Here is a 144,179-nt window from a genome sequence, read left to right on the forward strand (position 1 = left end):
TCTTAATTTGTTATTTACTTCATGTGTCTTTAGTATAATATCCCATGATCCTACTGGCAGTAAATACATATAATACCGCAATTTGGTTTTTCATTGATAGGCCTGCTTTTCCAACATTGCTTTTATAATAGAGTTTATGACCAGACCAGAAGCAATATTCTGGGGGGAAAAATAATAGTGGGTTCTTGTAGCCAAGAGTTGGGCTACTCAAAGGGTGATCAGAGAACCAGGAGCATCTACATAACTTGGGAGCTTCTCAATTATGCAGGTTCTCAGGCCCCAATCCCAGACTTATTGAATAAGAATCTACATTTCTAACAAATACACTAGGTGATGTGAATTTACCTTAAAGTTTGAAAGGACTGGCCTAGAGCTCTTCGCTGGCAAGCTCCTGTGCATTTTTCTTATCAACTTCTACCTGTTTTCATCCAAGATATATTTCTAGCTGGTGACTTCCTTTTCTGGTTTCTAGTTTGCCACACCAATGCCTAAGCCACCTCAGATCACAAATTTGCCATCAGTAGGCTATTTGTCAAATATTTGAGTTCTATCTCATTTGGGGCTTGTTTCATGGCACCATTGTGGTTGGATGGGGCCATGCAACTAGCTCTGCTTAGTAAGTTTTTGAGTGCAAATTATGGTATTTTAAACTTATGAGATTGGGAGTTTTGACACTGCAACATAATCCTCTAAACCAGGGGTCCTCAAACTTTTTAAACAGGGGGCCAGTTCACTGTCCCTCAGACCGCTGGAGGGCCAGACTATAGTTTTTAAAAAAAAACTATGAACAAATTTCTATGCACACTGCACATATCTTATTTTGAAGTAAAAAAAGAAAGGGAACAAATATAATATTTAAAATGAAGAACAAGTAAATTAAATTGACAAACTTACCAGTATTTCAATGGGAACTGTGGGCCTGCTTTTGGCTAATGAGATGGTCAATGTCCAGTTCCATATTTGTCACTGCTAGTTGTAACATGTGATACAAGTGTGCATCAGTTAGTCTAGATCTGGTTGGAGATTTCAGATGTTTCATTCTGGAAAAAGTCTGTTCACGGACATGAGTGCTGCCAAAGATGGTTGCCATTCTGAGTGCATTTTTCCTGAGATTAGGGTATGTCTCAGAGAGGAGAGATGCATAGAAATTAGGAAGGCTGCTTGACTCGAATGCGTCTTTCAGAGAGTCACAATTCTGCAGTTCAGCCAGTTCTATTTGGTAAATCATATCCATATTTTCAATGTCAATAGAAAATGGGTTATGGAAAAGCTGTATGTCCTATTCATGGAGATGAAGCTCTTTAAATCTAAATTGGAACTCCTTTTGCAACTTTTCCAGTGAATCCACACATTTTATTTGGGAATGCAACCAATGGATTTTCCGCTAACAGATTTTGAGTTGGGGGAGATGGCAGAAATTTTCCCCCTTCACTTGTTTGATGAGGAGGCCTAATTTTACTTCAAATGCTTTCACATGTGATTGCATATCACAGATGAGCTTCCCTTTTCCTTGAAGTTGCACATTGAAACTGTTGAGTAGCTCTGTTACCTCTGTCAGAAAGGCAAGGTGCCATTTCCATTCTGCATCATTGAGCTCTGGTACTTGTTTTTTGAAAGCAGAAAAACTGTAATTGGTGGAAGTAAGTCATAGAAATGTTTCAAAACTCTCTCTCGACTCAGCCAATAGACTCCTGTGTGGTATGGGACATCTTAACAGGCAACATTTAGCTCAGATAGAAATTCCTGAAATTGTCTGTGGTTTAGTGCATTACCTCTAATGAAGTTAACACAAGATACCACAGTTTTCATAATAGAGTCCCACTTCAGTGATTTACTACACAGTGCTTCTTGGTGGATGAGGCAGTGTATGGCTATTGGATGAGGATGGTTATGTTTGTCCATCTCTTGGTTAATGTGAGCAATTACTCCTTTCTTAGAACCCACCATGCAAGGAGCACCATCAGTTGTCACACTGGCTAGTTTTGCCCAGTTTAGCTCCAAACTATTCATAGTTTGGCAAACCTTTTCATAAATATCCTCTCCTGTAGTTGTTCCTTTGATGCTTTGCAGTGCAGCAAGCTCTTCTGTGACTTTGAAATAGTTATTTGTCCCATGAACAAAAATTAGAAGTTATGCAGAATCACAAACATCATTACTTTCATCGAGTGCCAAGGAAAAACAGGAAAGCTTTTTTGTGGAGTTTTGCAAATGCTGATGCAAATTGTCTCCCATTTCTTCAATCCTTTGTGTAATTGAGGGTCCTGAAAGACTCACTGTACTAAATAAATCAGCTTTCTCTGGACACATCTCTTTGGCAACAGAAAGAAGGCATTCTTTAACAAATTCTCTCTCCACGAATGGTCTACCAGTGCACGCTGTTAGCTTGGCAACTTGAAAACTTGTTCACAGTGATGAAGTATTTAGCTGTTTCTGCTTCACAAAAGTATTTTGCTGAGTTGTCAATGTATATTTCAGTTTTAATATTTTATCTTTTCTCACTTCTCCAACCAAACAATCATATTTATCTTTATGTTGAGTTTGATAGTGTCGACACAAATCGTATTCTTTGAACACAGACACTATATTCTGGCATATCAAACACACAGCTCTTTCCTTGTACTGCATGAAAAAGTAATCATAAGTCCACTGTTCTTTGAATATCCTATCCTCCGAGTCAATTTTTCTCTTTCTTGATATCATTGTTTCCTAGGGATTCCAAATTGCTATTAGTAAGATACCAATATATATATACAGCGCTCCCAAAACAATATACCATCAATAACTTTGCCCACACAGAGACATATAGACTGCACTGCCCATCAATGCAGTCTGATCAGTGTCCATCAATGCAGTCTGATCAGTGTCCATCAATGCAGCCTTGCCTGTCCACATCATTTCAGCCTTGCCAGTGCCCATATGGTGGAACTCTGCTTTTACCTCAGGCTCACACTGGTGCAGTGCAGGAACAGGCACAATTACAGAGCCAGTTCTTCCACCACCTTTCCAGTTCACACTACCCTGTGCAAACCGCACTGCGATCTGTGAACTCTCACAGGAATCTGATTGCATGGGTGAGAAGACTTCCTTTTTTCGGAAGAAAAAGGGCTTATGTGCCTTTCCTTTTCCTGCAGTGGAACCTGATTGCATGGGTCTTCTCACCCATCTCTGAGAAGTGTGAGTATGGCCATAGAAGAACTCGCACTGCTCAGAGATCACAACAGTGTGAACTGGGGCTTCCACAGCACACAACATACAACATCATACACAACTGAATAGCACTTACTGTCAATTAAATTGGGTTTTCTACTCCTCAGCTGTCTGCAGAGCCAGATTAAGTTCCCATGGGACCCTAGGCAAATTACCAGTTTGGGGCCCCCATGAGATAATACTGAGCACTGACCATTTGCATTAACACTGACTGCTGACCATTTGTGATAACACTGAGCACTGACCATTTGCATTAACACTGACCACTGACCATTTGTGATAACACTGACTGCTGACAATTTGCATTAATACTGAGCGCTAACAATTTGCATTAACACTGAGTGCTTACAATTTTCATTACCTCTGAGCTCTGACCATTTGCATTACCTCTGAGCACTGACAATTTGCATTAGCACTGAGCGCTATTTGTGTTATCACTGTGATGCAACTCCCCTAGAAACCACCCCCAACCAACTAACCAACTTAAAAAAAAAAAGGTTCTCCTAAATTCAAAAAAAGGCTCTCCTCACTTCAAAAAAAGGCTCTTCTAACTTCAAAAAAGGCGCCCCCATCTGCAAAAAAAAGACCTCTTAACTTCAGAAAAAAAAGGCCCCCCCCTTAACTGCAAAAAATAAAAAAGGCTCTACTAAGTGCAAAATAAAAAAAAAAAATAGACGTCCTCACATCAAAAAAAAAAAAAAATCCTAAATTGTTCTTACCTCAGTCCTTAGGCAGCAGCAGGCTTTGCACAGGCAACCTGGTGACTCCTCTGAGTACACCAGAGACTAAGAGGAGGCGTTGAGAGACAGAGAGAAGGAGGGGAGTTGGAGAGTAGGAGGGGAGTTGGAGAGTAGGAGAGCAGTCAGAGAGTGTGGGGCACATTCCACACATGCACACTGTAGCCCAGGATGAGTGGGCTGCTAAGCAGGATGGCAAAAACACACGGCAGGGAGAGATAGAGAGAAGGAGGGGCAGGAGAGACAGAGAGAAGGAGCAGAGTTGGAGAGTTGGCACACATTCCACACATGCACACTGAGGCCTGGGACAAGTTGGCTGCTAAGTGGGACAGGCAGCGTGGCAAAAATACCCAGCGGGCCTGGACAAGTCGGCTGCTAAACAGGACAGGCAGCCATGGCAAAAACACCCGGTGGGCCATCCTCGGCGGGCTGCATGTGGCTCGTGGGCCATAGTTTGAGGACCCTTGCTCTAAACCATTCCCATTGACACACCATCCTTGGTACTATTTCAATTTTCAAGTAGTTAAAAGAGTGCTATAACTTCTGCTTTGGGTTAAAGTGTGTTCACCTGTATGTGGCCAAGCAAAATTGCCCATACATTATTTTATATGCTTCCTATTCTTTTTTTTTTTTTTTTTATTGTTGGGGATTCATAGAGGGTACAATAAGCCAGGTTACACTGATTGCAATTGTTAGGTAAAGTCCCTCTTGCAATCATGTCTTGCCCCCATAAAGTGTTGACACACACCAAGGATGCTTCCTATTCTTTATTCTTCCTGTATCCATCTATGGATTTGAATGAGAGATAACAATGAGTCCAATTTTTGCCTAAACCAATACCTGACTCTCCCAATTTTTCAATCCTGACCATTTAGCCATGAAGTTAGCCATATCCCATAAATACAGGGTGGACATAAAGTTCGTGCGCAATTTAAAATAGTTCAACATAGTAAATTACACATGAACTTCATGTCCACCCTGTATGTAATTATCTGGGATTTTTGAGACCCATTTTAATAGCTTTCTCTATTGCTATTAATCTATGTCTACTTCAGACTACAGGAGGGAAAAAGTTATTGCCCAATAATATATTCATATGTATAAATACAGCTATTGTGGAATCTTCAGTGTGCACTAAGGTAACAAACGCTCTATGAAGCATACTTATTTACCATTTATGTAATCTTGAACATGCTATGGCTACTTGCTGACACAGTATTGGGCTCCCTTATTTGTGAGGAGGAGGTGCTGATTGCTCTCAGTTCATAATAGGCAGTTTAGGTCAATGTGTTATAGAGAAATGGGCAGTATATTGACCCATACTCTGTGTGTGTGCATGCATGTGAGTGCACGTATGTGTGGTCTGCCTAGAGATGATTCCAAAGATGCCAGTGGTTTTATGAATCATTTGGCTTTCTGGATTATGGGGTCCAAGAAGGGCTGCTTACATTGGATCCTATACTTGAATCCAAAATCTTAATTTAAATGTGCTACAACTCAATCTCACTTGTCTTCCAGCTTATGTACTCTTTTATGTCCTTATGTATTCATGTTCCAGCTTGTGTACTAGTGTGTGTATGAGTCACCGAATTTTCAATAGCAAGATGTGCTTTCTCCAAGACTGCTGAGCTCCTTTAAGATTGGGATGTTACAGAGATTCCAGTTTAATATTCTGAAAGATAATTTAAAAAAAAACATTCCACCTGCTCTTCTACACTAGACTCTACATATGTTCACTGCCATGGCCAGCCCCTCAGTTTTTTTCCCAGTAACAGTTTCTCATTTTTCTTTTTTGTTGAGCTATTAGGGGATAAGTAGCAGCTGCTACCCTTCTTTATTAAACTCTATTAACATTTAAATATCATCAGAGTAGTGAAACAAAGTAAATGTTCTTAAGTTGGTATCGTCGCTGCCACGTCCCAGTAAATAAATCTGTGACAAAGAAGCCTTGCAGCAGTTCTCAACCTGTGGGTCGCCACCCATTTTGGGGTCGTCTAAGACCCTCAGAAAACACATCCTGCATATCAGATATTTACATTACAATTCATAACAGTAGCAAAATTACAGTTATGAAGTATCAATGAAAATAATTTTATGATTGGGGGTAACCATGTCATAAGGAACTATATTAAAGGGTGCCGGCATTAGGAAGGTTGAGAACCACTGGATGGAAGGCAAAATGGTGTCAAGGAAGTGGCTAAGGGAGGTGAGCAGGAAACAAATTGTAGCTGGGAACCAAAATTGCCCCTTACTGTTTCCTGATGGGGACACACAGTGAGGAGTCCCTCCTGACCTCAAACTGACCTGGGGCTCATTACCATACAATTAACATTGCAGATTTGGACCCCAAGGGTTCTTCTGGAAGATTCTAAAAAATGCATGTATAATAAGTACTTTGTTATGTAACCCCAACCTGTCAATCAGCCCAAAGGCAGAAACCCACAGCTAATTCTGCTGTGGGGAACAGGGAGACCATCTAGTGAACGTTTCAAAAAAGCCAGTGTGTGGGATGGTGCCTGTGGCTGGGGGGTGGGATGGGGTAGGGCGCCAGCCCCATATGCCAGAGGTGGCCCAGCCCCCAAGGACTGCAAAAAAAAAAAAAAAAAAAGCCAGTGTGTGCTAAGACTTTGAGGTCTCTTCTCCTGGAGAGGGAACTCAGCTGGGCTATACTCTTGCTGTCTTTTACTTCTGTTCTGCAACAAATGTGCATATACGTTACTCCTTTGTATTTGTAATCACTGTCATTGGCTTGACATGGTACCAGTACTTTTTGTTTTTTGAGGCAGAGTCTCACTTTGTTGCCCCCGACTGGAGTGCTTTGGCCTCACTTTAGCTCACAGCAACTTAACTCCTAGGTTCAAGGGATCCGCCTGCCTCAGTGCACAGGTGCCTGCTACAAGGCCCAGCTAATTTTTCTATTTTTAGCACCAGCAGGGTCTCCCTCTTGCTCAGGCTGGTCTCAAACTCCTGTGCTTAAGAGATCATCTTGCCTTGGCTTCCCAGAGTGCTAGGATTACTATCTTGAGCTACCAGGCCTAGTAATCATTCTTGACACTGATAGCTGGGAAACAGGGAATATCCAGCCCTAATTAACAATAGTACATGAAGCCACGCGTTGTTGTGAGTACTTAATTCAACTGTTAGATTAACATCATGAAGTATTTATATCCTGATTTATGATTTATGGGCTGATTATAGTGGAGGATTAAAAATGTTACAATAGAATAAAAAATATTAATGGTGATTCCTAATTATCGTCCCTCTTTACTTCTTTTGCTGCTCAATAATATTGATGGGGAGAGAGAGCAGGGGTCTCCCTTAGCGTGCCTAATATTATTGCTTGAATCACAATAATTAAAGGAGAGGTGAGCATCTAAACACATTTTATTTATTTTTTTTTTTTGTAGAGACAGAGTCTCACTTTATGGCCCTCGGTAGAGTGCCGTGGCCTCACACAGCTCAATGCAACCTCCAACTCCTGGGCTTAAGCGATTCTCTTGCCTCAGCCTCCCGAGTAGCTGGGACTACAGGCGCCCGCCACAACGCCCGGCTATTTTTTGGTTGCAGTTTGGCCGGGGCCAGGTTTGAACCCGTCACCCTTGGTATATGGGGCCGGCGCCTTACCGACTGAGCCACAGGCGCCGCCCCTAAACACATTTTATTAATATACTTGGTCCAATTATACATTCTATTTGGTAGGTATAATCAACGTTTTTGTCCAAGTGCATGCTCTGGAGTACATAAATCTAAGACAGTCGTCTCACGGTCCAGGAGTCTGTGTTCTTTCTTTTTGCCTCATGTTGGTATTTCCTGCATTTATTGTCTACTACATTCAAAGTGTTTCAACACCAAGTCATTAAAAAAAAATTTTTTTTTTTTTTTTGGAGACAGAGTCTTACTATGTCGCCCTCGGTAGAGTACTGTGGCGCCACAGCTCACAGCAACCTCAAACTCTAGAGTTTTAAGCAATTCTCTTGCCTCAGCTTCCCAGGTAGCTGGAACTACAGGTTTCCATCACAACGCCTGGCTATGTTTTGTTATTTTGTTGTCATTGTTTAGCAGGCTTGGGCAGGTTTGAACCCACCAACCCCCGTGTATATGGCTGGTGCCCTAACCATTTGAGAGCCAATACATTTAAAATTTATCCTTGATTCTTATGAGTTTATGAGAAAAAAAAAACAAAAACTCTTTTACTCAGATATGTGTGATGCCATTTGCTGTCAATGATTTGGGCTACCTCTGCAGTACAATTATCTGTGGACACTTAGTATTCCAAATATAATATGATTGGCAATAAGGACATTGTTGGAATCTACTGAGATCTGGGATCTAGTGGTTTGGCTGGGCAAGGAGACAAGTCAGTGTCTCCTCTTTGAGGCAAAGGCCTTTAAAAACACTGGTGATGAGGATAAAACCAACCCCCAAACTCCATGATTCCACTTTTTATGTATTCAGAATCTAACAAGATGGGCTATGAAAGTGCAGCCTGGTCCGAGCCAATGAAAAGTTTGCAAAGCTGCTAACGCCTGAAAAAAGGAAAGGCAACAGAAACTGCCCTGTGAGAGATGGCATGTGGGACAACTAATATAGTGCAGCTATACAAACTGAGAAACCAATTTCACTGCTTGGAAATTTTTGGCCTCTGGGCATAGTGATTTCCTGCTCGGATACAAATCTTTTTCTTGTTTTCTTCTTCTCAGTGTTGTTGCATGAGAACACAATTCCTCTAACACCTAGGAGGCGAGTGAGAAACGCTCTGGGCGACGCTCCCCTCCTCCTCGCGCCCTCCTCCTTCCTACAGAAAAATGCGTTTCCAGGCAACTGCGGGCCGCGGCGTCACTTCCTGCCATTTAAACTCTGGTCCCCACCCCTCAGCGCCCCTTCTCCTGGCTTCCAGCTGCCCCCTCCTCTGTCGTGGGCTTCACTCACTCTTCCCCGGGCTTGGGGAGGGGGCGGGGAGGCCCGGCGCACCCAGTGGCTCTGACTCCCGTGGGCGCCGCGCACCTGTTGTTTGCGGCAGCCGCGACCCTCAGCGCCGCTCTCCGGGCAGGCGGAGCGGCCGGGCCGAGCAGACCGGGCTTGTGGCCGCGGGAGGGGCCAGAGAGCTGCGGTGCGCGGGGGCCCGACCACCGCGGCGCCCGGACGCGATGGCGGCGGCGGAGCCCGCGACCTCCGGCCAGCAGGCGCCGCAGGGTCAGGGGCAGGGCCAGCGGCCGCCGCCGCAGCCTCCCCGGGCGCAGAGCCCGCAGCCGCTGCCGCAGCAGCAGCTCGGGAACTCTGGGAGTGGCAGCAGCAGGCACGAGAAGAGCCTCGGACTGCTCACCACCAAGTTCGTGTCGCTGCTGCAGGAGGCCAAGGACGGCGTCCTGGATCTCAAAGCGGTGAGCTCCGGAGGCGGGGATGGGAGCGGACTTGGGAGCCTGCGGCCCCGGGGAAGCCCGGCCTCTCGCCGCGTGGTGTGGACGGTTTCTACAGGGACGCGGTGATGTGAGAACTGGGGCCATGTGGTCTGCGCCCGGGCCCTGGACGCCGGCTTGGGGGAGGGACGAGGGACCAGGACTGCCCCGACCAGCCGGAGAAGCAATGGGGCCCTCTCGCGACAAAGAGCCCAGGCCGGGACCTCGAGCGCGCCCGCGTGGCCTCTGTCTCCGGGCGCAGGGACCCCAGCCACCGAGTGTCGTTGCTGCTCCGCGTCCACCTGTGGCAATGCCTCATCGGGTACCGGACGTTTTGCCTGGGGACAGCCTGGAGATTGATTTGTCTGTTACGAATTGGTGGTTTTAATAGATGATTCTATTGGGACCATGTCCCTGTCTTTTTGTCTTTTCTTTTCTTTTCTTTTTTAAGGAAAGGAAGAAAAGGAACCCGATGTACCCTCTCTTTCGGGTGAAAGGAAAATAAAACTGAACATTTTCCCACATCCCTTCCCGATAACATAATTATAGTAATAAAAAGTTCGTACTCTTCATCATCCTGATGGTTAAGAGATACCCATATTTGATTTGTGACTTAATTTGGCATCCGCGATAGATTTCTAAAAGTTAAATTTACCATCACGGGAAAACGGGAGATACTGTAACTTTCACTCGAAGAAGTGAAAGCGCTCCGTAAACGGTTGCATGAGACCGAGCACTTAGTAATTTACTACCGTTCAGACTTTTCAAACAGCAACAAGCGTCTGAGCTGTTCAGTCTTACAGAATGACTTAACTATTCCAGGCAGGATTTGGAAGGATTTCATAGCGCTGAGGAAAGAGACTGTAGTCACTTGAATTAAAATTCAACCAGTGCACCAAGTTCAAGAAAGAACCAAAAAATACCGAGCCCCAGTAATCATTGCAGACAGATCCCCTTTTTGAGCCCCTGTATTTGACCTTAGAGTATTGATCCCAGCACCCAGTAGAGTGCTTGGACCACCTTACCTGCCTTGAGGGTGTCACTGTAGCCTTAAGTAAGACTCTGCATAAAGCTTTGACAGCAGCATCTTGAGCAGGAACATGTGTTGTAGTAACTCCTGAATGTAAGGACCAGGACTTGCAGTGACCAAGTCCATGTCTTCTGCTAGGGGCTCTGCAGCGGGGCTAAGTCTTTGACCTCTCTTTTCCCAGGATAGTAGTAGGTATTTAGTAACTGGCTGTTGAAATGAATTATCTAAATTGTACTAGTTTTTACAAATGAGGCATACTGTACATATTTTGCATTTGAGGAACTACTATCTTCTTTTTGAAAAGTGATTTGTAGAATTGTTACCCACCTCTGGAAATTCCCCGTTGTCTTTTTTGCCCTACATCTCCTTCCTTTCTCCCTCCCTAAAAGTGTATTATAGTATATATAGTATTTAAATTGTAATGAATTACAATGAATTTTGTTTGAAGAGTTTTTACATGAAGTCAGGTGGAGAAAGCTGTTACAAAACAGATTGCAAACTGCTGATCAAAATCTAGAAATCAACTGTAGCCTGCTACTATAGTATAAGAAATCAGGGAAGTTTGGGCTTTTACAGATTAAAACAACTCTGAGAGCTGAACTTTGAGGGCTTCTTTTTCATCTTACCTCAGAATATGACCAAACTTTCCTTTTTTCATCTGTGGCCATTTAATTGCTCTGCAAGAAGGGACAGGCAGTAAATAAGATGTGGGGTTTGATATTTAACATTGTTTCATTCATTCTAGAATTCTTTCCTAAAAGGTCAGAGGGTTCTCCAGTAACATTAGGTCTTGTTATATTAATGATTTTATTCTCCTGGAAAATAATTTGAGTGTCATTCTTTTCCACCTATATATGTAAAAACCATACATTTTATTTATTTACATATATTTTCCATTTATTTTTATATATACACATAACCTATGTAAAAATCTTAACATTGTAATCTTTCCAGTGTTCTTTTTTGTACACCATTGTAAAAGATCTTTAAGACATTTTTCATAGTACATGTAGAAGATGGACCTACACAATTATAAATTTGCTCAAATTTGAAATTACATAAATTTTTCTTATAATCTTTTGAGGAGATCTAGTTCAGTATAACTTTTTGATACTTTTAAACTATACATTTGACATTTCTTGAAGAAGCATTTGACCATTTTGTGAATATTATACATAGAGAAAATTATATCAGTCTTCACATAGAATATCCACATACCCTAGATATCCATAAATATCCCAAGAACTCATAGGCTCTATCTTTTCTAACTTAGAATATATATACTTTTGGAGAATAAGAATGTAATGCTGTATCTCAGTGATACATTTCTTCTTAGTAATATAACTAAATGAAATCCTAAATTAATGAAGCAAATCAGTTTTATTGAAGCTGTTCTGGTATAATGTAGCAATTAGGAGGGTATAAAAACCCATTGGAAGTTATTTGAGAGGATTTTATTCATTCTCTGCCCAGCTTCACCCTGACCATGTAGTCTCATTTGTAGTAATAGTTATTTTTTCTTTATTTTAGTGAGATGAAAAGTTAACATCACAGTCCTTTCAAGCTCTGTGATTTGCCAATTTAGGCTGTTAATAGCTAACACTTATTGAAAGCTTAGTAAATGAGAAGCAATTTACATATATTAACTAATTTTATCCTCTTAACAATAGTGGATATTTGAGCCTAATAGCCCTATTTAACAGCTGAAGTAACTGCTAGGTTAAATAGGCCAAGATAGGTTAAGTAACTTGTCAAAGGACATATAGTACAGGCGTCCTCAAACTGCCGCCCGAAGCCGTGTGAATTGTATTTGTTCCCGTTTTGTTTTTTACTTCAAAATAAGATACATGCAGTGAGCATAGGAATTTGTTCACAGTTTTTTTGTTTAAACTATAGTCCGGCCCTCCAACGGTCTGAGGGACTGTGAATTGGCCCCGTTTAAAAAGTTTGAGGACGCCTGATATAGTAGAAAGTAAAAGCTAAGATTTGAAAATGGACCATTTGTTATTTTTCTGTATGATATTCTGCCTATCAGTAGTCCTAAAAAATAAACTTGGGTTTTCATTTGTGTAAGGGCATAGATTCTATCTTGTAAAGGAAAATGGACAATTATTCTTACCCCTCTACCCATGGTAAAAGAGAAAGTACTGAGTGCCTGCACTGAAAATGAAGGTATTGAAGGTATCACAAATGAATTTCTATTAATAGTTTAATTTTTAATTCCAACTAAGAATTTGAAGAACTGTTACAATAGTCCAGGCGTCCTCAAACTTTTTAAACGGGGGGCCAGTTCACTGTCCCTCAGACCGTTGGAGGGCCAGACTGTAGTTAAAAAAAAAAAAACTATGAACAAATTACTATGCACACTGCACATATCTTATTTTGAAGTAAAAAAAAAACAAAATGGGAACAAATACAATCACACCGCCTCATGTGGCCCGCGGGCCACAGTTTGAGGACCCCTGTCTATATGTTGTTTTGAAAATTCCTCTTACATATAATTTATAACTGAGTTTCTCTGTTTTATTTGCCATGTTGGTGCCACCTTGAAGCTTTTTAAAAGTGTTATGAAGATTGCTTATTTCTTTTACTATAATTGTTTAAGTTACAAATTACTTGAATGATACTTGAATTAATGTGATAAAGTATTTATGGTGTTTCTTATCTGACAAATCCCTGACACATACCCATTTATGATAACCTGATTAATATACATCCTGGAATAGTAAATAATTTACCCAAAGGTTTTAGTTTGTAACACCGGGTGAAGATTCTGAGGTAGAATCAGCTTAAGAAAAGATGTATGGGTAGGCAGCCAGGACTTCAGTGCATGACACTTCTACTGGTGGAAATGTACACAAAAAATTGAAAGCAGGGTTTCAAGAAGATATTTGTACACCATGCTTTATTCACAATAGCTTACAGGTGGAAGCAACCTATGTCCATCAGTGGACGAAAGGATAAACAAAATGTGGGGGATATATATATATATATATATATATATTTACATTCAAACCTCTGGAAGTTGACCCCCCAAGGGACTGTAACAAACTGGTCAACATACAGAGGTGGTCAATATAAAGAACTAGGCCTACTGTACTGCTATGTATATGTTGTCATGTCTGGTCTATGAAAATTAGATCAACTTAAGGAGGTGGTCAATGTGGGGGGAGTTGGTCAATCATGGAAGTTCTACTCTACTGTATTTGTTGTTTAAGCCACCCAGTCTGTGGCACTTTGTTTTGGCAGCCCTAGAAAATTAATAAAATGAGCATAGAATTTTGGTTTCACAAGATGAAGTATTCTGAAAGTTTGTTGCACAATGAGCATGTACTTATTATTACTTAAGTGTACACGTAAAAATGATTTAAGATAAATTTTATGTGTATTTTATGACAATTTTTTATGTACTTATACCAACAATGAGATACCACTCTCCACCTCTTAGAATGGTGAAAAATCTAAAGGACTGATGACCCCAAAAGCTGGCAAGGACATGGGCTACAGGGACTCTCATTTGTTGATGTTAGGGATGAAAAAGGTATAGCCATGCTGGAATACAATTTGGCAGTTACTTACAAAACTGAGTATATTTTTAACTACACCATCTAGTAATGGTGCTTTTTGGTATTTTCCCAGAGGTATTAAAAACTTAAGACCTTGTGTGAACATGCACATGGATATTCATAGGAGCATAATTGATAATTGTTGAAACTTAGAACCAAGTTGTTTTTCAGTAAACGAATGGATAAACTATGGTACATCTGAGGAAATGTTCAGTGCTAAAAGAAAAAAGCTATATTAGTAAATGGAAATTAGTATATTAGTGAATGAAAATTAGTATATTAGTAAATGGAAAAAGTTTTGGCATGATTTGAAAAAACAACTTTACTAGAGAAAAGAAAAGGAAGGAAATCAGCTGCCTCATTTTTTTAGCTCTGGATAATATAAATTAATTAAAAGCTTCTTAAGAGTTTAAGCTGCATTTTTATCTGAATTTTGGTCTTGATTCTGCTAGTTATTAGTGAAAAAAGCCATGAAATATGTGAATAGGGTACCTGGTAATGTGGATATTGTATTATGCCATTTCTTTAGTATAATATTTATTGGTACTGTAAAAAGTTTTTCTTATAAATATATTATTTTTTATTTATGTATTTTAAAAACTGATCAACTTGTACATATTTACTATGTACAATATGATGTTTTGAAGTACATATATACATTGTGAAATGAGTAAATATAGCTAATTAATGTATCCATTACCTCACATAGTTATGTTTTTACGGTGAGAACACTTTACGTCCATCCAGTATTTTTCTTAGCATTTTTGAACCATACAAAATATTATTAATTACAGTCACCATGTTGTACAATAGATCACTTTGAAATTTTGTATTCTTTAACCAACATCTGCCTCAATCCAACTTCTTCCTCCTATGTAACTGAAATTTTGTATTTTTTAACCATCTGACAACCACCCTGTCCTCTAGTAACCACCATTCCATTCTCCACTTCTGTGAGATCAACTTTTATACATTCCACATTTGAGGGGGATTATGCTGTTTGTCTTTCTGTGCCTGACTTAATTCATATAACATAATGTCCTCTAGGTTCATATGTGCTCTTGCGAAGGCCAGCACTTGCATCTTTTTTAAATGGCTTAGTAGTATCTCATTATGTATGCAGGCATACCTAGGAAATACTATGGGTCCAATTCCAAACCACCACAATAAAGTGAATCACACACATTTTTTGGTTTCTCAGGACACATAAAAGCTGTCTATCCTATACTGTAATTTATTGAAGTATGCAATAGTATTATGACTAAAAAATAGTGTACATACTTTAATTAAAATACTGCATTTATATATTGCTTAAAAATGCTAATAATCATCTGAGCCTTCATTAAGTTGCATTTTTTTGCTAGTGGAGGGTCTTGGCTCAGTGCGGATGGCTACTCAGTGTTGGTCAGGGTGATGGCTGCTGAAGGTTGGGGTGGCTATGGCAATTTTTTTTGTGTGTGTGTGTGGTTTTTGCCCAGGGCTGGTTTGAACCCGCCACCTCTGGCATATGGGACCGGCGCCCTACTCCTTGAGCCACAGGCGCCGCCCTGCTTTGGCAATTTTTTAAAGTAAGAAAACTTGAAGTTTGCCACATCAATTGACTTTTCCTTTCAATAAGATTTCTCCTTAGCATGTGATGTTTAATAGATTTTAACCACAGTAGAATGTTTTGAAAATTGTAGGCAGTCCTCTTAAATCCTGCTACTGCTTTATCAATTGAATTTAAGTAATATTTTGAATTCTTTGTTTTTCATTTCAACAATGTTCAAAGCATCTTTGCCAGAAGTAGATGCCATCTCAAGAAACCACTTTTTTTGCTTGTCTGTAAAATGCAGCTTCTCATTTGTTAAATTTTTTTTTTTTTATTGTTTGGTACAAAGAATTAGGTTACACTGATTGCATTTGTTAGAGAAATTCACTCTTATAATTGTGTCCCATCCCCAAGAGGTGTATCATACACTGTGACCCCCCCAGCCCCCTCTCTCCTCCCCTCTCCCCACTACCTCATTCCCCTACCTCATTCCCCTACCCCCCACCATGTATTAGATCATCTGTTGTCTTCATATTAGAACTGTGTACATTGGATTTTTGGTTCTCCATTCTTGTGATGCTTTGCTAAGAAGAATGTGTTTCACCTCCATACAGGTTGATACAAAAGATGTAAAGTCTCCATCTCTTTTAATGGCTGAAAGTATTCCATGGTATACATATACCACAGCTTGTTAATCCATTCCTGGGTTGGTGGCCATTTAGGCTGTTTCCACATTTTGGTGATTGTAAATTTAGCTGTGATAAACAGTCTAGTGCAGATGTCCTTGTGATAAAATGACTTTTTTTCTTCTGGGTAGATGCCTAGTAGTGGGATTGCAGGATCAAATGAGAGATCTAATTTAAGTTCTTTGAGAATTCTACATACTTCCTTCCAAAAAGGTTGTATTAGTTTGCAGTCCCATCAGCAGTGTAAAAGTGTTCCCTTATCTCCACATCCAGGCCAACATCTGCAGCGTTGAGAATTCATGATGTGGGCCATTCTCACTGGGATTAGGTGATATCTCAGAATGCTTTTGATTTGCATTTCTCTGATCGTTAAAGTTTTTTGGCTTTTTTTTCTTTTCAATTTGAAGTAGTCACTGTTTATTAACTGACCTGATTACAAAACTATCAGGGCAAATACCTTAGTTCATTCTTCTAATAAGCCTATTGATTTGGTCTTTCCTGTTACCAGCATCTCTACCTTCTACAAAGTGGGTTGTTTTTTTCTTCATTCCCTCTCTTAGAGATGATAAGTTAAAGGGCCACAAGAAGTTATTTGCTTCTTTGAAGCGTTTTCCAACAGTATAGATCTCATGAATCAGATCCTCCATGGAGATGATGCCATATTTACCAAGAGATCGCTCAAACTGTTATCAGTCAATGCAGTTAGTTTCTTATTGATTTTGCCATAACCACACTTGTAGATTAGCTCATTTACTGACTTCAGATTTGGGTATCTCCATGCAATATATGGTTCTACAATCCTAACCATTTTAATGGAAGCCTTGTTGAGCTTAACAAAAGTTCCATTGAAGATCTGGCGAAGGCTAAGAAGCTGCAACACGTTTTGGACTTTGGACTCATACCATCACAGACCATCACTCACACCATCACTCAGACCATTACACTCTGATGACAAATGCCAATTTGGGTTCTGCGGGTACATAGAAGTTGCCAGCTTTTCTTGCCATCCTAGCCGTCCAAATCTCAGTTCTGTACATCTGCCTGTATTCTTTATGATAATGCTTAGCTTTTTCATAGATAAGCTTCCTCCTTGCCTTTGGAAGCATCTTTTGGGCACATTTCTTTTTCAGATGCTTGATCTTCAGCTCTGCAAAATTCTTTTGCTTTTTCTTAATGGTTTCTGGCACAGCAGGAACCTTCTTTTTCTTCTCTTTGACACCCTCCATTGTCACATCTCATTCCTGACACCACATGTCAGGGCCCAAGACTGGCCAGGTCTCTGCATGGCTTAACTAGGTTCCAGACATGGACCCCTAAGTTACCTTGCTCGAGGGCAATCTACTTTAGCTGGAGAGAGAGAGAGAGTCTTAAAGAGAGAAAAGCAGTCTTCTTAGAAAGATAGATCTTAGACTTTAGCAGAGCTTAGTGATCTTCAGCAGACGCCGTCCTGGCCTTCTGCAGGCAGGACAGGAGTCAGAGTCAGAGTAAGCAAGTCTGTGATAGAATGCTCATGCTCCCGACTACCTTCTCCTCCAGCCTAATATAAGGCTGATCTCGTGCCTCTCAACACCACAAGTGTAGAGACTGCCGATTCACCACCGCTCTTATCTCGCGAGCCCTCATGCTTGTTAGGAGAGCTGAATCCCTCTCCATGCCCTTTCCACCACCGTGTTCCATTACTGAGCTATACAGGTATTTCTTAGAACTCTTACTCCTCCTAGCCATGGGCTATTCCATGGTTCCAGCTAGAAAGAGACGTTAAAATTTTATGGTGAGATTTCAGTACGCTTCACTTGCAATTCTGGTCCTCTTGCTGTTTTCACCATATGTGTAGTTACTTACTCCCTTGAAGTCTTGAACCTCTCAAAGTCAACCATGAGTGCTGAAATCAACTTTCAAACTCCTGTTTGTTAATTTGATTTCCTCCTGTGAATCACAAATGTTTGTTCTTAATAGAACCTAGAAAAGTGAATCCTTTCCAGAAGTCTTTCAAGTTCATCAGAGGATTCAATATCTATGGCAGCTATAGCCTTATGGGATGTCTTTGTTGTAAGATTTCAAAGTCAAAATTACTCCTTGACTACGAAGGGATGTTGTATGAACAGGCATGAAAATAACATTAATCTCCTTGTACATCTCCAACAGAACTCTTAGGTTATTAGGTACATTGTCAGTGAGCAGTAATAACATTTTGAAAGGAATCTTTTTTTCTGAGTAGTAAGACTCAACAATGAGCTTAAAATATTTAGGAAACCTTGCTGTAAACAGGTGTGCTGTCATACAGACTTTGTCCCATTCATAGAGCACTGGCAGAAGAGATTTAGCATTATTCTTAAGAGCCCTAGGATTTTCAGAATGGTAAACGAGCATCGACTTCAACTTAAAGTCACAAGTTGCATTGGCCCCTAAAAAGAGGGTCAGCTGTTTTTTTAAGCTGTGAAGCCAGGCGTTGACTTCTCTCTAGTCAATGCCTCGCTAGATGGCATCTTTTTCCGATATAAGATTGTATCTGCACTGAAATCTGTTGTAGTGTAGTCACTTCATCAGTGATCTTGGATAGTTTTCTGGATAATTTCCTGCAGCTTCTGTATCAGCACATTTGCTGCTTAACTTTGCAGTTCCATGTTGTGGAGATGGCTTCTTTCCTTCAACCTCATGGACAAACTTAGCTTCAAACTTTTCTTTTGCAGCTTCCTCACTTTTTTTTAGCCTTCGTAGAATTGAAAAGATTAGGGCCTTGCTCTGGATTAGGTTTTGTTTTGGGGAATTTAGGTTTGATCATTTATTCAGACCGCTAAAACTTTCTCCATGTCAACAATAAGGCTGTTTCACTTTCTTATCATTTGTGTGTTCACTAGAATAGCACTTTTAATTTTCTTCATGAACCTTTCCTTTGCATTCACAGCTGAACTGACTTTGGTGCAGGAGGCCTACCTTTTGGCCTTTCTCAGCCTTCAACATGCCTTCCTCACTAAACTTAAATCATTTCTAGCTTTTTTTTTTTTTTTTGAGACAGAGTTTCACTATGTTGCCCTCAGTAGAGTGCTGTAGCGTCACAGCTCACAGTAACCTCCAATTCTTGGGGTTAAGTGAGTCTCTTGCCTCAGCCTCCCAAGTAGCTGGGAATACAGGCGCCTGCCACAACACCTGGCTATTTTTTGGTTGCAGTTTTTAGCTGGCCTGGTTGGGGTTCTTACCTGCCACCCTAGGTATATGTGGCTGGCACTGTAACCACTGTGCTACAGGTGCCAGCCCATTTCTAGCTTTTGATTTAAAGTGGGAGATGTGTGACTCTTCCTTTCACTTGATCCCTAAATTTATTAACAATAAATAAAATAAAGCAGTCAAATTAATAAAATCAAGGTGGAGTGCTGGTTAGCAGGGCTTGGGGGCTGAGGGGTTAGGAAGATGTTGATAAAACGGCACACAATTTCAGTTAGACAGGAGGAGAAAGTTTAAGAGACCCATTATGCATCATGGTGACTATAGTTAATAATAATGTATTTTATTTCTGAAAATTGCTAAAAGGATAGATTTGGAGTGTGTACACCACAAAAAAAATACTATCAATATGTGAGATAATGCATGTTGTCTTGATTTAGCAATTCCATAATGTATACACATTTCAGAACATTATTTGGTACATGATAAATACATACAATTTTTTTTTTGAGACAGAGTTTCACTTTGTCACCCTTTGGCACCCTACTCCTTTGAGCCACAGGCGCTACCCTTTGTGTTTTAATAAGACGCTAAATTTGTGATAATTTGTGACAGCAGCAAAAGAATAGTAAGACAGATATATTTCCTCTTTCCTTAACTAAGTGGCTAAAGTATGTTCCAGTTCTCTTTCTCAGCAACCCGTTCTTTTCCTTACTATTCTTTATCACAATATGGAAAAGCTGGTGAGCAGGCCTTATCCCAGAGCCTGAAATAAAAGCCCTAACTTTTATACTGTGCTGCTGGTGGGGATGATGTAAAATGTACAAGTGAAAATCTCAGTGGTAGAATACTGGATGCACATCAGGTCTTGCTTCAGTTTTAGGGAAGTTAATACTTAAGAGAATTTTCAAAGTATGCAGTCGAGGATGTAGGCAAACAATCTCTAGATCTTGTAATTTATAGATTTCAGAAGTTCAGCACAATTTTCCCAGGTAAATACTTTGGTAACTTGAATAAGATGGTAAAATTGAAGTTTCTTTTTAGAAGCTTGTGCAAATTTTATTAAAAATGAAAATTAGAAGGCTGGGCGCGGTGGCTTATGCCTGTAATCCTAGCACTGTGGGAGGCCAAGGTGGGTGGATTGCCTGAGCTCACGAGTTTGGAGAATAGCACGAGCAAGAGTGAGACCCTCATCTCTAAAAAGTAGCCGGGCTTTGTGTCGGACACCTGTAGTACCAGCTGAATATTGAGTACAGTAGCAGTTATAGCTTGGGGTAACAAAACCACTGAATAGTTGTGTTTTGGGAGTTTTTTGAGACAGAGTCTCATTCTGTCACCTTGAGTAAAGTGCTATGGCATCATCATAGCTCACAGCAACTGCAGACTCTTGCGTTTGATCAGTCCTCTTGCCTCAGCCTCCGAGAGTGCTAGGATTACAGATGTGAGCCACCATGCCCAGCCCACTGAAGAGTTTTTTTTTTTAGGAGAGATTCCTTTGTGGTAGAGTATTGATTGGGAATTGAAATACTTACTGTATGCTTAGTGCTGTTCTGGAGGGAGCCCTTTGTGTCCTTAAAGGAAGTTGTTTATTTCGTATTTAATTTCCTTATTGATTTAATGGCTGGGGCAGATCCATTGAAACCATGGTGGCCTCCTCCAGGAACTCTTTACTTTTTGCCCCCACCTTAAGTAATCTCTCTTTTTTTCCACCTCTTATAACATTTTATTTCTATTTTATGGGACTATTTCAGTTTTTAAACTTTATTCTATAAGGTGTCAGTCAGATAGCTTTAGCTATCTATACTATTTTTTCTTACTGTTTATTATTTTTGAATAAATATGTGGAAATTGAGATTTTTCTGCTTTTTTAGACCATTTTATACACATTCTATAAAACCTCCTGCAGACCAGGAGTTGCTTATTCAACTCAGTGCAGTTATGAAAGTTGGGAACTTTCAGCTGTGCAACAAATTTATTGGAAGTCTTTTAAGTTATATAAGCCCATTTGAAAATGTTTTCCATGGATTGATTTCAGCAATATGTAATTAATGCCAAATCCCACTTTGATTATTCATTAGCTTTCTGAGTCTTATTTCCTGTAAAATAGGGAGAACACTCACACTTTCAAAGCTGCTGTGAGTAGATAACATCTGTGTGAGATCCCATTACACAGTTATCTAATTACTAGCTTACAAAAGGTTCCTCTGAATTGTAGATTGAAATCAAACATCCTACATATTAATTATCTTTAGCAGTGTTTGAAATTAGGTAATAATTAGTAGTCCCAGCTGCTTAGGAGGCTGAGGCAAGAGAATCCTGTAAGCCCCAAAGTTAGAGGTTGCTGTGAGCCGTGTGACGTCATAGCACTCTACCCGAGGGCGGTATAGTGAGACTCTGTCTCTACAAAAAAAAATAAAATAATAATAAATAAAAAGAAATTAGGTAATAATCAGTCCAAACCTTATCGTGGAGTAGATCAAAATAAAATATACCATGTGGCACAGTTAAAAGTGAGTTCAGGTGGCACCTGTGGCTCAGTGAGTAGGGCGCCGGCCCCATATACCGAGGGTGGCGGGTTCAAACCCTAGCCCCGGCTGAATTGCAACCAAAAAAAAAAAAAAAAAAAAAAAATAGCTGGGCGTTGTGGCGGGCGCCTATAGTCCCAGCTGCTCAGGAGGCTGAGGCAGGAGAATCACGGAAGCCCAAGAGCTAGAGGTTGCTCTGAGTCCTGTGACATCATAGCACTCTGCTGAAGGCAGTAAAGTGAGACTCTGTCTCTATAAAAAAAAAAAAAAAGTGAGTTCATTACGTTTTTTAAAAAAAATTCTCCCCAAAATGTTTTAAAGGCAATCTTGTGCATGACTTGGGGTCTTTCCATCTTATTTTCAGGTAGAACTAATAGATTTTATGTGTGTTTCTGTTGCACACTTTTGATTTTTGGATTCTGGACCTCACTGTGATGTTTATTTCTGAAGTTTGGCAGCTAGAACATTGAGGGCACATGTATTGACTGTTGAGGTACTGGAAGAAGAGAGTACATTACCTGCTTTGAGAACCTGAAAGACAGAATGTTTCCTATATTTACTATTTTGATGTTTGCCTTTTTTGAATGCAACAGGATTCTCCATCAGAAGGACATCCCTGAGTAAATGAGCCGCAACTAATCCTAACTCAAATATAGCCACTGTAAGCTTTCTCCCTATCCAGAGTTAGCACCGGGTCTTAGTGGATTCATGTAAGTGAAGGCATGGAGGCTCAAGGTTAATAAAGCCTTTTTAGCGCTTACATACTATCTCTCTCAACTGTCTTGATTTGTCTTGTCCACCTCTTAAAAAGTCATAAGCTTTCATTTTATTCCTCCTATAGATACTGCTTTGTTCACTGTTATTGAAAATAATTTAGTATTTGGAAGGGAGATCTATTTCTTTTAGAGGGATATTTTTTTTTGTTTTTTTTTCCCTGTAAACTGAGTTGGTGTGATACAATTAGATGCTTCCTTTATGTCTATATAGTTTCAAATTCTATTAGAGTTAAATGCAGCATTTTAAAGATTTGCTGCATGTATGTGTGTATTTATTCAACAGTCTCAGTGGCGAGCATGGCATGAGGCTGGTTACTATGCTCTCCTCATACCCCTTGTCTGTACTCAGGCAGTTCTCCAGGGCTGGAGGAAAATGCACAATGATGAAATTCGTGACCACTAAGATGGCCAGCGGTACTGTGCACAATCCTTCTACTGTCTTGCTGTCTTAGGAGTTTCACACTTTCTCCTCTGAATTATTTGTTGTCCTCTCCCACCCTCACCCCCATCCTCCACCAGTGCTGATGAGAAAATAAAAAGCCCCAGAAGCAAATGTCTAACCTCTCTTTTGACCTTATCTACTAATGTACCTATCTGCACCTGGGTACTCCACTGAACTTCAGTTATAAATATGCCTTGTTATTCAGGCCAGTCCTCAGTTTATCTGATGTGCACCCCCCCTTGCCTATCATCTCTTTAACAATTGTCCCTTTTCTCCTTTGCCTTATAAACAATCTTTCTTCTTCCTTTACCACATATTATTTCCTATCAGCATACTCATTGTTGAAATAGCTGCCATCTTTAAAAAAATCGGAATGAAAACAGTTCCTGGAGACTTCACAATTCCTTAAAGATTTTGCCTCATTTCTCTGTGCTTCTTTGCAGCAGAACTTTTTTCAAGAGTCGTCTACTCTAGCTTTCCTTCTACTCTTTCTTGATTTCTCCTTTAACACTTTTGACCCCACCACTTTAACCAAAACAGCCCTGATCAAGGTCACCAAGTGGTCTTTCCAAAGACAAAGCACTGCTCACTTCTCAGTGATTTGCCCTGACACCAGTTCTTGATGTGGTCATTCTTACACTATCTTCCACTGGATTCCAACACCCCACTCTTCCTCCTTCTCCTCTGATCTCAGTGGCAGGCTGATCCTCCTTTCCCAGATCTTTTTTTTTTTTTTTGTAGAGACAGAGTCTCACTGTACCGCCGTCGGGTAGAGTGCCGTGGCGTCACACGGCTCACAGCAACCTCTAACTCTTGGGCTTACGCGATTCTCTTGCCTCAGCCTCCCGAGCAGCTGGGACTACAGGCACCCGCCACAATGCCTGGCTATTTTTTGGTTGCAGTTTGGCCGGGGCTGGGTTCGAACACAGGGCCGGCGCCCTACTCACTGAGCCACAGGCGCCGCCCGCTTTCCCAGATCTTAAAAGTACCCCAGAGTCAGTCTTTGGGCCTCTCCCCTTCCTATATGAATCTATGATATTCCTTCTAGTGGCTAAGATGGCTGCTCACGGTTGACTACCAAATTTCACTCTCCAGCTTACCTGTCCTCTAAGCCACACACTCATGTGCAATGGTCTCCTTGATTTTTTCCCCCTTGGGTATTGGAATGTCCAAGATCAAGTTCTTGATTTCCAATATCCCAAACCTGTTCCTCCTGTATTCGTCCTCATCTGTAATTGTTCAAGTCAAAAACTGTGGAATCACTTTGATTCCCCTCTCGGAGGATCTGCTGCTTGCTAAAATACACCCAGAATCTCACCAGTTCTCAGGACCTCCACAGCTGCCTTCTCTTTCCAAGCACTACATCTCTTGTGTAGATGCTTGCCCTAGCTTCTCACTGGCCTCTTTTCTTCTACCCTCACCCCCCTACGGAAGTTTCTTCTTAGTATTGCTAGAGAGAACCTTTTAAAATGTGAAGTCAGAGTGGTGCAGGAAGATGAGACCCAAAGGAGAGAAAGAGCACCCAAACACCATGTTATTTCAGCCGGTGGAGTGAATGGCATAGAAGAGTTCGAAATGGCCGTGCTCCCCGTCTAGCTTGATTTTTCCCTTTTTGTCTACAGTCAAAAAGTTCCAACTCACAGGTACCTTTCTCATTGGTCAGTTTGAATCAAATGGGAGAAGCTATTCGAGCCCCCACAGAACTACAGGATTTCACAGAAGTGGAAATTTCCAGGTCCCAGAAGTTAAGTCTACAAATTTCTAAGAGCTGAGTCACCATAGAGAGGTCCCTGCAGGTGTATTCTTGGGGTCTCCTTGAGAAGACCTGTGTTCTCCTAGAACTTACCCTTCTCAGGTACCTTCTCTCAAGAGCTTTCCATTTCACTGGGAGTAAAAGCTGAATTTTTACAATGGCTAGCAAAGCCCCACTGATCAGGCCCCTTGCTGTCTCTCCAACCTTATTATAATATCTTTATCTCCTCTTTCACCCTGCTGTCCCCCACCATTTGCCTTCTGAATGACAATTCAGGCCCCACTGAGCTGCCTGCCTTTGCCTGAAGGAACTACACCTGGCCCTTCAGAACCTTTGTCCTTGTTTCCTCTGCTCAAATTCTCTTCCACCAAAAGTTCGCAGGGGTGTCTCACTTCATTCCCTTCTAATATTACCCTATTAGAGAGCTTCTCCTTGAAAATCAAATTTATTTAATATAGCACCTTTCTCCTACCTGCATTCCCTCCAAATACAGTTATTGGTATTTTATTAACATCCCTCCACCCTTTAAGGGCAGGGACTTCTGTCACTGCTGTATCTTTAAGACCCAGACCCAAGCCTGGAACCTGCTGGGTGTTAAATGAATGGAAGAAGGTAGGAGCGATGGGGATTCCTGGTGTGATTCTGTTAAATATGAAAGTCTAAATTACTTAAGAAAACTTCTTAAGAATTTGCAGGCAACATGTTTTTAAAACACTGTATGAAACAAGGTAGGTCTGTATATACACAAACTCGAATTCTTACCCACAAGCTGTTTCAACCTGTATTTGATGATGAAGCTGTTACTGACCAACATTTAACCTTGCAGCAGACATTGTGCTAAGATCACTTACTTTAATCCCTGCCTACTCAGTATATGTTGGTTGTTATCTCATTTTACAAAAAAGGAAATGGAGCTTAGTGAGTTTAAGAAGCCAGCTGGAGATAGGAAGTAGCCCTGCCCTTCTGGGATTGGATTTCAGTGCTTTTGCTCCAGAATCTTCTGAAGAATGTTGAGACTGCTAAAAATAAAAGCCTCCTGGAGATCCTTTTAAGTGTTGGTCATTTAAATGCTTTTATACTTAAATAGAACAGGACTAAGAAAGTAATGTTTAGTTTTAGAGAAATCAAAGGTTAAATGTGATGGTTAAGTAGTAATAAATATAAAGGAAATATCTTTTTTTAAAATTTTGATTTAAAAGTTAGTTCTCAGGGCACTTCACCTAATGAATGGTCTAGGATAATAGCTCTTGTGGTATGGTTTGTACAAACATTTTCCAATACCCAAACCAGTGAGCTGTTACTATGGTTGTGAACGCTTTTGTCTGTGAGTACATAGATACCCATAACACAGCCCACAGAGCTTTGGCTTGAAGTGCCCTGGGTTACTTCTTCTGAGAGCCTCTTGGGAAGAAAAGTGAGAAATGAATCCTCAGCTTCAGATTTGTACAGTTAACTATGCAGTAGTTTAGTCTGTAGCTCTTCAGAAAAACAGCCTCCTAAGTCAAGAACTTTCTATGAAAGTAGGTACAACAGAGAGGGATTGCTAAGTATAAGGAAAGAAGGTTCAGTGAAGCCATGCCTCATCCTAGTCTTTATTTTCTGGTTCTTTAGAAAGATAGTGCCATGTCAGAGTTGAGGACCCCCAAAGAGCCCCACTTTTCAGCTCTGCCCTCTCTCTACCACATCATACGTACTCTCCTGGTTTACTGAGGCATGAATCACCTGTCTGAAGAAGATCTGAATGAATAGAGGTAGTTATCTGGGATTTTTAGTTGTACAAAAATGGACTAAGGCACAGTGGCACATGCTGGTGGTCCCAGCTACTTCAGAGGCTGAGGTGGGAGGAACCCTTGAGCCCAGGAGTTGGAATCCAGCCTGGGCAACATTACTTCAAATAATAATAATAATCTCTATTATGGATTAGCGCTCCCTCACCCCCACCCCCACCCCGAATAAAAGAATTAAGAAAGCTGACATTTCACTTAAGGTTCCCAATGCCTGTGAAGTGAGCCACAGCTGTTGGTGGCCCTTGCTTCCTATGGAACCCACTACACTGTGCTGGGTTTTGTAGGCACTATTTTTTCACAGAATCTAGAAAGTGGTGATGCTGTCAGAGAGCTGGTGACCAATTATGTGATGCTCAATCTTGTTTATTACTTTAGATGATGTGCTAAAAATTGTCAGTAGGGGCATAAATAAGTTTTTTCATTACTAACGTGAATCTTAAATGTGTCTCCACATTCAAGAGAGGTTGTCATCTGACCTACTAAGAAAAAGAGCTGTAGGGTAACCTCTTCTTTAAGGTTCTCTTTGTTCTGCTGAGAATAAATGTCAGAAATGTGAGTGGAAACTAATTAGAGGAATTGTCTGGCATTCTTGAATTCATTTATAACATGATAGAATGTAATATTTTTGTTGATCTTAATGCAAATGAAATTACCAACCTTTTATATAATATTAATAGTTGCTTATACAACAACCTTGTACTACAGATTTCTTTTTGATTTTTATATCTTATTTTGGCACGATTCATTCCTCTTTTTTATTTTTTTTTGCAGTTTTTGGCCAGGGCTGGGTTTGAACCCACCTCCAGCATATGGGGCTGGCGCCCTACCCCTTTGAGCCACAGGCACCACCCTCATTCCTCTATTCTCATTGTGAGTTTTAAAGATGCAGATAGTTTTTTCAAGGTCATTATATGTGTGCGTATAATTTAAAAATTTGCCCCCAAGTGTCTTAATTACCAAAGTAAATTGCTGAAGTATAATTTTTCAAACCAGGAGAGAACGTATGATGTGGTAGAGAGAGGGCAGAACTGAAAAGTGGGGCTCTTTGGGGGTCCTCAACTCTGACACGGCACTATCTTTCTTTCTTTTTTTTTTTTTTTTTTGGTTTTTGGCCGGGGCTGGGTTTGAACCCGCCACCTCTGGCATATGGGACCGGCGCCCCACTCCTTGAGCCACAGGCACTGCCCAGCACTATCTTTCTTTCTTTTTTTTTTTTTTTTTTTAGCACTATCTTTCTAAAGAACCAGAAAATAAAGACTAGGATGAGGCATGGCTTCACTGATATCTTCTTCCCTTATACTTAGCAATGTTGGGATGTGCTGTGTTGGGATGTTCCCTTACTGTCTTGATTGTTGAATTTTCACTCTTAAAATTAAAATCTTATTTTCTCCCTCAAGCCACTAATTTGGCAAAATTAGTAAGGCTTTCTTTGGATGATACTATTTATGAATAGAGAAATAAGACAGGAGGTGACACGGATAGACAGTTAATAGCTCTTCTGCAGGTGACATGAGGGATTCTTACTGTGTTCTTTTATTCATGTGGGCTTTTATTCATGTCATGACCTTTTATTTTTCTGTTCCAGCATCTGCTAGCTTTTAAAAAGAATAATTTCTTTGGTATTTGCAGTGTTTTAGAGATGCTTTGAACATACTCAGCCATTGTCCCTAAGCAACTGACTTGATTGGGTCAAATGTGGGATTGGACTCTCACGCTGTGAACTTAATCAACAACCCTTTTTTGCTTTAAAATATGAATTGCCTTTTTATTTTTTTGTTTTCCTTCTTTGTTTCTCCTAAACAGGCTGCAGATACTTTGGCTGTGAGACAAAAAAGAAGAATTTATGATATCACCAATGTCTTAGAAGGAATTGACCTGATTGAAAAGAAGTCAAAGAATAGTATCCAGTGGAAGTAAGTTACAAACCAGCACTCTCTTTTAAGAACTTTCTTTTTCTTCCCTTTGCTCAGCAAAATCTGACTTTTCTGATATTAATTTCTCCCAATTTCTCTCTTTGAGCCCTCTGCTCTAATCCCCCCAGAGACTTCCATTTTCACTGGACACACTTTTCTGGGCCTCCGTACTACCACTCTGTATTAATCTTTTTTTTGAGTAAGCCTTTATCTACCCAGCTCATGTAAACTTTTTAAAATAGGAGCTATGTCTCATACATAGGAGTATATGTACCCTGTAAATAACAATTGATTGATATTCATGTTGTCATTTCTTAACTGTTGTCTGGTTGTATGCTTAAATGTAAGAGATACTATTTCTCTTCTTCAAATGTGTCGCCTCCATAGAGGGTTTTTTATTTTTAATTCCATCAAAATTCTAAAAGGTTGCAATTTTCTTATCTGTTTTTAAGAGGTGTCGGTGCTGGCTGTAATACTAAAGAAGTCATAGACAGATTAAGATATCTCAAAGCTGAAATTGAAGATCTAGACCTGAAAGAAAGAGAACTTGATCAGCAGAAGTTGTGGCTACAGCAGAGCATCAAAAATGTGGTGGATGACTCTGTTAACAATAGATATCCTTTTAAATAAGTTATGCACATAAATACAGCTATGGAATGTGTGTGTGTATAAAGTTGTTTTCAGTCTGAAGGTTAACTAGTATAGTGTTTTTAGAAGTTACGTTTTGTTAGTTAATATAACATTTCAATTTTATATTGTTATTTAACTTATATTCAGTTAATAATTATATTTAGTTATTCAAATTATTTTTATAATTTCAGTTCTAATAATATATACTGATATTTTAAAAATTTTTACCTTTTTTAAGTTATGTAGTATATCTTTTGACATTATTGCTGTATTGCACTGAAGAAAAAAAATTAAGTCTACTTTTAGTCTGTGTATTGATAGGATGCAATATGCTAGCCAAGGTGTGCTTAGAGGGTCTGTTAATATTAGAAGCCATTGTTATGTGCATAGGTATTTTCAAATAATTATGTTCAGTGTTTTGAACAGGAAAAAATTAAGCAACTCTCAAAGTTTTGAAAAATTTTGGTTTTAACCATTGGCCAGACTAACGAGGAACAGAAAAGTAAAATCTCTAGTAACCTCAATCAGAAATGATAAAGGGGAAATAACAACTGATCCCACAAAGATACAAGAGATCATCTCTGAATACTACCAGAAACTCTATGCCCAGAAATTTGACAATGTGAAGGAAATGGATAAATATTTGGAATCACACCCTCTCCCTAGACTCAGCCAGGAAGAAATAGAGCTCCTGAACAGACCAATTTCAAGCACTGAGATCAAAGAAACAATAAAAAATCTTCCAACCAAAAAATGCCCTGGTCCAGATGGCTTCACTCCAGAATTCTATCAAACCTTCAAGGAAGAGCTTATTCCTGTTCTGCAGAAATTATTCCAAAAAATTGAGGAAGAAGGAATCTTCCCCAACACATTCTATGAAGCAAACATCACCCTGATACCAAAACCAGGAAAAGACCCAAACAAAAAGGAGAATTTCAGACCAATCTCACTCATGAATATAGCTGCAAAAATTCTCAACAAAATCCTAGCCAATAGATTACAGCTTATCATCAAAAAAGTCATTCATCACGATCAAGTAGGCTTCATTCCAGGGATGCAAGGCTGGTTTAACATACGCAAGTCCATAAACGTTATCCACCATATTAACAGAGGCAAAAATAAAGATCATGTGATCCTCTCAATAGATGCAGAAAAAGCATTTGATAAAATCCAGCATCCTTTTCTAATTAGAACACTAAAGAGTATAGGCATAGGTGGCACATTTCTAAAACTGATTGAAGCTATCTATGACAAACCCACAGTCAATATTTTACTGAATGGAGTAAAACTGAAAGCTTTTCCTCTTAGAACTGGAACCAGACAAGGTTGTCCTCTGTCACCTTTACTATTCAACATAGTGCTGGAAGTTCTAGCCAATACAATTAGGCAAGACAAGGAAATAAAGGGAATCCAAATGGGAGCAGAGGAGGTCAAACTCTCCCTCTTTGCTGACGACATGATCTTATACTTAGAGAACCCCAAAGACTCAACCACAAGACTCCTAGAAGTCATCAAAAAATACAGTAATGTTTCAGGATATAAAATCAATGTCCACAAGTCAGTAGCCTTTGTATACACCAATAACAGTCAAGATGAAAAGCTAATTAAGGACACAACTCCCTTCACCATAGTTTCAAAGAAAATGAAATACCTAGGAATATACCTAACGAAGGAGGTGAAGGACCTCTATAAAGAAAACTATGAAATCCTCAGAAAGGAAATAGCAGAGGATATTAACAAATGGAAGAACATACCATGCTCATGGACGGGAAGAATCAACATTGTTAAAATGTCTATACTTCCCAAAGCAATCTACCTATTCAATGCCATTCCTATCAAAATACCAACATCGTACTTTCAAGATTTGGAAAAAACGATTCTGCGTTTTGTATGGAACCGGAAAAAACCCCATATAGCTAAGGCAGTTCTTAGTAATAAAAATAAAGCTGGGGGCATCAGCATACCAGATTTTAGTCTGTACTACAAAGCCATAGTGCTCAAGACAGCATGGTACTGGCACAAAAACAGAGACATAGCCACTTGGAATCGAATTGAAAACCAAGAAATAAAACTAACATCTTACAACTACCTAATCTTCGATAAACCAAACAAGAACATACCTTGGGGGAAAGACTCCCTATTCAATAAATGGTGTTGGGAGAACTGGATGTCTACATGTAAAAGACTGAAACTGGACCCATACCTTTCCCCACTCACAAAAATTGATTCAAGATGGATAAAGGACTTAAATTTAAGGCATGAAACAATAAAAATCCTCCAAGAAAGCATAGGAAAAACACTGGAAGATATTGGCCTGGGGAAAGACTTCATGAAGAAGACTGCCATGGCAATTGCGACAACAACAAAAATAAACAAATGGGACTTCATTAAACTGAAAAGCTTCTGTACAGCTAAGGAGACAATAACCAAAGCAAAGAGACAACCTACACAATGGGAAAGGATATTTGCATATTTTCAATCAGACAAAAGCTTGATAACTAGGATCTGTAGAGAACTCAAATTAATCCACATGAAAAAAGCCAACAATCCCATATGTCAATGGGCAAGAGACATGAATAGAACTTTCTCTAAAGATGACAGACGAATGGCTAACAAACACATGAAAAAATGTTCATCATCTCTATATATTAGAGAAATGCAAAGTGAAACAACCCTGACCATCTAACCCCAGTGAGAATGGCCCACATCTCAAAATCTCAAAACTGCAGATGCTGGCGTGGATGTGGAGAGAAGGGAACACTTTTACACTGCTGGTGGGACTGCAAACTAGTACAACCTGGAAGGAAGGAAGGAAGGAAGGAAGTATGGAGAAACCTCAAAGCACTCAAGCTAGACCTCCCATTTGATCCTGCAATCCCATTACTGGGCATCTACCCAGAAGGAAAAAAATCCTTTTATCATAAGGACACTTGTACTAGACTGTTTATTGCAGCTCAATTTACAATCGCCAAAAAGTGGAAACAGCCTAAATGCCCACCAACCCAGGAATGGATTAACAAGCTGTGGTATATGTATACCATGGAATACTACTCAGCTATTAAAAAAAATGGAGACTTTACATCCTTCGTATTAACCTGGATGGAAGTGGAAGACATTATTCTTAGTAAAGCATCACAAGAATGGAGAAGCATGAATCCTATGTACTCAATTTTGATATGAGGACAATTAATGACAATTAAGGTTATGGGGGGGAAGCAGAAAGAGGGACGGAGGGAGGGGAGTGGGGCCTTGGTGTGTGTCACACTTTATGGGGGCAAGACATGATTGCAAGAGGGACTTTGCCTAACAATTGCAATCAGTGTAACCTGGCTTATTGTACCCTCAATGAATCCCCAACAATAAAAAAAAAAGAAAAATTTTGGTTTGAAGATGAAATATCACAGGCACACAATCTATCCGTATTAGCCCAAAGATAGTTCTTACTGGAGGAGAGAGGTCAAAGGCCTATGTATCTATCATATTGCACTGGGGGGAGGGGGGTAACATGAGTGATATATACTCCATGTGTTTCTTACAAATCCCTGTCTTAGATATCTGTGATTCTCCTGATTTGTGAATTTACCTGTACTCTCATGGAAAATAATTGTGTTGTATCTTATATCACTAATTATCAAATTTTGACTAAGGTATACAACATAATTTCTTTTTCTTTTTTTTTTTTTTTTTTTTTGTGGTTTTTTGGCCAGGGCTGGGTTTGAACCCGCCACCTCTGGCATATGGGACCGGCGCCCTACTCCCTGAGCCATAGGCGCCGCCCCATAATTTATTTTTCATATTGTCCTGTATTTGGTGAACACGTCCATAATCTCATTTGTTATTTCCTTTTTGTGGATCAGAGCTCAGATCAGAGGTCCTTAACAATTTGAGAACAATGGGAATTTTTAAGCTATGCCCTATGGAGTCCCAGGATTCACAAGCCTTAGAATTTGCTGCCCTGGTTTTCAAGATTCCGGCCACTCTCAATTCCCCAAACAATGATTATATATATAGTGGAAACTCTCTAACTTGACTACCCAAGGGACTATAACAACCTGGTTAATACACGGAAGTGGTCAATGTAAGGACCTAGGCCTACTGTACTGTTATGTACATATGCTTTACTTTCTTGTACAGAGAAATTGTATGAAATCATATATAAATCAGAACACAGTAAAATCATATGTATAATAACATGCTAAATACATTTACTGTTTTCTCATGGTTTATTCTTTTTGAAACAAGAGTCAGTCTTGGTGTGTTTCTTTTTCTTATTAGTACAATAAAGTGGAGAAAGCACTCTCAGTGCCGGCTACACCACTCAGCACATCTGGGCATTTTCTGTATGTTATGATATTTTGACATCCTAAAAACAATCTTTCTGGCTGAGGAGAGACTGCCCATCCAGAGACTAGCCAATTCTTAGAAACAGCAAGGGCACAGCCAGAATTATGCCTTTGATAGACAAATTAACCATCCAGGGCCAGACCTCCTCTCTCTGGCTTATACATCCCAGTGGCAATATTTCTGTGCCTTAATCATCCCAGGGTGGGTACCAGACAGCTCTGGACCACCCCCATGGCTTAGAGCCTGCCTACATTATTTCTTCAAAAGACTCCATCCTGAAGTGTCAACACTGCCTTATCTTGTCTTTCCTGAGGAAGTCCCATAAAAGGTTTGGCTCAGTGCTTTCCCCTTGCCCCTGTCGTTTGCCCTCTGACTATCCTGATGTCCTGGCCTGCCTTGCCTCCTGTCTTGGGCCCTGTGAGTATAAAAAAACTTTTTTTCCAGAGCCTTATTCCTGTCTCCTCTGATTGACAAGCTCATAGGAGAACACAAAACCATGACCCCAGAAGATTCTTGATGGGGAGGCCTTATTTGCTCTCCACTCTGGCTGTTAGCCTCCTTTTGCCCAGGTATCCCCCTTCCCCTAAAGCCCCCACTGCCATAAGGAATGTACATTGTTTTACATCTCCCAAGGGTCCTCAGATGTGACAGAAATTGGAATGGCTTCTCCTCAGAGCAAGGGAAGCAACTCCTCTTACGGACTTTTATTAGTTTGCTTTTTCAAATTAGACTTCTGTTCTTTTTTATTTGTGTGTGTTGGGCCATTTAATTATTTTGGCCATCAGATTTATTATATTAGTGTCAATGCCTAGACCTTGATATAAATGTTATTCCTTAATTCTCATGACAGCACATTTTCCTATGTAACTCATGAAGACATCTGTAATTGTTTTAATGGTAAGTACTATTAGATTTTTTTTCATACTTTCTTCCTCTGATTAACCCATTCAGTGTAGAGTGATTCAGAATTCCCTTTGTACTCATTATTCTCAGAAGTTGTTGGACACTGTTTCACTCTCTACTGTGTATTGATGCCTGTTTTGGGTTTTGTTTTCATGAGAACCACTTTTCACAACTTTGACTTCATTAGCTTACTTGACTAATGGTGGGTGGGGATGAAGGGAAAGCCAAATCAGAGCGGGGTTAAACAACAGTTTTTAAGTCAGAGAATCACAAAGTCAGTGACCAAACTTGAATTAGAACACAGTTCTTACCAGTACTGTTTATGAAACTATAGGCAGCAAGTGTGCTGATCACAAATAAACCCAAAGAAAACATGAGGAAAGAATTAGGTGAATCCATTTTATAACCATTAAACCTACTCCTATTCAGTGCCCTGCCGCCATATTTCCCCCTAAAATGACAATATCATGTTAATAGTTAATATAACTAAAATGGGGAGGGGTATTGGAGGGGGAACTTGTATTCCCTTAGTTGCAACACAAAATGAAATTTTGCATACACATTTCTATTTACTTATGCACGTTCTATTAAAAGAACAGTCTTATATATTGTCTGAATATTAATAAAAAGTTCTGCCAAGTACCTTGTCAAGTGGAATCTGACTTTCCATGTGAAATTTGTTGGAAGTATGTGTGGGTTTATTGCTGTATTTCCTGAACTTTCTAAGACAGTTTGGGGAAAGTTGTACTAATCTGCAACTCAACAGAGATTTGTTGGCTTCAAAAACATATTCAGTTAACCTTAAGATTTCATATATCATACCTTATTTCTAGGATCCTCAGTCATTTAAATAGATCAAATAAACTGTTAATTGAGGCTAAGAGGATTTAAGAATTACAGATTTTACAAGAGACTAGTGCAGAAGCAAAAATTAACTTGAGCTGAATTTATTAATGAGAATAAAGCTTACATGAGTATTAACCCTGTTCTCAGAGTTGCTAATACATGTATCATCTCACTTAATCCTTAAAACAAACTAAGGCAGTAGGTTATATTTCCCCCATTTTGTACAATTAAAAACCAAAGCCTAAGGTCAGCTACCCTGGGACTGGACCAAACATTCTGACTCCAGAGCCCACAGTCTCACTGCTATGTTCTACAATCAACAGTTTTTTCTACTGTCTTTTATATTTATTTTTTTGACTAGGTGATACACTTTTGGCCATTCGAGCACCTTCTGGTACACAGTTGGAGGTACCTATTCCAGAAATGGTATGTAGGATAACTTGTATGTAAGTAGAAAAAAATGAGTCTACTGTCTCAAAGAGGGACCAATATTTTTTCCTTAGCTGAACATGAGCTAGTTGTTATGTAAACACTTTTGAGTTATTACTTTGAAGTTTATGTCCAAAAGTGTTGGTATCTGGATGTCGTTAACTTTTTGTAAAATTGTAGAAGTAACTGAATCATAAATGATTTTTAAGTTTTTTGACTGTCTTAGACATTTCTTGATACTCAGTAGCTCAAATAAAATGTAAAAACCATGTAATCTAAATGTGAAGCCATTTTGTTAAATAACTTTGATTACTTTTTTAAACTTTGATTTTATTTGAGCCACAAGATGTCAAGAAGTGACTAATGATGCTAATGATGTGGTCAGTAATCTTTAAACATTGGTTAAAATGGCCACATCTATAACTGATATAAAAATCCCAACTGAGGAAAATGTTCAATTTAAATATCAATGATCTTTTGCTCTAAATTAAGTCTTTTACATTTTCTGCCTTACTGATTCAAAGACTTCTGTCGACTTTATGCTATAAATGAATTTCGTGATTTTAATTACCAGGTTCAGAATTTCTAAAACAAAGTGATCTGAATACTGTTAACAACCAAAAAAGGGAGTAGAAAGAGATTATTATAGTAGAATAGAAGTTTGTTTTTAGGCATTTATATTAGAAGAATCTGAAGCCTGAGATACAAGTTAATTTCCTGAACTGCAAGGATTTTATATTTGTTTCTCTGGAGAAAAATCAGTTATCTTTATGATCACAGAATAGGGAGAAAAGCTTTGATTTGTGCAATGTGAGGGCTGTCTGATAAGAAGAATCAGTTATCTTTATGATCACAGAATAGGGAAAACTTTGATTTGTGCAATGTGAGGGCTGTCTGATAAGTAAGTGTTCAGCCATGTAATATGAAAAATGGAGACATATGGGGCTAGATGCTTTCTCATAGGCCTTGTAACTGTAAACTAAGAAAGCATGTTGAGATGAGCGCACGCACGCTAGCCAGCTGACTCCAGGGGATGGAGTTCATGCTCTGCTGGGCACGGACATGTAGAAAACACCCAGTAAAAATGATGGCATCCAGAATTCTACAACAGAGAGTTTTTAATGATCAGTGTTTAAGAAAAGTTTACTTCTTAGAAGCAGGTGGTGTAGAGCCCTCAAAATCACATTCTACTCTTGTGTTTTGACATAATGACTTTGTTATATATATGTAGTTATTAGTCCCCAAAAGCTTTGCTTGTCTTATTTTTAATGTTTCAAGGTAGCTAGAATTGCTAATAATTATTTATTTGTTTTTACCCAATAACTTCAAAGGGTCAGAATGGACAAAAGAAATACCAGATCAATCTCAAGAGCTGTTCAGGACCTATCCACGTACTGCTTATAAATAAAGAGTCCAGTTCGTCTAAGCCTGTGGTCTTTCCTGTTCCTCCACCCGATGACCTCACACAGTCTTCCTCTCAGTCCTCAACTCCAGTGACTCCACAGAAATCCAACATAGCACCTCAGAATCTGCCTGAGCAGCATGTCTCTGAAAGAAGCCAGAATTTCCAGCAGACACCAGCTACAGATGTATCTTCTGGTGGGTTCAGAGCCTTTGCTTTATTAGTTAAGAGAGAGGAAAACATGAATATAGGTAGAGTATCCCTTATTCAAAGTGCTTAGGACCAGAGTTTTGGAGTTTTTTAGAATTTGGAATATTTTCATATGCATAATGAGATGTCTTGGGGATGGGGCCCAAGTCTAAACATGAAATTCATTTAGGTTTTATGTTCACTTTATACACATAGCATGAAGGTAAGATTATACAATATTTTTAATTATGTGCACAAAAAATGTTGACTGTGTATTGACTCTGACTCATCACATGAGGTCAGGCATGGGATTTTTCTACATGTGGTATAATGTTGGTGCTCAAAGTTTCAGATTTTGGATTTTCACATTAGTTATGCTCAACCTATACTGTAGTCAGTGCCACATAATGCTGTTTCAGTTGGTGATGGACCATGGTTATGATGGTACCCCCATGAGATTACAAGGGAGCTATATAATGGAGTAGGCCATACCATCTAGGTTTATTTAAGTACACTCTATCATGTTTGCATGATACATTTCTTACAACAGATACATTTCTTAGAACAGATCCTGCTGTTAATTAACCTATGACTGTGTATTAAACAAGTTGGAAAGTTTTTCTGAATTTAGCAGTAGGGATGTTATTTAATACAGGAGGCAAAATAGCTTAAAGCAATCAACTATTCACTTAGGGTCTCCTGTGTGTCCAGCACTGGGATAAGTATTTATGAAGAAAATTTAAAAATAGATCCTATCTTTATTACTACTATTTGTCTCATACAAATACACATACTCAGAAATATTCGATCAAGTATAATATAGTGTTAAGACTCTGTATAGAACTGTGAATACTAAGAAAAGAAAGATACTTAATGGGCAAGATTTGCTGTTCTCCTACGGATTCTACTTTGGGGATCAATTAAGTCGAAACTATTCCTTTTTCCTCCTTTTACCATTTACACATGTCAGCTTTTTACCTGGAACGTACTTGGTAAGGTTCTTTTACCTCTGAGTATGTCTAGGATAAATAATTCAAGTATGTTCTATCTACCTTTAAGAAAAATAAAGTAACATACGCATCCTGTTTTTCCATATTCTTTGTTGTACTTTTATTTGGGAAGCTTAGTTTTATAAAAATGGTCTCAACTTCAATTATTTGGGAAGTCTTGCCTTCCTAAATTATTTCGTCTATGAAATGATACATAGCTAAAACATTAAAAACTGGGTATCGGGGCTAGGAAGCACAACTCCAATTTTAAAAATTCCTTGTCATATTTGGCTAGGTATTTAGGAAGTCCTCAATAATTCCAAATAAAGGGGATCATGGTAGGCATTCTCTCAATGATTGCTCAGTGAATTAGTTATGCTAACATAGATACCATATTGCAGATAATTAAAAACTATTGTGCATAATTCAAATTATGTTTACCTCTGGGATGTGTCTCACTGCTATTATGGGAGTTTATAATAGTTACTGAAGTGAAGCTAAAATGATCTAAGTGAACATGGAATTTTTAGATTCTTTTTTGCTTCTATCCTTCCCTTTCCTTCCTCTATAAATATTTCTATACTATTGCTCATTTGGATACAGTCTTTAAAAAGCTTACATTCTAATTGGGGTAAAGCAGACAAGGTTTATATGGTTTAGTTTAGACACAGTTAATATATTGGTTTCCATATGATTTTGTTTGGAAATACTAGGGAAAGTAATTTTGGGCCAGATTAGACATGGCCTGGAATATCAGACTGAGTTAGGACTTTTAGCCAATCAGCCAGTGAAGATCTGTGACAAAGGAAAAAGCACTATTAGACTAGAGTGTTGAGCACAGGACATGATTGGCAAAGAAGATGCTTTTGACCTTGGGAAGCAAAAGAGATTAGAAGCTATGGAGATTGAAAATCGGGTATTTGCACTTATGCAACAGAAAACATTAAGGCTAAAATTGATGGGAGCAGGGAGAGACATAATGAACGGATTTGAGAAATACTATCTAGGCAAAATAGGCAACATTGACATGTGAGATCTAATAGGAGGAATGGAAAGTGAGGTTGAAGTTTGTTGGGTGACAGGGAGAATTACATTATCACTAACTCTGTAAAATTGGATCAGTTTTGGAAGAGGATGTCGTCTTTTGGTTTTCATCTCGAGTTTGGACATATGAAAGTAATGTCAGTCCCACAGTAGGTGCTCATGAAAATAATCTTTGCATAAAATATTAGGACTTAAGATATGCAGTGTAAGTAAGGTTGCTGCCATGGCTCCCTAAAGTAAAGTGCCTTTTACTCTTAAAATATGTAAACAGAAATGGGCAGTGCCTGCGGCTCAAGGAGTAGGGTCCTGGCCCCATTTACTGCGGGTGGCGGGTTCAAGCCTGGCCCCAGCCGAAACTGCGGGGAAAAAAAAAAAAGTAAACAGAAATGTAACAAAACTTTATTCATTTCTGTTTCCAGCAGGATCCATTAGTGGAGATATCATTGATGAGTTAATGTCTTCTGATGGTAAGTAGGTTAAAATTTTACTATCTTATACATCAGTGCTGCTTTCCTAGAATTTATAAATGACATGATTTAAAAGAAATGAAAAACTTATATGATGATTTGATGAAAATGTTCCTTTAATAATACTTTAAGAAAGTGGCAGGCATCCTTCAGAATTTTTTTTTGCCTGCATATTTTTTTTTTTTTTTTTTGAGACAGTTTCACTTGTTGCCCTTGGTAGAGGGCCCTGGCGTCACAGTTCACAGCAACTTCAAACTCTTGTGCTCAAGTGATTCTCTTGCCTCAGCCTCCCTAGTAGCTGGGACTATAGGTGCCTGCCACAATGCCTGGCTCTTTTTGGAGATGGGAGTCTTGCTCTTGTTCAGGCTGGTCTCGAACCTGTGAGCTAAGCAATCCACCTGCCTTGGCCTCCCAGAGTGCTAGGATTACAGGCATAAGCCACTGTAATGTACCTGGCTCTTTGTCTGCATTTTGAGGGAAAGGAATCCATTTGGGGATATTTCTCAACTTCACTGAATAAACTCAATTGCTGGCCCATTAGCCCTTTCCACTCCTGAAGAATTTGGCCCAAGAAGAGTAAAATACATCTAAATCAACAAGTGATCAGAACACCCACTTTTGTAAATAGCTTACCATGGCCAATTTCAAGCTGCCAATGTGAAATGTTACTTAGCCATATTGTCATCTAATCTGAAAAATTCTTAAAAATCATTTGGCCACAATAATAATTTTTCTCTGAGTTTCATCTTTCATAAGTTCTTGGATTCAGAGTTCTAATTCTCAATAAATATAGCAGAGACCTAGGAAGTGGTAGCAGTTAATTAGTAAATGGTACCACTTAGAGATGTGCCAGACATTTATGTAGAAGTAGGGAATGTCTGAAAACTTAGTAAGTCTAGTTCACCCTTCTGTTCTCAAAGTGGTAAACAAAATACTTTCATCAGTGTTTATTGTAGTGACGAATTCAGCCAATAAAAATTTTAATCTCTATCTTAAGGTAATACCAAGACTTAATGTATAAATTGTACATTCTTTTAAAATATACATTATACAAATCATTAATCCGATCATTTTCTTATACTTAAAAAAATACATGTCACATAGCAAACAATTTGATATACTTAAGTGCATTTTATGGTATCATTTGTCACATGTAGCGACTAACTCTAACATTGCATTTATGTTTTATTTGTAGTGTTCCCTCTTTTAAGGCTTTCTCCTACCCCGGCAGATGACTACAACTTTAATTTAGATGACAATGAAGGAGTTTGTGATCTGTTTGATGTTCAGATACTAAATTATTAGATTCCATGGAAACCTGGGACTGTTATCTACCTCTAACTGTGTAACATTTTAGACTTCTTAATAACCTAAGTATTTAAAATAAGGAATGTAACACCTTGTTAGTTCACTGATTCTGAAGTGTTCTTCCCTAATACTTTTTTACTTCACAAAACTTTAACCATAAAAATGGATACTCTTGCTCAGGCTGGTCTCGAACCTGTGAGCTCAGCAATCCACCTGCCTTGGCCTCCCAGAGTGCTAGGATTACAGGCATGAGCCACTGGATCTGGCTCTTTGCCTGCATTTTGAAGGAAAGGAATCCATTTGGGGATATTTCTCACACTGAATAAACTTCTCAACTACTGGCCCATTAGCCCTTTCCACTCCTGAAAGTGACATGAGCCCCTGGGCCTAGAATAAAAATATAGGGCTCTGACTACTTTACAGGAAAAGTGATTTAATATCCACATATCCCCAAGTAATTACATTCTGAGATTTCAACTTTTCTTCCAATTCTTAATTCTTCTGTTGTTTTTTTCTCTTATGAGAAGAAAGTGTAGGTTAGCAAAAACAAAATAAGTTAGCAAAGGGCTCATCATTTGTCTTATGTTTTTACTGCCATGAAATTGTATTCTTATATGTCTTTCAGTCCAAACAGACATTCACTGCCACTTATAAAGTGAAGGATGTAAATGAGGATATATGACTGTTTCAGTGAACAGAGTTTGTGAAGTGCCTTCTGTTCTAGCACTTTAAGTTTATCACATTTTGTTGACTTCTGACATTCCATTTTCCTAGATTACAGGAAAGATCTGTTTATGTAGTTTGTTTTTAAAATGTGCCAATGCCTGTACATTAACAAGATTTTTAAAAATAAAGTTGTATAAAACATTTAATTTATTGGTCTTTTTGGGGAATTAGATGCATCACCACTGTATTACAACAGAGCCATTAATCTTGTAGCTTCATCAACATTAACTGTTTCACTTTCATGACGCCGCTGAGGAATCTGAAGGGAGAAAGTGTTATATTTAAAAATTTAGATAACAGCAAACAAAAATGACCTGTACACAATCTATTATCCAATTTAATTTCTTCAGTCATACCTTTGGAAGTACAAAAATAAGTTCTTATATTCAGACTTAATGTTTTAGACTGAACATGCTATATCTAATGTAGAGCCAAGTGCTAAAAATTACACTTAAAGGCTTAGAAAATTTGGGAGTTTAATTAATTTAACTCTTAATTTATAAGCCATAAAAAAGCAAATGATCTCTACTTACCAATTCTTTCTGCACAGGTTCAAGAGAAAGGCCTTTTGAGAAGTGTGCAAGTTCCTTTTGTATGTTTACAAAAGCTTTATTCACTCTGTTAACTTTTTCATCATTCATAATATTTATCTTTTAAAAAAGAAAAAATAATTAATCTATACTCTCAATCATTAATCTTATTAAAATTAAAAACTTAAACAAATTGGGTATAATTCATACTAAAATTCATAAGTCCTACTGAGAAATTTTAGACGAGGTTTTGGCTTTTTATTTATTTTCTTTTTACATATACATGTGTTTATTAGGTTTCCACTTTTTGCCTTAAAGGCTTAAAATTTAATAACAACGTTTAAGATAAGGACTAGAAACAAAAACCTTGTAAAGAACGAACAAAGATAAATACATTCAGAAAAGAAATCAGACGATTGCTGCATTGAAATATTAAACATTATTGCAAAGAAAGTAACATTCACATTGTCAGATGAGAGTATGTCTATTATAGAATGACTCTGAGGTTCAGTATGGAGTCATCAGTAAACTTATTTTTTTTTTTCCAAAGTCTCAAAAAATAGACAACTAATATTTATAAATAAAAGTAAAAGATAATTTCAAAAAACAGATCATGCCAAATCTTACAGACAATGGAAAAAGAAGAAATACTTCAAAATCATTCTACTTAATCTGGATACACCTGATAATAAAATTGGAGAAAATACATTATTATAAAGGGGAAATTACAAATATATTTTAAATGAGGATGCAATATCCTGAACAACATATTAACAAGTTGAATTAAAAATTAATGTTTAAGTAATGTACTTTGGTCAAAATTAAATCCAATTTATGTGAGAATTAGTCACTATTTTCTTTTCTTTTTTTTTTTTTTTTCTTCTTTTCTTTTCCCTAACCCCCTCTCTCCTTCTCTGTCTGGTCTCCCCTTTCCCCATGCCCCACCATGTCATTAATTATCATTAGGGTTTGGGTTTTTTAAAATAAGATTTATGTGGCTATGTAGCTTAAATTTTTTAAAAATAAGATTTATGTGGATATTAGAAGGCCAAAATATGTGACTGTGATAAAGTGACACTTGCACATACATATGTATTTGATCTTCATCCCCATCTCCTGTCATAATCTCCAGAGGGTTAAGAATGTTTTTTGAAAGCTAATGAGATGGCTGGTGATGAGCGGTCTTTAAATATTAAATAGCTTCAGGATAGGGGCTGGTCACCAGAAGGGGTGAGTGGGGTTGAAACTTTTAACTTGGGGAGGGGAAGAGGAGACAGACTAGGGTTAAGTTGATCAATGATGGCGAATGAGACTTTCATGCCTACATAATGAAGCCTCCATAAAACTCCAAAATAACAGGGTTTGGAGAGTTTCTGGGTAGCTGAACACATGGAGGCAGGGTAGCATGCCCAGAGAAGGCAAGTAAGTGCCATGCTCCTTCCCATATATACCCCTTGTCCTAGGCATTTCTTCCATCTGGCTGTTACATCTGTGTCCTTTGTTACATCCTTTACAATATGATAAACCAGTAAAAGAAAGCAGTGTTTTCCTGGGTTCTGTGAACTACTCTAGCAAACCCAAGAAGGAGGTTATGGGGGTCAGAGGAAAAACCCTGGGGCTTACAACTGGCATGACAAGGATGGGGCAGTATTGTGGGGACTGAACCCTCAACCTATGAGGTCTAGTGCCATCTCCAGGTACAGAGTGTCAGATTTGAATTAAACTAGAGGACGCCCAGCTGCTACCTGCTGGAAATTCACTTGCAAAATTGCTTGCTATGGGGAACCCCTCCTGTGAAGAAACAGCAAGTGACCATGATTTTTCTAGGTTATGGTGCTATCATCCTTTATCAATACAACAAGAAACCTAGATGAAATTTTCATGCCTTCTCTTAATAACAGTACAACTCTGAGTCGTTCCTTGACTTTTTTTTTAATTAATATTAAATCATAGCTGTGTACATTAATGCGATCATGGGGGCACCATACACTGGTTTTATAAACAGTTTGACACATTTTCATCACACTGGTTAACATAGCCTTCCTGGCATTTTCTTAGTTATTGTGTTAAGACAATTATATTCTACATTTACTAAGTTTCACAGGTACCCTTGTAAGATGCACCGCAGGTGTAATCCCACCAATCACCCTCCCTCCGTTCATCCTCCCCCCTCCCTTGACCTTTTTGTTTTAATGGAAGTTGCCTGAGGACAGCTTCCCTCAGGTCAGCTTCTGAGTGTAAGAGGTTGGAATAATGGTCTTGTTTTTGATTCCTGCTACCAAACAGTTTCTCCTGCAAAACTACCAGCTCCTTTGCACTTTATGCTGCTCACCCACAAGTCTTTCTTAGATCTACTTATTAACACATGTAAAGTTCTAGTACCTCCTATTCAAACAAAAATGATCTTCCTCAACAAGCTTTTCCCTATCAGAGCCTATGTACTTGGTATCATCTCTGCCTTGCACACACTGATCCCAACACTAATCCAAACACTTCCCAGCTCTTTGCATCACTCCTTGCAATTCTGGTCTTGGCTTCAGGGTCATCTATGATGACAAGCCTATGTAGAATAGTCATTGTCAAACCCACATCACATTATCCAGCTTTATTTTGTTTTTTGCATTTACAAAATTATAAAACTGCATAACTATAGCTCATGAAAGCTGCAGATAAAATGTTTGGTACATTCTATGGACCATTACGATAATTACTGAGTCCTGAAGAGCTGACTCTACCTACTACTGAAACTTGGAAACATTCTCCTAAAGTATTTTCTTAAAAGAATCTACTTAATTTGATGAAAAAATTTCCCAAGTATTTGAAATATAAACAACGCCCTTTTCAAATTTTCCGTGTTGTGAAATAAGTTTCTCTTGCAGGGGCGTCCAGCCTTTTTTCTTTTCTCCTGCTTCACATTGTAAAATGAAAACACAAACATTAACAACACTGACAAGCAAAAAAGGTCCCTGCAGCATACTTTGTGATACTTGACACCACAGATAAGCACAGGGGGCCTTAAACTGCGGCCCGCCTGCCACATGAAGCAGTGTGAATTGTATTTGTTCCCGTTTTTGTTTTTTACTTCAAAATAAGATACATGCAGTGTGCATAGGAATTTGTTCATAGTTTTTTTTTTTTTTTTAAACTATAGTCCGGCCCTCCAACAGTCTGAGGGACAATGAATTGGCCCTCTGTTTAAAAAGTTTGAGGACGCCTGCATAAGCAAAACAGGCCTCAAATAATCTGCATGGTGGGCCACAAGTTGGATTTTATTTGAGTTTCAGATATCCTCAGATAACAATTAGGAGAAAAAAGAATGGATGTATATGCTCTAGGATGTATATGAGTTCAGAGATAAGAAATGTTTCTGACACCATGGTTTTTAATGATTTTTATGCTCTAAGGAAGCTATCAGGATATTATACAAAGCCTTATATATATATGCACTTAAAATGCTTTTTTCTTACATTTGAATTCAAGAAAACATGTTTATCTTTCTTTTTTTTTAAGCAAATATTTAAAATTATCTTGCCTTTGTAGGAAGGCAAGAACCCTTTTTTTTTTTGAGACAGAGTCTTATTCTGCCCCTCCAGTAGAGTGCTCATATAGCTACCTCTGACTCTTGGGCTTAAGCAATCCTCTTGCTATAGCCTCCCTAGTAGCTGGGACTACAGGTGCCTGTCACAATGTTGGGGAAGTTTTTTCTATTTTTAGTAGAGACAAGGTCTCCCTCTTGCTCAGGCTGGTCTCAAACACCTGAGCTCAAGCAATCTGTGGGCCTCCCAGAGTGCTAGTATTACATGGGCGAGTCCCCAAGTCTGGCCACAAAGAACCATTTTAAAAAATAATATATACAGTAGCTTACAACTGTACTTTGCTTGAAAATGCTGAAGTCAAAAGTACTTTAAAATACTTACCTTCTTAAGGTTAGTGGTAACTGGTTTTGCTTTATTTTTAGCCTTGAAGTTTTTTTGGCTGGCTATATGAAATACATTCCTGGACTTCTGCCCTCGTAATTTGTTCTTGGCCATTGTCTAGGAAATGAAGAAAATAAATTCAGTCAAATTCCCCACATCATGAACATCATTTTAAGTTTTTAAAGTAAAGGTACCAATTGTGTCTAAGAAATTCTGTCATACTCCTGATTATTTTAACCTTTTTACTGTAAACTGAGTTCAATTCAAACCAGATGTTTGGTATGAACCACGCCTTTAGGCGGTCAATACAAGAAGTTCCTTTGGTGTGAAAGACGCCTGTAGGCATTGTTGACTTTGCAAACAAAAATTTGAGGATAGATGTTACTGGGTCTGTAAGCATCATATGCTTCTTCTCAATATTTTTCAATTATGCCTGAAATAATTTGTACAAATAGTGGATTCTTGTGGGAGTATACATAAATATGGGGTAAGATAAATTTGAAGAGTCAAGTTCAGAAGACTCAATTGTTGTTGGAGAATTTGGATATGGAGGCAACTTTAAAAATACTTCTCACAAAAAATGTAAACTGTCAAGTACCTCAGAATCTGATTTGGAAAATAAAAGTGTAGAACCTATTTCGATTTTAAAAGAAGTCAATCCTTGGCTACTTCAATGGAGAGAAGACAATTTGAATCTAAAAATACATGATTTTGATGCTAATATATCAGGAATAAAAGCCAATATTCATAACAAATTATCAATTTTAAAAGTCTCCCAGCTCTTTTTAGCACATTTGGTTAATCATACTGTACAACTCTGTAGGAAGAACTGTTTCTGATACCAACACATTCTGTCTCCCAGAAAGACATTTTCCATCAAAGTATAGCTATCCAACAGGCATATGGCAAAATGCCCACCAGACATATGTTGTCTGCACAAAACATAAAAAAATGAAGTGAAACACAGTATCAATGCATACAACATAATGGTGGATTATGCATTTAACTGTACTTTTGAGTTACATAAAAAAATTATTAAATTTTTACTGATACAGCAAAGCTTTATAATTTCATATCTTTTTTGCATATTTTTAATAAATAATAAATATAAAACATTGAAACTGGAACCAACTTGGGTGAATTATTTTGATAAGAAACCCTAGAGCGTCCAGTAGCGTACTCAGTGTTGCAATGGTTATTGCAATCCTTGCACACCTCAATTGGCATGTTTCATTTCTGAGCACTCTTAAGTCAAAGGGTTAAAAGTTGCTGAAAGAATTAAATTATTTCCATGTCTTTCATCCCTACTAGATCTCTTGCTCTTAGGATGCAGAGCATGTATCTAATTTTCTGCATCCTCAGTACCTGGCCCACAGGAGACAGAGTCTTGCTCTGTTGCCTGGGATAGAGTACAATAATGTCATCATAGCTCACTGCAACCTCAAACTCCTGAGCTCAAGTGATCCTCCTGCCTAAGCCTCCCCAGTACAGGGAACTACAGGTGCCTGCCACAACTCCCAACTAATTTCTTTATTTTTTAGTAGAGATGGGTCTCACTCTTGCTCAGGCTGGTCTAGAACACCTGACCTCAAGCATTCCTCTGCTGCAGACTCTCAGAGTGCCAGGATTACAGGTGTGAGCTCAGCCACTTAAATTACTTTATGACTTCCATATCACCTCCAGGTGAATGGCTCTTGCCTTGAAACCTTGGGTATTTTCTTCCCTCTGTACCCAGATATGCAGTAAGCTGGTAAATTCTACCTTAGAAACATCTCTTAAATCTGTCTTTAATAATGCATGTAAAAAATTTTAAAATACTAATAATTAACATTCATTGAGCTTTTACTGTATGTACAAGCACTATGCTAACATTTCATATATTTTAACTAATTTACTACTCAGAGCAACCTTTATGGGAAGTACTTTTATTCCCATTTTACATCTAAAAACTGATGCAAAGAGAAGTTAGTTTGCCCAACATCACATAAACTGGAGGATGCCAGGTCTTAAAGCCAGGCAGACTAGATCAAAGCTAATACCTGACATAAATAAAAAAGCAATATAAAAATTTGGTAGTATTGCCTAGTTCAGGACAGGGTTACTGCTCCAGTCCTTAGGTCCATGTGATTGACCATGGGTTGTCAAAACTATGCCCATGGACCAATCAAGCCAGGAACTGTCTTTGTAACTAAAGTTTAATTGAAATACAGCTATGTCGACTCAATTATGTATTGTCTATGGATGCTTTCCTGGCACAACTATGATCCATGAAGCCTAAGATATTTACTATCTGGCCTTTTACAAAAAGTTTGCCAACCCCTGGCTTAAACCGTCTACACAACTGGCCATCTGGCACAATGCCATGTGACTAACCTTCTCGACATTAAAAACCTTCAATGGCTGTTCCCAGTGCCTAAGTAGCAATATGCCTTGGCCCGGCATATTCCGGTTAGCCTCAATCTAGCCTAAATTTCAAACACACCTCTGGCCACCTTTTTATATACACTGCATTAGCCAACCTAGACTACTAGTTGTTCTTGGAAGACACCTTGCACATTCTTAGCTCACACAGTATCTCTTTACCGAAATTTTCATCTTCCTTAAGTAAACTACTTAAGGAAACTTCCTCAGGAAACTACTTAACAGAGGCAGCAACGTGTTCGAAACCCAATAGTACTCCTACTTAAAACATGATTACTACAATAAATACACGATAAAACTCCCCAAATTAAGTAACCTAAAATCCTCTTGATAGTAATCAAAAACCAATCACTCATCTAGTATTTATTAATCAATTACTATATGTCAGTTGTGAGACACAACTAATAAATGTATGTATATATACACATACAAGAGACACACATGTGACATATACAGAACATACACAAATAGGCCCGACAGGTATAATATGTATTACATATACTATACTATAAATAACATACATATGGAACATGGACACGCGATAGGTGTTACAGATAACATACAAGTGGGGACACAAGAGGGAGAGGTCTACTGAACTTGGGGACATGAGCAAGATACCTGGAGAAGATAATACCGTGGTTGGGGTGGGGGATTAGGAAATTCTATGTAACCTAAAACAGGAAACCGTGATCTTGAAAGACAGCCAAAAACTGGGGACCCTGCCAAGAAAGAAAGGCCCAACAGGTCCCAGGGTTTCGAACTGCTGCCCCGTACGGCTGCAGGAGGCAGAGAGCGACAGAATCCAGCCTCGGAGCTACAGCTGCACGAGGCCGGTCCAATCCCGCCCCAATCCCAGTAAATTTCACGCCAGCCCGCGGGAAAATTTCTTTATTAATCTCTCACCAGACGCCTGATCTCCGCGTGCAACTTCCTAGAGTCCCGGTGATGTCATCTGCACACAGAAGAACCAGGAAGTTCCGGGAATGGGTAGCCAGTAAGGATTCCGCTCACTGGCCGTGGTTCCTCGCATTAAGCGGAGCCCCTCCCACAGGGCACGTCGTAAACAGAGAAGCACCACCCACCGAGCGTAATCCCGCCCACTGAATGGGTTCCCACCCACATGACGTAGTCCCTCCCACAGAGCCAACTCTGTTCCACCCAGCAAGGTGCGGTGAGCAGAGCGAAGCCCCGCCTCCTGAGCCAGTTTCACCTCCCGCGGGACATCAGTCTCTTTAGCATCTCTTCCCTTAGAAAGGGCTGCGGACTTGTTCTCGATTAAAGGGAGCTAGAGGCTTTGGGAACCCAAGATTTGACTTCTAGAGGTGCGTACTTGCACGGAAAACAGCGGACGTTCCTGTAAGTCACTGAGCCGTGGGGACCTTCAGTCTCTAATCCGCTCTCAGGCGCTAACTTCCGCTGGGCTCTGCCCACGCTGCCGGAAGGAGGCGCTGCCGCACCTCCGGGAGGTTTCTGGGATGCAGCTGGAAAGATCCACATCTATAATCTTCGAAGAAAAGTTGGCTGAATGGTTCTGGCCGATGGGCTTTCGGGAGGTTCCAGTCAGATGTTGGCTGAGGCTGCAGCTAGCTAAAGGCTTGGGTGGGCTGGCGGTCTGCCTCCACAGTGGTTACTTGGCGGGGCGCGGGGCTCACGCCTGTAACCCCAGCACTGTGGGAGCCCGAGGCGGGTGGACGCCTTAGCTCAAGAGTTCAGATCAGCCTGAGCCAGAGCGAGACCCCATCTATAAAAATAGCCGGGCGTTGTGGCGGGAGCCTGTAGTCCAGTTACTTGGGAAGCTAAGGCAAGAGAATCGCCAGCCCTGGAGTTTGAGGTTGCTGTGAGCTGTGACAACACAGCACTCTACCAAGGTTGAGAAAATGACAAAGTGAGACTCAAAAAAAAAAAAGTGGCTCACTCGCGTGACTACAAACTGGTGCTGGCTGTGACCCTTGACGCCCCAAGTCCTCTCCAAATGGGGACAGGTGAGGTAAAAGAACAAATCATTTGATCACTGCTTAAAATGATACCTGCCAGGTTTGTCAAGTATAAATTTACTCCTTTCTCCTCCCACTTTTTTTTTTTGTTGTTGTTTTTTTGAGACAGAGTCTCACTTTATTGCTCTTGGTAGAGTGCTGTGGCGTCACAGCTCACAGCAACCTCAAACTCCTGGGCTTAAGCGATTCTCTTGCCTCAGCCTCCAGAGTAGCTGGGACTACAGGCGCCAGCCACAAGGCCTGGCTATTTTTTTTAGAGATAGGGTCTCGTTCTGGCTCAGGCTGGTCTCTGACCTGTGAGATTGGGCAGTTTACCCACTTCAGCCCCCCAAGTGCTGGGATTATAGGTGTGAGCTAGCGTATATGGGGGAGGAGGGGTCTCACTCTTGCTCAGGTTGGTTTTGATCCTGTGAGCTCAAGTGATCCACCCTCCTTGGCCTCCCAGAGTGCTAGGATTACAGGAGTCAGCCCCCGCTCCTGGCCTCCTTTCTCCCTTTTAATCAATAACATGTTTTGCAAGGAGGTGTTTGAAACTATGTAAATACTTCATTACTCATCAAACCTTCACATACTAGTTTTGGTACACATTTAGGTTTCTTGGCTGAATTAGTTATTACTATGATTGCCAAATTATAATTTTTGTATTTCCATCATTTTTTCTGCAGCCATCAATTGACATTCCATTGCAATTAAAAACTTTCTTCTCTACCTGTATTTTATTTTTTAAAGATGGAGTCTCTGTCGCCGTGGGTATGGGTGTCATAGCTTACAGCAACCTCAAATTCTTGGGCTCACGCCATCCTCTTGCCTCAGCCTCTCCAGTAATTGGGACTATAGGTGCCCACCACAAGACTAGGCTAGTTTTTCCATTTTTATAGTGACAGGGTCTTACTCTGGCTCAGGCTGGTCTTGAGCTCAAGCAATCCACGCATCTCATCCTCCCAAAGTGCTAGGATTACAGGCATGAGCCACTATGCTTGGCTGTATATATTTATTTATGTTGGTATGAACTCATGGGTTGCTATCTTATTTTGAGCATTTATTACTTACTGAAATTTAAAAATAAAAAATAAATATATCTTTTATCACAATTTATTTTGATGTTCATATTTCCCAGATTTGTCTAGTAAATGTTCTGTTGCTTTAAGTTCTCACCTGTCTGCACTCCTTTTTGACTACTTTTTTACTCTGTGGCACAACAAAGCATTTCAGATTGGATCTATGTTTCACCAATCCTAGCTAAAACCAGTCATTTCTCCATAGAGCCCTGGTTCCTTTTAATGAAGAATGACATTTAAAAACCAAGATCTAATGCTTCTGATACCCAGGTCTTCTCAGTGGGCAGAGCTAGACAGTATGTGCGTGTATGTACATACTACTTGTGTCCATCTACTGACTTATCTATAAATATTCACACATTTCTCCAACTGTATTTATTGCTATATGTACAGACTACTAGTTCACACTGGTATCTCCAATTCCAGTAAATACTACAGGGCTTATTTTAGTTTTCTACTTTTCCATTAATGTAATTTTTTTCTCCATCAGTGAGAAAGCTGGCTGCTTTATTATAAAGATACGTACTCATGTAGTTTATCTTCCTGTATGTAAAGAATCTTCCACCTACCATCTGTCACAGCCACTAGTGGCCCCTATGGCCCTGGACTTGATCGCAGCAGGAAGGAACCAGACGTGATGCGGATTAGAAGTACAAGCTTGCAGGAGGCAGGCTAACCTTGATTGCAGGGTAGCCCCGAGCAACCGCCGCAGTAGCCTTGTATTGACACAGCACAAGACTGGTGAGGGGAGTATTAGATAATGACTGCGTGCCTAAGGATCGCCATGGCCTCAGCTCCTCAAGGAGCACCTGCGGATGAATCACCCGAGGGTCCGGTTCCCCAGCTACAAATCATCTTGCTCAGAGGTCGTCTGGCTATTGGCTCTTGGTGTCCTCTACAACCATCCTCCCTCCCACCCCCATTCCTCCAGGCTCCCATCATCTCCCTGTGCTGCTGCCATCTGCATAACCTGCCACCCACATAGTTGGGCTCACTGTGTTCAGGCTCTGACTTTGCCTGGGCTGCTACTATCTACATACCCCCTTTTATGACCTTATGTCTTTCAGACAAAGGAAGGAGAAAAGAAAGGAAGGAAGAAGTCAAGCTGATAGCACAGTTGGAGATTTTATTCTATAGGCAATGAAAGACTTCTTCCCTCCACCCCCACCAGACACACACATACAAACAGCCGTGCACACACGCACGCACACACACACACACGCAAGATCACTCACAGGAAATAATTTAGGAGGCAGTTGTTCAGGAAATATGTGATGAGGCCTCTTCAGGAGATGGCCATCCTTAGATGACTGTGCACTTATATAACTCCTCCAATGAAAATGAAATCTAAAATTCTTATGAGCCAATTTGATTATAAATATTTTCATGATTGATTATAGAAATGGTGAGTCTTTTCCTGTAACTCCCCAGAGACAGAGCACTAATTTCTAAACTACAAACATTTACAACATAGTCTGCATAAGAAAATAGAACAAAATATACAGAATCCATCAGCTTTCTATCTAGGACTAATTCCTGGAAATATTTGGTGTATAAGAACCAGTCAAGGAAAAGAAATGGTTAACTCTTTGTAGTGAAAGAAAAGAGACTCACTTCAGCAGATTATTATGAAGTTGCAGGAGGTGTATTACGGGCTTTAGTTTCTTGCTATACATTTGCTATATTAAAAGATCATGTTACTTTAATGTGTTTGTCATGCGTTCTTTAGGAGCCAGGAAAAAAATCACCTTTGGATTTCCATCCAGGACTATATTTCCATCACATAGGAAGAGAGATGTAAGTATTTACTAAATGAAATAGAACTTAGTGAAATTTAAAAAGTAGGCAAGGATTTATAGCCAACACACTAGAAAGACTGTAAAGCACTACCACTGTTAGCATGACTAAGATATATCTAGAAGAACACTTTTCATCTTCTTGTAGCACTATTCCTTGGAAGGAATAGGTGCTCCACTAATATGTTGTTAATTTAATTAAGCAGATTTTATCCAGTGAAATCTCCTGGCCAAATGCCTGGAGATCTTGAACCTGAACTAATCACAGTCACAAAGGAGGGATTGTGTCTGAAATATTCGAAGGTTAAGAACGGTCAAATACATATCATAAAAGCAATAAAAATATTCAAAAGGTACATGAAGTCCTTCCACATTTTTTATGATGCTTGGTTAAAATACAAGTAATAGTTAAAAATTACATGATTGTGAAATATTTAGCAGGTACATGTTTAAACTCAGAAAGTTGGCAAGGGCAAAGAAGGCAGTTAAGTTATAACTTGATACTCATTTTTTCCTACATTTAAAAGCAAAAAAAAAAAGAGAAAAAAAGAATGCACTGCTTAGTTGATAATATAAACTCTGAGTTACCAAAAGCTCAACAATGGAAGAGAGGGAGGAAGGAAGGAATGAAGGACTCGAGTCCCACGTGTGGGCCTGCATGGGGTTGGGAGGTGGTGCTGTGTAGGTGTGTGCCCCTTCCCTTTCACTAGTGCAGAGAACTCCACGGTTTCCTCCCAGTTCTAGTACGCTCGTGGGTGGGTACACCACCTTTGAGAAAGTGCCCACCTTTCCTGGCAGAAGAGACTGAAGATTAGATCGTAAGAAAAGAAAACAGAAGCCATGTTTCAAATATCTGTCTTTGAGGGACTTCATCAGTTTGTAAGACATAAGTCCAAAATAATTATCAGTTTGGTTCTTGAAAGACACCTGAATCGTGTGTACTTACTTGGGAGAGTGGGTCAGGACCCTGCCATGAGACAGGTGGAAGGAAAAACTCCAGTCACAATATTCTCTCTAGCAACAAATGAGATGTGGCTATCAGGGAACAGTGACGTATACCAAATGGGTGATGTCCGTCAAAAGACAACATGGCATGGTACGGAATATCAATATTTCGGCTGGGCCTCAGCGATATGGCATATCAGTATGTGAAAAGCGGGTCTCAAATTTATGTGGAAGGGAGAGTAGACCATAGAGAATACATGGCTAAAAATAATGTGAGGTGATAAGCAACAATGACTATAGCTGATAACATTATATTTCAGAGCGACCATGCAAAAGAGGAGTAGAATGGACGATTCATCTTTGGCCATTGTTTGCTACAGTCTTATTGCCAAATCATGCATATTCTTTGCAGTTTCTAAAGGGAAGAATTTAATTTTCTTTTATATAAAAAAACCAAAAACTCAACAATGATTTTGTTTCTTAGTTAAAAGTGTTATATTCAGAGTCTGCATAGACTAAAGCAGACAGTACTCTGCTGTGTTGAGATCCTACTAAGAATTCCATATATTATGATAAATACAATGAAAATATTGAGGACAGTAGGTATTTCACAAACATTCAGCTTCTTCAAAACCTTTTCCCTACCTTTTAGATTAGACAATCACTGTAGAAATTTGGAAAACTCAGGAGAGTATAAAGAAGAAAATGAATAATCAGTATTTATTTTGTTCAATCTCGCTCACCATCATCTTTCACTTACTTGAGTTATTGTAATAGCTTCATAAGTAGGCCCCCTGTTTTAATTTCTACCTAATCTCACAGCCAGAGGGATCTTGCTAAAATGTTAATCAGATCATGTCATTCCTCAATGTTCTCTCATCACTCGGAATAAAAGCAAAACACAGTGGAACCTCCATAGTTGACCACCTCCCTATGCTGACCACCTCCTTAAATTGACCTAAGTATTATAGAACAGAAGTGTCCCACATGTTAAGTAGTGGTAGGCCTTGTTCCTTATGTTGTAAGGAACTGTATGTTGACTAGTTTGTTGCAGTCCCTTAAGTGGTCAACTTACAGAGGTTCTACTGTACTTACAGTGGCCTGTGGAGCCCAGTGTGATCCCCTCCACCCCTGTGGCTTTCTAACTGTTCATTCAACATGCCAGGTGATGCAGGAGCACTCCTGCTCTCAACCCTTCTGCCTGGACCACTTTCCCCCTAGATAATGTGTACAAGATTCATTCCTCACTTCTTTCAGGTATTCTCTCAAATGTTATCTTTTTAGTGAGTATTTCCTTATCGCCACCAAATTGCAACTACTCTAATATCCCTGCCCCCCTTCTCTAATGTCCCATTGTCACCATACAGCCTTTATACAGTTTTTCTTGTTTTTTTTCCATCTATTTCCTTCTGCTCAAATGTAAACTCCATAAAAGTAGGTCTTTTTATTGTGTTATGTCTTCTGCTGTATTAGTTTTCTAATGCCATGTAACAAATCACCCCATAATTTAGTAGCTCAAGATAACAATCATTATGCACTCTTTCATGATTTCAGTGAGTCTGGAGTTTGGGCGGAACTTCACTGAATGAGTCTGGCTCAGGGGCTTTAGTGAGGTTCTAGACCAGTGGTTCTCAACCTTCCTAATGCCTTCTAATGCCACGACCCTTTAATACAGTTCCTCATGTTGTGGTGACCCCCAACCATAAAATTATTTTCGTCTACTTCATAACTGTAATTTTGCTACTGTTATGAATTGTAATGTAAATATCTGATATGCAGGATGTATTTTCATTGTTACAAAGGATCATGACCCACAGGCTGAGACCCACTTTTCTAGACAGAAGTTTGTTGGGCTGCAGTTAGCTAAAGGCTTGGCTGGGGCTGGAGGTCTGCTTCCAAAATGGCTCACTCAGTGGCTACAACTTGGTGCTAGTTGTGGCCATGCTGCTCCAAGTCCTCTCCAAGAGGACCTTTACACAGAGCTGTTTTAGTATTCTCATGACATGGTATTTGGCTTCCCTCAGGCTGAGTGATCCAGAGTAGTAAGGAGAAAACTAGTGCCTTTTATGACTCAGCCTTGGAAGTCCCACACCATCACTCCCACTGTAGTTGATTAATCATACATCCCAGTCCCAGTTCAATAAGGAAGGAGACTACATGAGGAGTTGAATAACAGGAAGTGAGGATCATTAATTGTCTTGCCTAATGCAGCTGCCATTTCCCCTGTGCCTAAAATAGTGCCTGGTACGTATTAGGAGCTCAATAAATATTTTAATTAAAATATATCAACATTTTTGGAGATATTCCTTTTCTTTTTGTCCTAGGAGAACTCAACTATTATAGTGTTTATTAAAATTAGTTTCTCTCGGGCGGCGCCTGTGGCTCAAGGAGTAGGGCGCCGGTCCCATATGCCGGAGGTGGCGGGTTCAAACTCAGCCCCAGCCAAAAAAAACCACAAAAAACAAACAAACAAAAAAAAACAACAAAAACAAAACAAACAAACAAACAAAAAACATTAGTTTCTCTTTAGATAAAAATTTATAATTTATATATCTAAATGTATACATGTTAATAGTTTTGAAATATGATACTTAATGTCTTTCAAAAATTATAGCATACATATATAAATTGTTTCTGCCCTTATCATTATCATTTCTATTGTTTCTAGACTTTTTCTGTTATAAATACACCATGAATAACATCCTTATACATGCATCTTTAACAGAATCTCTTAATATTTTCTTAGGAAGCATGCCTAAAAATAGAATTTAAAGTTATAAACATTTAAAATTCTTGATTTAAATTATCAAATTGATTCCACAATATCCCATATTTTACATTTCTCCCCATATTCTATGAATATACCGATTTTGTCATGTTCTCATTAATGTAGACTATTAATACTCTTTTAGAAGCTGAAAATTTTTGATTAATAAGAAATGGCATAAATATTTTAAAATTACATATATTTCAAATTTTGTTTGAGGTTGGTATAATTATTGGTATAATTATTCACTTTCTGACTTGTGCAACTGGTTGGATGGGGTGCCATTTAATGAGATAGAGAAAATGGGAGAGAGAAGTTGGGATAGGTGGAGAGTATGTAATTTCATTTTGAACCCTTTAGATCGAAGCAGCTGAATACAATTCAATGAATCTACAGCTGTACTGCCCAGTATAGTAGCCACTAGTCTCACGTGGCTATCAAGCACTTGTAATGTGGTGAGCCTGAATTGTGTTGTGCTGTAAAGGTAAAGTATACTCCAGATTGGAACACTTTGTAAAGAAAAGAAAAGTAAAAGTACATGTGACTGTATCAGTTAAGGTACAATCAGGAGACAGAAGTCAGACAATAATATGAGCAGGAAAAGTTTACTGTAAAGAATTATTGTTTTTTCTTTTTGGAACCATAAAGAATTATTAACTGTAACAGGGCAAGTGTAAATATATAAAAGAAAACTCTAAAGAATATTCTGAGGCTAAGGAAGTTTCCGATAAAGCTTGGATGGCAGACTCCTCCCTAAAGCTGAGGTCATCAGAAAAGTTGTGGTTCAGTTGTGGTTCCCAGTGGATGGCAGAGACGTTCACTGGGTTGAACTGAGAGTGAAGTAGAGCTGGTCCATACTTCCTAGGCAAGCAGGAAACCTGACTTCAGGGTACAGGTGTGCTAAGGCTGATGTGCAGGCATGCAGGTGTGCAGAGGGATGCAGGGCACCAGGAACTGAGTCTCTGGCGGGATGATGCCTGGCCTAGAGTGCACAGTGTCTACGTAGGAGAGCTGTGGGACACACTCTGGGGTGCAGGCAGGTTGAGGCTGGTGGGCAGGCATGTGGAGGGACTTGGGGCATCTGCTTCCCCATAGGGTGGCATGTGACCTGGAGTGTGTGGGGTTTGCATTTGGGAGGGGTAATTAGGTGCTCACTGGGCTGAGGCCTGGGGCATTGGCTTTCTGAGAGACTGCATACTGGGGGTGTGCTGCTGGACAAGAGTTCTCTCGGATGTCCCTGCACTGTGCTGCTGATAGCAGCCCAGAAGAAGCAAGAAGAAAAACAAACAAACAAAAGAAAAAAATGCAGCACTTTGGAACCATGAAGAAAAGTTCCTTTCTCTTGCATTGATCCTCTATTAAAGAAAGGTTTACATTATGGTTGCCGCAAAGAAATTCTTAAAGCTTTATCATCTCAGAGGTGGTAATGCATAGTGAAATTAGGGCTAAAGGCAGTAAATCGATAATTGATACATTCAGGTAATATTTTTATATTTATTTGTGTTGAAATGATAATATTGGGATATTTGGGGTTAAATGATACATCATTAAGACTAGTTTCGCTTTTTAGAAAACTTTAGAAAATGTAATTAGTAAAAAGTTTAAACCTACGTACATGGTTTGCACTTGGGAAGTGCTGAAACAGATGCTGAGCTAGGTTGATTACATCCATAGAAATTGATGGAAGTATCTAGGAAGAAAGTGTAGAGAGAGGAGAAATCCCCTAATTTAAAGATTGGTGTAAGGGTTAATTTGACTGGGCAATGGGGGGGCCAAGATATTTGGCCAAAAAGCATTTTGAGTGCTTTGGATGAGAATAGCACTTAACTCAGTTGATTGAATACAGCAGACTGCAGTCCTTAAGGTGGGTGGGCCTCAGCCAATTAGTTGAAGACGTGAACTGTCCCTCTTCCAGTTAAGAGAAAATTGCTTTTGCCTGATTGTCGTCAAGGTGAGACACTTTTTTTCTTACCCTAGAACTAAAACTGAAACATTGGCTCTACTTGAGTCTCAAACCTGTTGGCCTTTAGCTTGAAACTATACCATCTGGTCTCCTGGAGCCTCCAGCCCGCCAACTCACTCTATGGATCTTGGGACTTGTCAGATTCTGTAATGAGGCGAGCCAATTCTTTGTAATAAATTAGTCTCTCTGTGTCTCTGTACATGTGTATGTATATATTTATAACCCACCCCCTTCTCCCCCCACACACATACATACTGTCTGTTTGTCTGGAGAACTTTTAACACATAATCCAGTTACATATAGAAAGAAAAACCTCAAAGAGAGCTAGAAAAGATAGGTAGAAAGCAAATGGAAAATGTATATTCAGAGAGGCATTTTCTCCTAAACAAAAGAAATTCTAACTAGAACCTTTTAGATTGCCAATGGAAGTGATAATGAAGAGGGAGTGGAATTGGCAAAGTAGGTTGTAAAGAATATGATGGTATATGAGGTCAGACAATTAAGTTCGAGAACTTGTCCTAGAAAAAGGGATCCCTCATTAGTGAATATCACAATGGTCATCTTCAAAGCTATGCACCGATACCAGTGCCTAGTCCACTGTTCAAAGCAATTTTGGAATTCTTTTCTGGAATGGCCGTCAGAGCTGTCATTGCATGAGGTCTGATAATTAAGTTTGCAAACTCATCCTAGAAAAAGTGCTTGGAAGGGTCAACTAGATGCTGGTGTCGGTGCATAGCTTGCTTCCCAACATAAGTACTTCTAGGGTGACTATAACGATATTCAGCAATGATGTATGTGGCACTTTTTCTAGGATGAGATCATTAACTTAATTATCTGACCTCGTATGTTTGGTGTGAGTGTGAAGTTTTGCTAGGCACCTAGGGCAAGTGCAGCAAGCTTTTGGCAATGGGATGGTAGGATCCCAGTGGGAAACTTCCAGGAATAAGGGTAAATTACACCTTCCTTGATGGTAAGATAGGGATATGGGTCTTGCTCTTAATAGAATAGCTTACCATTTCCTAAAGGACAGAAAGGACTGGGTAAACCTTATAAGAGCTCATGACCTGATGCCTCTAGCACCCCTAATATCTCTCTGATGTTATAGTTGAAAGAGATAATAGCAGTAGAGTGACATTGATTTATTCAGTCTAAGGCAAGGAACTGTTAACTAGATTCTGAATTACTTTGCCTGAACTGTCTGAACTTTTACATGTTTCAATACATTTGATCTGATGTTTATACACATTTATTTCCTTTTAAAGAATCTTGGTGTTCTTTTTCTCTTTTACACTTTACCTACTTTTGTAATAAGTTCAAATAAGATACGAAAGACTACAAAATAGGGCGTGGAAATAAATTTCTATCAGAAAACTATGTAACATTAAACAAAAGAACAAAAATGTGGATATAGAACAGGATTTTAGCAATGTGCTCTTATCTGACAACATAGGACAAAGAAACGTTTGGCTCCAGTTTCTGAAAGCTATAACCAGAGTAGTGACTCGAGAAGTGAATCATCATAGTTACCTTTTCAGTCGTGGTCTGAGACTCCTCATCCTGGCAGGAAAGTAGTCTTTTAACTCTTTGGGTCTCAAATTCCTCCTCTGGAGTTTGTATTATATAAGCTTAACCTTAGGATAACCTTAGAAATGGAAAATTAAAGAAATTTAAACCTCCATATAGTATCAACTCCATAAACCTTTCCACAAGATACCAAATGATAAGGCAGTCCTGTGGTTGATAAGTCCCTACTGCACAAATGACAGGAATTGGATCATGAAGGAGACAAGGCGCAAATTAGAGAGCACCTTGGACTTCGGACTCTGCATTCTGGAGTTATGTCCCTGACAGTGTGGCTTGCCCCTCTATGGAACTGGGAACCTTGCTCATCTCAGTTCTCTGTAGGGTAAAAGTCAGATAATAATAGCTACTTTGGTTTGCATTTAAGGTTTCTAAAAACAACACTTGGAAAAATGTGCATCTCAGAGAGTGTGTGTATATATGGCCTAGTAAAAGAAGATGAACTCTTACTTTGATATTTCCTTAGTATGTTACTGTGATAATTAAATATTTTTATGGTTAGTTTTATGTTATGTAGACTCAAGTGGAGAGCCTACATAAACAGGTTTTGTTGCAAAGGGACCTCAAACTGGATCAAGAGTAAAGTGGAAAAAATATATACCCATCCTCCCCCTCCAAAAGAGTGAGGTAGACTTAATGACCATATCCTAGGTTAAGATTCCTGGATTATCTTGTCAGTGTTAATCTTCCATTACTTGTTTACACTTAATGGTTGTGAACCCTAAGACAGAGGTTCTTTGTTAAGGAGAAAATACACAGTTATGAAGGGTAATTTGGTAAGTTACTGGGTTCAATGATTTCAGGAAGTGGAAGGTTTTTGTCCTCCTTTTTTTTTTTTTTTTTGAAAAAATGTCAAACCTACAGAAAAAATGTAAGAATAGTATCACTGGCTCCCAAATATTTTCCAGCTAGAATCACCAACTACTGATTGAGACATTTGGAAGTCAGTTTCAGACATCAAAGCACTTCAAGTGGATAGCCGCAGCATTCGCCTTCTAACTCATTCCCAGTGTCATCCTCACATCTAAGAAAATTAATATCCATTAATACTATCACATAGATATAGTACATATTTAAATTCCTCCAATTGTCCTCAAAACATCAATTACAGCTTTTTTCCAACCTAAAATCTAATTGAGATTCACACATTGAGTTTGAGAGTTACGTATCTTTTGTCTTTTTCAGTGCTAGACTACGTGAATAACCAAGTCTCCTAACTTTTCATGCAGAAGTTTTAGTATCTGGCACTACCCTTGGCCTGAACCAGACATTATATTGGCCCTACGAAAGTGGTGGCTGTAAAGTGCTATTATTTGATCCGTAGTTAGTAGCTGGCATGAAGAAGCTCTCTCTCAGTCTCTCTTTCTCTCTGTGAGCATCACTATGCACTCATGGATATTTGGAGGAGGGTGTTATAATCTATTAATATCATTTTTTTGATGGTCAAATTGTTTCAAATTTGGCAGTAGGATCGCCTTCAAGCTAGCTCATCTCTCTGTATGTTTTATATGACCCCATTAGTTTTGAGCACTTTCTAGCTTTCTGGCATAAAAAATATGTTCTAGGGCCATCTTGATCTTTTCCTACTCTAGACCTGAAACCAGTCACTTCTCCAGGAATTTCTGGTTCCTTCAAATGGGGAATGGTGTTTAGAAACCAAGATCTGGGTGCTAAGTGTCTCAGAACAAGGGGTAGATCCAGATTTGAAGCTAAAATTTGGAGATGTTCTTAAGAAGGGGAATGCAAAATTACATACATAAAATTAGGAATATGGCCTTAGAAGACTAGATTCCTAAGTGAAGGGCTATCCAAAATATTTTTTTACATATTGATAAATATAAAAAATAATAAAAATATAATATATATAAAGTATAATATGAGTTTATTATTTTTTTCCTATATATGGAGAGCTTTGGGACCTTTTAGGATCTTTCAGTGAACAGAATATTCAAATATAACACCATAGATTTCTTTCTTAGCTTCTGTCATTTCATATTTTTGTGTAAACCAGAATGAAAATCATGTTCCAGAGATCATCAGTATATTTACCCATTTGTTCTCTCTTACAATATAGACAAATATGGGTTTGGGATTCTAACAGCAATACTCCTGTTAAGTGTTGATGGTACCAGGCATCAGGTCCTAGTGTTCCCAAGTTCTTGGTTCCCAGTTCTGAAGAATGGTTATTGGTACTGAGTCAATGGAATAAATGAGTAGAACAAGCAGGTGTAAGCAGGCAACATGCCAAAGTTTTATTGAAGAATAGTACATTGCACAGAGGGAATAGGTCAGCCCCTGTGAGCAGAAGAGACATTGAGTTTGACAAGGTATTTCCTTTTATATAGATTCTCTAATTGTATGTTAAATGGGAGGTAGATTATTATGGCTTTCCTTGGAAAAGGGTGGAGAATTCCTGAAATTGGGAATCTGCCCCTTTTTTATTCTTGTAAGATAATTTCCAGGGTTGCCATGGTATTTGTAAACTGTTGTGGAGCTGATGGTATGATTTTTGCTTTATTAATGAGGGTAGTTCGTTTAGTGACACTGTTACCTAACTGTGCGAATGCTCCAAAGAGGCTTTGACAATACCTCTATTTTGTAGTTTCTTTACCTTTCTAATTGGTCAGTTCTTGGAGATCCCCTTGACACATCATCTGTTCTTTCTTGGGAGCCCCTTCCCTAAAGTCCTAATCAGGCAGTTCCCAAAACAACCCAAGTCAGTGTGAACATATCTGTCCCTGTGAGGAAGTCCTTTGGACATTAATCAGTCCTCTAAAACAACCAGCTCTCCCAAACAACCCACCTGCAAGGTCTTGTACCTGCAGGGTCTGGATTAGCCCAGTTATCCCATAACTCAGGCTGGCCTGACCCACTCTAGACCAAAATAATATCCAGCATCCATCCTACTCATCATGTCTAACTGCTTAATATAACATTTCTACCAAAAACAACCTACTGGGGCAGGGCTGTAGCTCAGTGGGTTGGGCCTTGGCCACATACACCAAGGCTGGTGGTTTCAAACCAGGCCTGGGCCAGCTAAAACAACAGTGACAACTGCAACAAAAAAATAGTGGAGTGGTGTGGCTGGCACCTGTAGTCCCAGCTACTTGGGATGCTGAGGCAAGAGAATAGCCTGAGCTCAAGAGTTTGAGGTTGCTGTGAACTATGATGCCACAGCACTCTACCCAGGGCGACAGCTTGAGACTCTGTCTAAAAAAAAAAAAAAAAACCCTACTGGTAAAATTCAATATTTTCTTGTAGTTCTTCTCAATATGTTATACATCCTACTCAGTATATACAACCAGATTACTGTATTAGAACATTATTTGATTTTTCTGAATTGTTATATCAATTCAATATACAATTAATTTCATTTGTTTCCATTTGAATTCATTTTAGGGTTTGCTTTTTAATTCTCTTTGATTTAATTTTTTTCAAATGCAAAACATTTATGACTAAAGGTTAAAAAGATTCACTGAGGAGTTTCCCTCTCATTCTTGTCTCTCTACCCCATTCATACCCATCCTGTATAAGAAATCATTTTTGTTAATTTATAGTTTATCCTTCACATTTTTTGGCAAAATATGAAACTAGGTATATAAATTCTTAGTTCTCTCTCTTTAAAAAAAAAAAAAATATATATATATATATATATTCTTTTGTACTTTTGCTTTTATTTCTTCCCAACAAAATATTTCCCCAATTTGAAATTTCAAATTGACCTAACTCAAACCCTCAGGTAGCTGGAACAGTAATTATAATCCTGGCAAGTCACACAGCGCTCTTAATGTCTCACTCAGACCCAGAACACCCACTACTTCAGGCCGGAAACTCGAGGCTCTTGCAGCTAGTTGGCCTTTAGTCTTAGGTTAGCAAGCCTACCAAGCATGTAGGAAAAGATGGCTTGCAAACCTTTTTTCTTGAGAGATCAGGAAGGCGGAATTTAGGGATCTCATTCTCCAGCGTGCAGTGTGAGAATGAGAGGCAGGGAACGAGGGGAAGGGGAGAAGGAGACAGCCCATGGTGGTCTCCGTCCCTTTCTAAGAGTGACCTCTAGCACCTATTAGCTGTGTGATCTAGGGGGCTAAGCACCTAGTCACTAAGCATCTCTTAAACTTCCTTTCCTTAATCTCCTAATTCCGAGGCACGTTCAAGGGAATGCTGAGTGGATTTATTAGGAAAAGTGGATAAATGTCTAAGGCTGTGGCCCATGATAAACCCTTAATAGTTACGGGCTATTACCACCATTGCCATTATTGTTCTGTATTTGTAATCACTACCGCAACTACCATCATCGACCTCCACCAGGGTCCCCACCTCCCAGCTTGCATCTCCAGGCCCCCCTGACTCATTTATTTTTAAGATAGCCCTCTAGGTAACACTTTCCAGATTGACTACTTTTCAGAAGGCAGAAAATCTCCTCTGAAAACCCTTCTCTTCCGTCTGTCTCTCTCTAATCCAACCTCCCATTCTTGAGTCCAAACTGACACTCAGAGGGACCCTGGGCGCTCCCGCAGGCTCCTCACGCGAGCGTGGGCGACTTCCCCGCACGCCACCGCCCCCTGGAGGACGAGGTCAGGAGCGCCCGGGCCCCGGGGTTCAAGGGCTCCCGGCTGGTGCCGCTGCACCCTGCGGTCCCCGTCCTCAACTGGCTCTCGCCCGCGCACCCGCGCGCTTCCTCACTGCTTTGCCCAGCCACAACCTCCTCTGCCTTCCACCCGAGGGACCATGTCGAGGCTCAGCTGGGGATACGCCGAACACAACGGTGAGCGCCTTTTCTCGCTGCGAGTGGAGGTTTGCCGAGGGGGCTGGCCATATGCCCGGGCGCCCGCTGACCACACACTGCTGATCTCACACTTTCGGGAAACTTTTTTATTCCTGTTTGAACTAGCGGCACTTCCCCAAAGCCGAATGCAGGAAGCGGAGGGCAGTTTAGCCGTGTGGGGAGTTGGTAGGGGAGGTGCCGGTGTGTGTTAACTCTATTGAGATTTACCAGACCCCTAAATCTTCGTATGTAAGTCGTACACCTTCATTAGAAGAACCGAGGAAAAGTCCTCGGTAACAACCACTTATCATTTAAAGGCTTAGAGATTAGAACTCTGATGACATACTTTAATGAAATAAGGACGAGTTCACTTCAGTCTTTTAAGCTCACTATTCACTCAGGAAAAACAAATCATGGAAAATCTTTGAAACTGTATTTAAGAAATCTTAACTTGCATTGTGACACTGAAGATTAAGCTGACTTCTTGGCCAACAGAATACTGCAAATTTCTTAATAGCTGTTACAATCAGATATTCCCACAGAAATTGGCTGTTGGTTGACTGCTACTCTTGACTTTAGTAAGGCTTGAGGCTCTTGCTGGGAAGTGAAGTTGTATTTGGGGTCACTTCACTTTTTTCTTCCTTTATTTCCACATTTAACATTTCTGGAGAGTGAGGATTAGCAGAGGATTATTGAAATGATAAAACCTTCATAAAAATTAATTTATGGGAGTGACAACAATTTTCTTCTTGTATATCCTAAATTATCAAAAGTAAACTATTTTTTCTTGTTTTTACATTAAACTGAATTGCTTCAAATAATGATTATTTGAAGTAGTTGCAAAGTGACACCAAGAAAGCCTTTAGGGAACGACTGCCCAAATTGGGGCCGTGTTACCTTGATCTGCCATTCCACAATGTATACATGTTTCAAAATATTAATCATGCAGCATAAATATATACAGCTTTTATTAACCGATTAAAAAGGTAAATAATAACTGAAAAAATTAAGGCTATAACAAACAACAACCAACCAGTGACTGAGCAGAGAAGAGGAATTTAAATTGGGAATGGCAGCACTAATAAAATGGAACATCAAATGGTAATGCACTGAAAGGGAGTACCACTTTCACAAAAATAATAATACCTTCACTGGATTATTTGCATGAATATCACTGAACAGTACCATGTGCTCAAATTTTACAGAATGTTTCCTTTCACAAACAGAAAAGTTCCAGTGCTGATGATAGCCTGTTTAAGGTTGTGATTAACATGCTAGCTGACACATGGCTGTGCGTGGGATTTAGCACTTTTGTAGTGAGAGGTATAACAGGCAGATTTTTTGTTTGATTGAAGTCATAATTATAATCTTACCTTTTTCTAATTTCCAGTTTGTGTTTAGGGAAAAACAACACAGAAAAAATTTATTTTCATTTTCCTCTCTGTTGAAATCATATTTATTATTGGTTTAAAAACATTTTTTTTTTGAGACAGAGTCTCACTTTATCACCCTTGGTAGAGTGTCATGGCGTCACAGCTGACAGCAACCTCAAACTCTTTGGCACAAATCTCTTGCCTCAGCCTCCCTAGTAACTGGGACTACAGGCACCCACCACAATGCTGGGCTATTTTTAGAGAGGAGGTCTTGCTCTTGTTCAGGCTGGTCTTGAACCTGTGAGCTCAGGGCAATCAACCCACCTTGGCCTCCCAAGAGCTAGGATTATAGGGATGGGCTTCTGCACCCATCCTAAATCTTTTTTATATGAGGAATAGTATATCTGATATTGTTATTTAATAGTCACTAGGTCCCCAGCAGCCCTTAAACAGTAGTTAAGAAATGTATATCAATCAATGGGCATTGATTACTCTTTAATAAGTTATAAATTATTGGCCCTATTAAAGCTCATCTTCAGAAACTTTAAAAATCCATTTTAGAGAAGCCATTTATAAGGAGTGATTTTGCATTTTTGTTAGGAATTACAGGACCATTCCCTTTGAGATGAACTCACTCTCTGAGGACCACACCTTTAAGTAGATTAACTTTGGCAAAATCCTACTAGCAATGCATTGTATCTTGACTAGGCAAGTTTTGTTGCCTCCTTTCTGTTTAGACATTGGCAAAACCAGTGACTGAGCAGAGAAAAGGAATTTAAATTGGGAATGGTAACACTGATAAAATGAAACGTCAAATGGTGATGCACCAAAAGGGGGTACCACTTTCACAAACAACTTATATCATCTTTCACTACCCTTTGATCATCATATTGGTTTAGTTTTGGGACTGTGATGTCACTGAAAACTGTGTGTCACTGTGGATATTTAAAAGTTCCTGCATCAATTGAGGAACCCTCATACATAATCTCTACTTAAGAATGATGTTAAAGTTGGACGTTTTGGAAAATTTTCAAATGATGCCTTTTTAAAGGGCAGGGAAATGAACTAACTATAGTGCTTAATAGATAATACTGGGTATTTGATGCAAAATGTTGATATTTTTATTTGATTTTGGTTTGACTTTTCAAAATAATTCTGGTTATAAAGAACTAGAGAAAAAAGAAAGAACTAGAAATAGGAGAGCAAAGGAATTAGGAAGAGAAATAATCTCTTTTCTGGTTGGAAAAATGTCAACACCATGTTGTAGCATTGCGTATTTGAAGTCTCATTCTCATTAGATTAACTCGTACTTGGTGACAGTGAGATAGAAAACAGACACATACCTAACATGTCCAATTTGTGAACTTGATGCAATTTTGACTATTTCAATTAGAGGATCAGGATGACCATAGTCCCTTTTGTTGGAATTCAATTGTAACATTGTCAAAATAACATAGAAGGAACTTCTGAAAGGGAGAAATACATTACAACTTAATTTCACTGCAGATAATCGCCAATATTACATTTCTGGACACAGTGCAACCATTTTATTTGGATTATCCTATGTGAAAAATTTATTTATATATTTTGGTATGCCAGTTGCACATCATAGTAATTGAGTTGAGGCCTGGGTGACAGTAGAAGATAACAGTTGATTGATAGAAGAAGGAAGAAAGAAGTAGGGACATCTTTAAGAGGCACACCCTTTCTTTGATAACACAGTTTTCTCAGCAACCTTGACTCTCCTAACCCCACAAACTTGACTTCTGGAGCAAACAGCTCTTTTTTTAGAGCTGAAACTGAATCTCATTGTTTTCAGTGATGAATTGTGCTATATTTAATTTGGTAGACCTTTGAAGAGTACTTAATAAAATTTATGTATTCCTTTGTCTACAAGGAATTCTACAATTCTGCAAACAACTTAAGGCAAACCAAGAATTTCTCACATCTATAATAAAAATAACTAATCTTATATATAAAAAAGAAAATATTAGATGCCAAGGTTCTGAGCATGAGAATCTCTTCAATTTTTGCTTTTTCTTCAGTCTCAAGTACAGTACATTGTGCTCAATGAAATGTTTGTTGAATGAAAGAACTTATTTAGTCTTTTCCCTTGGTCCTATATAAGGTCCTGTTCATTGGAATAAATTTTTCCCTATTGCTGATGGTGATCAGCAATCTCCGATTGAAATTAAAACCAAAGAAGTGAAATATGACTCTTCCCTCCGACCTCTTAGCATCAAGTATGATCCAAGCTCAGCTAAAATCATTAGCAATAGCGGCCATTCCTTCGTTGTTGACTTTGATGACACAGAAGACAAGTCAGGTTGGTTTTTCTTATTTATTTATTTATTTTTTGTGGCGGTAGGGAGGGTGAGGGGTTTGGATGATTAGGCTATTCTTTCTTTCATATCTTATTTTTGCTAGACCTGGAATTTGTCGCACTGAAATATATTTTTTCTTCATGTAAATTGAGATATCCTTCATATGTTTGGAACTTCAGATAATGTTACCTCAAGATAATACAAAAGAGTATTTAGAAAAGGGTGTGATAGGCGGGCACAGTAGCTCACATCTATAATCCTAGCACTCTGGGAGGCCGAGGTGCGTGGATTGCTTAAACTCAGGAGTTTGAGACCAGCCTGAGCAAGAGCTAGACCCCATGTCTATTAAATAGAAAAATTAGCCTGGTCTGGTGGCAGGCACCAGTAGTCCCAGCCACTTGGGAGGATGAAGCAAGAGGATCTTTTAAACCCAGAGTTTGAGATTGCTGTGAGCTATTATGCTACGGCACTCTACCTAGGGTGACAGAGTGACACTCTGTCTCAAAAAAAGAAAAAAAAAGATATGTTGTCTGATAATTTAAAACTGAACTTAGCTTATTATTGTAACTTCGCTTAGTATTTATCATTGGGAAAATACTGAATTTTTCTGGTATTTTATAAACCATGATTTTGTTTCTGAAAAGTTTTAGTCATAATTATTTTAACTTTTCTTTTTAAACCTAAAACGTCGTTTATACATGGTTTAATAGAAAAGGGTTTTTTTTTTTTGAGACAGAGCCTCAAGCTGTCGCCCTGGGTAGAGTGCTGTGGCATCACAGCTCACAGCAACCTCCAACTCCTGGCTTAAGCTATTCTCTTGCCTCAGCCTCCCAAGTAGCTGGGACTACAGGTTCCTGCCACAATGCCTGGCTATTTTTTGGTTGTAGCTGTCATTGATGTTTGGCAGGCCTGGGCTGGATTCAGCCAGTAGCTGGCTGAATCCTCCAGCTCTGGTGTATGTGGCTGGCGCCTTAGCTGCTTGAGCTACAGGCGCTGAGCTGAAAAGGGTTAGTTTTTTAAAGATATTTTATTCTCTTATTTTACTAAAAATTGGTTTTTGGAGATAGGCCTCTCGTTCTGTTGCTCAGGCTAAAGTGCAGTGGTATTGTCACAGCTCACTACAACTTCAAATTCCTGGGTTCAAGTGATGCTCCTGCCTCAACCTCTTAAATATCTGGGATTACAGGCACACACCACCACACCTGGCTAAGTTTTCATAGAGATGGGCTTTCATGATGTTGCCCAGGCTGGTCTTGAACTCCTGGCATCAACATCTTCCTGCCTTGGTCTCCCAAAATGCTGAAATTACAGGTGTGAGCCACTGCTCACTTATAAATGCAAACATATTAATAACATACACTCATAGTAAAAAATACAGAAGTATATAATAAAAATTAGTATTTCTTTATCCCCACAAGCTCTCCTGAAGTAACCAATGGTATATCCTTCCATAATACAGGGTGGACATAAAGTTCGTGTATAGTTTAACATGGTACTAAAATAGTACTTTATGTGCACTCTGTATTTCTTTTTTTTTTCTTTTTTGTAAAGACAGAGTCTCACTTTATCGCTCTTGGTAAAGTGCTGTGGCGTCTCAGCTCATAGCAACCTCCAACTCCAGGGCTTAGGTGATTCTCTTGCCTCAGCCTCCTGAGTAGTGGGACTACACGCACCCACCACAATGCCTGGCTATGTTTTTGTTGCAGTTTGGCCAGAGCCAGGTTTGAACCCGCCACCCTCAGTATATGGGGCCGGTGCTCTACCCACTGAGCCACAAGCGCTACCCAAAGCTTAGTTGGGTATATGTACATGTGTATAATGCTTGTTTGCACTTTCTTTTTAAAAATAAATTTGAAATAATGCTATATTACTCTGAAAACTTTCTCCATTTAAAAATAGTTCATAGACATCTTTTCAGGTTAAAATGTATAGATCTAGTGCTCTTTTTTAAAAAAGCTGAATTGTGTCATCTATGCTTATATCATAATTTATGTACCATTCTCTTAACAATGGACACTTAAAGGAAGAAAAGAAATTTACTTTGTTTAAAAAAAAAAGGAATATTTAAAATACCTATTCACTCTATATTCCTTATTAGTACCTTTTTTAGAACCTGCAATAAAAATTTTGTTTGATTAGTTCATGGTATAATATATTTCACACTGTGAATAAATAGTGGATCTGTCGAATAAAACTTTATTTGTTAACTTATTGACTAAATGAAGAAAAAAAGAGCATTTCTTTAAAATAAACATTTAGGGCGGTGCCTGTGGCTCAGTGAGTAGGGCGCTGGTTCCATATACTGAGGGTTGAGCGTTCAAACCCAGCCCCAGCCAAACTGCAACAAAAAATAGCAGGGCATTGTGGCGGGCGCCTGCAGTCTTAGCTGCTCAGGAGGCTGAGGCAAGAAAATCGCCTAAGCCCAAGAGCTGGAGGTTGCTGTGAGCTGTGATGCCATAGCACTCTACTGAGGGCAACAGAGTGAGACTCCGTCTCTAAAAATAAATAAATAAAAAATAAATACAATAAACATTTAATTCTTCTTTAGGCATACCTACTGTCCAAGGTATTATGTTTAAAAGTAAGATGAGAGAAAAGGTTAGATTCATATTTTGAAATACTTTTTAAGGCTTCTGACAAATTATTTTTATTTTTAGATTAATATTTGGATGCTGCTGTATTTGCTCTATTAATGAAAAAATATAGTTAAATTTAAAAAGTCCTTAATTAGACAAAAGTTTTCACTTACTCATTAAGTTCAGATTTAGTGTAGTAGTAACATCCTTTATTTATTTATAATTTTACTGTTAGTGAAATTTGTGATCCCACACAAATTACTTCCTTATATTTGTCAAATTTATGTAAGTGATGCATCTTCATAAAGCATTGTAAAAAATGAACACAGAAAATTTAACCCTTGGTATTTTCAACATTTTGGGGAGATGAAGAAAGAGAGATCTGGCTTTTCATATACAATTAATTTTATTTCTTTCAAGCTCTCAGTTTTTTGAATCCATGTTAATAGATGTGATTAATGTAATGAGCATATTATAAAAGTAGCCCAAGATTTCTTTTTTTAAATATGGACCGCTTCACGAATTTGCATGTCATCCTTGCACAGGGGCCATGCTAATCTTCTCTGTATCGTTCCAATTTTAGTATATGTGCTGCCGAAGCGAGCATAGCCCAAGACTTCTTAATGTAAAATTTATGCCACCCATAATTGTAGTTTGTACACCATTTATAATATCTCAAACATAAAAAAGTGAGGGTACCAATTCTTTATTATAGGATAAGTAATTATTAGATTGTACTTCATCTGAAACTTTGTCTTTTCTTTATAAATATAGGTACCCTTAGTGATTTTCTAATTTGCTCCATAACAATTCAACTCTCTCTCTTCCTCTCATTTTCTCTCTACCTTGGGTTAATCATGAAGCCAGTTTTTTTTTTCCAGATTTGACACTTTTGTCTGTGGTCAGTAGTGTGTGTTCTTTTCCTTAAAAAGGTCTTGTTTTTATCTAGATCACAGTGAAATTACCAAGATTAATTGAAAATTCCCATAGAGTACTTTGTACTCCTTTGAGACAGAAGCTGTATAAATATGGGTCATGATTCTTATTCTTATTTTTTTTTTCAAGATAAAGCAAAAAGGGCCCACGCCTGTAGCTCAGTGGGTAGGATGCCGGCCATATACACTGAGGCCTGGGCCAGCTAAAAAACAACGATGAGAACTGCAGCAACAAAAAAAAAATAGCTGGGTGTTGTGGTGGGTGTCTGTAGTCCCAGCTACTTGGGAGGCTATGTCAGGAGAATCACTTAAGCCCGAGAGTTTGAGGTTGCTGTGAGCTGCAATGCCATGGCACTATACCCAGGGTGATAGCTCGAGACTGTCAGAAGAAAAAAAAAAAAAAAGATAAAGCAAAAGAGATGGTCTCATGGTAACTTTGTGGATTAAATCAATTAAAAAGTAGAAACTGGCTGGGCATGGTGCTTTAAGCCTGTAATCCTAGGCCAGTGGATTGCCTGAGTTCAGGAGTTCCAGACCAGCCTGAGCAAGAGACCTTGTCTCTACTAAAAATAGAAAGACTAACCGGGCATTGTGGGGGGTGCCTATAGTCTCAGCTACTTGGGAGGCTGAGGCAAAGGGATCACTTTAGCCCAAGAGTTTGAGGTTGTTGTGAGCTATTAGGCCATGGCAATCTATCCAGAGTTACTGAGTGAGACTCTGTCACAAAGAAAAAAAAAAGTAGAAACCACCATCATTAAACAAAATTAGATGTTGCTAGATTTTTTTTTCTTTTCCTTCTTTTTTTTTTGGTAAACTATAAAAAACACAAAAATATGTCTTATACTGAAACACTAATTTTGATAAAAGTTTCCATTTTGAAAAGTAACTACTCGTGACCAAAATTACCTCTAAATTCCACCAATCAATAAGGTATAGGCATGAAATCTCCCTCAGGGTCCTTGCAGGGCTTGTTTGGCAGGGTACATCATATCCCATAGTTAATCTTTCAGGAACCACCAGCAGAATTTTGGTAGTCCTTAAAAAAAGGGACCAGGTGGATGTGAAAATCTCTCCAAAGAATTCACATTGGCTGTAGTATATAGAGGAAATAGTCATCTGATGAGAAAAGACAAGGCTGTTGTCACCCTGGCTACTGGTCTTTCTGGACTCAGACATGATCTTACCTCTTTGGGAACCTCACCTGACTGGCCCTGCCGCCCTTGCTGAGACTCCCAGGGCTCCCTCCTGGACCTGTCCCATCCTAGAACTTTCCAGGTTGTAATTGCCAGCAAGTGTCTTTCTCTGTCTTGCTAAAGACTCCCTAAAGGCAATAGCTGTGTGTTAGGTCTACCTAGCATGGTGCCTGGCACATAGTAGGAACTCAGTGAAAGTGTTTAAGTTACAAAAAGAAATTTTGTTGGTATGATGGAAGGACATGGAAAATACCATGATATGGCACGAAGGTACATGAGCATACAAGTCCCCCCAAATCACCATAAACCAATTAATATTTAGCTTTTAATACATAAATAGTTAAACATTATTCATTGTTTGAACCCTTAATTTTTAAAGGCTATGACACTAATTTTTCCTTCTGAGAAATAAGATAGTTCCTGGCATATATTAAGCACTAAATAACTATTATTCCTAACTAATCATCATGATAATAATAATGGTCTGTGTTCTTTTTGTGCAGGAGATATGTGTGCTGAAATAATTATTTTATTTTTATTCTCTAGACAAAGTCTCATTCTGTCACCCTGGGGTTGAGTGCTGTGTCACTGGGTGTCATCATAGCTCACAGCAACCTCAAACTCCTAGGCTCAAGCTATCCTCTTTGCCTCAGCCTCTCAAGGCGCCCACCACAACACCTGGCTATTTTTAGAGATGGAGTCTCACACTGGCTCAGGCTGGTCTGGAACTCCTGAGCTCCAGCAATCCATCTGTCTTGGCCTCCTACCTACAAGTGCCGAGATTACTTACAGGTGTGAGCCATCGCACCCAGCCCCAGTCTGAAATTTTTAAAAGATGTCAAAAGGAAGAAAGTTGTCTTCTTGCTGTAAAGTCCTGCTAGGGACAGCACTAATTTGATGGATTCACTCTTGTTTTAAAATTTTCATCTCTAGAAATTGTCAATTTCTTAGTTATCATTCACAAAATCTTAAATTTAAAAAAACAAAAATAAACATAAAAAGATAAAGAGTGTGGGCATACCTTAGGTGTGTAATCCCCCCAAGAGCCAAGGTATCCAGGAAAATGAATTGGTAGTCTACAACAACATAACAATTACATATTTAAAACTTTAGTATAATTATCTGTTTCCTTTACCAGACTAAGTTTCTTGAGGAGGACAACCTTGCTCATCACTTAGCATTCAATAGTTTCTGTCCCAAAGTACGCTCTTTATAATTGCTGAATGAATGAATGAGAAGAAAATAGCTTGATGTGGATTTACTCTGAGCAAAATTAGCAGACATAAGGAAGTCTCTCCTGGCTCCAGAGATTAGGAGAGCCATGTCCTTAGATCTCTTTCTTTTTCTCTCATGATATGATCCCAGCAGGTTTGTGCTCTTCAGCCTTTCTTTCCCTGGATTCCATGCCAACTGCAGGTTCATTCAGCTTTACTTCAGAGAACCAGTTTACCATACAGTGCTAAAGCCATGGCTTTCATCAGGTTCCCTAGTCCTAAGAATATACTCTTAAGTGATTCCCAGGTAACAAACTGAAGTGTGCAGAGGAGTACTTTTCCAGGTCAGGTCTTTTATTTTGTCTTAGTGAGATTAATTGATGCAGTCACTGTCCTAGACACTGAAGATAGAGGTGACCAAGACAGTGTGTCTTTTTTTTTTTGACATTGTCCATCTTAAAGAGGTTTATATCTGGCTGGGAGAAGTGGCTCATGCCTGTAAACCTAGCACTCTGGGAGGCTGAGAAGGGTGGGTTGCTTGAGCTCAGGAGTTCAAGACCATCCTGAGTAGAGCAAGACCCCGCCTCTATTAAAAACAGAAAAACTAGCCAGGGTTTGTGGCAGGCACCTATAGTTCCAGCTACTTGGGAGGCTGAGGCAAGAGGATCTCTTGAGTCCAGGAGTTTGAGGTTTATATCTGGCTGGGAGAAGTGGCTCATGCCTGTAAACCTAGCACTCTGGGAGGCTGAGAAGGGTGGGTTGCTTGAGCTCAGGAGTTCAAGACCATCCTGAGTAGAGCAAGACCCCGCCTCTATTAAAAACAGAAAAACTAGCCAGGGTTTGTGGCAGGCACCTATAGTCCCAGCTACTTGGGAGGCTGAGGCAAGAGGATCTCTTGAGTCCAGGAGTTTGAGGTTGCTATGAGCTATGATGACTCCATGACACTCTACCTAGGGTGACAGAGTGAGACTCTGTCTCAAAAAAAAAAAAAGGAAGGAAGGGAGGGAGGTAAGGGAGAGAGGGAGGAAAGGAAGGAAAGGAAGGTGGGAGGAAGGAAGGAAGGAAGGAAGGAGAAAAGAAAACGCTTATATCCTCGTGGGGTAATTTTTTTTCTGATCTTTTTGCCAACTTATCATTCAAGGCAGCTAACTACAGTGTAGTTTAGGAAAATGAGCAAGGTTAACAAATTACCAGTTAAAAGTCAAATTCAATAGAGAAAGCATACGTTTCAAGTTTCATGATATTGTTGGTCATTGCAGTATTATAGCCAATAGTATGGACTCTTTTACTAAAATATATATTTTTTTCCTTAACTTTTCTGGTGTGTAACTCTGGTTTCTTAATTTCTGGAGACCTCTTATATGAATGTGTATTATTTAGAATAGAGTTTTAAAAACTAAATTCTAAATGAAAGTGTAAATAGACTATATATCCAAGTATGATTTTGAAGAAATGATTATTTATTTTTTAACATTAAATGAAGACAATAATATTTATTTACTTCTTATCTAAGTTGTAAAGTAAGATGAATAATTTGACAATTGAGGACACTTTATTATTTTTATTAACAATAATTTTTACTACCATTATTCATTTTATACATAGTTTAGCTGTTTTACAGACTATCAAAAAGTCAGTAATAAATAAATCTTGATATTTTGATTTACTTTTTCACCTTTTATTTCTTTAGAAGACGAGTGCCCCAAGAAAATGGTCTTCTCCACAATGAGACATTGGCTGATAATAATCCCAGGTTGAATATTTCAATTGAAAGATTCAAATGTGGAGTTCAAGTATGTAAAGTGTAGGGCAGTCCTAGTTGCTTAGAGCTATGATCGTCTTGCTTTTAACCCTGGACTCTGAGCAGACTTTCCAGAGATCGGCCATTATTCTTGGATGTTTCTCTAACAATGTTTTTTTTTTTTTTTTTTTTTTTGAGACAGAGCCTCAAGCTGTTGCGCTGGGTAGAGTGCTGTGGCATCACAGCTTACAGCAACCTCCAACTCCTGGGCTCAAGCGATTCTCCTGCCTCTGCCTTCCAAGTAGCTGGGACTATAGGCACCCGCCATAACGCCTGGCTATTTTTTGGTTGCAGCCATCATTGTTTGGCCTGCCAGTTCAGGTGTATGTGGCTGGCGCCTAAGCCGTTGGAGCCACAGGCGCTGAGCCATAATGTGTGTTTTTTAATGTCACTTTCTTTTTTCGGAACCAGCTTGCTTGCACCTTTTCCCAAAGTCACTTTCACATTGATTGCTCAAGATCTCTAATCTGCTTTTTTTCTTTGAAGGAATGGACTTTATGGTTCGGCTCAGTTTTTATGATGTAACAGCAAGCAAAAAGAATAGACAATAGAGCCATTGATGTCTTTTCAAGTGGAATGCCATTTCATCTGTAACCTATACAGACTATGTAACATATACAGATTATGGTGTCATGGAAATGTGCCTTTCATTTATTTATTTAATTTTCTTTTTTTGAAACAGTCTCACTTTGTCACCCTCAATAGAGTGCCATGGTGTCATAGCTCACAGCAACCTCAGACTCTTGGACTCAAGCAATCCTCTTTCCTGAGCCTCCCCAGTAGCTGGGACTGCAGGCGCCTGCCACAATGTCTAGCTAGTTTTTCTATTTTTAATAGCAATGGGGTCTCACTCTTCCTCAAGCTGGTTTTGAACTTCTGAGCTCAAGCAATCCACCTGCCTTGGCTCCCAGAATGTTTGTTAGGATTAGACCAGGTGTCCTCAAACTTTTTAAACAGGGGGCCAATTCACTGTTCCTTAGACCGTTGGAGGGCTGGCCTGTAGTTTAAAAAAAGAAAAACTATGAACAAATTCCTATGCACACTGCACATATCTTATTTTGAAGTAAAAAACAAAACGGGAACAAATATGATTCACACTGCTTCATGGCCCACGGGCCACAGTTTGAGGACGCCTGGATTAGAGGCACAGCCACTGTGCCCAGCAAAGTGTGCCTTGCAAATTAATTTATCTGTAAATTATCTTGAAGATATTTGTATAAAGACAAATCAAATATTTGTCTCATTTGATTCGTCCATTAATCATATATTTATTGTACATCTCAAACAGTCTTTGCTCTCATGAACATTGCCCAGTGGGATAAGAAACTGTAAAATTACCGGGTTTTTAACCGAGTAGCAAATAAGCAAGCCTTAGTGTTGGATCTAAGTGGCTCTCTTTTATCCTTCATTTTATAGAGTGCTTTAGAAATAGCTATTAGATCTAAACTTACTGTAATGAAATCTGGTTCTAAATAAATCTGAAGGAGGTCCCAACCATTGAATTTCCAAAAAATTTTTATTATATATCCTCACAATTTTTTCCTTGGCAGTTTTGAGAATTTTTGAAGTTAAGGATCATCCAGCCCAATATTCTTTGAGCCACAGGCTCTGACCTCAATTTTTTTTATTTTATTTTATTTTTTTTTTGTAGAGACAGAGTCTCACTCTACCGCCCTCGGGTAGAGTGCCGTGGCGTCACACGGCTCACAGCAAACTCTAACTCTTGGGCTTACGCGATTCTCTGGCCTCAGCCTCCCGAGCAGCTGGGACTACAGGCGCCCGCCACAACGCCCTGCTATTTTTTTGTTGTTGTTGCAGTTTGGCCGGGGCTGGGTTTGAACCCACCACCCTGGGCATATGGGGCCGGCGCCCTACTCACTGAGCCACAGGCGCCGCCCATCCAGCCCAATATTCTAATTAAGAATAGACAAACACAGACACAGAAACGGAAGCGGAAGCCCTTTAAGCAGAGTAGCTTAAGTGAGTTTTTGAAAGATCACATAATTTAATGGCTAAGCTGGGTTTGCACCCAAGTCTGCTGATTAACGGCAGCAACTCTTAATCAGAGCTATTCAGCTTCATCTGAGTCAAACTGAGCAAGGAAGAAATGAGTTCGGCTACAAATAGCAGTCTGGAGCTTTCTTTCTACACGCAGTGGTGTCTAACTTGCACATGAATTTGTAAGGGCTTTACTTGCTTATCTGTGGTATCAGATATCTACAGAAAGTATGCAGGGACCTTCTATTTGCTAATCAGTTTTTGTTAGTGTTTGTGTATTTAATGGATGGCCCAAGATGATTCTTAGTTTTCCAATGTGTGGCAGGAAAAGAAAAGGTTGGACATCCCTGTATAATCTAGAAGAGAAGAGGTGTGCCTTAGGCAAATTATTGTCTTTTTTGTTGCAACAGCATTAATATTGTGTTAATATTTTTTTCCTCCGAACAATTTAAAACGTATTGGTGTTTAGTTCTATGTGGGGGCCCTCTGGCTGGAAGCTACAGGTTACGACAGTTTCACCTTCATTGGGGGTCCACTGATGACCATGGCTCTGAGCATGTGGTGGATGGAGTGAGATACCCTGCAGAGGTAAGTATATTAGACGCATCTCTGATTCAGGGTTTTCCTGTGTGGTGAGACTAAAGGGGTTTAGGGAACAACACTTTTGACCCCAAATACATCCCAAGCCAATGAGGTATCCCAGTGTCTGAAATCGCTTTATTTATTCAATATGAGAATTTATAAATACAAGAGTTTAAAATATTGCCCTTTTAAGCATTAAACCAACCCTGAGAGTTTAAGATTATATGTTTACTTATTTCTATTTCTAGTTTAGAAATAAGTAAACTGGACATTAAAGAGTTTTGAGTAATTTATTCACCTAGCAAGCCCTGGGTAGGTTCAAGCCTAGGTCTGTCTGCTATCAGATGACAAATTCTTTCTACATATCTGTTGTCTCTCCTGAAAGGCCAGTGAGAAGGGAGAGAAAGAAACATTTGTTTTCAGTCCAACTGTGTTCATATTTGGGCCAGATACAAATATACATTAATAGGTGAAAGCAACTGGTAAAATTGCACTTAAGAAAAATATAAAGGTACTAACTCTCCTAAACTCTACGTTACCTCTACATTTACAGGGATAAAATAGACTCTTGGTTAATTATTCAGGTCATTGGTAAAGCATAACACAATAAAGCATTCATTGACTTGTATTCCTTTTTCTTTATAATTATATTCATTAATAATACTCTATTTTTTCTAATCCTCTGGCTAAAGAGCAAAGTGTAATATGCTTCAAGTTTTAGTATGATTAAATATTACTCACACCCAACTTTACCTTGAGATGAAAGTGAACCATTGTATGACTCAATCAAATATTCAAGTGGAAATAATTTAGCTTCTGACTCACCCAGGCAAGACAAAGCAATGTTGCCAGGCAAACACAGTTTTTCTTCATCTTCTCGTGATTACTGAATGTGGTTCGGATGTCCCTGTAGCGCTTTGCCATTTAGAGAGATCTAGCCAACAACTAACTTACGATTTCACTCTTGCATTAACATGTGTATCTGTTATTTGAGGCTGTCATCCAAAACTTTTCTCCAACTAACTCACTTTTGTTAGAAGCAAGTGCCTCTGTCCTCAGGGTAGAGGATTAAAATGTACACACACAATGTTCTATGGCGATGGACAAAAGATACTAAGAATGGAGAAAGTGGGGGCCTCCTGACTCTGTAGGATGTCTCAGTTTAGGTATCTGCTGAATAATTTTCATGTTTGGTTTCTAAACTTTTATGTTCTAAATTTAACAAATTGTCCTAAAGTACCCTGGAGATGAGTTGTTGGATGCTTTGGATCCCTGGTCTCTAATTTTTTTTTTCATCTCAGGGAAATTGACTACATTGCTTTGTGGGTACACCTTGTACTTTTGATATATGGTATAGTATGTTCTTTTCAGAGAGGTTTATTGACAGTTGGCAAGTAGTTTCTTGAAAGGGTCCTCATATCCTGACAGATATCAGAGGCTTAAGAGTCCTGACCTGATGGTCTGTCTTTGTAAATAAGGCCTTGTGGATAAAGATTTGACTTGAATTTTATACTGTTCTTTAACATGCATCTAAGGCTGTTGGTTGTTTCACTGCTTCATATATTCATTCATTCATTCACTCTGTAAGTATTCTTTGAGAGCCAACCACATCCCCTATCTTTACACACTGTACCCATGCTTATCCTGAAGGGATACATGGAAATATGCAGCCTCACCCACATGTGGAGTCTGAGAATACTTCCCTTTAAGAGGCCTTTAACAGGTAATCTGAAGGATGAGGGGAAGGGAGCCGTCAGTGGTTTTGCAAAGAATCATGTATGAGGACTTGGGTTGGTAAGGAGCCTCCTGTGTTTGAAAAACTGAATGACCTGTATGATCAGAGCCTGGAGAAGGAAGGGGAGAGTTGTCAGAGTCAGAGTCAGAGAGGCTGAGAAGTGCCTGAGTGTTACTGAGGTAAGACTTGGTAAGGATTATGAAGAATTCTAAGTGCAATAGGAGGCCATCGAATGGCTTTGAGTTGGGAAGTGGTCATATTTGCATTTCAAAAATATCATTCAAGTTCCAGTTTGAGAATAGGTTGGGTTGAAGCAGGAGTGGCTAAGCAGAGCTTTTGAGGAGGTCCCAGGTGATAAGGGATGTCCCCGTGCTGATTCTATGAGGATTTTTTTTTTTGCTAATCTGTGGTGTTGGATGTCACAAAAAGTATGCATGGACCTTTTTGCTCATTAGTTTTCCTTAGTGTCTATGTACTTAATGTGTCACCCAAGGCAACTCTTATTCTTCCAATGTGTGGCAGAAAAGAAAATAGGTTGCACACCCCTGGATGGTGCAGGTGGAGGGCTTTCTGACTGGAAGTGGCAGCTCCAGAGGGTTTGTTGATCTATTAGGTCTGAAGGTGAGCAAGGGCAGGAGTCCATGTTTCTGGTTTCGAGATGGGACATGCTGATAGAGAAAAAGAAAGTCTGAGTCAAACCTCAGGGTTGTTGGGTGGGAGACGTGTACAATCAATAAATAAATACATGGTCTGTGGTGAGTTCTTTGATGAGAATAATGCCGTGTGATCTGGTCGAGTGACTTGAGTGGTTAGGAAAGACCTCTTTGAGATGACAGTAGAATTGAGATTGGATGATAGGAAGGGAGCACCGTGAGAAAGTTTAGAGAGCTTTCTAGAAAGTGGGGATAAGCACGTACATATGCTCTGACATGGGAATGAGGTTGGCATATTCACGAAGAGGAAGACATTGGCCTATATAGCATTGGAATTAAAGAGAAAGGAAAAGTCACAAGCTGTGTCTCAGAGGCAGCCAGAGGCTACACCACGCTGAGTGTTGTGAGGCAGGGTGAGCATCGTGAGTTTAATGTAGTAAGAAGAAGGCATTAGAAGGTTTTGAGCAGGGGAATGACATACTCTGCTCTTTGTTTTATAAAATACATCTGGCTGCTGTGTGGACAGGGGACTATCGTTGGGTAAACGTTTAAACAGGGAGATAAATTAAAAAGTTATGGAAGAGTTGAAGTGAGCAATGATGGTAATTTTGACTGTGGGGGTCGCGGAGAGGAGGAGAGCTGAAAAGATCCTTGATACATTAGAGAGGTAAAGTCAGTGGAAATTGTGGATGAAAAGGATGTTGTGACTGAAGGAAGGAAAAAAAAAAGTCTAGAAACAATCTTAAGGCTTTGTCTTGAGCGAGCTGGAGGCTGACTGTACTGAAATGCGAGAAGCCAGGAAGGAGCAGGTTTCAAAAGGGAGTTAACTTTCTGTTTAAGACCTGTTAAGTTTGAGGTGCCTGGTAGGCATTCTATGCTCATGTTAGGCAGGCTGTTGGATACAAACCTGGAGTTTAAAGAAGAGGTCAGGGCTGGAGACAGTGGCATTCGGAAGTCATTTGTAGGTTTCAGGTTCAGAAGAATCCCTTTGTCCTCAGCTCTAGAAATGATTCTAAGGGGTTTTTCAACCACTTTTGTGGTGAGGTCATGATTATTACCAAGTTATGTTTCCTTATAAAATTTTTAAAAAGAAAATAAACAAAAGGAAGAAAAAATCATTTAAAGCTGCATAATATGAAAATTCTATTTTGGGCCTATATGATTTGTGACATTACAGACATAAATCAAAGTAATCTAAATCATAAAAAATTGTATCCCCAAAGTTATGCATCTAAAAAAACTGGGCTAATCATCTACTCTATGTTTGGACTTTATCTGATCACAGTTTGTACAGAATATTTAATAAGCATTTTAAATCTGTGGTTAACCATGAAACTGTGATTTCAGCATGCATAATGGGTTTTTGGCATAGTGCTTGGCAGTATAGTTTACATACCACTAATATGCATTTTAAAACTCAAAAGTTGCATAAAATTATTATTTAGAAATTATTTTCCGGCAGAAAAGAATCCAGTTACAGTGGCTACCACTTCTTGTTATTCAGCTTCAAATCACTACTGTTGTTAGTCAGGAAATGTGAGCTTGCAATTTTGTTTTTTTAAGTAGTCATTCAAATACAAATGCTAATAAAAATGATATCAGTTCCTCTGTGAAGGTGTTGCCACCAGTGAAGCAAGGTATGTGGGAGAGAGGAGGACTTGGTGGAGAAACAAAAATACTTTCTTCTTGTACTTTTCTATCATATTTTAAATAGTCATTATATTTTTTAATTAGCAGAAGATGGCCACATATAGGATGTGTGTGTGTGTGTGCACGCGTGCGCGTATTTATCTCTATTTAACACATTGATTTTCTAACCTGTTATGGTTGTGATCCTAAAAGAAGTCACTTCACATCTTTCTATCTCTTAATATGTGAGCTGATGCATTGGCACAAGGCCACTTAAAACAACTTTAACATCCTTGTCAGCCCTTCCTGGACAGTGTAACATCATCTGTCTCATGTTGTTTCATCATCCACTGTTTTCAGGGTTCTTTCCTTCCCCAACTATCTCACACCACCTTGGAATCTGGCTCTACAGGAATGTGCTTTTATCTTTTCTGTCTGGATATCTCACAATCTTCCTTGATTTATTGTAGACAGTACACTGTTTTATGGTTTTATAGTTGACTGTTTATGTTTATTCTTATGTGTTCAGAAATCCTCTCATATTAGTTGCCTGGTAGAGTAGATTTAAAGAATGAGATTAAAAACTCAAGTTTGAATATACTAAATTCTCTCTGTAACAGTCAGCTGAAAGGGTGATTTGGGAGTGGAGGCCCCCATAAGTGTTTCATTGCTGATGTACCAAGGGGATTCGTTAGAAGATCTTATCTGAAGTTGGTCCCTCATATCAGGTCCTTGGACAGCATGGCCTGGCCTTCACTGCTCATGATCATAAATCAATCTTTTGGGTTTGTCACAGTGCCCTTTGGTTTCTATCTCTGTTGGTCCTTCCCTTAATTAGGACCAAAGACTCTCCAAAAGTGGTTTTCTGCTCCCTTTTTTGTTACTGTCTTTCACATTTGTTTATGTGTTTAGTGTCCTGCATTGTTTACAATGGCAGTATATATAGAACACTTTGGGTTTTGCTTAAGGATCCTTGCATGAAGATAGACTTGAGAAGTAGGTAAAGTATGTTTTCTAGAATTCCAGGTCCCTTCAACTCTTTCCTTCTTTCCTTTTACCCCTCCACCGTAGCACCAATTGCCCATGTCTTCCTCAGATTCTGATCCCTAGACCCCAAATTCTCTTTTTCCTCATTAAAACTTGCTTTCTAAAAAGGATCTAAACATAGTCATAGAAGGTAGTCAAAGTTTAAAAAATGATAAGCAAGTGAGGTAATGGCTACGTTAATTAGCTTTTGAATCATTCCACATTGTAAACGTATATTCAAGCATTACATTGTGCCCCATAAATGTATTCAATTATGATATGGCTATTAAAACTAGTCAAAACTAGTTAGGCTAACTAGCTAGGCTATTAAAACTAAAAAAAAAAGTGTGAACATTGCTTAAAATGTTGCTCATGGGGAGAATTTGCATTTTCAAGCCATAACAGATCTTTAACTGTAGTGATAAATATCTAACTGGGCAGTGTCAGGAACGGCCACAGTGTCCTTGACAGTGGGATTGTGGCTGAGATGTACTGTGCAGGAGGTTGACCTCTCCACCCAGCTGTAAGCTAAGGCCCTTTCAGTGGACTCTGTTGCCCTCTGAGATCTGATGATAGGCTGCTCCACTGTGGTCCTAACTATGGAAGACATAGATGAGCCCCATGTTACTTGGAAGCAATGGTGGGAGTTTGTTTGGGCCAGAAGAGCTGGGAAGGACCCTTAGGGCATTCTAAATAGTTTTTAAGATAGTGCCCAACAGACTTAGTTACTGTTTAGGTTTTGGACAAAAGTAAATAGGAAGATTCTGTCTGAGGTTCTTGTGAAGAATGCATTATATGTATCTATATGAATGCACAGCACCAGAACATCTGCATAAATGTTTTATGTGCATTTATGGTTTTCAAGATGTTTAAAGAAACATTGAAGCCATCTTGTGTATCTCCCTTTCAGCTCCATGTTGTCCATTGGAATTCAGACAAATACCCCAGCTTTGTCGAGGCAGCTCATGAGCCAGATGGACTAGCTGTCTTGGGAGTATTTTTACGGGTGAGAGTCTATTGATTTCATAATCAGCCAAGTTGGACAGAGAGTTTCAGTCATGGAGAAGACATTCCACTATTTTTAAATAGTAAACTAATTCTAAGTTTATTTTTCCTTTTGAAATAGCAGCAAAAATAACAGGTGAGTCCCTAAAAAGGAAGTTTATTCTGGGCTGTTCTCAATTACAGACTATTTAGAGATGTAGGACTGAATAATGTTCAAGTTCCTGATTCTTAAGGCACTTGTCTGATCACAATGACATGTTGTTCCTGATATACTGACCAATTTAAAAATATTTGTTGTATTTCCCTTTCTAATATTCACATGTGGTCAGACAAGCATTGTCATCATACCTGGGACAGGTTGGGGCTGTCAACTCCCACTGCCACTGCATTCCTGCAGGGTGTGCACCGTTGCCACACCACATTCTCTGCATGTAAGGTGATTACTTGCAGAGCTGAGGTGAGGAGAGCACATGGAGAGAGTCCCATGGATGGCAGCAGTTCTTTGCCTTTGCCCTCCAAGTCTGATTGTGGCAGCAGGATTCAGGTGTGGCAACAAACTACACCTTCATCCTGAAGGGTTTAAAACCTTCAGACAGAGAAGACCCCTAATGGGACCTCAAATCATTTAGACTGCAAGGAGGAAATGTTTTCCTCTCATATTTTGATGTCATCCTAGTCAGATTGGATCTAGGGTCTGAATGCCACAGATGGCTTCATCGTGCAGATATTTTGTTAGCGTGTCCTAATCAAGTTTCTCTCAAGTTAACCTATTTCTTAAACTTTCATAAAGCTGAAAAAATTTGAAGTGGTTACTACTAGTTTTAGAACCATCCTGAAAGTTCAGTACAGAAGCCCTGTAATATTATCTTGTTGTTCAGATTCTTCTGGCTTGATAAGGCCAGCAGGTAAAAGAGAAGCTTTGTTTTAGAACAGTCACTGTATGTTCTGTGCTGGCTTAGGTTTTTAAAAATAGTGACTGAAATGGAGTGATTTGGACTTGATCTATCACAGTAAACATTTCTTTTAAAATTTCATGTTTTTAGATTGGTGAACATAATTCCAAACTGCAAAAGATTACTGATATTTTGGACGCCATTAAAGAAAAGGTAAAATTTATTATTATTTTCTAATGATCAGCATATTTCTTTGTTCTCTCCTGAATTCTCTTATCTTTCTTTTTGGGGCTTAGACCTTAGATATAGCATATGCTGCTTATTTTGAAGCAAGTTTACAATATTCTTGACCAAAAAAGCAAAAGTAACTTTTTATCACTTATCTTTTAAACATTATTAAAGGATTTTAAATTATCTAAAGTAATCACACGCTCAGCACCTATAGCTCAGTGGTTAGGGCACCGGCCACATACACCAGGGCTGGCAGGTTTGAACCCGGCCTGGGACTGCTAAACAACAACGACAACTGCAACAAAAAAGCAGCTGGGTATTGTTGGGGGCACTTGTAGTCTCAGTTACTTGGGAGGCTGAGGCAAGAGAACTGCTTAAGGCCAAGAGTTTGAGGATGCTGTGAGCTGTGACGCCACAGCACTCTACCGAGGGTGACATAATGAGACTCTGTCTCACAAATAAATAAATAATCACTAATAAATCTATGCAAAATTAAATCCTTAATTGTAATGCATTTTAAAGACCACCAAATCTCTTGCTTCTTGAATAAATCTGTATCATGTTCTACTTTGCCTAAAATCTTTAAGGTGTAGATAAATACTTCTTTTAGATACTAAAGGAGGATATTACCTAATTCCATATTATTTTATTGGATGGATGTGTTTTGAGGTTTGTGTAAAGCTATCCACATTTTAATTTGCGGAAATTCTCTTTGTTTGCCCAGGGTAAACAAACCCGATTTACAAATTTTGACCCATTATTTCTGCTTCCACCATCCCGGGACTACTGGACATATCCTGGTTCTCTTACAGTTCCACCTCTTCTCGAGAGTGTCACTTGGATCATTTTAAAACAACCTATAAACATCAGCTCTCAACAGGTATGGAAGCTCTCCTCTTCCAGATCAATCTTGATTCACTCTGAGGAAACTGGCTGAATCTTTATTTTTAAACCCTGCCCTTACTTTCTGCCATACTCCTAAGCCTGTCATTAGAAGAGTAGTTGGACTAGGGGAAATTTATGTCCCTTTCCTGTTTGACCTTCTATGATTAAACTGTTTCTTTCCCACTTCTCAGAAACGTAATGTTTACAGTAACACTGATGAAAGTGAAGCATCAATTTAAGGGCTAGAATTGTTTACATTTGTTTTCTTTTGTTTGGTCTGGGATATAAACAGACTGGGATACAAACAAGAAAATCAGGAGAGAGGCTACTCACAGGAGGCAACATTGTCCTATCTGATCCCAGTCTCCACACCTGCTTCTCCCACAGATTGCAAAAATGAATCTTGAGAACGGTGATGGGTGTGGTGCCCTAAGAAATGTGTGCCTGCTAAGTTTAAGAAAAGGTCACATTGTGCACTCGAAAACCTGTTAAGAGGATAGATCTCATGTTAAGTGTTCTTACTACAATTAAAAAAAAAAGAAGTAGGGGAGGGCGAAGGAAGGGAAAGGAAGAGAAGTTGTTGACCTTGTGGTTTTGTTTAATGCAAAACCTTTAATGCAGCTGCCTGGAGAATTTGTAAACATTTACTGAGAGGCTGTTGAGTAGCCATCTATGCTCTTCTTGCAGAGACATTTACACACTCATTTTTCGGTTAAATGCTTACAGAGCTCCCATGGTCAGCCAGGAGTCTGCTAGACTCAGGATATCCTGTCTTTAATGCCTGGAAATTCTGCCTAGAGCTCTGACCCATCCAGCTGACTAATCTGACAGGTGTATGCTGTGTGTTCCGGGATGTTTACTTCTCAGTGGATTTTATTTTGGGTTTTGGTTTTGATTTTTGTTGTCCTTTTTTAATTAAATGCTGCAATATCTTACCATAAACACAGTCTAGGAATTTTTATAGTTTATAAAGTGCTTTTATCCTGGGCTTACCTGTCTAGCTGTTTCTCTACTCCCCCTCATCAGACTAGGTACATCTCCTCTTGGGATGTTAAACACATCCAACTTTATGTTGGGTTCTTTTCTTCATTGACTTTGTTTTGGGATTAAAGACAAATCATAACCTGATTCATACATACTAAAACATTTTATAAAAGCATGAAAATTCCTGTGAGTTTTTTCTATCATTATCATGTTAAAAGTGACCTGCCTGATTCAGAGGCTTTACTGAGGGAGTTCATTTCTCTCCCCTTCACATGCTAAGCTGTTTACTCTTCCTTAATTTAAACTAGTTAATATTAAGGACTAACAAATTATAACATCAACAATAAGGGGATCATCTTTTCCCTCCTATTTCAAGAATACCTTTATTTCTCAAAGTTACTTGAAAAACAACTTCTTTTGGTTTTTTTCCCAATCTACCAGTGATTTGGGGGAGAAGATATCAAAATATATACTTTAATTCCTTAAAAAGAATAAAGTTAATTTTGTTAAAAATAACTCCCTGCAAGTTTATAGCAGCCTAGCTGTGAATTCACTTCCATATCTTATTTGAGGCTCAATGAATTAATATTATCAATGTGTCTTTTATGCAGTAGAGTATATAAAATGATAGCTGGGTTTTAGAGCTATAGTATGATTATTAATTCATACTAAAGTATTAAATTAATTCCACTGGAGCAGGAATACTTTCAGTCATTTTAACTTTTAACCAGATTGAAGAACTTATTTAGGTAGTAATTCAAATTATTATGACATGGTATTGTGGTGGTTTTAATTGCTAAGGCATAAAGCAATAGATATTTTAAAAATCTAATCTGAGTTTAACCATGAGAAAAACATCAGACAAAGCTTCATTGAGGGACAGTATACAAAATACCTGAGCAGTCCTGCCAAGGTCTTCAAAACTGTCAAGGTCATCAAAAACAAGACAAGTCTGAAGACCTGTCATCATCAAGAAATGATGAAGGCGTCGTTTAGTGATCACTTAGTGTAACATTCCCTGGATGGGGTCTCAGAACAGAGAAAGACTTTAGGTTAGAGCAAGGAAATCTGCATCAAGGAAGGACTTTCATTAATGATAAAATTATTAATATTAATTCATTAATCATGTAAAAAGGTACTATATTAGGAGAAGATGTTAATAATAATGGGAATTGAGTATGGGGTATGTGGGAAATATTTGTAGTATCATTGCTTTAAAATTCTTTGAAAATATAAGGTTTACTTAAAAAACATGAGCCAGTTGATAAAATTATTCAGTTGCTCTTTCATATAAAGTAAAATGAAAATGTCTTTATACCACTGATTTAAAGAAGTACTTTCCAAAAGATAATTTTCGATCTAAAATTTGGCAGCTCTTTTAGTCACTTAGAAACAACGTTTGTGTTTACTTTCCAGTTCCATCATATAATGTCACTAGCTGTGATGAATAAATACTCTTTTTAATGAGTAGGAGCCAATTTTTTTTTAAGGTTTTCTACTACTGTTTCTTGCCACGTCAATGTTTGACCTAAGGGGAAAACCAAATATTTTCATTTTATTTATTTAATCCATTTTTCTTTCTCAGAGTCACTCACTGAGGACTAAATTCTTGATTTAATTCCATGGCATTGAGCAGGTAGATGTACTGCTTTCTGATACTTTTTTATTTTCCTTTGTTTTGTTGAGGCAGGTAACTCTGTTACCTGGACTAGAGTTGCAGTGGCATCATCACAGCTCACTACAACCTCAAATTCCTGGGCTCAAGCAATTCTCCTGCCACAACCTCACAAGTAAACTGGAACTATTGGTGTGCACCCCCACGCCTGCCTCAGTTTTCTGTTTTTTACAGAGACAACAGTCTTGCTGTGTTGTTCAGGCTGATTTCTTACTCCTGGCCTGAACCATTCTCTAGCTCCCACCTCCCAAAGTGCTGGGATCACAGGCGTGAGTCACTGTGCTCAGCCTTCTGGGACTTTTGATAACAGATTTGTCATTTTCTTGGAAAAATTAATTTTTCTTATCAAGTCTTTTTGGATTATCCTACATCACTTAAGTTTGCTTACTCAACTGCTAAAATTCAGTGTGTAAAGTGCTTGGCTTTGATTCTTTTTTCCTTTAAAAAAATTCCCTTTTTTTTTTTATTACAATATCATTTGCCTACAATAACATTCACAAGTTTTAAATGTGCAGTTGCTGTTTTCAGTGATTATACATAACCATGCAACAAGTACCACAAGCAAGACGTGGAATAGATGATTTAGTTTAGCCAAAAAGCTTCTCTTGTGCCCTTTTGCATTCTTTCCCCTTCCCCATCATAGCCCCAGGCAACCACTGACAACAAGTCACCAGAATTTTGGCTTTTCTAGAATTTTATTTAAATGAATTATATGACACATAGATTTTTGTGTTTGACTTCTTTTGCTTAGCATAATGTTTTTAAGATTTACTCATTTCATTTATTTTTATTACTGAGTAATATTCCATGATATCAATATTATCATCATTATTATTATTATTATTCAGCAATTGATGGACATTTGGGTTGCCTTCAGTTTTTGGCTATTATAAATAATAGCGATCCTTATTTGGATATCAGGAGTAATTTAGACACTTGTGTGTGGATACATTTTCATCTATCTTGGGCCCATGCCTAAGACTAGAATTATTAGGCTGTGCATATTTAATTTTATAAGGCACTATCATATTATTTTCTAAAGTGGCTATACCATCTTGCATTCCCACAGCAATGTATGCAATTTTTAGTTGCTGTATATTCCCACCAGCATTTGGTATTTTCAGTTTTTCTAACTTGAGCTATTCTAGTTGGTATGTGTGATTTTAACTTGCATTTATCTGATCACTAGCGATTTTGAATATTTTTCTTATGTATATTGGCTATGTATATATCTTCTTCTATAAAGTATCTGTTGAAATCATTTCTTCATTTTTAAATTGGGTTATCTATCTTTTCACTATTCAGTTTATTCATATAGTCTGGATAAAAGATTTTTCTCAGATATATGTTTTGTAGAAGTTTTCTCTCAGTATATGTTTTTGTTATTGCTGTCTATCTATGTCTTTTCAAAAGCAAAAGTGCTTAATCTTAATGAAGGCTACTTTATAAATTTATTATACATTTTAAAGTTTGTGCTTTTGGTATAGTATTTAAGAAATTTTTATCAATAAGTCACAATGTTTTTTTTTCCTACTTTAAATAATTAGCTGAAATCTTTGATTACTTTTGAGTTAATTTTTGTTTCTCTCCTTTCCTTCTGCTATTCCAGTTACACAAACATCAGACTTCTTCATATTATCTATCAGGTCTCTGAGGCTCTACTCTTTAAAAAACTCTTTATGGCTGGGAACGGTGGCTCATGCCTGTAATTCTAGCACTCTGGGAGGCCGAGGCAGCTGGGTCACCTCAACTCAGGAATTTGAGACCAGTCTGAGCAAGTGCAAGACCTCATCTCTAAAAAATAGCTGGGTGTTGTGGTAGCTGTAGTCCCAGGTATTTGTGAGAGTGAGGCAAGAGTATCACTTGAGCCCAAGAGTTTGAGGTTGCTGTGAGCTGTGACATCACAGCACTCTATCAAGGGCAACAAAATGAGACTCTGTCTCAAAAAACAAAACAAGAAAACAACAAAACAAAAAACCTCTCTTTAAATCTCTGCTCTTTACCGTGGATAATTTTTATTGATGTTTATGCAAGTTTATTTGCTCTTTCTTCTGTTATGTCAATTTGGCTAAGTCTATCTAGTAAATTTATTATTTTAGAAACTATGCTTTTCAACCATAAAAAAAGATGGTGACTTCATATCTTTTGTAATATCCTGGGTGGAGTTGAAACACATTCTTCTTAGTAAAGTATCATAAGAGTGGAAAAGCAAATATCCAATGTATTCAATACTAATAGGAAGGCAGTAAATGATCCAGGGCATGCCCAATAGGAGAAAAACTCATTTCAATTCAAGTTGGGGGAGAGGTAACGAGAGCTGGGGAGGGAGTTGGGGTGCTCTCACTGGATGGGCACAGGGTGACCAGTGGTTGGCACACCTTTTGTGTGTCGGACATAACCATAAGACGAACTCTACCTAGCAGAACTAAATATTTTGACCTGGTTGCTTGTACCCTCACATTAACCTGAAATAAATTAAGAAAAACAAACAAACAAAAAGAACAACTATGCTTTTAGTTCTAAAATTTCTATTTGGTTCTTTATTATTATTATTTTCTTTGCTGAGACTTCTCAATACTCTGCTAACATTTCTTATGCATTAAAAAGATTCTTTATTTAACTTTCTATAACCCCCAAGCAGTTATAATATCCACTTTAAAATCTTTGTAAGGTTCTAGCATCCAGTTCATCTTAGGTCAGATTCTGGTGATTATTTTTTCATTGCTCTATTTTCTTGTTCTTTATACATTGAATAGTTGAATAATTTTTTATTTTTTTATATTCTGGATGATATGAACATTAAGTTCTGGATTCTGTTATTTTCCCCTGATGAGTATTGTTTCTTTTGTTTTAGCAGGTAATTTTCTTAACTGGGCTTGAACTACAAATTCTTTTTTTCGTACTAGAGCTCTGGTCTCAGTTCAGCTTGTCTGCATAGAGTCTGTTCCATGGATACATGGTTCACATGTCAGTTGGAGATTTGGATTGAGAATAGGGAGTTTCTCTCTCTGACTTTTTCCTCGCAAGAGAATTGTGCTCTATGCAGCCTGTGCACCTTATAGACTATACTCAGCTCCCAGGCTAAAAACTGAAGAGATAGGAACTCACTTGCAGAGTGGGGTGGGGTGGGGTATGGATGAAAAATTGGCTGTGTGTTGGTTGTCAAAGGGTGAAGGATTCATGGTGGTTTATTATGCTCTCCTTCTGTCTTTGCATATGTTTGACTGTTTTCATAAAAAATGTAAATAAAAAGAGATTAGGGGAAAATGGGGAAAACAGAAAACAAGTTAAGATACAGTATGTTCGGTGGTTAGTACATGGCTTATTGGCTTGATGGCTTATTTATTGAAATCTCCTAACTATCCTTCAAGTTTCTCATCTGTAAAATGGGAAAATTGTATATTATTGATAGGGTCATTGGGGGATTAAATGAGATAATGTGATATAAAGCACTCAGCACTGTGCTTTTAGCCTGTTATGTTCCATAAGAAAAAGATTATTATTACTCAATTTGGCAACAGTGGAGTACAAATTAAAGATGTTTGAGCATAAGAGTGATATAAAGCTGTTTACAGAGCCGTTGGAAAAGAATATTTCAGATGCTGGGGTTACTACACAAGGAAATTAAAATTTTAGTATTTTAAGGAAACTAGCCAAGGAAACCAGCAAAACAGGTCATATGGACCTCAGCCTCAAAGCTGAACTAGGCACACTGTATCAGCGGCCTATAGGTGCTGAGTTGGCTTTAGGGACAAAGGGGCAGGTTTTCTGCCTGGACAAAGCTGGGGACCACATGAGAGGGTGGTGGGGGCCAGGCAGGGATGTGCATATCAAGCCCTGTGCAGTGGTGGTGGACACCAGAGCCAAGAGAAATCTGTGAGGGGACTGGAGGTGTGGGGTCAACCTAGCTGAATCAGATAGTTGGGAGGCACAAAGTCATAAAGAGAAGGGCTTGATGAGGCATCCTTGCAGGTTTAGGGACTCCTACCCAAGCCAGCAGGCTGATTGAAGAAATCTGTAAAGTTATGTGCAGTTCTAGTCTGGTGAGGCCAAATGCTGTGGAGGCAGGGAACCATGATCAGTTTCCAGAGGGGTTGAATGAGAGAAGCAGGGTGTGGAAGGAAAGTAAAGCCCAGTTTTTCAAGGAATCAGTGGTACGACTGGGGAGGCAAGTTGTGCTTGTTGAGACCTGTGAACCAGAGCTCTAATTTGGGACTCAGGATTTCTGCATGGCCACCACAGACAGAGCTGGATTATCATGATCTGTGGAAGGCTGGTGTCTTCCCTGTGCTCTCAGAGGTTAGATTTTATTAACCTCTGCTGCTTGACTTCACCAGAGCTGGGTCTTTGAAGTCTCATCTGGTTTTAGCTATAATGATCTGGTCTAACGAAACACAAGTAAGTTGTAAATACTTGTCTCCTTCCCATATCTGTACTCTTTTAAAAGACCCCTCAAAATATCACTTGTGGAAATACATTTTTGCTTGTATATGATGGATGATCCTATCTCCATAAAGCTGGTTATAAACTGTTGCCCATTTGTTATAAAGGCCCTCTCTGTCCTCTGCCTCCCATTCTGGTTAGTACAGTACAAGAAATATTTTAGGTCTTGGGTAAATGATGATGATGGAAACCCAAATGATGTGTCTTCGTCTGAATTTGCTGGACTCTCAGATTAAGTGATTATCAAAGTTTAGAGAATGGAGGGTCTCATTACTAATAATTGCCCTCATGAAAACAAAACTAAAAGCATCCCTAAGTTGTCTTAATTGACAATATATTTTTGGTGAAAGTTTTTGAGAAGATAGAATTATTCAGGTAATTTTTCCATTTTCATGTTACTACCATAGACCTGTGCTAAATCTTAACAAATAATATTAAATCACCAAGGAATTATTAAAAATTTATAAAATATACTTATGATAGAAGACTTTTCTGTAATTAAATAGTGATTTAGATTGATATTTATTGGCACGTAAAGGTGCTCAGAATATACACTAAGTGAAAATTATTAGTTTTCAAAACAGCATATGTAATTGAGCCCATTTTTATAATAAAACATGTTAGGCATAAGGGTGTGTGTGTGGGGGAGTGTTTATAGACTGAAAAACAATCTTTGATTTCTAGATATATACTCTTTAAAGCACATTCTCAATGTTTCCTCCTACTACTTTGATCTTCAAAATAAAGAATGATCATATCCTTAATTTTTGAAACTATTTGTGTTTATACAGTGATGAGAATTTAGCAAATAGTTGCTTCATTATATGTGACCCATAACAGAAACTTTTCATTGCATTATTTTAAGTTCCTGGTTATAGACCTAACACTATGTTTCTAAATTTTTTTATACAAGGTAATTCATTAAAATTGGTGTGAATGTCTATGCGGAAACTAACCATTCTCTTTTCTTTAACAGCTGGCCCAATTCCGCGGTCTCTTGCAGACTGCTGAGGGGGAAGAAGCAGCTTTTTTGTTGAGCAATCACCGTCCACCACAGCCACTGAAGGGCCGCAGAGTGAGAGCGTCTTTCCATTAAAAGTTGTCACCAGTGGACCACCCACTCTCCATGACTGTGGAGAACCAGCAAAACAAAGCAAATAAAAATCCCAGCTGATAGTTTTTTCCTAGAATTATAACTTATGGGTACCATTTTACCAGCAGCTTCAATGCCACAAAGGAAACCAGATCTCTTTAACTAAACTAACTTAATTCCTCTGTCTCAGATTTGCCCTCATGGATATTCAAGCCGTGAACATTGTTTGACATGTATTAAAACCCATGAAATATGTCAACTTCACCCTGGGTTATAACATGGTCAATGTTGTAAGCCTCAGAATATATTAAAATTTTTACCATAGGTACTGAATTAGTCATAGCTTTCAATCGTGTACGGCGAAAAGCTTAAATTCATTTCCCAAATGACAGGATTGTGATGCCTTCCTTGATACAAATGACTCTGCTTAATATTTTGCTATTATTTCAATTTGTAAAAAGTAGATAGTATTTTCCTTTCTTTTTTTTTTTTTTTTTTTTTGAGACAGAGTCTCACTTTATCGCCCTGGATAGAGTGCTATGGCGACACAGCTCACAACAACCTCTAACTCTTGGGTTCAAGTGCTTCTCTTGCCTCAGCCTCCCAAGAAGTTGGAACTGCAGGACAATGCCCAGCCATTTTTTTAGAGATGGGGGTCTTGTTCTTCTTCAGGCTAGTCTCAAACTCCTGAACTCAAGAAATCTACCTGCCTTGGACTTCCAGAGTGCTAGGATTACAGGCATGAGCCACTGCACCCGGCTAATATTTTCTTTTAAAATGAACTTTTGTGATGATTATATTGCTGCTCTTCATTGCACAATACTTTTAACAAAATGAACAACATGAGCATTGTGGAGAAGAGGATATAGTTACTTAATGCATCTACTTCACAGAGCAAACATAACCCATATAGTTTTGGTAAAAAATTCCTCAGGATTAAGTGGCTATTTACACTGTAATGAATCATCCCATATATCGTATTCATCATGTTAAACATGTCCTAGCTGGTAATTGACAAGATACAGTATTTTCCAGTTCATGGCCTTAACATGGCTTGAAACTAACAGATTATGTAGTATCAGTGTAGACAAAGCTACTCTCAACCTTGAACAGGCTGCCTACTTTTGCCCAGTGTTTTGGTGGCAGAGAAGGGAGTAATCCAGTGTGGCTGGCTTATCTTTCTGTCAATTAGTGGGGAAACAAAAGGAGATGTGAGTCTCCCCAAAATATACAATTGGTCCATAAACCATTATCCCAATTCCACGGCAAAGCCCATTTCCCTTTTTATACGTGTCTTTCCATCTCTTAAGTAATTTTATAAGGTGCTGCTTGCTATTAATTTTAAGCTACTTCTTGTTTATTTTTGTTTGTTTTTGGTGAAGGTGGTGTTCCTTTTGCCCTTTCTTGTACAAATGGAGTGACCTTAATAACTGTCATCTTCTGACACAAGTTTACCTAAGTTTCCCCTTTCTTTGGGTGGTTTATTTCAGACATCTCTCTTCCTGTGGATGTAGATTTTAATAATTGAAATTATTCTGGAATATTTTTCTTGATAGCATAACTGAGTATCAGTAAATTGTGTACCGGTGACCCGTAGGGCTGTGTAAGTGAGTTCCTGAAAAGTGAAAGTGATCATTGTTCTTTTCCCCTCATCATGTCTAGCTTGATGCCTTATAGAAGATTGATATGTGGTAATTACTTGAAGAATTGAATATTTAAAACATTTTTGGGGATCACATGCACTATAAGTCAATGTAACAGTAAAATATTATCTCTTGAAAATAGTTTCTTTTAAAAAGAATGCTTAGTAAACCTAATTTGTGTAACCAGAAGTTCTAATGGTTTTAAAAATGCCAATGTTGAATGGAAAAGTGTTTCTTTAGCTTAGAAAGTGCCAGGGGTAGGATCCTTTAAGACCTGTGGTACCCTTGGTGATCAACTGGGGAAAAATAAAGTTAAAAGCAGCAAGGAATAAAAAGGCAGAACACACAAAATAGAACTTTCAAAGGTGGGACACAGGTGTCTATTGCTAGCTTGTGGGGTTCCAGCGAGTGGCTCTAAGTGCTTGTTCCACCCAGCTTTTATTGAAGGCTATTTTCTTATTTAGCAGAGGGGCTAAGCTGAGGAATGGAACACAAACGTGTGTTGTAAGCATGTTAATTCTTATTCTATCTATAATCATTAATTGTAAGGGTCTAGGCAGTCTTGAGAAATCCAGAACATGAGGCTGTGTGAGTGCAGCCTCCTGTGTGTGGTCATGCACGCAAATCCCTTGCGGGAGGTTAGACCCCTCCAGTTTCTCGGGGGAGCAGACGTGGCGGCATCAATTCTCCTCTGAAGAATTAGTAGAAAAGAGGAATTTTCCCCCTGTCTCCACCTGGAGGCATTTTCCTCCGAGGTTAGGGTATAAACCCTCCTGTCCATATTGCAGGGTTCTTCCTATTTCCTTGATCTCTGCCCTGGTCATCACACAAACCCCCACAATGAGTATTTGCTATGACTGTTGACTGGGCAGGGGTCAGCCTGGTTAATGTTCCTTCCCAGGCCTTGCATGTAGCTTTTGCTACCGCCATTGTTCTTCAGAGTACTTACAGACCCAGCAGGGGTGTTTGTGAGCTGTATTCCTTACAGGCCATGCTTCTAGCGAAAGCAGAAAGTGCCCAGACAAGTAATTTAATGGTTAGTTTAAAAGTAAGCTAACTAAATTGTTTTCATTCCACCTTGCTCAGCTTATTTCTCTGTTTTTCCCCTTTTCTGGGGGTGTTTTCCCTCACCAAGAATGGGGGTCTTCAGTTCCCATTCTCCCTGTAGAAAGACATGTTGTGAAGTCCTAGTCAGGGAAAGAAGCCTGTTTTCTCAGAAAACATAAGCTGCTAAATCTGGAGGGGTGTGGGATGGGATTCTAATCGCTGTACATTCAGAGTTGTAACTTAGGGTTTCTGCTGCAGTATTGCTACACATTTTGCCTTAATAGACCAAAAAGGTCTAGCACCCTGATTTCTTCAACATTGCCTGCTAATTTATATATCTGTTAGAGATAGAAGTTCTAAGGTATGTGTTAAATTATTATATTGCCTCCTTTTTAAACAAATTAAAGAGTTGTAAATACTAGTAAAGATCTCTTTTGTTTTCCACAATAAATATTGGATTTATGTTTGTTAAGTTTTGTATTTTAATTTAAATTGGATCAAACTGCAATAAAAAAATGAGACTTGGGAGGTCAATGTGGGAGGATCACTTGAGGCAAGGAGTTTGAGACCAACCTGGGCAATGCAGCAAGACCTTTTCTTTACAATTTTTTTTTTTTTTTAATTATCTAGATATGGTGACATGTGCCTGCAGTCCTAGCTGCCTGGTAGGTAGGAGGATCTCTGCAGTGCAGGAGTTTGGGGCTGTGGTGAGCTATGATTGTGCCATTACACTGCAGCCTGGGTGACAGAGTGAGACCCTGCCTTAAAAAAAAAAAAAAGAAAAGAAAATGAGACAAACTTTCAACTATATCAGGACCACATATGCCATATACAAATGAGATTGCATTTTTACACTTTTATCCTTTTATTTAGTTATTTCCTAAATCTTACATTCATAAAAATTGCAAATGGAATACAAACGCCTTTTTTCCCCAACGAGTTGTTTAAAAGTCAATTGTCAATCTAATTCTCCATCATTCCACAAACTTTTCTGTGTATTTCCTGCAAATGTACACAGCCTAATGCTGCTAACCAAGCACTAGATCAATATTGCTTTGTTATTATCCACTCAGTCCATTCATTCAAGAATAACTTATTCACATAGTTGACATGTTTCCTTCAATGGGGACCCATTTCCCAGTCTTTTCCTTTGTTTTCATAATCTCGGTATTTTTGAAGACTGATAATTTATGCATTTAGAATATTTCTCAGTTTGCGTTTGTTTAATGTTTTCTTGGAACTAGATTCAGATTATGTACCATTGGGAGGAATATCACAGAAATGATGCTGTGCTCTTCTCACTGCATCCTATCAAGTGCCTAATTTTGTTTTGGCTATTATGGAGTATATTCCCTTTCACCACTTCATTAAGTTGGTGTCTGACAGGCTTCCCTATTGTAAAGTCACTTTTATCCTTTGTAAGTATTTGTGGGAGAGGATTCTTTAAAGACCATGCAAATATCCTATTCCTCATTAAGCTTCCAATTTATTCATTTATTTCCAGCATGGATTTAAAGATTCTTATTTTCCTTTAATAGGCTATAATGTTCTTCTTATTGTTGTTATTTATTCTGTTGCTCAGTTTGTTTCTCTATTAGGCAGTGGAGCACCTTCCAGCTGATTTCTATGTTTTGGCGCGTTCCCACTTCCTTACTTTCTGGCATCTGTGTGATGTTGCTGGCTCATCTTACACTTTTCCCTCCTTGGTCCTAGAACCAGCCATTACTTTGAGGCGCCCTAGTTTCTTTTAATGAAAAACAGTATTGAGAAAATGAAGATCTGAGCACTAGGTAAGCTCATTGCCACTGGAGAGTTGCTACTTCTCCATGCACATCTGTGCACACACACGAACATGTACATATGTATAAACATCTGTCTTTATATATTTACTATATTAAACAACCCATGATTTCCTACTCATGTCTCCAATTTCAATCCAACACCATAGGGCTCATTCTAGTTTTCACTGTTTCCACATTTGTAACCCCTTCTGCAGCAGTGGGAAACCTGGCCTCAATGTATTTACTTATTTGGTACATTCTTCTTATGTAGCCACATCCTGTCACCAGCTCTGGCCCCTCACTCCACGTTGCATGGATGCCCTTCTTACTCAGTTTGGGTTCTGATGTCCTGTGCTGAGCTAGCTTGTCCCTCCTGTCCTCACAGTGTCTGCCTTGCTTGGCTCTACCTAATGGACTTGGGACTGAATTTTTCAGGTGGGGAAGAAAAGGGAATGAAAAGTAAAGAAAGGGGAAACAAAATTATATTCTGAAATGTTTTGGAGCTGTTCACAGGGAAATTCCCCCCCCAACCAAGGTTACTGAAAATGTAGCTTTACTTGCACACATTTTATCATAAGTGGCAGTGGAATGGATTGTTTTGTTAAAGGCTTTTAGTACCTTTTCAATGGGACTGCAGAAAATGTAGGCCAAGGAATGGTGGTCTTATTCCTGAGGCCAGGAAGGAATCCTCATCCTCAGATAACTCCCTGAATTTGTTCTTGCTTCAGAGTTTACTAAAGAAGATTCAATCCTTTAAGTCTAGGTTTCAATACCCACTGAAATGCAAATTCCACTCAGGATAATTTTCAACATTACCACTATTCATATACACACTGTAATCTAACTGACCTTTGTATGACAAGTTTTGGTGGGACTAAAGCCTTACATAAGGAACGTTAGCATGATACAATGGTCAGTGATTGGAGTGTTAGGATAACTAAGGTGAACTTGAACCACTTCAGAATTTTGTCCACTTCTGAAATTTGTGCCTAGATACCTTAATACCTTACACTATGACTTATGTATAGAAAATACTCCATGTTGGTGAATAGGAAGTATTTTTCATTGAGTTTAATTAATTGGAGATTTTTCTGGTGTTGCTGGAACTCCACCTTTGCCTTCCTGGAGAGGAATCATAACCACCAGTGATTCTCTGTCTCTGTCCTGGGCTGAGAGAACTATTTCTGCCTGGAAAGCTGCCACATTTCCTTGCTTCACCACTCCTACCAGAATTAGTTACCCAGTGAAGGAAAGTGGGTACATTGAATTTTCTTGTTTCAAGTGGATTTGTTTTCAATTCACACTCCTCTGGATGAAGAGAGTGGTTGGTTTATTTTAGCTGTGCTCAGAGAGGGAGAGTGAAGAAATTCTGTGGGCTTGTGTCTCAATGAAGTCAGATGAACCATAATTCAATCCTAAGCTCTTTATGGAAGGTGTGACTTCAAAAAAAAAAAAAAAGTTACACAAAGATTTTATATTTCAACAAGGACTTCTGAAAATAGCTACCCTGTCGGGTGGCACCTGTGGCTCAGTGAGCAGGGCGCCGGCCCCATATACCGAGGGTGGCGGGTTCAAACCCAGCCCCGGCCAAACTGCAACAAAAAAATAGCCGGGCATTGTGGCGGGCGCCTGTAGTCCCAGCTACTCAGGAGGCTGAGGCAGGAGAATCGCCTAAGCCCAGGAGTTGGAGGTTGCTGTGAGCTGTGTGATGCCACGGCACTCTACTGAGGGCCATAAAGTGAAACTCTGTCTCTACAAAAAAAAAAAAAATAAAATAAAAAATAAAGTAAAAATAAAAAATAAATAAAATAAAAAATAAAGTAAAAATAAAAAATGAATATAAAATGAAAATAGCCTCCCTGTAGAAGTAATTCTAGGCATCAATGGTTGGCTGATACACATAATTAAGTGGTTTTTGCTGTAAAAAAAAAAAACATGGCACAATATCGTGGGGCGGAGGCAAGAAGGTTAACTGGAGCCAGCTTTCCACAGAGGCTCCCGTCCAGAAGGAGAGTTGAAGGACAGAAGTTTAGCAAGTAATCTGGTGGATTAGAGCTGAGCCAAGAGAGAAGGTTGAAGAATGCACATCAACCCTGCTGAGGTGAGCTGTGACCCCAAGGATACAAACAAAAGGTACAAAATCCATCACCAAGTGGACGGGAGTTTTCTCCCCCATGAGAACAACTCGCAGTACTCCATACAAACAAGCAAGCAGAGTTCAAATGTCCTCCCATTTTATCCCATGGGAGAGACCCTCTAAAAACTGGACCTACTTCCCCTACTAGGGTGCCATGGCACTCTCCTTCCAAGCATAAAACTGTATATATTCTCTACCTGCAATTCTGAACTCCCAGCCCTCCCCTCCACTCTCACCCCAAGGCCTGGAAGCCTGTCTCCCATGGAGTCCAGATTCTTGGGTATTTTCTTGAGTGGTGTGGACAGGGCATGGACTACTGCTGGTCAGTGCTGATTCTGCGGCATGAGAATAGGGAGAAGATAGTCAGCTGAGAGGGAACCACACAGGAGTGGCAGTGCCCTGAGGCACAGAGCAGCAGCTGCGGGAACAATAGGGCTCACACCCCTGGGGATATTACGGAGTCACACCCGCTGTCTCTCTGGGCAACCAGAGGAGGCCAGGCATCTTCTCTGGTGGCAGCCACTGGCAGAACAGATGTGGGATGGAAATACAGGCCCTGAACGTAAAGGTTATGCCTGAGGCAGTACCAGCCTGGGTGGAGTGTGGGATTAGAATATGCCTGTACAGATATGGCAGACTCCCAGGGTAGGGCTGACCCAGAGGACCACTTTACTGAGCCTAAGATGCACCTGGCCCTCAGGGGATCATAGCTGAGACAAAGGTGGTCTGGCAGAGGCTGAAACTGACAGCTGAATGTGAGCTCTAACCGGCCCAGCCCAACACAAACTGTAGCTGAGATCAGGCAGTGGCACAGACTGGGGCTGAACTGCAGTTACTGTGAACTCAAACAGTGTCTGATCTGCTGGATATAGCCAGGACGGAAACAAATTCTGCGAAGTTGTTCTGTTCTGTCAGCAACACCAATCAGGGGTGAGGCTGCAACTGAGTGAAACACCCAGCCTCCTTTAAGTGCCGAGGTTGTCAGGCCTCACCTCCCCCTGCCAGATAGTGGCAGAGAGCAGTGGCCTGGCTGAGGAGACATAGATCTCCCTGTGACTCAGGCAGGTACAACCCCCTGGAGTATCTGCTCATTGGAGGGAAGTGGGTCATAGCCCTGCGGGGTTATCAGTGATTGGGTGTGACAGGGGTGCATGGTGGGGAAGAAGGCATCAACCTTCCTACACTAATTTATTTGCTGGGTGAGTCCTTCTGAACTCACACAGCACTGGAGCGAGTCATACTTGAGCTGCTATCTCAGTCATACTGAGCTGCTATGTAGTTGCTGGAGACCTTTTGAACTCTCCCACTTGAGACAGGTGCTGACTGAGACAATTGATTTGGACTTCTTGAACTGGGCCAAACACCCGAGGACTATCCAAGTGGTTCCCTGGGTGTGTGGTTGTGGAAAGGTTTGATTTTCCTTTTCCAATTGTTGCCTGAGGGGGGTGAGTATTTCTCCACAGCTGGTATTTCTCCATAGCTGAGACTTCTAATTCACTAGGGTAGGACAGAGACCAGCTGAAAACAAGACAGAGCCACTTAGCACTACCACACCAAGCAGGCCCCCATTTCTCAGGCCATAGCACGGTATAGGTCCTTGGCAAAGCTCTAGGGGAAAAGGTACAGACACCAGTCCCAGATCTTGGGCAAAGGGATGGTTAATCACTACTCCCGGAGCCCCCAACCCAACTTCTCTTTATCTGCTCATCTAGTCAAATGGTGTAAAATAATCATGGGGCAGAGCGAGTGGAAAAATTCCCGTAACATGAATAACCAGAGTAGATCAACCCCCCCCCCAAGGAAAGATATGGAAAGCACAACTGAAGATCCCATTCATAAACAGACAGCTGAGATGTCAGAAATCAAAGTCAGAATTTGGATTGCAAACAAGATTAATAGAATAGAGGAAAAGTTGGAATTAGAAATTCAAGGAGCATTTCAAAAGTTGTCTCAAAAATTCAACGAATTCAAAGACAAAATCACCAAGGATTTTGACACATTGAGACAAGAATTTGCAGTCCTCAAAGATGTGAGAAATACAGTAGAATCTCTCAGTAACAGAATGGAGCAAGCAGAAGAAAGGATTTCTGACATTGAAGACAATGCTTTTGAACACTCCCAAACTCTCAAAGAGGAGGAGAAATGGAGAGCAATAATGGAGGAGAAATGGAGAGCAAAAATGGATGATTCCTTTAGAGAGCTCTGGGATAGTTTGGAGAAGACTTATATTCACCTTATAGAACTCCCTGAAGGTGATGAAGTGGCTTCGCAAGGCACAGAGGTTCTTCTTCATGAAATTATGAAAGAGAACTTTCCAGACATGCCAAGAGATCCTAAAATTCAGATAGCAAACAGTTTCAGAACCCCAGCATGACTCAACCTGACTAAGACATCCCCGAGGCACATCATAAATAACTTCACTAAAGTTAATTGAAGGAGAAAATTCTGAAAGCAGCCAGACATAATAAAACCATAACCTATAAGGGGAAGAATATTAGAATGACTGAAGATCTCTCTGTTGAAATCTTTCAAGCTACAAGAGGTTGGTCATCGAATTTTAATCTCCTTAAACAAAATAACTTTCAACCCAGGATCCTGTATCCAGCGAAACTGAGTTTCATTTATGATGGAGAAATTAAATACTTTAACGACATTCACATGTTGAAGAAATTTGCCATAACTAAACCAGCTCTTGAGGATATTATCAGACCTATCCTCCACAATGATGAGCACAATTCTCCACCACAGAAGTAAAACTCACTTAAAAACTTTTGATCAAACTCCAACTTCCACAGTGCCGAAAGGATTAAAAGTGTCCACTGGACTTTTGAAAAACTCGATACCCAAAATTCTATCAGGCTTATCAATATTCTCAATTAATGTGAATGGCTTAAATTGTCCTCTAAAGAGGCAAAGGTTGGCTGACTGGATACAAAAACTCAGGCCAGACATCTGTGGTGTAAAAGACCCTCATCTGACCTTAAAAGATAAATATAGACTCAGGGTGAAGGAATGGTCATCTATATTTCAGGCAAATGGAAATCAGAAAAAAGCAGGTGTTGCAATTCTATTTGCAGATACAATAGGCTTTAAACCAAGAAAAGTAAGGAAGGATAAGAATGGTCACTTTATATTTGTTAAAGGTAATACTCAATATGATGAGATTTCAATTATTAATATTTATGAACCCAACCAGAATGTGCCTCAATTTATAAGGGAAACACTAACAGACATGAGCAACTTGATTTCCTCCGGCTCCATAATAGTCGGAGATTTTAGCACTCCTTTAGCACTGTTGGATAGATCCTCCAATAAGAAGCTAAGGAAAGAAGTTTTAGACTTAAACTTAACCATTCAACATTTGGATTTTGATTTTTTTTTTTTTTTCTGTTTCTGGCTGGGGCTGGATTTGAACCCACCATCTCTGGCATATGGGGCTGGTGCTCTACTCCTTTGAGCCACAGGCGCAACTCAACATTTGTATTTAACCAACATCTACAGAACATTTTATCGCAAGAAAACTGAAAGCACATACTTCTTATCAGCCCACGGAACATACTCCAAAATTGATCACACCTTAGGTCACAAGTCTAACCTCAGTAAATTTAAAGAAATAGAAATTATTCTTTGCATCTTCTCAGACCACTATGGAATAAAAGTTGAACTTAGTAGCAACAGGAATCTTCATACTCATACAAAAACATGGAAGTTAAATAGCCTTATGCTGCATGATAGCTGGGTTATAGATGAGATTAAGAAGGAAATTGCCAAATTTTTGGAACAAAAAAACAATGAAGACACGAATTATCAGAACCTTTGGGATACCGCAAAGGCAGTCCTAAGAGGGAAATTTATAGCACTACAAGCTTTTCGCAAGAGAACGGAAAGAGAGAAAGTTAACAACTTAATGGGACATCTCAAGAAACCAGAAACGGAAGAACAGTCCAATTCCAAACCCAGCAGAAGAAAAGAAATAACCAAAATTAGAGCAGAATTAAATGAAACTGAAAACAAAAGGATTATACAACAGATCAATAAATCAAAAAGTTGGTTATCTGAAAAGGTCATAAAATAGATAAACCTTTGGCTAACCTAACCAGGCAAAAAAGAGTAAAATCTCGAATTTCATCAATCAGAAATGGTAAAGGTGAAATAACAACAGACCTCTCAGAAATTCAAAAACTCTTTAATGAATATTACAAGAAACTCTATTCTGAGAAATATGAAAATCTGAAGGAAATAGACCAATACTTGGAAGCACTCCACCTTCCAAGACTTAACCGGAATCAAATGGAAATGTTGAACAGGCCTATATCAAGTTCTGAAATAGCATCAACTATACAAAATCTGTCTAAAAAGAAAAGCCTGGGGCCAGATGGCTTTACATCAGAATTCTACCAAACCTTTATAGAGGAACTAGTACCTATATTACTCAACCTTTTCCAAAACATAGAAAAAGAAGGAATACTACCCAACCCATTCTATGAAGCAAACATCACCTTGATCCCCAAATCAGGAAAAAGCCAACAAGGAAAGAAAATTATGGACCAATATCGCTAATGAATATTGATGCAAAAATATTCAACAAGATCCTAACAAACAGAATCCAGTAAAACATCAAACAAATTATACACCATGACCAAGTGGGTTTTATCTCAGTGTCCAAAGGCTGATTCAATATACTTAAATCTATAAATATAATTCAGCATATAAACAAATTAAAAAATAAAGACCATATGATTCTCTCAATTTATGCAGGAAAAGCTTTTGATAATATCCAGCATCCTTTCATGATCAGAACACTTAAGAAAATGGGTATAGAAGGAACATTTCTTGAACTGATAGAGGCCACCTACGGCAAACCCACAGCCAATATCGTATTGAATGGAGTTAAATTGAAATCATTTCCACTCAGATCAGTAACCAGGCAAGGTTGTCCATTGTGTCCACTGCTCTTTAACATTGTAATGGAAGTTTTAGCCATTGCTATTAGGCAAGAAAAGGCGATCAAGGTTATCCATATATGGTCAGAAGAGATAAAACTTTCACTCTTCGTAGATAATATGATTGCATATCTGGAAAACACCAGGGATTCTACTACAAAACTCTTAGAAGTGATCAAGTAATATAGCAGTGTCTCAGGTTACAAAATCAACACTCATAAATCTGTAGCCTTTATATATACCAACAATAGTCAAGCTGAAAAAGCAGTTAAGGACTCTATTCCATTCACAGTAGTGCCAAAGAAGATGAAATATTTGGGAGTTTATTTAACCAAGGATGTGAAAGATCTCTGTAAAGAGAACTATGAAACTCTAAGGAAAGAAATAGCTGAAAATGTTAACAAATGGAAAAACATACCATGCTCAAGGCTGGGAAGAATCAACATTGTTAAAATGTCCACACTACCCAAAGCAACATACAATTATAATGCAATCCCTATTAAAGCTCCACTGTCATACTTTAAGGATCTCAAAAAAATACTACTTCATTTTATATGGAGTCAGAAAAAACCTCGAATTGCCAAGACATTACTCAGAAATAAAAACAAAGCATGAGGAATCATGCTACCAGACCTCAGACTATACTATAAATCGATAGTGATCAAAACAGCATGGTACTGGCACAAAAACAGAGAGGTAGATGTATGGAACAGAATAGAGAACCAAGAGATGAACCCAGCTACTTACCATTATTTGATCTTTGACAAGCCAGTTAAAAACATTCAGTGGGGAAAGGATTCCTTATTTAACAAATGGTGCTGGGTGAACTGGCTGGTGACCTGTAGAAGACTTATACTGGACCCATACCTTTCACCATTAACTATGATAGACTCTCACTGGATTAAAGATTCAAACTTAAGACACAAAACTATAAAAATACTAGAAGAAAGTGCAGGGAAAAACTCTTGGGAAGACTGCCTGGGTGAATATTTTATGAGGAGGACCCCCCCCCCCGGGCAATTGAAGCAGCATCAAAAATACAGTACTGGGACCTGATCAAACTAAAAAGCTTCTGCACAGTCAAGAACACAGTAAGTAAAGCAAGCAGACAGCCCTCAGAATAGAATATGTTTGCAGGTTATGTCTCCAACAAAGGTTTAACAACCAGAATCCACCAAGAACTCAAACGTATTAGCAAGAAAAGTACAAGCGATACCATCTCAGGCTGGGCAAGGGGCTTGAAGAGAAACTTCTCTGAAGAAGACAGGTGCACGGCCTACAGACATATGAAAAAATGCTCATCATCCTTAATCATCAGAGAAAGGCAAATCAAAACTACTTTGAGATATCTTCTTACTCTAGTACGATTAGCCCACATCACAAAATCCCAGGACCAGAGATGTTGGCATGGATGTGGAGTAAAGGGAACACTTCTACACTGCTGGTGGAAATGCAAACTGATACGTTCCTTTTGGAAAGATGTTTGGAGAACACTTAGAGAATAGACCTGCCATTCGATCCTACAATTCCTCTCCTAGGTATATATCCAGAAGAGCAAAAATCACGTTATAAGAAAGATATTTGTACCAGAATGTTTATTGCAGCCCAATTCATAATTGCTAATTTATGGAAGAAGCCCAAGAGTCCATCGATCCACGAATGGATTAATAAATTGTGGTATATGTACACCATGGAATATTATGCAGCCTTAAAGAAAGATGGGAATTTTACCTCTTTCATGTTTATATGGATGGAGCTGGAACATATTCTTCTTAGCAAAATATGTCAAGAATGGAAGAAAAAGTATCCAATGTACTCAGCCCTACTATGAAACTAATTTATAGCTTTCATATGAAAGCTATAACCCAATTGTAATCTAAGAATATGGGGAAAGGGAAAAGGGAGGAGGGGGAGGGGGCAGGATGGGTAGAGGGAAGGTAATTGGTGGGACCACACCTACGCACCTACGGTGCATCTTACAAGTGTACATGTGAAACTTAACTAAATGTAGAATGTAAATATCTTAACATAATAACTACGAAAATGCCAGGAAGGCTATGTTAACCAGTTTGATGAAAATAATATTCAAATTGTATACAAAACCAGTGTATGGTACCCCATGATTGCATTAATGTACACAGCTATGATTTAATAAAAAAAAATATGGCACAATATCAGTCAGATTCCAGCAGGAGGACTTAAATTATTTAGTATTTCAAACAGTGTGCAAATGCTTGGAATCAATTATACAAGTGATGGAAGATCCTTAGAAACCAAACAGAGAACAGTGAGGCAGTGGAGAGATTACTAAGAGCCAGAGATTAGCAAGGCTTCTACCTTCCTTAGGAGGAGGCAGTGTTTCTGGAGCCCAGGAGCCACGGCACATAGCAGAGTTTGAAACTAAAAAATGCCTGGCTAGAGGATATGGTTATTTTTTTGAGAGACACAGCTTTTACCTAAGAGTTTGATGCAGAGAGAGGGGAACATAAAGTATTTGCTCCCTCTAGGACTCATAAATGGAACCTAGCCATAAGCCAAACATGAGAGATCATCTTTGTGAAACAGAACAGATAAATGGAAAAGTCCAGGAATGACTCTTGAGGGCAAATGGGTTTAAGATTAGTCAAGGCCCCAAGGCTGGGACCCTCTGTTGTGTAGGTCAGGGAAATGACTGTGATGCTGGGAAGAAATTTCCAGAGATGGAATACCATTGCCACACTTCTCTCCCAGTCTAGCAATTTAATTTGACCACCATTTATTGGACATCTTATCAGCTAATTGTTGTAAAGATGACTAAGATTTCCTTCCTTCCTTCCTTCCTTCCTTCCTTCCTTCCTTCCTTCCTTCCTTCCTTCCTTCCTTCCTTCCTTCCTTCCTTCCTTCCTTCCTTCCTTCCTCCCTCCCTCCCTCCCTCCCTCCCTTTCTTTCTTCCTTTCTTTCTTTCAACAGGGTCTCATTCTGTTGCCCCAGCTAGAGTGCTGTGGCATCAGCCTATCAGCCTAGCTCACAGCAGCCTCAAACTCTTGGGTTCAAGCAATCATCCTGCTTCAGCTGGGACTACAGGTGCCCCCCACAATGCCCAGCAAATTTTTCTAATTTTAGTGGAGATGGTCTCTCTCTTGTTCAGACTGGTCTTGAACTCTTCCTGCTTCAGCCTTCAGACTGCTAGGATTATAGGTGTGACCCAGCACTTGGCAGATTCCTGCTCTTAAGCAGCACAGATCTTCCAAGGCAAGTATAAAAATAAATGGCAGCAATATAACATATTAAGTGCCTTAATTTGAGGTGTCTTACAGAATGCCATGGGAACATGGAGAAAGCAGAGAAATTATTTCTGGAGAAATTTACAAAGGCATGAAGATTTTCAAGTGTGATATATTTGGAAATTGAGATCTTTGGTTCTCTATGTTGTTTTATACCTGATGCTTCTGGGTAGAGGGATGTGTTAGCAAGGACTCCTTTGTTTGAGAACAATAAAAACTCTAACTACAAATAGCTAAAGCAAATAACTGAATTGATTGATTTATACGATTGGAAATTCCAAAGGTAAAGCTGACTTTCATTATGGCAAAACCAGAGGGGCTAAGATCAGGCCTTAGTCTCTTGGCTTCTTGGCTGATGTCATTTGTGGGCTCCATTAAAAGAGAGTTTTCCTCTCATGTTGGGAGTTGGATGCCTGCACCTGTATACCAATACCACCATCTGTGAGCCACACCAGTGGTAAAGGAGAGCTTCTATGACTAAAGACTTCAAAAAACAACTGTCTAGAATTCTCATTGGCCTAGATTAAGTCACATGCTGATCCTTAACCAAGTCCTTATGGCCAGTGGACAGAACACTGGCTCAGGGCAGCAGGGCGAGTCAGCTCCTGTCAAAATTAAATAGAATGAGAGTAGAGGAGGGGAGGCTGCAGTGAAGAAAACAGGGGAATAGGACTCAAAGAAGGGAAAAGGATTTTGGGTAGCAAAACCCATAAAGGTATACTTAGGCCTGAAAGCACAGTGTGAGCCAGGCCTGAAAAGAGTAAAACTCATAAGATAATTCAGACTTTCCATCTGTTCAAAAGAATGAAATTACTTAAGCCATAAGTAGAATCAGAATTTCAATAAGGGCACAAGATTTTTAAAAACATTTTTTCTGCTAGGCCAGGTGCAGTGGCTCATGCCCATAATCCTAGCACTCTGGGAGGCTGACATGGATGGTTCACTTGAGCTGAGGACTCTGAGACCAGCCTGACCAAGAGCGAGATCCCATATTTAAAAATAGCTGGGCATTGTGGGGGGTGCCTTTAGTCCCAGCTACTCAGGAGTTTGAGGCAATAAGATCACTTGAGCTCAAGAGTTTGAAGTTGCTCTGAGCTATGACTCTTGGCACTCTATGAAGGGTGACAAGTGAGGCTTTGTCTCCAAACAAACAAACAAACAAAAAAACCCCAACAACAAAACACATTTTCTGCTAATGTTTTGATCAAGTGATAAAGTGACATGAAGGAGGACATGGATTGTCACACCATGGAGGTACCAACTTGGAATAGGCACACCTGGCATATTCTGCAGGCCAGAGCTCACGATGGCCCAGTGCAGCTGGTGTTCCATGCATGCAGGAGGCCCTGGGTTCTAATGGCCGTGGTCTGTCTGTTGCTGGCCTCTCTCAAGTTCCAAGCGGGCAAGAGATGTCTCCAATGGACCTCTTGCTCATCTCTTAGCCTTCTTTGAACTTATATAGCAACCAGTGTGGAATGATCATGCCTGCTATTCACAGTGCCTTGTCCTTACTGGTGGATCAAGAATTATTTGTTGAAAGTCCCAATGAATGACAAGTGGGTGAATAAGTGCTCTGATCACTTGTAAAATTGTGGCTCAGTCAGTAAGGCGCCAGCCCCATATACCGAGGGTGGTGGGTTCAAACCCAGCCCCGGCTGAACTGCAACCAAAAAAAAAAAAAATAGCTGGGCGTTGTGGCGGGCGCCTGTAGTCCCAGCTACTCGGGAGGCCGAGGCAAGAGAATCGCTTAAGCCCAGGAGTTGGAGGTTGCTGTGAGCTGTGTGAGGCCACGGCACTCTACCGAGGGCCATAAAGTGAGACTCTGTCTCTACAAAAAAAAAAAAAAAAAATCAGCACACCTTATACTTCTTCAATAAAATAATAGCGAGGACCCATAGATTATTCACCTAAAAACTCAAGTGATTTGTTCCCTAAGGAAATGCTAGTTTATCAATTGTGGTATTATTCCTTATAAATAAAGGAAGATTGTGTGTCATAATTATGACAACATAGGGTTGTCCAGAGGGTTGTCTCCAAACAAGTGCTGCCTTTCCTTTTTCTGACCAAAGATCTCCTATCTGTCCTCTGAGTAAAACCTTCTACTGCCATCATCTGGGCAGCCAGGGAAGTTTCTTCCACAGCCAGCGCCATAGACCAATAGTTCTCAAAGTCTGGCCCGCAGACCCCTAGGGGCCCTGGGGACATTGTCTTGTGCTCAGTGAGGTCAAAACTATTTTATAATAGTGCCAAGATGTTATTTGATTTTTATTTTATCTTTTTGACATTGCACTGCTGGTACAAAAGTGATTATGGACTAAACTGCTGGCTTCTCAGCACAAATCAAGGTTGTGGCAGTAAAAGACACTAGTAGCTGTAATTCCACCAATCACCCTCCCTCTGCCCACCTCCCCCCTCCCTCCCCTCCCTTTCAGACTTGACTCTTGGAAATGAATAAAGGGAACACATCAATTAAAGAAAAAGAACTGAAAGTATTTGTGGGCAATGATAAAATTAGAGCTTTTTTGGAGAAAATTAGGATTTGGGAAAGTTTATATCTGCCTCTGTGAGCTTGCCAGCTTTTCAAAGCTCACAGACACTTCTGAGGAGAGACCATTAGTAATTTTAATAAGTGTGATGTTTTTGGCATTGTATGATTTTTGGTATTGTTGTGTTAATCTTTTGAAAATGTGCATAACTCACTGTTTTCTAAATACCCAATGCCTGACGTTACAAAATCATGCACAAAGTATTCAAAATTCAAGATAGGCTAATAGATTTTTATAGAACAAAGTATGAAAAGTTTACTTATATGGATTACTAATATGCAGCCACTACTTATAATTTTAGCATAGTGCTGAAGAAAAATATATGCTCTGACAATTAAGTTCATGAACTCATCCCAGAAAAAGTGCCATTCAGGAATGTTTTTTCTGGAATGGTCATAAAAGTTGTTGTGGTATTACCCTTGATGTCCTGAATGTCATTAAAATGTCTTCCTTTCAGTGTTTTTTTATCTTCAAGTACAGAAAAAAGTCATTGAGGGGAAGATCAGGTGCTTAGGAAGGGTTATTTGTCTACTGGTTAAAAACTCTCTCACAGACAGTGCCTCACAGAATCAGTTAAGATTTTCCTGTTTCTATATTGATTTTACTTGCTCTGCTATGCTTCTCACAGTTAGCTGATCATTTTGATGCACAATTCAATAAATTTTTGCAATGTTTTTGTCAGTTATGCTCATTACTGTCTGCTCTAATCTCTCTTTATTTTTGATGTTTTTCTCTCCTCAGAAAACTATTTAACCCATTTTACACTGCCATTTTCTTCATGGTATTATCCCTGTAAACTTGAACAAACCTGTCCCTGGTTTCACTTCCACTCTTACCAAGATTAACAAGAAACTAACAAATGTTTGTTTGTTGCTCTAATTCAAGCTCTAACATCCTCTTGGCACACAAAAATGTGCAACAGCAATAATGAATGCCAATCATCAAGACACCACCACATGTTGACACAAACATAGCTAAGAAACACTGATATACCATGGTTATGAAACCTTACCAAGTTGTTTGTACAGTGCTGCCAATGGAAAAGCATGGTGGCAAGTTGGTAAACTTGCCAGACCTCGTATCTTGATGAAGTTCTCTAGGTCTACATTCAGCCCTCAGCTCTGCAAGATCAGAAACTTATTTTGTCAGCACAATGAATCCCTTTCCCAGGTGCCAACTTACCATAAGTAAGTTCACAAGTCTGAAATATAAAATGAAAAACATACATTGTTATTTTACAATGAGTGATATGAATCTTAGATAAGCTGTAATACTCAAACCAGTGTGACTACTGAGTGAAGAAATACTTATTGAGAACCACCAGGAAAGCCACAATACATAGAAAAGCAAACCATATCAGAAGTTTTCTTGGTGAGTGTGAATAGAAGAAAGAAATATTTTATAGCATTAGCCCTACAATAGTCAGAAGCATTCAATTCACTAAAAGAGTGATTTTCAAAATCAGACCAGCAATGACAGGATTCTTTTTGACTATGCCTCCCAGTTCTTCCTCCAAAATATGGATAGTTTTGCTAAAAGGACTAAAATACTTGGCCTGTTAACTAATGTTTTTTTAAAAAACTGGATAATGTTTGTATAACCACTTTCAATATGTAATTTTGTTGTTTTCAGTTTTCTATTCTTCTGTTAGTAAACAACCTTTTTCTTCGTTGGAACATCATTTCCTTGGACATGTTAACACATTCACTCAAGTAAGACTTTCAAATCTAAAGATCACTCTGTCCTTTAAGGACAGTTCCATATGTCTGCTCTTATCAGTAAGGTATATATCATAAAACCTGACCCTGAGAACTGATATATAGAATTTTAAACTCATTTTACTTATTCTCAAGTTCTTGTGGGAAAGTCTCAGTATAGGCCCCAAGAACTCAAAATATTGCTTAGAACTACTTATTGAATGGATAAAAGAAAACAAAGTTGTGTAATTCAAGAAAATGAGACAGCATATCTGAAAAAGCCCAGGGTAGCCTATTTCTTCATTTCATCCTGTTTTATCTTCATGGAAATTTTCTTTTAAAGAAACTTAGCATTTGATACAGTAGATGCAATGTTTTCTCAGACAGCTGGGATGAGAAGCAAGAAAAGAAAAATGGGAATACAGATAGGAAACATTGGCCGAGATAAATGAGTCAGGTTAATCACAGTTCTGTGAGTAAGTAGGGGTTTTGCAGATGCAAAGACTTTTGAAGACAATTTTCAGGGTTGTTATATAATCAAAATCTTTGGGATCCATGAAAGTCTTGCAACCATGGTCCCCAGGGGCCTCCCAAATATCATGTGCCCAGCAGTGCCCCATTCTCTTGGCATAGGGACCATGTTTATTCTGGGTTATTTCATCCATCACTCAGATATCCTGAGATCAAATATGAAACAATTCCTAAACCCTCATCTATTTGCTCTTTGTATTTCCTATGTAGTGGAAATATTTTCTTTTTCTTTTTTTTCCTTTAGAAATTGAAGCCTGGACAAACACAAGCTTGAAATGCTCTTTCTTCAATAATGAAAAGTTCTGTTGTGTTTTGTAGCTACCCAAAGCATGCTTTTGGCTGAACTTGCTTACTCATCACAAGATTTTGAAACATGAGCTCCAAATATTCTTTTACTCAAATGACTTTGTTAAAAAAAGCACAGCCAAATCTTGCTTCTAAACCAACATTAAGGAAGACAGGAAGCAGGGAGCTTTATTTGTTTTCTTTATTGCAAGGATATTCTGTATTCATATTTGAACAAAAACTTTTTGTCATACATGTACATAGTGAAAGTGTATGCTTTTTAAAAATTAGTAAGATCTAAAGGGTAAGGAGGAAATATTTCTTTTTTTTGGCTGGGGCTGGGTTTGAATCCGCCACCTCCAGCATATGGGACCAGCGCCTACTCCTTTGAGCCACAGGTGCCACTTGAACTATTTCATTTTAATCTTTTCTTTCTGTCTTTCTTTTTTTTTTTTCTTTTAGAGACAGAGTCTTACCTTGTCACCCTTGGTAGAGTTCTCTGGTGTTACAGCCCACAGCAACCTCCAGCTCTTGGGCTTAGGTGTTTCTCCCGAGTGGATGGGACTATAGGTGCCTGCCACAACACCCAGCTATTTTTTTGTTGCAGTTTGGCTGGGGCCGAGTTCATTAATCTTTTCTTAAATAAAAGATCTCAGATATATCTATTTTGACATGTTACTATCAAATATACTAATGTTCAATAGTAGGTTAATGCTTGAATTAGTCCCTGTAGCCTGTTCATGTTTATTGTAAATGTGTTGATATATCACCAGTTCAGACAGCATCTTTCAAATGACTTGGTAAAATCTGAATTGCATACTCTTGTTCTGTAATAATCTCAGGTAGGTAAGCTTACATATGAAATATTATGCAATTAAGTCAGGAATCAAAGCCCCAAATTTTCTATGGGAGCTCCTAAACTTTTCAATCTTCTATTACACTTTGGTGCTTGGCACAAAATCGGAGAAATATTGAATGCTTGATCAGAAATTTAATTATTTACTAGACCTGGGTACGTGTGTGTTTCTATCCACTCACTTGCTCAATATTCATTTGAAGATGAATTTGCTGGCTTCCTCCCTCCTCACCAACTGTTCTTTCCCAGGCTTTTATCTCTCAACTTCACTCATTTCCTGGGTAATTTTTACCCAGCCCTATGACTTAAAAATAGCATTTAAAAGCATGCATTATATACATGTATATATGTGTGTGTATATATTCAGTGCCAACCATTCCCCTGAACTCATGTACCCACCTGCCTATAAGACAGCTGCATGGAATGTCTGACACCTCAGAATTAACATGTCCAAACAGATGAGTCTTCCTCAACCCCTTGTTCTGTCCTGCAACCTTCCTTTTCCCAGGATGCTCTAACTCAGTAAAGGGCTTCACCAGCAACTCCCAACTCACAGGTATCTCTTTTCTCTCTCAAACCCATATCAAATCCATTAACAAGTCCTGTGGATGCTACCCTTAAACTATGGCTTCCCACTGGTCTCTCTGCTTTCCTCCTCCCACCCTAAATTCTCCCCACAGCAGCCAGTGTGATTTTTGGAAAGAGTAGCTCAGAGTGCTTAAGGCATGTTAAGTGAAAGAAAATTATGTAGAAGAAAACATTGTGTAGTGGGGTCTCCTATAATAGATAGAAAGACATAAATGTAAATCTACATTAAGGCTTATACAGTCTTTGGGAAAATAGCTATTAAATGAATTAAACTCTAGGGGTAACTGGGAGGCTTATAGAGGTGTAATAGAATTAGTTTCTTAAAATTAGCCCATTCTTTAATATATCTCTAAAAATATGTCAAATATTAAAGACACACCCAATCAATGCATTCATTATTCAGAGGCCAAACTAAACAAACAAAAAAGAGTGGCTCAGAGCGCTTTATTCCAATGAACTGCATCCTTCAGTGACTTCCTGTCACTCAGAATAAAATGGCCTGTTGAGTTCTAGTGACCTGTGCTTGGGCTGCCCCATCTCATTCTACCCCTGTCCTACTGCTGCACTCCAGTCCCAACACCTTCCTTATTCCTCCCAACAGGTCTTTTCAAGCCTTTGCAATGAATAGATAGATAGATATAGATTTTTTTTTTTTTTTTGCCCAGAATGCTCTTCCCTGGATATTTACATGGATCACTTCCTTGTTCATTTAAATGTTACCTCTTCAAAGAGTCCTTCCCCAACCACATCTTGGAAGGAGCAGCCCTGTTACTTTCTTTCTCTTTACCCTGCTTTATAATTTTTCATAGCCTCTTAACATAGTTATTTTTTAACACCATCTGCCTGTTTCTCTTATTGAAATGTAACCTCTTTGATGACAGGTTTTGTTGTTGTTAACTTGTGTTTCTAGACACATGACGGACATCAATAGACATTTATTTAATGAAAAATATTTTCTTCCATAAAAATTTGGAACAAAGCTAATTAGCACAAAGCTAATCCAGAAAACTAATTCATCTTTACTTTAAAAAAATCTTTACTTAAAAAAGATTAATCTTTACTTTTCTGGATTAGTTTTGTGCTTCTGCAGAAGACTGGGTGTAAAACCATAATTGCACATCAGTTTTGATGTTATCCTGAGGGCATAGTGATCCTTTAAAATTCTTTTTAAAAATATATTTTTCCTGAGCACTGCTCTTTGCTCTAAAAAAATTCTTAAAAGATGCTACAGTTTTTAAATATTAGTGCAACCATGTGTATACATGTATGTTCACAAACTATTTTCTACAGTACTTCAGAATTTTGAGATGCTCCTAAAAGTTTTCATGCAGTGTTCAGCAGCTTAAATCTTACTGCCATGTAGCTGATTCATGTGAGGACCATCCCTCACAATATAATAGATGCCATATTCCCCATACTTAGGAGGTCACTCCACCCTGGACAACATCTCTTCCATATTTGACACATGACAGACAGCTCTGCCAGGGTAAGAGACATACTTAGAGAAGGCGAGCATAAGAGACGAGGGGAAGAAGGATGGAAAAGATGCTCTTGTGGTAAATGGTCACTATTTGAAAGGGAGACTATACAAGGAAAACAAAAGAGTATTTTAATAAGGATTAAATAAATTTTATAGAGGAAAAATTATGTGAATTATGTAAATTTCCCTGAGGGAAAAAAGGAAGGGGCGTGGGCAGCTTTGATTTGTTCCTCTTGTTAAGCTCCAGGTGGCGCTGTCGGATCAGACTAGCGGATCTGAGCTGGGGGCGTGGCCTGGCCAAAGGGAGCCTAGACACCAAGGCCTTTACTCCCATCAGCCAGATTCCCCCCCAGCCCCTTCTAAAGGCTCCCTCTCCTTACTATTTCTAGATACATACACATATTCCCAAGGAGTGTCTCATTTGTGTTCAACAGTAAGTTGTCAGCTCACTTGGTGTTTCATAATTTCTTCTCTTTCGTGCCCACTGCTTTTTGTCCCGTTCCAACCCTTATGAGCATCTTCTGGCCACCGCTCACTTTGAGGGCGTGCCTGCCACCTGCCCTGGGTACCACCTAATCGTCAGGACCCTGTCCTGATCCTACTGGGCTCTGCCTCTGCTGCTGCCAGGGAAGAGAAGGCAGGGGGAGCGTTCACTAAGAGAAAACATTTGTCATGCCATGCCCTTTGTGCTCTACTAAGCATAGAATTTGCCTCCGGCAAATACAAGTTGGCATTTAAATTTCCTGGTGTCAAGGCTGCTTAAACGTTTGTTTACTCTTCACCGGTACTTCTCTAAATCCATAATTCTTGCCTAAGTTTTCCCCAAGTGAGATAGAGTCGCATCCATGAGCATTTTCTCCTATGTGAGAGGCATGAACTGGATTGAGGTCTTCAAGAAGTTTTGATCTGTCAGTGGATTTCAAAGACTCATTTAGTACAAGGCTTTTAATCAAAGGTTTTCTTTTTCTTTCTTTCTTTCTTTCTTTTTTTTTTTTTTTTTGAGACAGAGCCTCAAGCTGTCACCCTGGGTAGAGTGCTGTAGTGTCACGGCTCACAGCAATCTCTAACTCCTGGGCTCAAGTGAGTCTCCTGCCTCTGCCTCCCAAGTAGCTGGGACTACAGGTGCCAGCTATAGTGCCTGGATATTTTTTGGTTGCAGCCATTGTTGTTTGGTGGGCCTGGGCTGGATTCGAACCCACCATCTCAGGTGTACATGGCTGGCGCCTTAGCCACTTGAGCCACAGGCTCCAAGCCTAATCAAAGATTTTCTTACAGAAGGTCTCTGTGCTCTACTTACCACCCTGTCACTGCTGTTTGGCATGCCCCATCTTTGTTGAGATTCTCTGTGGAGTTAGAGGTTAGCTAGTGTTCTTTCTTCATACCTTATCCAACTCTGGGTTTTCCGTTGTGTCAAGATCATATCCCTCCCATCAAGTCTCAGAGATTTCACTGAAAGCATCTACTGCCATGGCCAGTCGAGTTTCCGAACCCTTATGGTACTATATCTCCCTATACATCCATGCACAGGACATTCTTAGGATTAGAGGAAGTAGAACTTCAGGAAAAGTTAATGGGAACATGATTAGAAATTTCTAGCCTTGGGTTTCTATGGAAGTCAGGTTACTGCTTTCTCTACAAGGAAAAATTTGAGAAGCCTTTGGGTTTGCTGGCCCTAACTACCCCAACATAATCACTTGAGGCCAAATGTGAGCACTACTCTCAGCATATTTTTATTTATTTATTTTTTGAGACAGAGCCTCAAGCTGTGACCCTGGGTAGAGTGCTGTGGCATCACAGCTCACAGCTACCTCCAACTCCTGGGCTTAAGCAGGTCTCCTGCCTCCACCTCCCAAGTAGCTGGGACTACAGGTGACTGCTGCAAAGCCTGGCTATTTTTTGGTTTCAGCCATCATTGTTGTTTGGCAGGCCCCGGCTGGATTCTAACTTGCCAGCTCAGGTGTATGTGGCTGGCGCCTTAGCCGCTTGAGCTACAGGCACTGAGCCTCTGCATATTTTTATATTTGAGTTTAAGGGCAGTGCCATGAAGGAGGTACTGATTCTCCTCAGAAGGATGTGAACATGGGCAAGTCTTTAACTTCTCCAGGTCTCATTATCTAATCTATAAAAAGAGAATAATAATACCATCAACACAGTAAGTTTGTTGTTCATCTTTTCAGGAATCATCATAAGCTGTTATTGTTTGATTGCCCACAGTCTATCAACAAGGAAGATACAAGTAAGAACAATCTGGAAGCTCCAGATTCCTTTTTAGGTAAACACTAGATGTCACTGCTGATGTATAGTGCTTTTCAAGCTGAGGGTAAAACAGTTCCAAGAAAAGAAGGAGTATGCCCAGGATGGGGGTAGAGGATGAGGAAGAGATTGTTCTCTTAAGAACTTTAGCCTGGAAGTATTCCTTTCAATACCTTATTAAAAGTGAGTCAGCCTTAGAAAAACTGTAAGGCTTTAACCAACGTATTTAGATATCAATTAAGCCAGTGTGGTTTGCTGATTTAACCAACTGAAGTTGATGCAAAACTAAATGGTGATACTATATTTAAGAAGCTGCTACTTCTGATGTAAGGCTGAAACAACAGAACCAACCTCAGAAATTAGAGGCCTGGAGGAGGATATGGAAAAGGGATTTTAGCCAATAGATGAACACGAGGAAGAAAGATGATAACAAATAAAACGGATCCTGTGTTCATATGAGAGGGAGCATAATATAAATGTGGATCTCTTTTGTCCTTTTCAATATTTAGCCAATTCATTTAAATGTTGAAGCTTTATTTTAAATGTTTCCCTCAATTTGTATGTATATAGAACATCAGATTAAATAAAAATATATAGTCTTAAGTAAAACTTCCTGTATTAGGGATATATGCAAGAAGAATGAAGCTTCAAGTGGCTGTCCTGATTTTTTTAATTGCCTTAAGGTTTTGAGAAGGGAAATACTACTTATCAAAATTAAAGAGTGGGGCATGGTGAGGGTCTAGAAGCACACAGACTTGCTGTTTCTTGTGGTTGCCCTGTTGCTGCAAAGAGTCTTAGCCCAAGAGCAGGGTAGGCATTTACTGCACTGATTAGAAAGAGTGAAGAGATGGGTAGCTGGCTTAATCTGAACTTTTCTCTGTGTTTTCCACAATTTGCCTCAAACATCAACTGAGTATAGTGAAATGCTCATATTGCTAATGACAGTTAGAATCTGTTGGGGCATTCTTTTTTTTTTTTTTTTTTGAGACAGAGTCTCACTATGTTGCCCTCAATAGAGTACTATGATGTCACAGTTCACAGCAACCTTCAACTCCTGCGCTTAGGCGATTCTCTTGCCTCAGCCTCCCAAGTAGCTGGGATTATAGGTGCCCTCCACAATGCCTGGCTATTTTTTTGTTGCAGTTGTTTAGCTGGCCCAGGTTGGGTTTGAACCCGCCACCCTCAGTGCATGTGGCTGGTGCCATAACCACTGTGCTACGGCTGCTGAACCTGTTGAGACATTCTTCAAAGCACTATTTACACATCACCTCATGCGAAACTCACAATAACTTCATGACACAGGTACTGTAATTATTCCCACTTTTGGAGTACAGACAAGAATACTTAGGACAGCCAGGTTAATTGCGTAAAACATTAAGGCTAATTAATGGGCTTGATAAAACACTTTTTCATTAAGTAGAGGGACATGTATATGTTTGTAAAACAACATTGTAAGATAAGACCAATTATGTTCATCTATCCACCATCATTCTGATTTTAATTACACACATTCGTACCGCTTTATGCACCCATGGTATGGATGTATTTCACTCTTCTTCTTTAGCATCACTTTATAAATGTTGCCTCATAAAACACTTTGTTTATATGGCTTATCCATTTATTGGTAGTGACAACAGAAATGATGTTACAGTATTTTTTCTACTACATTCCACAGTGCCCTGAGAATTCTCAGAAGTGGTTTGAGGTCATCTTGCAGAGTGGAGATAGGTCGGGAGCACAGGCAGGCAGACCTGGCTTCCTACCTCTGCCTCCTGGCTTCATCTAGAGCAGTTGCTTTTTTAAAAAATAAAATATTTAAAGTAATTTATGTATTTAGCATATGTATCATGTTTCATTAAAGAAAGAATCTCACAGGCAAAATAAAGTGTAAGTATTACTAATTATATTATATGTAATATATAATATACAATTACTATTATATAATATAATATATAATATAAATATATAATATACTATATTATTACTGTTATATATAATAATATATTAAATATATATATAATTATATAATTATTCACTTTTATTGAAAATCAGTGATTTTCAACTGGTGTGCTGCAAAATTTAACTATAGGTTTAAGTGTACCGTAAGATAAAAAAGGTTAAAAAACACTGCTATAGATTAATATTCCTATGAGCATCTTTCTACATACATTATTTTTTTGTCTTTTAATTGTTTCCTTATTTTAAATTTACAAAGTTGATTAAGCCCAAAGGGCATGGACATGCATAAGCATATTACACGGCATTGACAAAGTGTCCTGTCTAAGGCAACTTCCAAGAGCAATGTGAGTACACTGCTTGTTTGGCTACAACCAACAGTAATAACAAAGACCCCAAACAAACTAATAAAATACAAAAAGAGAAACCCCCACAAAACACAGCAACGAAAATTAGCGTATTTGTATCATCCTAATTTATTAATAAAAGGTGTTATCTACTCTGTTCCAAACTGGATGTCAACTGTGGCTGAGTCGAATTGGTGGCACAGCTTATTGAGGAGCTGTAATAGGTGGCTGGAGAATCAGTGAGGAAAGAAAGTTCTGAATGAGAAGCCTGTTGAGGTAGAAGAATTTTAAGAGGGTATTCAGGGATCACAAAAAGGGTAAGAGAACCTGGTACTCCTGCAGTTGTGAGGGGCCATCCTAGAGGGCCTGCAATTTGGAGAAGTAGACATTTCCAGAAGGTATCTTAACTCTGACATTTAAATAGGGCAGAATTTGATTAGTACTGCTCATTTTCAGGGCTCTGTTGGGAGAAATGTTAGTGTATGTATTCTCTCCAGATAGCAGTTAAAAACATATCACATTATCAAAGACAAAGAAAAAAAGGGGGGCAAAGTAATCACCTATATTTCCATCCCTACACCAATAACAACTCTTACCATTTTGCCTTTTAAGTATTAAAAAAATTGAATGTTGAATGCAACTTGCTTTTATATATTTTTTAGATTTTTTATTATTTCAAAGTATTAAGGGGGTACAAATGTTTTTGTTACATGGATGGCTTTTACACATATAATGTTTAAATTGGGGCTTTGAGTGTGTTCGTCACCTGAATAGTGTTCTTTGTACCCAATTGGTAGGTTTTTTATCCCTTTTCCCCTTCCTCCTGTCTTGATTTCCAACTTTACATCTCTTTGTGCCCATGTGTGCCCATCAATTAGCTCTGAATTATTAGAGAGTACATGTGGTGTTTGTTTTTCCATTCCTGAGATACTTTGATTAGGATAATGGTCTCCAGTTCTATCCAAGTTTCTGCAAAAGATGTTTTATGACTGAGTTCTACTCCATGGTAGATACATACATACCACATAGTCTTAATCTGTTCATGAATCAATGGGCACTGAGGTTGATTCCACATCTTTGCAAATGTCAATTATGCTGCAATAAACATTCCAATGTAGGTGCCTTTTTGATAAAAACAATTTCTTTTCCTTTGGATAGATGCCTCCCCCAGGTAGCATCTGATCTTGCAAAATGGATCCCTTCCTTCCCTTCTCCTTCACCCTGACTGTCTCCCTCATCGGTTCTCTGGTGATTCACAATGCTCTTTCCAAGCAGGCCCATACATAAGTGGGCATCTGCCCACAACTTTTGATCCTCTTCTTAAAAGCAGCATACAAAGGCCAATTCTAGTCCCCTATCGTGGCTCCCTAGCTCTTATAAAATTTTGATAATTTTTTTTTTTACTTTTTATAAACAAGTTGGATAATATGAGAGAGGAGTAAAGAAACCAGATAAACTGTAAGTTCATGTTTATAAATCCCAGACTTCAGTAAGTCACAATGTACTTACAATAATTTACATGAATATAATACACATATAATATAAAACACTAGTTTATTTCTCTCAGTCAAACATATACACCCCCCACCTGGCATTTCTGCCTGCAAGCTCAGCAAAGCACACAAGGAGCTTTGAGATCAACATGAGATCACCCAGGGCAGAGCGGTGGCAAATGATTGAAGAATGTCACACACTGCCCTTCTGGTGCTAATCTCTTTTATCATGAAGCAGAGACACACAGAAGAAAACATGGAAATTGGAGCAAACAAGGACATACTCTGTCTTTATTAAATAAGTGTTCGGAAAGACACTAACATCTCAACTGTCAGAAGTCATGTTTGTCTTTTTGCACAGTAATGTTGACTTGAGTTTGGCAGTATGTGGGATGCAGTAGGAACTGAACTACAGAGGCCATCGGATACACTGACCTCACACCTCACACTCAGATACCAGGACTGGACCTGGAAATTGTGTATGCAGTATGTGCAATATGAGGGTCTCTTTGGGAGCAGAAACTCTCTTCCTTGTCACAACCTTCCAACTCTATTGCCATCTGTCTGACCCCTTCCTCTCATAGTAACTGTCACTAGAACACAGAGGTCATGGAGTTTGGTCTCTGGCCACACACCTTTCATGAGGGTTGCACTGCCAACGGAACACATTCCAAACTCTGCACCTACATTCAAGATCTCGAACATTGTATCTCCAACCTCCCTTCTTGCCTCATTTCCTCCCACTCTCCAGCTATTCCCCTGGAGTTCTGACCTCTCTAGACAACTTGGAGGGAGAGGTTGTCTAAGCAAGTGATGTTCTTTTCTGCCTTTCCTCTGGTGCATGCTTTTTCCTCTTCTACGACATTCTCCTTCTCTATTTCTTTGTCCTTTTAGGACCAGCACAAACGTAGCCTCCTCTCTGAATTTTCCTTTCATCATCTCTTTCCACTGGGTAGAACCATGAGCTTCTCCAACTTTGCTCACTGTGTACTTGGCCCTTTTGGAATGCAGTTTTTTGTGTTTGTGTCCCCTGCTCCTGGCCAGCTATAGGTCTCCAAGGGCAGAGGTGTGTTGATTTCATGTTTGTTTCCCCAGAACTGATGCAGTGTTAGACACATAGCAGATGCTTGTTTATTGCTTTTTAATGAATTCATTAATTCAAATAAATTACAGTTAATTGTAAATTAATAAAAGGTAAATAATAGTTGTTTCACAATATTTTTTGCTTATTTATTCAACTGTCTGTTACCAAATCCTTCCTATAGGCCAGGCACTGTAATGGATACTAGTATCAAAAATTAGTAAGACATTGTTCCTGACTTAAAGGGTCCAAGAACTTTTGAGGTAGATAGACATGTAGCAACAGTTATAGTCATTTATTAATTTTATAAAATAGAAAAACATTCTTACTATTCAGAAAAGACATGTTTAAGAGTTAAGTCTTCTTTTCTCTACCAGCAAAGGCACAAATCCTGGAGGTGTTGGAAGAATTTAGAGTCTTTTTTTTTTTTTTATAACCACTGGCAACCAATCTCTCGGTAGACTCTGCTGCCAGGGAGAACAGTGGGGCTAGGAACATACACACACACATGTGCAGCCATGTACACACACACATACGTAGATGGTACCTTCTTTGCTGCCAGGCCCCTGCTTAGATTCTCTACTGTTCCAAGAATCCATAGTACTAGCAGCAAAGTGATGATGTCTCCACAAAGTGAGAAGATAAAGAAGAGTTCAACAAGACCACCAGAAGAGAGTTCTTTGATTTCAGAATAAGCTAATCTCATAGGCTTGAAGTAAGTGCTTGGTAGTACTTTTCTCTAGTTTGGATAAGGAGTCTAAGTTATTAATGAACCATAATGTATAAAGAGACAATCTGAGATAGTCAATTGACATTTCATTAAGGTCGAAGGTGACTAGAAAAGACTTGTGTAGAGACAACAATCATTCTGCTGTACAAGGAGTAAAATCCACATGGTTGGGATTGTAACACTAGAGGAACCACTTCATGGAACCCTTAGGACATTTTATAATTTTCTTTGGATTATTAGGTTTTCTTTTTTCATCTCTGGAGAATAAGTATTTTTAAGATTATGACAGATAATCATCATTGGATCTGTTACGTAATGATATACCCTATAAGGTGGGTGGCCCTCAAGATAGTATCAAAACAAGTGTCAGCCCTAGTACAGGAGAAGGTATATTTTTGTCTTCTTTAGGACATGGGAATAAGTATTGGCCCTAGTGTGGAAATGCAGAACTACTAGAGAGAGGATGTGGTGGATAATTAGAAGAGTTTGTTATGAATATTTTTAGGAAAGTAATGACGAGCTCTTCAGAGCATAAGCAATAGTATTTTCCAATTGCTAGTCCTTCTATTCATCAATTTCAACTATTTTAATGTATTGTCTCTCTTCTCTTCCCTCTTAGAATTACAAAAGTTCATATAGTTTCAAAACAAAAAAATCTGATGCCAGTTACACACACCATTTTCCAAAGAAGAGTAACAGGCACATTGAAAATTTAATCTGTTAATCTGTGATGTAAGAATCTATTAAAGTTGACCTGTATAATGTCAGTAAAAATACGTTTTGGCATGATAGTTGAAGACTGTGACTTATATTAAGGATTATACAGACTAAGTATTATGTATGAGATCAGAGAGCTTTTTGGAATGGGTAAAGGAAAATGCCTTGAGAAACATGCTGAGAATGGGCACTGCATGAAGTTATATATCCTTGTTTTTATGGAAGATCTTTGTACTGTTTGAAATTGTGGTAGGCAGAAAAATGGCCCTGAAAGATGCCTATATCCAAATCCCCAGAATCTGTAAATATGTTACCTACCATGGCAACATGGATTTCATGAGTACAGACTTTGAGCTGGATGATTATGCCATATTATTCGGGTGCACACAATGTAATCACATCAATCTTTAAAAGCACAGAATCTTTTCTGGCTATAGCTAGAGAAAGGGATGTGATGACACAAGCAGGGTCAGAGAGATGTTACATTGTGCACTTTGAAGATGAAAGAAGTCGGGCATGAGTCGCAGAATGGGGGTAGCTGCTACTCAGAGAAGCAGCTTCCATTCTAAGAGCCACCAAAAAAGGGACTGAGTCCTGATGAAAACTGACTTTAGAGCAGTGACAGCCACGTGGGATTTCTGACCTGGAGAACTATAAAAGAGTAAATGTGTGCTGTTTTAAGCAATTAAGTTTGTGGTGAGTTGTTATGGAAGCAATAGGGAATTTATACAGGAATGCATTGTGACAATAATTATCAATCCCTGGCCAGAAGTCTTGAATCTGATTTACAGAACAAAGATGCAGTGAACAGTATCTTTGCAACCCTCCATGGGAGTATTCGATTGGCAGGGACTTCCCATTTAGTTCTGTGGTTTAGTTGGAGGGAATTAATTATTCTTTTGGATGAGGAGAAAATAAAATCATCAGCCCCTGCCTGGTAAATCTTGAAAAGATCATAAATATATATTTTTTAATTTTAATTTTTTTGAATTTCAGATTAATGTGAGGGTACAAACAGGTTGCATTTTATCGGTAGAATTCCTGTTCATACAAATTCTTTTGGTGGAAGTTGATTCTGTTTCTGGTACATTGCTGAAAACTAACTTTTACTGATCCCTTTACAACATATTTAATATTCCCAAAGATCCTGATTTTTATTTATCCCATTTTGCATAAGAAAAGCTGCAGGTAAGAAGGTAAGAAAAACTACAGGTAAGATGTTAATAGATTCATCCAATAAATGGGAGAGGAAGGACCCACAACCCACCACAATATCCTCCAGCTGCTCTCACTCATCCTCAAGACACACATTTGTACCTGAAGCCTCTTTTTTATAGCTGAATGATAGTCTTTTGTGTGTATACCACATTTTGTTTATCCATTTGTCTGTTGATGGACACTTAGGTTGTTTCTGCCTTTTGACGGTTATGAATAAACCTCTTCCAATTCTTTGTGTCTATATCTAGGAGAGGAATTGCTGTGTCAAACACTAGTTCTATGTTTAGCTTTTTGAGGGACTGCCAAATGATTTTCCCTAGTGTCTGCATTATTTTATATTCCCACCAGCAATATATGAGGAAGGTTCCAATTTCTCCATATCCCTGCCAACACCTTTCCACTAGATATCTCATTGTGATGTTGTGCAAATGAATCTGTAAATTTAGAGTAGTTGGTGAACATTTTGATTACAATGAGTGGAAATCATTTTTATGATCTTTCTGTACTATTGAAGTTGGATACTTTCTACCCTTCAATTTCCCTCAGTTTCGCACATATTAGAGCACCTTTGGATGTTTACTCCTACCTCCCAAGTTACTCCCAGATCACTGGTGTTCTAGCTTTTGTCCATTCTTAGAAAGAGGTAGGTCACCTAGGAGGAGATTCAGCAACAGGGAAGAAACTAGAGAGGGAGGAATTTAATGCAATATGGAAATGTCAATGGTGCATAAAAGAGGGCAAGAAAGGGATGTATATAAGGAATTAGATGGTTTATAATGGATTATAAAGATTATGTGGGAGAAAGAAAACATGGGCATGTGCATGGAAAGGTAATGGAGGAAATGATGGGTACAGAGTAAGTGCGGGCTGGGAATATCAGTCACAACCCAAAGAGTTGTTGGTCAGGATCATACTGTCCATGATCTGCAGCCTGATTGAAGAAAGAGAGAGGACAGATTTGGAATCCCTAAGTCCCACATGAGGTAGGATGATCATGCAGAGAAGTAGCTCCTGAGACCTTGCTGCAGGTGAGAAATCCACTTCCCAACCCACCTTCAACTGCCATAGTTGATCAGACATCAGTCCATGATGCATGGACTCTGTGGCTCTGCTAAGACCAGTCTGTGAGGTTTAGGAAAGCTAAAGTTTTACTCAAAACAAATGTGCTCCTGTCACAGAAGAGAACACTTCACTGTGCCTATGACACCAGGTTTGACTTTGAAAGGAAGTTATGCACCAAGAGCCTGAAAATATGCATGCACTTTCACTCTCTATAATTTATATCAACAAAAAAAATCAAAGCAGTGTGCCAATATTTATAGCATCTCATGCAAGATGATCATTACAAAGTTTTCTGTCAAAAAAAAAAAAATATTAGGAGGTGCCCGGACCTCTGTAAGAGCTGCGCTGGGATCAGCAATCTGCCTTTGCCCAGACCCTGGTAAGAGCTGTGCCCGCTGGGCCTCTGCATGCCCTGACCAGGAACTCCTAGAGCCTTGCAACCCTGCATCCTCCCTCCTGTACCCTCCCTGCCTCCACACCTGCCTGCTCATTGGCCAGGGACTCTGGTAGCTGTGTGCCCTCTGGAGCCCTCCTGCCTCTGTGCAGAGCCCTTCTCCTGGCCAGAGACTGCTAGAGCCTTGGACTCTCTGAGCCAAAGTCACTGGGCACCAGGCACTCCCAGAACCATGTGCACACACACCCCCCACCCCCACCCTGTTCCTGGATCTGGGTGTGTCACACTCCTGGGCTGCTTCCACAACCAGAACTCCCTGGCTGGGGCAGCCCCAGAGGAACTATACAGGGTTGCTCCCTACAAAGATCCAGCGATAATAGAGTGATCCTGCTGGGGTCTAATCTTGGAGAGACACCTCCCCAACTCTGAGGACAGCTAGAGGCAATGGTGAAAAAACAATCATGAGGAAAAATCAATGGATAAACTCTGACAATATGAATAATCAGAGTAGATCAACTCCCCCAAGGATCAATGGGGCAAACACAGCACAAGATCCTATGCACAAACAAATAGCTGAGATGTCAGAAATCGAATTCAGAATCTGGTTAGCAAATAAGATTGAACTAGAATTGCAAGCAGTAACCCAAAAGATATCTCAAGAATTCAACGAATTCAAAGGCCAAATGACCAAAATTTTTGACACGTTGAGACAAGAAGTTGCAGTCCTCAAAGATCTGAAAAAACATAGTTGAATCCCTCAATAACAGAATGGAGCAAGCAGAGAAAGGATTTTTGACATTGAAGACAAAGCTTTTGAATGCTCCCAAACTCTTAAAGAGGAAGAGAAATGAAGGGCAAAAACAGATCACTCTCTCAGGGAGTTCTGGGATAATTAGAAGAAAACCACTATTCGTCTTATAGGGATCTCCGAAAGTGACGAAGTGGCTTCACAAGGCACAGAGTCTCTTCTCCATGAGATTATGAATGAGATCTTTCCAGACATGCCAAGAGATTCTGAAATTCAGATAGCAGTTTCAGAACTCCAGCATGACTCAACCCAAATAAGACATCCCCCAGACACATCATAATCAATTTCACTAAAGTTAATATGAACGAGAAAATTCTGAAAGCAGCCAGACAAAAGAAAACCATCACCTACAAGGGGAAGAATATTAAAATAACTGCAGATCTCTCTGCTGAAACCTTTCAAGCTAGAAGAGGATGGTCCTTGACTTTTAATCTCCTAAAACAAAATAACTCTCAACCCTGGAGAGTAGTATCCTGTATCCAGCTAAACTGAGTTGCATTTATGATGGTGAAATTAAATACTTTAATGACATTCACATGTTGAAGAAATTTGCCATAACTAAACCAGCTCTCCAGGATATTCTCAGACCTATCCTCCATAAACACCAGTGTAATCCTCCACCACAAAAGTAAACCCACCCAGAAAATTTTGATCAAATTCCAACTTCCACAGTTGCAAAAGGATTAAAAATGTCCACCGGACCCTCGAAAGGCTTATCAATATTCTCAATTAATGAGAATGGTTTAAATTGTCCTCTAAAGAAGCACAGGTTGGCTGACTGGATACAAAAACTCAAGCCAGATATCTGCTGCATACAAGAATCTCATCTTACATTGAAAGACAAATATAGACCCAAGGTGAAGGGATGGTCATCTATACTCCAGGCACTTGAAAAGCAGAAAAAAGCAGCCATTGCAATCCTATTCGCAGATGCAATAGGCTTTAAACCAACCAAAATAAAAAAGGATAAGAATGGACACTTCATTTTTGTTAAAGGCAGTACTCAATATGATGAGACTTCAATTATTAATGTTTATGCACCCAACCAGAACCCACCTCAATTTATCAGAGAATCTCTAACAGACATGAGCAACTTGATTTCCTCCAGTTCCATAGTAGTCAGAGATTTTAAAACCCCTTTAGCAGTGTTGGATAGATCCTCCAAAAAGAAGCTAAGCAAAGAAATTTTAGATATAAACTTAACCATTCAACATCTGGACTTAACAGACATCTACAGAACATTTCATCCCAACAAAACTGAATACACATTCTTCTCATCAGCCCACGGAACATACTCCAAAATAGATCACATCCTAGGCCACAAATCTAACCTCAGAAAATTTAAAAAAAATAGAAATTATTCCTTGCATCTTCTCAGACCATCATGGAATAAAAGTTGAACTCAATAACAACAGGAATCTGCATACTAATACAAAAACATGGAAGCTAAATAACCTTATGCTGAAGGATAGATGGATATAGATGAGATTAAGAAGGAAATCACTAAATTTTTGGAACAAAACAACAATGAAGACACGAATTATCAGAACCTCTGGGATACTGCAAAGGCAGTCCTAAGAGGGAAATTTATAGCACTGTAAGCCTTCCTCAAAAAAAATGAAAAGAGAGGAAGTTAATAACTTAATGCGACATCTCAAGCAACTGGAGAAGGAAGAACATTCCAACCCCAAGCCCAGCAGAAGAAAAGAAAAAACCAAAATCAGAGCAGAATTAAATGAAATTGAAAACAAAAGAATTATACAACAGATCAATAAATCCAAAAGTTGGTTTTTTGAAAAGATCAATAAAATAGATAAACCTTTGGTCAACCTAACCAGGAAAAAAAGAGAAAAATCTCTAATCTCATGAATCAGAAATGACAAAGACGAAATAACAACAGACCTCTCAGAAATTCAAAAAATTCTTAACGAATATTACAAGAAACTCTACTCTCAGAAATACGAAAATCTGAAAGAAATCGACCAATAACTGGAAGCACGCCACCTACCAAGACTTAGCCAGAACAAAGTGGAAATGTTGAACAGGTCTATATCAAGTTCTGAAATAGCATCAACTATACAAAATCTCCCTAAAAAGAATAGCCCAGGACCAGATGGCTTTACATCAGAATTCTACCAAACATTTAAAGAAGAACTAGTACCTATATTACTAAACCTCTTCCAAAATATAGAAAAAGAAGGAATACTACCCAATACATTCTACGAAGCTAATATCACCTTGATCCCCAAACCAAGGAAAGATCCAACAAGAAAAGAAAATTATAGACCAATATCACTAATGAATATTGATGCAAAAATGTTCAATAAGATCCTAACAAACAAAATCCAACAACAAGTCAAAAAAATTATACACCATGGCCAAGTGGGATTTATCCCAGGGTCTCAAGGCTGGTTCAACAAACATAAATCTATAAATGTAATTCAGCACATAAACAAACTAAAAAATAAAGACCATATGATTCTCTGGATTGATGCAGAAAAAGCTTTTGATAATATCCAGCATCACTTCATGATCAGAATACTTAAGAAAATCGATACAGAAGGGACATTTATTAAACTAATCGTGGTTATCTACAGCAAACTCACAGCCAATATTTTATTGAATGGAGTTAAATTGAAAACATTTCCACTTAGATCAGGAACCAGGCAAGTTTGACCATTGTCTCCATTGCTCTTTAACATTGCAATGTAAGTTTTAGTCATTGCAATTAGGGAAGAAAAGGCGATCAAGGATATCCACATAGGGTCAGAAGAGATCAAACTTTCACTCTTCGCAGATGATATGATTGTATATCTGGAAAACACTAATTCTACTACAAAACTTTTAGAAGTGATCAAGGAATACAGCAATGTCTCAGGCTACAAAATCAACACCCATAAATCTGTAGCCTTTATATATACAAACAATAACCAAGCTGAAAAAACAGTCAAGGAATCTATTTCTTTGACAGTAATGCCAAAGAAGATGAAATATTTGGGAGTATACCTAACAAAGGACGTGAAAGATCTCTACAAAGAGAACTATGAAACTTTAAGAAAAGAAATAGCTGAAGATGTTAACAGATGGAAAAACATACCATGCTCATGGCTGGGAAGAATCAACATTGTTAAAATGTCTATACTATCTAAAGCAATATATAATTTTAATGTAATTCCTATTAAAGCTCCATCGTCATATTTTAAAGACCTTGAAGAAATAATACTTCATTTTATATGGAATCAGAAAAAAACTCGAATAGCCAAAACATTACTCAGAAATAAAAACAAAGCAGGAGGAATCATGCTACCAGACCTGAGACTGTACTATAAATCAATAGTGATCAAAACAGCATGGTACTGGCACAAAAACAGAGAATTAGATGTCCAGAACAGAATAGAGAACCAAGAGATAAATCCAGCCAATTACCGTTATTTGATCTTTGACAAGCCAATTAAAAACATTTAGTGGGGGAAAGAATCCCTATTTAACAAATGGTGCTGGGTGAACTGGCTAGTGATCTGTAAAAGACTGAAACTGGACCCACACCTTTCACCATTAACTAAGACAGACTCTCACTAGATAAAAGATTTAAACTTAAGACATGAAACTATAAAAGTACTCGAAGAAAGTGCAGGGAAAACTCTTGAAGGAATCAGCCTGGGTGAATACTTTATGAGGAGGACTCCCCAGGCAACTGAAGCAGTATCAAAAATACATTACTGTGACCTGATCAAACTGAAAAGCTTCTGCACAGCCAAGAACATAGTAAGTAAAGCAAGCAGACAGCCCTCAGAATGGGAGAAAATATTTGCAGGTTATACCTCCAATAAAGGTATTAGCAAGAAAAGAACAAGTGATCCCATCTTAGGGTGGGCAAAAGGACTTGAAGAGAAACTTCTCTAAAGAAGACAGATGTATGATCTACAAACACATGAAAAAAAAGCTCATCATCCTTAATCATCAGAGAAATGCAAATCAAAACTACTTTGAGATATCACCTAACCCCAGTAAGAGTAGCCCACATAACAAAATCCCCAAACCAGAGATGTTGGCATGCATGTGGAGGAAAGGGCACACTTCTACACTGCTGGTGGGAATGCCCATTAATACATTCCTTTTGGAAGGATGTTTGGAGAATACTTAAGAGATCTAAAAATAGACCTGCCATTTGATGCTATAATTCCTCTACTAGGTACATACCCAGAAGACCAAAAATCACAATATAACAAAGAAATCTGTACCAGAATGTTTATTGCAGCCCAATTCATAATTGTTAAGTCATGGAAGAAGCCTAAGTGCCCATCAACCCATGAATGGACTAGCAAATTGTGGTACATGTATACCATGGAATATTATGCAGCCTTAAAGAAAGATGGAGACTTTACCTCTTTCATGTTTACATGGATAGAGCTGGAACATATTCTTCTTAGCAAAGTATCTCAAGAATGGAAGAAAAAGTATCCAATGTACTCAGCCCTACTATGATGCTAATTTATAGCTTTCACATGAAGGCTGTAACCCAACTATAGCACAAGAATATGGGGAAAGGGCCAAGGGAGGGGAAGGACGGGGGGAGATTAGGGTGGAGGGAAGGTAATAGGTGGGGGCCACACCTACGGTGCATCTTAGAATGGGTACAGGTGAAACATACTAAATGCAGAATACAAATGTCTACATACAATGACTAAAAAAATGCCCTGAAGGCTACACTGAACAGTTTGATGTGATTATTTCAGATTGTATATGAAACCAGCACATTGTACTCCTTGATTGCACTAATGTACATAGCTATGATTTGACAATAAAAAAATAAATAAGAATATTGGTAACAACCTAAATGTCCAATGATAAGAGATTTCTTAAATGAATTATGGTTCACCCATTTACTAGAATAATATTTTTTTTATCCAAAATCACATCATAGAAATGTATAAATATTAACAAAGTATTGACAAATGAAACAAGCAAATTAGAAAAGAATACTGTGTCAATTGTAATATCTATCCATCCACCCTACCACCTATTTTTATCTTTATATCATCTCTGTCTCTAGCTCTCTGTATGTGTCTGTGTCTTATCTACCTATCTCTGTATTTCTAAATCTCTCTATTTCCATCTACACATATATCTGGAATATTACATACTACTGTCTCAGTAGTGGTCTTTGGGTAGTAAGATTATGGGTGATTTTTATTCATTTTTAGGATTATATTTATAATTTTTATTTAAAAATTGTTATTTTTAATTCATTTTTTAGGATTATATTTTATAATTTTCATACAATGAACGTACATAACATTCCCACATTCTTCACTCACACATCCTGGGAAACGCTAATTTTAGTCACAGAGGGGGCTGCTTCCCCTGCACAAATGCAGCATCCTACCCCCGCTGCCTCCACATATTCACAACAGTAGCATGACATTCTGCATGGCCTTAAAAAATGTTGTAAATTCTTCTTAGAGAAGAGCAGCAAGCTCCAATTCTGTGGGACAGCAAAGGCTGATGGAGAGAGTAGACATGAAGATGTTTCAGCAATGACGAATCTTACTGGTTTAGTCACAGAAAAATAGTGTGTTGCCAGTTCCCTCTGTTGGCATGCCTTTTGTGCTGGGCACCTTTTTTTTAGCTTGGGGATTATCAGGGTAATGTTTCCATGACAGAACATTCAATGCAGCAATGCCCTCCCAGATTCAGAGCTTAGTGTGATTACTACCAGCTTTCAAAAACTTTGCTAGGTAAGAATTTAGCTCTTTCCAATAGAATCTGTTTTTATGGATGACTTATTCATTCAGGAAGTAAGCAAATAATGCCATGGTGACTTTAATGCCCTACAAAGGCATTTGCTCAGAGTTAATTTCAGTAGGGTATAATCTTTCAGTTGCTTTGTTAATAAAATATTTGAATTGTCCTTTTCCACACTGACACTTTACATACTTGGCACGCCTAGTCTATAGACATCAAGGTGATTTATAGAATAATATGATCTAATACCATTTATACCGTCAATAATGAACAAAGGTGAGGCTTAATATTCCTTAGTTCATCTGAACATTCATTTTAAAAAATACAAATAAAATATCAATACTTCACTTTCAAAATATTATATCACGAGTGAAAAGCAGACATGTTACAAATTATTGCTGTTATTTTTTAGAGCTAGAGTCTCTCTGTATTTCCCAGGCTGGACTGCAGTGTTTATTCATAGGTGCTCTCCCAGGTCACTGTAGCCTTAGACTCATGGGCTCAAGGGATCCTCCTGTCTGTGCCTCCCCAATAACTGGGACTATGGGCACATGCCACAGCACTCAGGTCAAAAATTGATTTTCAAGTTACTTTCAGGATATTGTTCCCTGAAAGGGCCTGGATTAAGCAAGGTGTTCAGTCTCCACATCTTACTAAAGGCTCTTACTAACAAGTCCTGATAGGAATTAGAATAGATCTAAATGACATCAGGTCGCAGATTTAAAAAGATGTTTGAAAACGGAAACTATATGCACCACCAAGAGTTTGGTCATTTACTCAGTCAGGTTAAGAGTTTGTGAGAAAAGAATATCTTCAGCCCAGTAAATTGAAAAATTATTAAAGAACTTTTTAGGTAGAGTGATTTGAGAAATCCTTTAGCAAGTTGTTTCAGTTGACTTTTTAAAGTTTTCTGGATTCTGGTTCTCATCCAAACTTGAAACAACCCTCTTTTTCTCCTAGAAATATCTCTTCTAAAAGACAATATTTCTACTCAATAGATTCAACAAACATTTATTGGTTATGAACTCTGCTTCTGGTTCTTTTACTTTTGATCACTTAGAATATTCTTTAAAAAATCACTGTTGTCAGCAGGGCCTGGTGGTTCATGCCTCTAATCCTATCACTTTGGGAAGCATAGGTGAAAGAATCACTTGAGCTCAGAACTTTGAGACCAGCCTGAGCAAGAGTGAGAACTCTATTTCTACAAAGAATAGAAAAATAGTATGGGCATGGTAGCACAGGCCTGTAGTCCCTGCTATTCTGGAGGCTGAGGCAGGAAGATTACTGCAGCCCAGAAGTTTGAGGTTGCAGTTAGCTATGAAGATGCCACTGCACTCACTACAGTAACAGAGCGACCCCATCTTTAAAAGAAAGTCTAAAAAACCATCATTTCAGAATAGTTTCAAAAAGTATCATCAATTTACACATAGAATAATGAGGTCTCCCAGGGCCAATCTATTCTTTAACCTAACCAGTTTTTCCTCCTCCCACCTTGCCCAACTTTAATAATATATCCTCTTCTTTTCTGGTCATGTTACTTTAAGTGGACTTGTCCCAGCTATGAAGTTTGGGAGATGAGTTTATAAGCCTTGTCACTGTAATATTCTAATTCTAATTCTGGTTTACATTTTTGATATATTTTTTAAAAAATATTTTTATTCTCTCCCAAGAACAACAGAATTTCACTTAGATTAAAGACAAAACAAGCTTACTTTATTAGCACATGAATTGTCTGTATCAGTGAATGAATATTTACTGAGTAGCTACTATATGTAAAGCAGTTAGACTAATAAAATGATAAGGTTCCTGACCTCATGGAATCTCAAAGATCAATCAGTAATTATAAATGTGATAAGTGCTGGAACACAGGGCAATATGGGAACATCTATTGCTTTCCTGTTTTCTTTTCTTTAAATACTACACCTTAAAAGTTTATGTTTTTACTTGTGCATCTGTGGTCTAGGATCTACACTTACTATGTGCAGCAAATGAATTTTTAAGGAATATATAATGAATATATATAAAGAGGGCAAAGTGTGTACAGAGAGTCTGAAGGCAACAGCTTGAGGCAGGTAGGAACCGTGATCTTGGAGGTCTTCTGCCCCTTCTATCTATCCTCCTTTTATTTATTTTTATACTTTATTATTATTATCATTATTATTTTATTTTATTATTATTTTTTTATTAAATCATAGCTGTGTACATTAATATGATCATGGGGCACCATACACTTGGTTCATAGACCGTTTGACACATTTTCATCACACTAGTTAACATAGCCTTCCTGGCATTTTCGTAGTTATTTTGCTAAGACATTTACATTCCACATTTACTAAGTTTCACATATACCCTTATAAGATGAAATTTTCTTACACATGATCAGGGGAGACTGTGAAGGCAGTTCTCCACTATCACACATTATGCAGTTATATTTCCCACATTTGGGGAAATAGCAGGGGTCAGCATATCTGGAGTACAGTGGATAAGCCTTGCCTTGATCTCCCCTGCAAGGTAAGTGTGGCTGTTCTCCTTTAAATTCCATCAGGTTGTCTCAATTTTTCTGTTGGTAAATGATCGCTCTATAGATTTAATATGAATACATGGATGACGCTGCCATCTTGACCAAAACTTAAATGTACTGTTTTTGTTTCGACAGGGCAAAGGGATTGCCATCTTCCTCTGTGTACTGATTCTTTCACTGACATTTTCTCTATTTCTTGGTATGCTATTCTGGCAAGGCTATCTAATCTAGCCTGCCTGAGTAAGCAATACCTGCTAAGATAGCCAGAAATGAGAGAGATTAAGTTTATATACCTCAGGTTGTTACATAATTCCTTGTATATTTTCTGAAACTGTGCTTGTCAGTTTTATTTTCCTATTAGATTAGAACATTGTTATAGGTGGAGAACATTTCATGAAAAGTTTATAAACCTGATAACATAAAACACAGTGGCAACAGTCTGAAGTCCTATGGAGTCATTTTGTGATCTTTATCTATGGTGCTAGGATAGTTCTAATTTGTTCTGGGAAGGAAGGAACGTTAAAATCATCATCTCTGCCCCAAATGTTACCTGACAGAAATAATTTTACTTTATTTTTTTATCAGGCAGGTACCCATAATTCTCAGGTATGTTCTGTAGTATAGAATAAGTATAATGGTGCTTATAAAATACTTCAATACCAGAGGTCATGTATGTAGCAGCATGCTATATTTCTAAGAGCTTTGTTCATTGCTTTTATTCATATTAAGCAATAGAATATATTACCTTTTTTTGACTTATTGCTTACTAAACCTCTACAGTTTTTCTTAAATTAAAAAAACACTTTCTCTTGAAAAACATTAGAACATTATGACAATTTAGGAAAAGTTAAATACAATTTAGAATAAGAAAGGGTATTGTATTTTTATAATTTATATACATGTATACAAAAATTTATGCTCTTACACAATGCTGTACTGTATATCAATGTATATGTATTTTAAAGAATTGTGTCTTAAAAGCAAGTTCATTTTGTGGTTAAGGGTTCAGGCTCCGCCTCTACAAAATTGAAATGCAATCCTGGCTTTGCTACTGTCCAGGTAGGTGGCCTTGTACAAGCATCTACAGCTCTCCACGCCTCAATTTCCTTACCTGTAAAATAAGGTGAACAATTGTCCATACTTCATAGGTTTGCTGTGATGATGAAATGAGATATGGCTTCTAGGAAAACCTAAACAAATATTGTCTGATTTCATTTAGGTATTTATTTTGTAAATTCTACCCAATGTGCAGCCACAGTTCTGAGTCTTTGCAAATATTAATTTGTTTATTTCTTCATTTAATACTTTAATCTTAATAACAATCTTGTGAAGTAGGCCATTTTATCATTTCTATTTTGTGGATGAGGAAGCTGAAGTGCTCTTAGACTATTCCAGGTTAAGAGACAATATCAGAGTCAGGATTGCAACCTGGACAATTAGGGTTAAAAATTTATGCTCTTTCACAATGCTGCCCTGTTGTAGTTATATATTAACTCAACCAATTTATAACTCCTACTATGCCTTAGGAAATATCCTAGACACTTGAATTATAAAGAAAAAGAATTCTCTGCCTTTGATAAGATTGTAATTTAGTGATAAAGAAAGATTTGTAAACAAATAATTGTAAGATTGTGCGAGCATAGAAGACATGTGAAAAGGCTATGGAATGCAGTGGAGAGAAGGCTTAATGAAAGACCCACCTTCAACTGTTGAGGGCTGTGGAACAGGTACAAATGGAGAGCCACATGCCACAGGCCCAACACTCTAAATGTTATAAGTGAAACTTCATACCGCTATTATTTTTACAACAAAATTAAAAGTATGTGTAAAACTATGAATCTTTACTACCAAAAGTCAACACAATATCAAAGACAACTGATTTAAAAACACATCGTGCACTTGCTGGAAGGTCTGGCAAAGTTTAAATAAGCCATAAAATAAAAGTAACCGTAATTCATAAAAGAAAGTTATTTATCTGGCAGATATATTTTTCTGGGCTTAATTTTAGCAAAATGATGAAGTGTGGTGTTATAGTCAAGATTTTCATGCAATTTATATAGTATTGACAATAATGACCTAAATGTCTAAATATATACTTGTATTCAAAGTATATAAAATTTGAACATTTTTCATCAAATTATAAATTAAAACAAGTGTATGAAATCTAAAATTTAAGTTACTTTTGCATTTTAAAGTTTATTTTTCATATAACCTATTAAAATATAAATTATAAAATAAAATAATAATTAAAAATACAAATTTAGGTAAAGCGGAAATTTTGGATTCAATTTTTAAAAAATGTACTCAATTATGTTAAATATTTTTAAAGATAATTTTGAAATCAAAGACATGAAACAATAAAAATCCTAGAAGAAATTGTGGGAAAAACTCTTTCGGAAACATTTTATGAAGAAGACTTCAGCGGCAATCACAACAACAACAAAAATAAACAAATGGGACTTAGTTAAACAGAAAAACTTTTGCACAGCTAAGGACACAACAATTAAAGGAAATAGACAACCTTCAGAATGGGAAAAGATATTTGCATATTACAAATCTGACAAAGGCTTGATAACTAGGCTCTATAGAGAACTCAAATTAGAGTTTGCTCTTCAAAAAAGAGCAAACAATCTCATCTATCACTGGGCAAGAGACATGAACAGAACCTTCGCTGAGGAAGATAGACAAATGGCTAACAAACCTATGAAAAAAATGCTCATAATCCCCAATCAGCAGTGAAATGCAAATCAAAACCACCCTGAGATATCATCTAACCCCAGTAAGATTAGCTCACGTCATAAAGTCCCAGAGTTGCAGATGGTGTTGCTGATGTGGAAAAAGGACAGTTTTACACTCTTGTGGGACTGCAAACTAATACAGCTTCTTTGGAAAGAAGTATGGAGAATCCTCAAAGAACTCAAATTAGACCTCCCATTTGACCCTGAAATCTCCCTACTGGGCATCTACCCAGAAGAAAAAAAAATCATTTAATAATAAAGACATTTGCACTAGATGGTTTATTGCAGATCAGTTTACAATAGCCAAGATGTGGAAACAACCTAAATGCCCATCAGCTCAAGAATGGATTAACAAACTGTGGTATATATATGCCATGGAGTACTCTTCAGCCATAAGAAAAGACGGTCCCTTCATGTCTTTTGTATTAACCTGGTTGAAGTTGAAATACATTCTTCTTAGTAAAGTGTCACAAGAATGGAAAAGGAAATATCCAATGTACTCAGTTTTATTATGAAGTCAGTAAACAATCTCATACATGCCCACATAGGAGAAAAAGTGAATCAATGAAAGTTGGGAGGAGGAGGAACCAAAGAGGGGGAGGGGGAAGGGGGATTGGTGTTCTCCCACTTAATGAGCACAATGTAGGGGTGTATGGCACACCTTTTGGGTGCGGGACACAACTACAAGAGAGACTTTATCTAACAAATCCAAATATTGTGTGACCTGTTTTTTTGTACCCTCCAATTAACCTGAATTTTTTTTTAAAAAGTTAAAAAAAACCAATTTTGAATTCTAGCAATCAATGTCCATTCTGTTGTCAACTGGACTGATGAGTCATACATTTTACATTTAGAACAACCTATATACAAATTTAGGAGTGAAGGGTATTGTTTAAAATTGCAAAATGTTCCTCCACTACCATGTGCAATTGCAGTGAATACTCCCTAATTTGTGTCTCTGGAACCATAAATTTGAGCACAGAGAGGAACAAGAAAATGCGTACTTGGCTCTCTTTGCTATTTCTTGTTGCAGTTTGGCCAGGGCTGGGTTTGAACCCTCCACCCTTGGTATATGGGGCTGGCGCCCTGCCCACTGAACCACAGGCACCGTCCAAAGTGGGCACATTCTTATGAAGAAAGATTGATTCCAAGGAGAGTGGGTGCCCGGAAGTTCTCAGTGAAACTGGTCTGATACTGTTACACAACTGGGCTCATTCCCTGTATGAGTGATACGAATGGTTTCTCAGCTGCTGTCTCCTTTGGTCCAAGAATTTCACCTCATAGGCCCATCAGATCATAGATAACAGAGTTAAAATGCTTACTGTTCATCAACAAGTCTTCTGTACAGACCATACTGCCCTTCAGTTACTTTTGATAAGATTCTTTGTCTACATTGCACAGTGGGAAATATTTGGAATTTTTTGAATTTTCCAAATTGACTTTAACTTTACAGAATGTTCCCTTTGTTCTATAAAGGGCTAAATCATTTATTTCTAAATCAGGTTTAACTTAAAACAACTTTTGTTTTGTTCTGACTTCATATAACCTTTCAAAATTGACTAGTGGCAGATTTATGACAAACGTAGCCTGAACTTGGCTTGAAAATTTGGCAGTCACAGGCAGTGGGGTTTATGGTACTCTTATATCTCTCTTTAAATGCCCTTTTTTATTTGTGTTTATTCTATCTGTCTTCACATCAAGCTGGGTCACCTGGACTTAACACCAGTTCAATCTTGCTGCTTCATAAAACTTACTTTGACTGAAGATAAAGGGAGAGAGAATCCAGCCTTAGCAGCAAGGGGCTCCACACCTAATCAATCCTGCTACTGTTATTTGCCATGTGCTCTGTCCAGATTCTATATGACTGAGTCCAGGTTCTGATAAACTGAGTTCTCTCTGTTATGGACATTAATGAGCTTTTATCCATTTTTTTTTTAAATCCAGGAATTGAAGACTGTTTCTATAGCATTGCCTTGGGATAGGGCCTCTTGATTGTGTGATCACATTTTGGCTCATCCAGCTGGTCCTAGATTTCTCATTACCTGTGTTTGGTCTCATAGTGTTGATGTCTCTTAGTGTAGTTTCATCTGTTTCCTTACCTCTCACATATTTTATTTTGTATGCCAGGATAGCTTTTCTTCAATTCACTGAGTTAGGTCAGTTCCTCTAGCATATTCCTCATGCCAGGAGAAAAGGCTAATGGTACATTCTAAACCTTCTCATAGTATTCTAACTTGCTGAGCAGGTTGTTGCCTGTAAATCAGGCAAATTTGTAGCTTATATGCTGGTAGAACACCTTGCTGGATAAGGAGCAATAGGAAGTTGAAGTTAAATCACTCTTCCTCTGCCTTTGTACCTTTTGGTTGAAGGATGTTATTATATGTTTTTAATTGTAACTTTACTTACAGTTATTTACATGGCTGTGTAAGGTCCTTCATGACAGGATCTATTCTTAGTAATTTCTATATTCCCTGCGGCATTAGCGAACTGGGTTCCAAGTGGTACAAATGTCATAAATGGGTAAAGAAATAAAGACATATAAAATT

The 144,179-nt window shown here is 38.7% G+C and overlaps 3 protein-coding genes, 1 non-coding gene and 1 pseudogene across 6 annotated transcripts; 3 read left to right on the forward strand and 2 right to left on the reverse strand.

The window, feature by feature from the left end:
• Nucleotides 1-8,792: 8,792 nt before the first annotated feature.
• On the forward strand, nt 8,793-41,931 carry E2F5 (E2F transcription factor 5). Of its 2 annotated transcripts, none has more exons than XM_053559019.1 (8): nt 8,793-9,325; nt 28,402-28,511; nt 28,964-29,125; nt 34,339-34,382; nt 35,596-35,660; nt 36,995-37,262; nt 39,710-39,754; nt 40,950-41,931. In XM_053559019.1, the coding sequence occupies exons 1-8, from the start codon at nt 9,092-9,094 to the stop codon at nt 41,057-41,059; spliced, it is 1,038 nt and encodes a 345-aa protein (XP_053414994.1). In that variant the 5' UTR covers nt 8,793-9,091; the 3' UTR covers nt 41,060-41,931. The 2 variants fall into 2 exon arrangements, with proteins under 2 accessions (XP_053414994.1, XP_053414993.1); XM_053559018.1 differs by having other exon boundaries at nt 8,797-9,325; nt 39,707-39,754.
• RBIS (ribosomal biogenesis factor) lies at nt 41,918-49,699 on the reverse strand. Its single transcript, XM_053559024.1, has 4 exons — nt 49,560-49,699; nt 46,236-46,352; nt 42,322-42,438; nt 41,918-42,047 (listed from the first exon to the last, which is right to left on the reverse strand). Exons 2-4 carry the CDS (start codon nt 46,347-46,349, stop codon nt 41,976-41,978), a joined length of 303 nt encoding a protein of 100 aa, XP_053414999.1. The 5' UTR covers nt 46,350-46,352; nt 49,560-49,699; the 3' UTR covers nt 41,918-41,975.
• Nucleotides 49,700-54,344: 4,645 nt separating this feature from the next.
• LOC128563612 (single-stranded DNA-binding protein, mitochondrial-like) lies at nt 54,345-54,793 on the forward strand (annotated as a pseudogene).
• A 10,612-nt stretch (nt 54,794-65,405) lies between these two features.
• On the forward strand, nt 65,406-96,101 carry CA13 (carbonic anhydrase 13). 2 transcript variants are annotated; one of them, XM_053559022.1, is made up of 8 exons: nt 65,406-65,525; nt 69,027-69,224; nt 76,831-76,893; nt 79,409-79,527; nt 85,475-85,570; nt 86,613-86,675; nt 87,418-87,573; nt 95,657-96,101. In XM_053559022.1, exons 1-8 carry the CDS (start codon nt 65,489-65,491, stop codon nt 95,774-95,776), a joined length of 852 nt encoding a protein of 283 aa, XP_053414997.1. In that variant the 5' UTR covers nt 65,406-65,488; the 3' UTR covers nt 95,777-96,101. The 2 variants fall into 2 exon arrangements, with proteins under 2 accessions (XP_053414997.1, XP_053414998.1); XM_053559023.1 differs by lacking the exon at nt 76,831-76,893.
• LOC128564084 (U6 spliceosomal RNA) lies at nt 72,299-72,405 on the reverse strand. The gene has a single exon (XR_008373972.1). It is a non-coding gene; the product is annotated as a U6 spliceosomal RNA (small nuclear RNA).
• Nucleotides 96,102-144,179: the final 48,078 nt, after the last annotated feature.

Source organism: Nycticebus coucang, chromosome 13, assembly GCF_027406575.1.
Source record: "Nycticebus coucang isolate mNycCou1 chromosome 13, mNycCou1.pri, whole genome shotgun sequence".
NCBI lineage: Eukaryota > Metazoa > Chordata > Mammalia > Primates > Lorisidae > Nycticebus > Nycticebus coucang.

Excerpts from the sequence above, each read along its gene's own strand:
- CA13 (XM_053559022.1), top strand. The coding sequence starts at position 65,489 with ATGTCGAGGCTCAGCTGGGGATACGCCGAACACAACG. Across the intron at positions 79,528-85,474 it reads GAGTGAGATACCCTGCAGAG|CTCCATGTTGTCCATTGGAA; the intron begins GTAAGTATATTA and ends TCTCCCTTTCAG. Across the intron at positions 85,571-86,612 it reads TCTTGGGAGTATTTTTACGG|ATTGGTGAACATAATTCCAA; the intron begins GTGAGAGTCTAT and ends TCATGTTTTTAG.
- RBIS (XM_053559024.1), bottom strand. The coding sequence starts at position 46,349 with ATGGCCAAGAACAAATTACGAGGGCAGAAGTCCAGGAATGTATTTCAT. Across the intron at positions 42,439-46,235 it reads TTACCACTAACCTTAAGAAG|ATAAATATTATGAATGATGA; the intron begins GTAAGTATTTTA and ends CTTTTTTAAAAG. Across the intron at positions 42,048-42,321 it reads AACCTGTGCAGAAAGAATTG|ATTCCTCAGCGGCGTCATGA; the intron begins GTAAGTAGAGAT and ends TTCTCCCTTCAG.
- E2F5 (XM_053559018.1), top strand. The coding sequence starts at position 9,092 with ATGGCGGCGGCGGAGCCCGCGACCTCCGGCCAGCAGGCGCCGCAGGGT. Across the intron at positions 28,512-28,963 it reads AAGAATAGTATCCAGTGGAA|AGGTGTCGGTGCTGGCTGTA; the intron begins GTAAGTTACAAA and ends TCTGTTTTTAAG. Across the intron at positions 39,755-40,949 it reads TGAGTTAATGTCTTCTGATG|TGTTCCCTCTTTTAAGGCTT; the intron begins GTAAGTAGGTTA and ends TTTTATTTGTAG.